This window comes from Anopheles merus, chromosome 3L (assembly GCF_017562075.2).
Source record: "Anopheles merus strain MAF chromosome 3L, AmerM5.1, whole genome shotgun sequence".
Lineage (NCBI taxonomy): Eukaryota > Metazoa > Arthropoda > Insecta > Diptera > Culicidae > Anopheles > Anopheles merus.
Window position 1 is genome coordinate 8,505,133 of NC_054085.1, and position 125,490 is coordinate 8,630,622.

At 42.8% G+C, this 125,490-nt stretch overlaps 1 protein-coding gene across 6 annotated transcripts; it reads left to right on the plus strand.

Annotated features, from left to right (window-relative positions):
• Window positions 1-44,682: 44,682 nt before the first annotated feature.
• On the plus strand, window positions 44,683-121,582 carry LOC121598693 (nephrin). 6 transcript variants are annotated; one of them, XM_041925906.1, is made up of 25 exons: window positions 44,683-44,906; window positions 47,260-48,004; window positions 53,072-53,130; window positions 85,845-85,994; window positions 86,115-86,294; window positions 103,074-103,226; window positions 108,033-108,206; window positions 108,310-108,600; window positions 108,685-108,852; window positions 108,938-109,069; window positions 109,661-109,797; window positions 111,101-111,254; window positions 111,356-111,493; window positions 111,654-111,818; window positions 111,923-112,069; window positions 112,249-112,383; window positions 113,457-113,537; window positions 113,887-114,087; window positions 114,226-114,816; window positions 114,956-115,150; window positions 117,494-117,564; window positions 117,767-117,881; window positions 118,060-118,235; window positions 118,330-118,963; window positions 119,401-121,582. In XM_041925906.1, exons 3-24 carry the CDS (start codon window positions 53,082-53,084, stop codon window positions 118,888-118,890), a joined length of 4,164 nt encoding a protein of 1,387 aa, XP_041781840.1. In that variant the 5' UTR covers window positions 44,683-44,906; window positions 47,260-48,004; window positions 53,072-53,081; the 3' UTR covers window positions 118,891-118,963; window positions 119,401-121,582. The 6 variants fall into 6 exon arrangements, with proteins under 6 accessions (XP_041781840.1, XP_041781844.1, XP_041781845.1 ...); XM_041925910.1 differs by having other exon boundaries at window positions 118,333-118,963; XM_041925911.1 differs by lacking the exon at window positions 114,956-115,150 and adding an exon at window positions 117,018-117,161.
• Window positions 121,583-125,490: the final 3,908 nt, after the last annotated feature.

The window sequence follows — 125,490 nt, forward strand, 5'->3', positions numbered from 1 at the left end:
CAAAGTTAAAAAAATCGTGTTTAATAAATACTACCCGGAGTGCTACTACTATTTCAAGTGATATTTAGTTAATATTAATTGTATCCAACGGCTGTATTGTAAAAAGTAAGTGGAATTTGACAAATATTTCACCATTTTACTACTTAAAAAACTACAGGAATAGAAACAAATAAAGAACCTGTCACATTGTATCTAGCTTTAGCTTTTTCCAATAGCTCAGCTGGTTTTGCAGAATAATCTTTTTCCTGTAATCAATATCAATTAAAAAATCACTTTTGCTCAAAGTATTGCACAAAAAAAAAACAACATAAGAAAGTTACTCTTTTACAACGATGTCAAACCATTAGCGTTGTTTGGATTTTACAGTTGTTTCGAGTAAACTTACTTCTAGTCGGTTGTTTCTAAGCAATTTATTCATCACTTAAAAGCGCTTCCAATAGTAACGTCAATCAATTATAATTATTTAATCAATTTTTTGTACTGTGTTGCTTATACCAATCAACAAAACAGTACCATGAAATAAATGATTTATTTTGTTTATTAAAAAAAATTTTGACCATAAATATTGAATCACTATATGGAAAAAGTTTAAACTGTTTTTGATTGGGATAGATTATGATCGCAAAATGCTTGTTATTAGTCGTTGTGTCCAACAACAATAAACACACAGCCACACTATATATTCAGAATGAAAGGGAGTGAATATTTCAATGCTTAGAATGATATTCACTGTGATTGGCATCGTCAAATCTGTTTGATGTTGAAGAGTAATGAATATCTGACTATTGGTTATATTCTGGTGATATTGAAGAAACATGAAAAATCTGACTTTTGGATACATTCTGGTGTGCGTAATATTTTTCAGCACATCCGAAATTTCTGGTGAAGATAATTCGTCTAGACCATTTCAATTGCGTCTCGTGAAAATGTTGTGCATAGATCAACCTTATACACGTGCTATTTTACATTACTGTAAAACAGTCTTGCGTCGAAATCAACCAACTTTATTAAATCTTTCATTGACTGTTCCTGAAGTGATTACTGAGTGTTTTGTTTCATTAAAAATAGAGTACAAATTTAACTTATATCAACCATTTCTTTTCGACGCAATGGTCGAAGGCTGTCAGTTTTTGCGAAAAAGGCCAGCTGATCCTTTGTCAATGTACCTTTATAATATTTTTGAGGAGACACTTCCAACGGTGGTTCGGCCTTGTCCGCATGGGGTAAGTATTTGGATTTTTTTAAAAAATAACTTTTGTGATACGGTCGGACCGTATCACTCTTGAATAATGGATAAATAATGCCTTTAACAACATATTTACAATTTATTTTTAGAATCGAACCTATGATATTTTATGGACGATGGATGAACGATTGTCACCCCGTTCTGTACCGGCGGGAGACTACAGAGTGACAGCTCATTGGCGATTAGAAGATAACGTAACATTGTTAAACTTGCAGATTTACTGTACAGTGCGACGCAAAGGCATATTTCGTTCCATGATAGAGTGGTAATAGTTCCAGATGAGTTGTATTCAGTAATGGTGAAATCATGTGTATCACATAGGTTCCCTTGAATATAACGAATAAATGCAATCGTTGATACTTATTGACATATGTTATGTTTTGTAACCATTTGCAAAGTCATCGAAAAACACAACTCAACTTACAAACACATCGATCTTGCTTAGCCGTTGTGTTTCGATTGACCATCCGTCAGTTTATGTAGGGTATGTACAAGTTTAGAGTGATTACTGCTGCAACCTTCGGAGTATTTCCATTACCTATTACTTTTCGATTTAATCAACATTTCATTCGCGGTCATCAATGCTTATCAATTGCTCTCTTACTATTTGTTTAACATCTTCGTTTTCTTGTGACCCATTTTTATTACTGTTTTGCAATTGAAATCGAATAACAATTTAAAAAAGTATAATTATAAAAAAAAACTCATGAAATATTACTTCATTAAGATATGATTATTTTGATTTTTTTAAATTAAATTTGGTTTACAATTGGCAAATTTGTTACGAATTATTTACAACAAAGGTTGTTTACACATTATATCGAACACTCACATGCGCGGATAACCCAAAGATAGACATTAAGGGCCTATTACATTACAGGTATAATTCTAGAATGTATCCGTCGCTGATCTCGTTTGACAGAAAAATCCGCTCCGCATGTGTAATAACACAATCGGCATAATGCAACAGATTTGTGTGTAAATCATGCCTTTCTGTTTCAAATAACTATTATGCGTAGAAGGCTTTGTATGGCGATAACACTCTCATATCTGGTTTATGCGTTTCTTACTAAAAAACACTTTACATTTTGACTGTGGAATTTTCCTCGTTGACAGAAACTACATTGGGCAAGATCAAATCATTTTTCGGCCGAAGTAAAAGCTGAGTTTTAAACGAGTTTTGACGTACCAATTCTTTTCTAAATTCCTCAATGTGATAGAGTCTTTACACGCAAATACAATGCAGCGTGAACAGCAGATACAGGTCATCGGCTTCGGCGTTGATAGGTTAGTTGATAAAATGTTGGAAGTGAACTCGTTGCGCAACGTATTCAAGCATCGTTACAATCTCGATTGATTTGAACGTTGTGTCATTTTGTTTTGACTAGTTTTGGGTAAAGTGCAACTTTGGGCATAATTTGGGCAGTTTTCGTAAGCCGCCCGTTTCGTTCCTTTCTGATTTTTGCGTTCGTTCCGACGAGTGTTGTGCGCTTTAGAGCGCACTAACAACTCTGTAGCCGGATCCGAGCTAATTGCTTCGAGGCAACGGTGGGTTTAAACTAACTGAATCTATCTTCTCGAGGTTGTTAGTTTCTATTCGACAAGATTTCTAATTAGGTGTGAACCCATATCCCCAATAAGATATAAATTTGAAAATATTTAATTCCGGATGCGTGCAAAAGCGTTTTCAAGAAGGCGCAATTTATGAGTAGGGTAAATGTACCAATAGTGGTGCAATTTTTAGTGTTACATATGTGTTTTAATGGATATAAAGTGTCAGGAAGGACAATTTCTGAATATTTTAACACATAGCAATTGTAATATGCTTTATCTTAGCAATCACAACCAGTTTTACCATGAAACACATCAAATTTACGAAAAAATACATATTTATGTGACTGCTTCGTTGTACCTATAATAGTGGTATGGTTCCTATAGTCGTCGTATTGTGTTCCTATAGTGGTGGTAAACAAAGATACTTCCAAAACAATGTATAATATCAATGAAACTTAGTTTCGAAGCTGCTTTCTTATGAATAGCAAGGACTACTGCCATAATATTGATGTCTTGCGTAATTTGATCATAAAAAATGAATAAATTTGATTGATGAAACTATTGACAAAATACTGCTTCACACCTGTCGTCAACACACGCCGGGAAGAGTGTGCTTGATTTTAAGTCAATTTTTCATTCAGCCAAATAAGCGAATTTTGGCCTCTTTTTTGGTAAATTACCTACAGAAAACTCATTTATGTTGCTTATTTTAGTGAAAACAGTACGACATGTCAAAAATTTCTTCGAAAAAATCTAAAACCGACCTGTTTTTATTGATTTTATAACTATAACCACTATAGGAACATGCCTGTTTTGTGTACCTATAATGGAACTATGGTAAAAAACACTTAAAAATGCATAAATATGGTCAAAAGGCAAATAATTTTAGTAAAACAATAAGATTACATAACAGTTATGTTGAAAAACTAGTAATTGCGTGGTTATGTGGTCGTTTAGAACGTTAACAGAAAAATGAGTTTCGTTATGAAATCTTAAGGATTTTGGAAAAATGTTAAGACATTTCACAAAATAATGGATATTTCGGTCACTAAGTAACGGAATGGCCCCATTTAACTTTTAAACCCTTTGTAAAAGGCTAAAGAATATTTCACATTAACTTAAATAACTTAATTACTTTAAATTTGCCATATGTACCGCATTTTAGTGCAATACCACCACTATTGGTACTAGCACCACTATAGGTACGTTTACCCTACCACTTAATTCAAAGATATTTGAAGAATCTGGTTCAGATCTCATGCCGATCCTGGTACTGTTCTCTATTGCATTTCGTTCCTGAAACTTTCATATGACACTTGCAGGTCTAAGTTAAGTATAAGTTAATATCATTAGTTAATATCATTTCCCCTGAAACTAATGGTGATCATATTCATATCTTGCAACGGACCATGACACCATTCTGGTTCTGATACCGATCCTGGGTTCATCAGGGTTATTATTGGTATCTCATTAGCATAATAAACAACATAAACTTAGAGCACTAGTTCAAAAAATTCTTATTTCTATACTGTTTGCTTCTTAGTGAAAGAACTGTCCCGGAAGCTTTAAAGGAAGCACATATATGGTGGAATGTTAAAAAAACACGTTTTAGGGTGACAGCCACTTTACATACTTTCTCAGCAAGAAAATAGAAAAGTATCACAAAAATGAAATAAAATTTGTATAGTTTGCGTTACGTTTCCTTTATGCAAAGTGATGTTCTTATTTGGCGTAACGTTCTAAGTGGACATGCCGGCCTATATAGGTTTTCGTAACATATTCAGTATCACGCAGCCGAAGTGTCAGTTCTTACTTCAGAAAAGGTTCACTGTAGGATCGAACTATGAACCGGCATGTTATAGTTATAGAGTTAAAGACCGTACCATAGGACCGCCTACATTTTATGGATGTATACTTAGCAAAAACTGTTCAAAAAACCGCTGGAAAGTAACGCTGATTAGCCTTTACTAGAATTTGACTATAGAGATATATGTTGTCTTCTTTTGCATTATGGTCCATTTATCTAGATCTACTATGCGCAAAGCCTTCAAAATCGGAATGAAGTTATTCTATAGATTCGCAAGGAGAAAGCAAAAAAATTTATGCTAAATGAATGTTTATCATTTTTTATTTATGAAAAGCCGTTGCGTCATTGGAAACGCCAGCTCATCTGGAAGTGATTTTAAAATCATTCAGTATCATTCCACAAATCAATAGTCCAGTCGTTACAAACCAGAGATATCAAACAGTGCGGTATGTGCAGTAATTTGTGTAGAAAAAGGTTATTTGTTGGTAAAAGTGGTTTCTCCATATTCCATCTCGCAGACATTTCATTCTCGTCGTATCCCGTAACGTCGTAGCATCAGTGCTCCAGTCCACGACAAATGGTATCGCTAATTACTGTCCCAATGGTCGTGGTTGTGTTTGAAATTTAATTACTTCGTTCTGTTTGATGAGCAAACATTAGACCACGATCAACGGTGTCCGTCTGTGTGGTGGTGATGGTTATGGTGGTTTAGGATAAATAATCTTACCATACTTGCTGCTATCCTGGGCGGTAGAGATAGTTTCTTCAAACTTGCTACCCGCTACCATCCATCATTTTCCAATTAACATTGGTTCAACAAAACAAGCGCATTGGCACACATACACACCCACATAAGTATTCAGTAGAAGCTTCCTGGCAAAACGAATGAGGCGAAGGGCACTTTGCACTGTTGCATTCCTCGTCAAGTCTGAGCCAACTGCTATTGCAGTTCGTTTGCCGGGAACTCGTAGGGGAATTGGTGTGGAGTAAGCTATTGGCCGCCAGGAATTGCGTTGGACTGCCAAAGATTGGGAATAAAGTTTGTTTGATTTTAATCAACATCGTATTATGAATTTTCTTACAGAAAAACAAACATACCGACAGCGATAGCGGTACGGAAGAACTAAGATGCCGTGAAAGGCGTGATTCTCAGTACCTTGAAAGATATACGGGCTACATAAGCACTACATAAACTACGGGAAGTCTCGGAGCTCTCGGCAGCCGATGGTGCCGAGTGTAGTGTCAGGTGTAGTGTCCGCAGGATGGCAGCACGAATTTGTGCAGGTTGGCAACACGCTAAAGTCACTATCACACTAATCTGTTGTCACCTGAGGCGATAAATCTGAGACATACTTCTGCACCGTAGCACCGGGGACCATTGCCAGAGCTTACGGAAGTGGTTGTAAGTGCTTTTCGCTCTTGCATCTTACCTAGGTGAAGGATGTGAAAGGAATATTCACATCGGTTGGATGTAATCCGAATGTTTCACACTACGAACTACGGTGGTTTAGAGATTTGTGTTGAAATGGATAAATTTTGAGTGGCGGTGAAACATGTTTACTTAAGCGTTGGCAAAGTTTACTGTCAATGGATACTGGTTGCGGTGGACAGCTTTGACGAGTCGAAGTGTTAAACTAGGTACCGGTTTTGAGCAACTAAATTGGATGATTGGGAACGTTTAACTTGGCACATCATGAAGAGGGAACTATTTTAGAATATGAAGATGCAATTAAATCGCAAAGTGGATAAACAACATTTGTTAGAAGCCTAAAGTTAGATAACCGAAAACATAAAGAGTGTCGACGTCGGCCCGATGCAAACCGAGCAGGCGCGTAGTAGTGTTAGTGTTAGAGATTTAGGAATTATCGTATAAAATATTAGAATCTAAGCTCTCTACCATTTCAACCGTCGTGCCCACAAGACGTTCTTCATTCAGCTCTTCATATATCACAGGTTTGCAATTAACATAAACAACATTAAAGTTGTTAATGATGAAAATTATAAGCAAAATTTGCGGTTGAAAGACGAGAAGAGCTTTTCCGATGTTTGCCATCTAGAAGATGATTTTCCGGAGTATAAAATTGAGAAATATAAAAAACTAACCAATCACTTATTGTTCTTTAGTAACGACTCACCTTTTTGTAATTTATTTTTGATAAGTATGAATGATCAATCTTCCAAGATCTTTTTTAAGCTTTATTTCAAGCTTAGAATTCTTGGTTAAAATGTTTATCTTTAAATGTTATTTGAATTGGTTTGGGTGGATTTATTGCTATGGGGGATTTTACGATACCAGGCAGCTTTTTTACATCATAGATTAAACAGATTTAGTGTAATGCGTTTGGAAGATAGATACGGTCGCCATGTAATGCGATGATCGTACAACTGTACCTCGAGTACTGTCGCGGTAGGTCAGTGTTTCGCTGACATGTATCGATGTAGAATCATACTTTGTTCGAAGCGGACTTTTCAACACTTGATCGTCCAGGCGATCATAGAAACCCAAAAGGGGTTTCCCTTACTGGAAACGTTGGAGTTTAGAAGCCTAACCTTGGGAAGGGGGACATAACTAAACTCTTGAAATAAGTTGGAAAGCGAAGGTTTTGGGCAGCGTAATGTCCTATCTTGGCAGTCCGAACGAATCTGACCTGCCACGGTTGGAATTGATTTTATTTATACTCAAATGAAGTTAAGGGTTTCGCACATTTGGTTCTGGGTTTTATGTTGCGAAGTTATTGTTTTCACTCAGCTAGTTACGTTTGTCTTTTGTTAACAAGGACGATGGTTCTTGTCACTAGGTTCCTGCTTTGGGTTTAATGCATATACTGTTCCTGCTTTGGGTTACATACTGTTCCTGCTTATGTTGTACGTTTCGGTTGGTTCTGAAAAGTGTGTCACAATTGTTTTTATATAAACGGTGTGGCCTGAGATCTTCCGGGTGTGTATGGTATGATCTGATTTACTGAATGTGTTGCAATGGTGTGGTTTGGCTTTCCAAAGTGTGTTACAATGTGTCTATAGCTGATAGTGTGTATTATAATAAGTTGTGTATAGTAGATATGCTACAATAGATTAAATTGTATTAAAAGTAATTTGACCCATATAAAACAGAATAAAAGGAAACAAACCGGTTATAAATTGAATTTTTGTTTGTACACAAATGGGGAAATCCAATATGGCAGAACGTATTTGTCAAACGGATACAGCCCGATGATAAATTTTGTTTCACTGGCAGGCTGAAATTGCAGCTTATTGGCTTGAAATAGAAAACGGGTGCATGTTTGATATTGAACTCCATTGTCATGATTCTAAAATGATCGGAAAAGTACTATTAAATCATGTTATTCATGATGTAGGTAATAATTTTATTCTATGCGCTTTAGCTGTAATACTGTTTTTTTTTAGCTGTAATACTGTAAGTTATGCACTTTTTTGATTTTATGGACGCAGAACAGTAATCCAAATATATATATATATATATATATATATATATATATATATATATATATATATATATATATATATATATATATATATATATATATATATATATATTGAAGCTACGATTTAATCCAGTCTATATTTGAAAAGAAAAAAATTAAGCATAGATATTGAGATGAGATTGACACATCTGATAAAAGAGGAGAGATGGGAGGACAATTTTGAATATAACAAACCTGGTGTACGATCGCTGCACCCGCTTGATATGTTCAACGTGGATCTGAGCTTTAGGGGACCAGATTACACGTCAGTACACCATAATCGATCTGACTAGAGAGAAGAACAGAGTCTTCAGACACATCGGGTCGGAGAAATCGCTAGCAATACTCTTTAGGAGACCCAATGCTTTCCGCGCTTTATTGACAACTGAGTCAATGTGGTGGTTGAAGGTGAGAGCTTTGTCAAGCCAGACACCGATGTCTTTTAAGATACAAACACCATTGACATTCACAGCATTTAGAGCCTACTAGCGAACGATTGGACACTGAGAACAATTAATCGAAATGCAGTTACAATTATCAGGGCATAAAGTGAGTTAATTATGAGCAAACCAATAGGAAAAATGTCCAAGAATGTATTCTAGGGAATCACAATCACCAAGAGACGATACAGGGAGAAAGATGTTGTGGACGTCTGCGTAGCAGAGAAAACACTCAGGAGAGAGAACAGTATGAATATCATTAATAAAAATATAAACAACGAAGGATTTAGGCCACTACCTTGCGGTACGCCGGCACTACATGAAGAGGGATTCGAAAACATTTCGAAACAACAACGTAATTTAAAGGCCAGGGAATATTTCAACACAAATACCTTAAATACTTCTAAATTATTGTATAGTACGGATTTTAGTGCAATAAATACAAACAATGTTGGTACTACCGCCACTATAGCTACATTAACCTTACAAGAAGTATGATTAAACTCATTCAATTAGAGAACATACCCAAACATATGATATGGAAACTGAATGTTTAGACTTGTATGAGCTAGTAGATCTGTAATTGTCATGCCGCCATGGTTGTATTAATGTATAAAAAATGTGACAAACGTTTATGCAATAGCTTTCATTTCATTTTTGCATGCGCGTAATGCTTTACTTTGGAATGTTGTAGCAATATTCAACCATCTACCAATGGCAGTAGAAAAAGATGTACGCACATAGTAGAAGAACGTTCATACCTCGCACCGAATCGGGAAAATGTAAAGCTGCTATGCTTTATCCGCTAAACACACTCGCTTGAAGTGAACTTTGCCGCTTGTGCTAGTACATACTAGCACTAAAAGTAAGGTATTTAAGCCGGTGTTACCCCTTGTAAGAAAATATACACCTACTCTCTCTCACACACACATACACACATACACACACACACACACACACACACACACACACACACACACACATCCGTGGCGGCCGCCACTGAAAACTTTTCCTTGTGCGCTTCCGACGTGCAGCATCAAGCACGCTCGACTGTTTGTTCCTTGCTCCCGGGTGCGGTGATGTTTTCCGTGATGAAAACGGTGCACGGAGGTCCGTCTTGCAAAACCATCAAACACACCGACACCATGTATGTGTGTGTGTGCGTATGATGAGGAATTGTCCTCGCTGCTTCGTGCAAATGCAATGGACAATGGAGGGTAAACGCTTGCTTACCTGCACCCCATACAGTAAGGTAGGCAAGGCGTAGCGAAGAAGTTGGCGAAAAAGCTGGCTCACCTTACCGTTGCAGAAGGAGTGGCAGTGGTATTGGCATACACACACACACACACACACACACACACACACACACACACATTGCTATTGCTCATTGTTGCAAACAACCCGGAGACGCTCACTCTTTGTTATTCAAATGTCTTGGCAAACGAAATTCCGCTGTAAAAAGCATACAGCTTGCACCACCCGGCACCTCCAGCGTCACTGTTCGGTTGCTTCTGCGTTCTGCGTTTTCACTTCCGCACAGTGAGTTCACATTTCCGTTGGAGGCTATGTCGGTATGTCAGGATGGAAGCTTTTCTTCCTTTAGCTGGAACCGGTAAGAAGCATTAGCGATGGCCAGCGTGGCTAAGGGATTGGGGATTGGGACGGTTGGCAAGTTCGACCTGCTCGATTTAACTTTTCGCTGTTCCTGCTGTTCCCCTACCTGTTGGGATGGTTGGGAGAGCTTCTTCTTACGACGAATCCCGTTACCTGGTTACCCTTTTACCTCAGTTTTAACATACTTCTTTTCGGTGTAGCTGCTACTTCGGTGTCGGAGCGATCGGAATAGTATAGAAGCTAGAGTTTGCTAGAGTGTTAAGGATTGTGAATCAATTGTTGCATTTGTGCTGCTCCATTGTTGCCAAAGTATCGCATCTTTGCTAGTCTCGCTTCAAGACTTTTGCTTTGCGCTCGGTTAGCCAACGAAGAGTGAGAAGTCTTTCTTTTGATTTATTTTTCAAACACACAAGAAACCGCCTCTAAACCTCCGGGGTTGCGTCAATGCTTTGCGTTACTGGCACATCGATTTAGCTATTTTGTCCCATTGCTTTGCCTTTAAGAGCCAGTTTTTAGGTTCGAAGTACTATCCTTCCCCCGTTTCCTCGGGATTGAGTTCCAACAATAGATCGATCTTCATACGAGCTGCCCTGAATGGCATTACCATGGAAGTGAAGGGTTCGTCTTTCACTGTGCTCACATTGATGGTAGTTTTGTCCATTTTCTTGGAACGAGAACGAAAAGCAACAGTCATTCGTTTGGGTGCATGAGGATACTGGTGCGCTCGGTTTTCTAGTGAGTCTTATGTCATACCGTGTTTGACTTCCCTGATAACTGAGCTCAAGCGTCCAGTAAGAAGTTCAAATGGAAGGTGTATTGGATTTTGTGTAGCTACCGTTGGTGTTTCTATGAATTTATAAAGCAGATTTATGTTCGTCCACATATCAAACGCGTCACGCGTTTCGCTGTGCCAGCAGGGTGAAGGATTTTTTTTTGTATTTTTAGCTGTGAAGCTAGGAAATGTTGAGTATTTTTGTCATTTATAGAAATGGCAATGCTTTCAAGGAACCTGACTTTCTGCATTTAGTTTGAAAGGCTTTTATTCTCAATGAATAGGCAAAAAATGGAATAGTACATGAGATTATATGTAGAGTGTGTCCTGTAATGTGTGTACTTTCATATGTGTGATAACTACAATTATGTTAAGCAATACTGCCAAAGCCGTTCTTTCTGAACAAAAAAAAACTATAATTATCATATTTTATGAGACCAAACTGTTCTTTTTTATCAAAAAGTACGGGCATAAAGGTTGCATAGCGACTGTAAGTAAGTAAGTAAGTAAGTAATTTATTGATTTGTTTTGTAACAATATTCCCCGAATTATACATTAGTTCCGATCGATTGACCTCTACTCAATAACCTGATTGTTATAACGCTTTGCGTATTTGGATTGTACATCTTTACCTGAATTGAAGTAGATCGGGAAAAATTAGAAAAAAAAACCCTCTGATTGTTTTACCTTAGGATAATCCTACGTACTAGTCCTTACTCCTATTTTTACATCTACATTATAATCTAGCTATTTACAATTGTGCCTTCACTGGCATTACAAAACTTATGTGTTACGAACAAATTTTTTTACTAGTTCAAAACCAGTAATTCTATGTATATCAAATGTGCTATGCCATGGGGAAAGGTTTAGGACTCTTTTCAAGAACTTATTCTGAAATACTTGTAACTTATTTATATGAACATTTGCACAATTTGCCCATATTTTAGATGAGTAAAGAATTGTTGACCTAATTACGGTTTATAAAGCTTTACAAAATTTTTATAAGTCTTGATCCACTTATAACTTTTTCCTCTATATGTTTCCTGAAGTTGAGCCTTTTATCCAAAACAATCCCAAATACTTTACATTATCTTTCCAAGCAATATCCCAATCACTTATTTTTAGATTACGATCTGGTAATGTACATGCGCTAGTGCAACGTGTAAAAAATATGACCTCAGATATTTCCTCGTTGATTTTTAATTTCCAAGTTTTACAAAATGTCACATATTTTTTAATCCCATTGTTGAGGTTTTTAATAATAGATTTTGGAATTGGAATCCGAACTACTGATAGCAAAGTCATCTGTAAAACAATTTTTTTTACAGACTTTGTTTTAGGCAAGTCGCTTGTGAATATGTTGAAAAGAACGGGTGACAGCACGCTGCCTTGGGGTAATCCGGCAGGTGGGTGAATGTCATTTGATTTCGAAGAGGTTATTTGCACGAAACAGATTCTATCGGATAAAAATGACTGAATCAGTTAAATGATGTTCGGAGGAAAATTGAAAGAAATCAGTTTGTACAAAAGCCCTTGGTGCCATACCGTATCAAACGCTTTTTCTAGATCTAGCATCACAAAACCAGTGGATTTTTTAAATATTTCGCTGTGTTTTGATGTTTGTGGTTAATGTATCAATTTGTTTAGTAGTTGAATGCCCTAGTTGAAAACCGTATTGGTAAGAAGGTATGATGGTGTATTTATTGAGATGCTTAATAATTTTTTTTGTGTACACTTTTTTCAAAAAAACTGACGAAGAACTGGCATAGCGACTGTAAAAATTAAGAAACCGGCTCCAGAAGCTAAACTCGATGTGAACATGATGCAGTCAAATCGGAAGGAAGAATATGGATTCAATTTTTTTGCCATTTTTTGTATGAAGTATAAAGTAAGCAATCGATTACAATTCCGGCCGGAACGCAACAAACAACTGGTCGAACTGGAGTCGGTTTTGAGCCGATGGTGCGCTCCACAGAGCCCATCACTAAAACATATATTGCACTTCCGGTTTAACCGAGTGGGAAAATCTTCATAGGACACTGATGCAGGGCACAAAACACACATAGTGTCATAGTGTTTTCTAACCAGATTAAAAACTCAACCATACATGAAAGAACTCCAGTCGAATTACCCGCGAGGGTATTACTTAAAACTGACATTCTGCCACATATCGATAATGAGCTTTACTTATACTCAATAAATATGGCATACTCATGTTACTTATTTGACTTCAAGTAGTATATTGACACATTTCAAATTATATTCAAACATTTTTTTAATTATGCTTTGATCATGGTTTACTGTAGAGGAATAAAGAATCAATAGTAGAAGTACGAAATAATTGTAGTTTTCAGTGCATGATTTTCAAAAACTAGATTGAAAATGTCTTAAGATATTAATTTTTAAAGGATAGTAAAATTGGAGAAAGCTCCATTTAAGTTTTTGACCCATAGCTTAATAGCAGCAAAAGAGCACAATTCAAAGGCATAAAACTGCAATGTTCAATCTACCCTGCAGCATTACTAATTGTTTAGAAGATTTCAACTATCTCTTGTCTTGCATCTTAGGGACAAAAACTTTTCGACTCTCTCGACTTTTCTCCTCACAAAGCAACATGTTCATTAACATGCAGGAAAACAAAATTAAGCCCAGCAACCAGTACCAGCGAAACGTCCCCTTCCAGGCGGTGCCCAAGTCGTTTGAAGAGACGTTTGATTACTGTGGAAAAACTTTACTGGTTTCATCCGACACCAGCGACTCACACAGACCGTTGGGGACGGGGTGGAAGGTTCTCCGTGCCATGATCAAACCCACAGGAATCTTTTTCCGGCCTGGTCTAGGTTACGCCTGAGTGACAGTGGTGAAGTTTTGGGATTTTGTTTGCACTTTTCATTTTGCATTGGTTTTGCTCGTTTGCATGCGTGATGGGTTGGCCTGGGTCTGGGCCATGTTGGATACAAAGCACCTGTTTTTTCCTTTCTTCCGCAGATTCATTCGTTGTTGACTAGCGGCGCCCTTCGCAACCCTACCTATCCCATCATCTGCGGAGAGTTATGTCTTTTCGTTTGATGTAACGCAAGCTTGGTAACATTCTTTCAGGCAGAAAAGTGTTGATTACACGATTTCGAGCACCAAACCATCCCGCGTTCCACGAGGCCTGCGTGTGGCCTTAAACTTGGATCCCTTGGTGGCAAAAGTCGTCGGTATCGCAAACGTTTCCTTTTACGGCTGGAACGCATTCTAAGTGAAAAGTTTTCCCAGCGTGTCGCTCCTCCCAAGTTGACGTTGGTGGGACTGATTTCGTCTTATCAAAGAAGTTGAAAGTTGAGGTGGGAATGATGCAAGGGTGAGGGAATTTTTAGCTGCTGAAGTGAATACGTTGGACATCGTTATCTGCTTTCTGTTTGCTTTTGTGGAATGGATGCTTTTTTAGTGTGTTTATGTGTGTGTGCGGGAACGCTTCAAAAGGTTGAACTAGTGCGGAAATGTTGTTTGCATATCAATCATGTGTAAGGTCTTTTATTCAGCGAAGGTTTTTCTCAACTTTGTCATATGTGCTGGTTGGGATAATTTCCTGTCAGTGTGGGTTTGCTATGGATAAAGAAACAAAGCGGAAGAGTTACGCTGATTTTTTTACAGATTTAATATAATCTATAAAAAAAAATGGAAATTGAAAAGTTGTTGCTGATTGTTTTATGCATGATTATTGTACATGATAATAATATATGATAAGAAAATAGTTTTAAATATAGGGATGATAAAAATAATAACAATAGTGATAATATTAATAATAATAATAATAATAATAATGATAATAATAATAATAATAATAATAATAATAATAATAAAAATAATAATAATAATAATAAATACTTTCATAACTATAAAAATAATAATACTTATATTAATAATAATAAAATAATAATAATACAGGCGTCCCCCGAGTTACGACCCCCTCGAGTAATGACGATTCGCAGATACGACGATTTTGATTTTGACAATTAAAAATTGCCATTGAGAAGAAACTGATTTTTCCCCTATTGATTTAATTTCCCAATTGATAATGGTTATATAAACATTTAAAAAGATACTCGAGCTACTCAATCATGAAAATTTATATCGTCTAGCCGACTTTGGATGTACAATTTATACACTATCGAACATAATTTTAAATAACAAACGCGTTATCATATGTTTTGACGTTTCAAGTACGGTTATAAACTTTATGTTCACAGATATACGACATGCGACATTTTCGACTTACGCCTTGTTTTGGGATTTTTTCCTGCTATGTATAATGAATAAGTCCATTGGCAGGCCTAAACCGGCAACAGCTGTTGCGCATAATAATAAGAAAAGGTATTTTTTGTGAAAAGGTGATTTTTAGTTCAACAAATAGCATAGGTTGAAATTTGGAGTTAAGAACTTATATAACAGAGATTTTGTACATACATCTGTTAAACCCGCATCAAGTAATATAAATTATGTAGTATCTATTCGTCCTTTTACCAATTGATAGATGTGTTCGCTTATGTATTGATCGCTTTTGTATTTGATGCACAAATTGTATTGCTTGCATATTAATGTTGTATGCTGTTTTTATTCCATTTTTACCCCTTCTTGACCAAATCTAATATATTTTTTAAATTCATTCATTTCAAATTCATTCATGTGACATGTATGTGAAATGGGGAAGAGTAAGGAAGCGTGCGCGAGCGACGTAATGTGCGCGAGAAAGAAAGAATAACGAGTGAGAATGAGCAAGGAAGGAGAACGCGGTTACGGCGGGTAACGCGGAGCGAGAGGGAAGATGGGCAGAAGCTATAAAAGAGGTGCGCGTTTTGGGGACGGGGAGTTAGTTTGGGATCGAAACGCGAACAGTGAAATGTGAACTACTTAACGAGATGTGCGAATAAATCGTGTAGAACTTTACTTTCCGGTGTCCGTGTTTTCTTCCCATATCACAGCTAACTTCACATGTATTATTATACTTTTCTAGAATAAATGTATTACACACAACAATAGAGCGTATTACTAGGATGGAGAAAATGAATGAATAAATACCAGAGATTAGGTAATTGATTGTTTTAATTCACAAAAAAACGACAACAAAACGAGGCAAAGCATGACGGTTCAATATCAGGCAAAAGAAAGCTATTGTTAGACCTTGTAGAACTTGTAGTAATTATTATAATCTGCTTGATTTTAAATATTTGATAAAAATAACTTTTCAATTGTTTCTGATTACAACTCAAAATATTTTTTTATGTTTAAAATAAATTCATGTATGTCTGCTTATGAGTTGAACTTAGTTTAAAAGCACCTCCCCGGCAGAGCAAAAAAAATTAAAAATAGAGAAAAAAAATCAAAATCCTAAAAAACGAATTTAATCTTGTTTTCTAAAATTTACAGTTCTAGATGTAGAGGATGTTATACGCGGGAGAAATTATTCAAGTGAAAATACGGTACTGACATCCTATCTGTATGGAAATCTCCATTCGGATACATCATTTGCAATTCATCCAGCCTTTGAAGTATCGGTTGTACATTCTGATTAATGAAAAAATAGCTATACAAAAATAGAAATGTTTGCAATAAATAGCAATAGGCAAACTAGCGAATAGGTTCCACGGAATTACTGACAGAAATGATTCAAATCTGAAAAATCAAGATAGCGTTGCAAATCCTTGTACAGTGAGCACAGACGGATTGATCTTTAAAACTAACGCCTAAATTTATGCAATGTATAAAGCGATGTTCTCCCATAGAGTAACAGAGGTAACACATTTTAATAATTAAATTGTGATGAAAAGCCTGTGTGTCAAAGCGTAATACAGCTGCTAAGTGATCGAGAGGCTCTGAAACTATTCCTATATGCCTGGTTCCTTTTACAATGCTTCAAATAAATAATACACTACAGCTTTACGCCCCTTTAGCCTGAGGAGATTGATTTGAAGCTTTCGTACAGCTGTATCTTCCTTTCCTTCCACAATTGCTAATGCATATTGACACACAGCAGTGCGGCGTTGTTTGCGCGCACCGTACCGGAATCCGGAATCGAGTTCATCCGGGCGATTTATAAAGTAACCGCATTTGTTATTTGTTAATAACGAACATTCCTCCCCGGTGGTGCGATGCGAGCGGTGCCTTTTGTTCGTCAAACCACAGGCCACAGTGAAAGATGTAAAGGACGACGAAGAAAACTCACTGTAATTCAGTCTGAGTAATGCACTCCGGGCACAAAGCCTGCCTGCCTGCTTGTCTATCTTTAGAAGCAGCAGCAGCAGCGGCGGCAGCAGTGGCAAAACAACACAAAGAACACACGAAACTTTGGAGCAGCAAGCTCGCAAACAAAAATTAAACCAAGTTGGGAGCTCGGAAAGCAAGCTCACGGTCCAAACAGGAAAAACAACGCAAACGTATTATATCAACAAATAAACAACAAAACAGTTGAGCAGTGTGCGTGGACGCTTGGAATCGGCTCGGTTCTAATTAAATTTTACAGTTTTGGCCTTTCGCTCTCTCTCCCCTTTTCTCTCTCTCTCTCTTTATTTTTCCGTTACAAAAACCAAGCACTATGCTCGTATCGACGGAACCGGAACGCGTGCGGTCGCGTGCGTTTGCCGCGTTTTCATAATAAAGTCAACTTTTGGCCCAGGCTGGGTGCGAATCTGTATATGTGTGTGTTCCGTTTCTTTCACCCGAACTCCGAGCTGAGGAGTCGTGCCGAATCAAAAGCTCGGTGAAGTTTCGGTCCACTTTCCATTTCCACACAAAAACGAACAAGGGTGCCAAGGGAAGGCTGGTTGCAGGGGGATTTTCATCTCGGGCCGAGCTGTGTCGCTGCTGGAATGTGACCCAAACAGAAGATGGATGGATAAGAAATGCGCCACATTAATTTGCTGGGGGAAAACTTAAATTTCTTCGCGCATACCGGGGCACCCGGGTTCGTCGCTCGTCCTGTCGGCTCGTGCAAGTGAGTGTGCAGGGCGGGAAGCATACCAGTGAAACAAGGAAGCGATCCGAGCCAGCAACAAAATACTGGAAGAAAATGACCTGCCACGCCGTGACAGCGAGAGCGCTAGGTTCTGTTTTTCTGAGCACTTTTCCGAGTATGTGTGTGTGTGTGTGTGTTCGTGGATGTGTATAAGGACGTTTCAACTTCCGGTGCTGCTTTGGTACCGCGAAGCTGATCCTTCCTATCCGGTGGCGGGATGTGTGAAGCGGACGCCTCGCAGCAGCATGGCTCAGCATCAGTTTTCGCGCAATGAAAATTAAATATTTATTTTAGCCCGTTCTTCCATCGTGTGCTACACGGCCGGGCGATCACATTCTTCTCCCATGCACACTACCATACGTTGCTGAGCGCTTCTCCAAACCGACACATGTGTGTATGTGTCTTTGTGCGTGCGTGTGTGGCATAGGCAAGGGCAAACATGTCTCTGCTGTTGCACAAGGCAACGTTAGGACGCAAACTTATTTAACGACTAGCAATGGGTAATTCGCAGGCGCAGATTTGGACAGAATACTTTATTGGTTGGTTGCTGTTTTCACTCACGCTTTCGCATGGTAATACTTCCGTTTCGAGGAATTAAGACCGTGATTTCAATCGTTCGCGGGTCATCAGTTAACCATATGAATATGCTGTGGATCGGATTGTACAATTCGACCAACCGGGAGATTGGGTATTTTCAATACATTTTTATTACTCATTTATAAAATTGGATACTTAAAAAACTTTAACTACTGATTTATTAAATTACATGAGAGTAAACAAACAAACGAAAAAAAGATATTCAGTTACATAAAAAATTGTCTACAAGCTAATAAACAACTGAATTGAACATGTTCCGATTCCTATTGCTAATAAAAAAATCAAATTGAATAAAACTTTTTATTTTAATATCAATTAATATTTTAGATAAAATTTAAATAAATTATTTATTATAAGTAATACTTTCCTCTAAATCACTTTAACGCGACATAATAATGGCGTAATGTGGAAACATATATGGGAATTTCTGAATTTTACATTCAAAGCAAAAAAAAAAGATTTTGTAACGATAATGTAAGATTTGAAATGAAAAACGATAATAAAAGTAATCAAACGTTCTTCTTTGATTACACATCTGATGACTAACATTGTAAAAAGTTGCAAGTTTCTGGAAAAAAGATGAAATAAAGTCCGGTTCAAAGAGTATGATTTTCCATAAAATGCATTTATGTTGAATATATGCTGGTGATCTATTGCTAAAAATCTTTTGCATTTTGATTAAAAAATGCAATAAATTTGCTTTAAGGAATGGTTGCTTCGAACTGCCGATGATGCTGTTGTTCTTGTTTATAATTATAGAGGTTTTGGACCTCATGGGTCTCTTTCGTCTCTAAAATTGCCGATGTGAATTCAATTTGGTTCGTTTTCAGTGCAGGCGCAATACGCCGAAAAGTATGCAATGTATGCATATCTACTTGTTTGCTTCATGTTGTTAACTGTTGTAAGGTTCTACCAACGCATAGTCAGGTGAAGTGATGTCCTGTTCGTGTTTGAGCGAATAGAATATCATCAGTATCAGCGTCAAGTATTCATTTTATTCATTTTTTTAGACATACTGATTTTTTACCAGCTTAACTTTAAGGGGCTAAAAATAATGAAACTTATGAAAGTAATTAATATGATAAAAGCTGTTCCTAAACTTGGCTAAAGTTCAATTATTTCGAGGTACGGCTTAGAACCATGATATCAGCACAGTGTGCGATTACGTTGGCAAGGTTCTGCTGAAATCCACCTGGTTGTTAATTGATTTGTTTGTGCTTCCTTTCCAATAGATAAAGTATTTTTATTTCGTGCGTAGGAGCAATCCGAGAGCTGTCCGTTAATCGTACCTGCATCAAGAGATTCGCTCAACTTTAGCAACTTTCCATTTCCTTTTTTTCCCCATTTCTGTCGTCGTGTCGTGTCGATTTCCCGGAACAGTAAGAACTTTACTTACGATCAGGGAAAAAAGTTTAAGGTAAAAGTGTCTCTACTAGATAACTCATCGTGAACAACGCGTAGGCTAGCCCAGCTATCCAGCGATTGGATTGTTTCACCGCCTTTTGTTCCTGGTTTAGGCTATCGCGATGGCTAGGTCTTTTTGTTGTTGTTGTTGTGCCATACTTTACGTTCTGTGTCCGGAGTTGTACTTTTGCTGATGTTGCCATTTAGTGTTGGAAGCGTTTTGGATTCGGGAATTCAAGGCCATATTTGGCGACAGACAGCAACACGAGAAGCATTCCCAGTCGATTCGGGATGTCGGGATGCTTCCGTTTCGTTGTCGAATATCGTCGAAAACCATGCTCGGAGTTTCGAGTAATTTGTGTTTTGTCTAGCTGACGGAAAAGTAATGCATAAAGAAAAAGCTTGCAATGGTTTTATGATGCGCATAGACGGGTGAGAAAGATGTTTTTTATGCTTTGTATACGTTCACGTTACGTTTGTTGAAGGGCAAAATGGATGAGAAGGTATTTTTGAGATGAACAGCGCGTTTTTTCGCCCCTGTTCCTGTGCAATATACCATTTGCTGTGCGCATCGAGTTCAATCGAAAGAGACATGGCTTTTTTTGTTTGGAAAGTGTAAGTGAGTTTTTTCTGTTCGTGGTATTGGCGTGGAACGAAGATTCTGTCATTAATTTTAGAAAATCGTTAAGGGAACGTACATCATACGTACATCATGAGTGCATGGTGCACATTGTAGCTGGCTGCATGATGACATGGTGAGACTGAAACTTCATCTCTGGGAGTTATTTTTTTGTGCGTATGTGGAAAGTTTCTGGATTTACCGAATTTACTAAAGGTTTACCAGGAATTGATATAAACCTACCTTACTGTTGATATTGCACTGTTCGCAGAATAAAGGATAGCAATAGATACAAGATAATTAGGATGTCTAGCACTATTTTTTTACAAAGTGCAAATTGCATCGGGACAAAAATGAGAACCAGTACGTTTCCTCCTGATTGCGTAATTATAATAACTAGAAAAGTGCTTTATTATCCGACAGTTTTAGGAAGATTGATGGGAGTGAAAATAGAGGGTGAATAAAACGATAGATTTTATAAAAGAATGAAAAACTAAACAAAAACCAATCTTGCTAGTTGCTACTAGTCACTAGAAGAAGTCTCAATGTAAATGTAAATGTAATGTAAAAATTTTATCTGGTTGTAATGGTCGCCTAATAGTATGCTATTTGCATTCTGCGATGGGGGCTTTTCGATTCCAAATAATTTTGTAAAAGGCAAATGGCTCAAAGTCTACATAAATGAAAGAAAACATAAACACTAATTAAAAAGCATTGTTCATAGAAATAGACGTTTACTAGTTAGTACCTTTTTAAACAGATACATACTTAGCATCGTAATTTAATTAGATCTGACCCACTAACACTATTCATGAATTTAATTATCAAAAGTGCGAAATGGCAAATGTGCACCGTATTCGAAGTTTTTGTTTCTTGAAACTTTTTTATTATTGATTTAAAATGTTACAACTTTTTCACGAAGATCGACATTGTTTTTAGATGCTGCATTGTTTGCACACAATTGTTGTAATTCAATGTGTAGGATGACAAATCTTAATTCGGTAAGGAATATAAAGCCAGATATGTAAATATGATTGGTAAAGCGGGATTGGCCGACTGTATGCTGAAGTTGATTTAGAAATTGAAGCGCAGATAATATATATTCAATGATATTTTTTTCTATGAATGTGTTTTAAATCATATTATGTTGTTTTTAAATAGCACTGATCATCCTGAAATATTTTCATTTAAAAAGTTAAATTAAAAAAAAAACTTTGCTTCAATAAACTATCACATTGCATACCTTCAGGCGGTGACTGTCAGGTGGTGATTTCCTCTTTTACCTGAACTGACATTTACTAAGATGTAAATTTAATCTTTTCCTTCATCAATCAACAGATACATTTTCCAAAAACTCATAAGTATCTGTGCTTAAAACGTTAGTTCGCGAAGCGAATACTGGGAAATGTGTTACTATCTCCGACACACGCACTCACACCGCCACAACAACAAAGCCACAAGGAAAGCGACGGGGGCAATTAAATTTTCATACAATTCTAAGCATGTTCGAATATTAGCGTATTTAAACAACGATGCTACAACGCAGCGGTGCAGCATGCATACTCGACGTTTGAATAATTGAGATAAGACTCCAAGTGGGTGTGGGACGAGAGAAGGGCAAAAAACAGCACGCCATCAGCAAACACACCATGCGTTAGTTATATTTCCTTTCCAATTGACGCATCCTAACGGGGTGCGCAAAACACATACACACACTCACACACCGACCTCTCGAACCCTGTGTAGTGAGTGTGTATGTGTGTGTGTGCGTGTGCGCGCGCGAATGTAAACATGATTTAGTAAATATTTAAACGCCGTATGATAAGTTGTCCGAATGCGAAGTCAGGGACGAAAACGGATACCCCCAGCAAAGCAACCCGGTGGCAACACCAACAAGCACCAAGCCAACAGAAAAGAAACATGGGAGAATTCGAAATCGGACACCAGCTTTCCATCCTGCGGGCGGCTGGTTGGGGTCGCTTGGCCTGCAGCTGGCGGTGCTGGGTTTTGGAACAGTGGCATGCCGGGTGGCATACCTATCCAAATGAGTTTTCGTGTGCCCGTTGTTCTTGTGCTGATAACACCGCACCGATGTGCTGTGGCTCATGTTGTTGTGTTCGGGGTGGGGAGGTCGAGTTTTTCGCCGTCAACTCAACGGTGCGAATGAAGAACATTGCATGCTCTTCTCTGTTCGCTGTGTTTCAATAAATTATGAACACAAGCGAGCTGAGCAGCAGCAGTAGAAGCAACAACAACAGAGGTAGAACATCCTCCAGAACGGCAGCGCCCCGTTTAGTGAAGAAGATAGAAGCAAAGAGTGCAAAGGCTAAAGGGGCACCATTTTCACACGAGCAAAGCTCAGGACCTTTGCGAACCCCGAAGAATAGCAGGTCGGGACGTGTAGGCTTGGACGACTTTGGACCTCGGTAGAACACTGCATACAGGCCATTGGGTAGGATTAGGATGTGCGTTCTACTCACCGATCCTTGGGTCCCGGGTTCATGAGCGATGAAAATGGGATGATATATTGTGCCTCATGCAAACAAATACACATACACACACTCACACACACATGATTCGTTCGGTGGACATACGAAGGGAAGGTTTGCGAAAAAAAAAACACACACACACACCTCATGCCATCCCAAAAACTAAGTAAAGGATTACTGCGGGGCGAAAGTTTGCAGTGCTTAAGAAAGGCATCAAAGTTTCGCTTCATTGCGGAGATCCTCCCGGTACTGGGACTGGGTCCAAAATTTGTTTTCCCGCTCTGTTTGGAGTTGAGTAGGCAGAAGCCTCCGAACTCGTAGCGTGCTCTTGCGTAAGAGGGCCGGGCCGGGTGTGGTCGATGGAGACAGAGGAACAGTGGTTTGAATGATTTATGCTCGAAATAAGAAGTTTGTTTGCTTTTTTGCATGCTTCGGGGGTGCCTTTCTTCATCGGCCTGTGCTGCTGGCAATTGTCTTCGAGTCTTTCCACTATCTTCGAGCTCGGTGTTCGCTCGAATGGAATGTTGTATTGGCACACGACCCAATCAGAATGTCTAAGAATAATATCTTGGACGACATTATTGTGAGCAGCGAGAGCAGCTTTTGTTGGTGTGTGTGTGTTTTTTTTTGTAGTTGTTTCGTACTCACATAAGATCATATAACGCAACCTGGATGCTGCTTTGAAGTGCACCGGTTTTCGGTAAAGCTGTCGATGCTTGTGCCTAGCATATGTGTAGCATTCAGCAATTGTATGGAACGGTGAAACGTGATCGGAAAATTTGCGTATACTTGTGATCGGGTATGGGGCGATGGGAGTGAGGTAGAGAAGGAATTTTCCATTTCCTGAAATTTTCTCAACCACACACTCTTTCTTCCACTATTCTCCCCTAGGCCGCTTCGCTTCCCTCAGTATAGAGTGAATGTTTCCAATCGTCCATAGAATCTTTTGTCGTCCGTTCGATCACTTGCAATCAGATAATAAACGGATGATTGGGTAAAGCGAACAAGGAAAAGCGACAAAAAGGTCTTTCTCTACACACAAAAAAAAAAAAAATGCCCTAACTGGAATGTGGACTACAGTTCGAGCATGATTGGTCGTGAGGCGAGGGCAAGGGGCTAGGTTCTCGGGTTGCGTTCCAAGATTTTAGCATGCTTGCCATCGCAACGCTCATTCTTCCTGTGCATTTCCGGAAGGTCCAGATTAATGCACCGAACGAGACAGAAGGAGCGTCGTGAGTGTTCTTGCATACACATGTGTTGTGCGTGTGGGTGTGTATGTGTGTCATGTGAGAAGAAGGATGTCAGCCATACCAGGATTGAGTGTATGGTGGTGTGAAAGTTTGATTGGATTTATCAATATTGATTGTGATAAGAAATGGAGCGTGCTGCATATTGGTCATTGTGTGTCGGTGTGCTTTTATGTGTGCAGTTCAAATCTGCATTCTGGAGCTGGAGTGAAAGAGGAGCAATAGTTTAATCTCAATTTTTATATTTTGTTTATGGAGACGGTTCATTTGCAATGAATGACGTAGAGGACGTAAAAAAACGTATTGAGAGAATCTGTTTTGAGGTGAATGAACGATGTTTTTTATGAATAGTGGAATTGGATATTAACATTCAAAGCAGATTTTGTGTGAGAGTATTAAAGCATATTGAATGGAAATGATATGTTACATATTTAAGACAGTATAAAATAAAACATTTCAATAGCCGAAATTGTTGTACTACTGTTATTTGTTTCCTTTTTTTCCTTTTTCTAATGATGATTTGCATATTTAATGCAATCTCTGATGTGATGACAATGAAACTTTGACTTTATTAAGGAATGTTTTTTTTTTTATTTGTTCAAAAGAAGTGTATAACATATAACTTACCATTTTTTATAAAGGAATGTATTCAAATCAACGAACAAGCCAGCTGAAATTGAGTAATATGACACAATACCAAGAGTTTTTCAAGAAGCCCAGGTTGAAAACTGAGAGTCTCAGCACAAACTCTCTTCTTTGAAGATCATTTAAGCATAATATAACTTTGAGTTATCCAAACGAAGCTCGTTTTTTGCTGCACAACAGTGAGATTGTCGCATAGCTTATGTAAATTGTCGTAGCATATGCACCTCCATTGTCCTTATATAGATACTGGGCCTTCTGAGGATTTTTTTCACGAACACGGCTAAGAGGGTTTCGTCATATTTGGACAATGTCCATATATCAAAGGGGTATGTGAATACGATGTAGCCTCATTTTCGTCTGTCGCGACAGGCTATTTCAGGTGAACTGCTTCCCAAGGCTATATAATGCTCGGTTGGTTTTCTATATGCTTACGTGCCACTCAGATTCCTTGCTGTTGAACTTTGACACGAAATAGGCGAAATGGGTGTTCACCTATCCTTTATGGGAGCGTATACCGTGATCTGATTGACTTGGTTCCCGATATCTACAATCTCGCGTCCCGTTACCCAAATTACCTAATAAACTTATATTTACTAAATTTCAATGCGATTATTAATTTTCAAAATCTAAATTAAAAGTTTCAAGTAAAAAGCTGATCGGTAATAATTTCGCTTAAATAATGACTGGAACTTATAGTTATTGCAGCAACATTTACTGTTCTTCCAGCATTAAAAAAGTGAAATTGAATGTTTCGTACAACGTAATTGGAATCGCAAAACTTGCATACGGAAGACTTAATAAAATAATCAAGAATAAACAAATCGTACGATGTCCAGCTCTACATGTCCTGTCACTTCTACAATAAATTCTGATCTGATTGTGATCTTAACCATTTTATTATTGTGTTCAGATAAAGTTATTATTATATTTTTGATCTTCTCTTATTTTTAACTATAAAATTTAAGCTTTTTGGATTAAATACAAGCTTTTAATTTATTTACCCATTCTGAAACAAATCATTCAAACTCTTTATAATAAAATTCTAGCAAAGGCTAATCAGCGTTACTTAGATCCTACGTTACAGCGTAGGTCCAAATTGAGGTGGCAGCATGGCATGGAGGCCGCCATTAAGGCCGAAATAACGGATGGGCAGACGAAGGCGCGAGACCGTGAGCAGTTTCGAACACTCCTGAGGCAGGCCAAGACCGCAAAGCGGTTGTAACTCAGATAAGTAAGTATGTATCTAAACATTATCGTAAATATACTAAGCATAGCATTTTTTTATGTTTTGGAACGGGTTTTCTAATTTAATATGCACATAAAGTACCAAAAATGATAAACAAAATTATTAAAATTCTTCTTTATATTGTTCACTATTGGGAAGCTAAGGGGCTAAAAAATGAATATTGTCCGACTGTCTCTGATGACCTCACAGCTTTGCGCCTTTTTACATATATACATGATTTACAATGATATTTCAAGATATCGGCCAATTTTTTTAACAGGAGTGTATTCAACAAATATCATGTACGACGTGTAAAAAATGTTTTCTGATAAATGATCCAAAACTCTGTCCATGAAGTCTTAAGGTCTAAAGATAAGTTGAAATATGAGATATCCGGTTTTAGGTGGCAGCTACTATGGATCCGGATCTATGTAGTGGCAATCTTAATACAATTGCAACATAAACAGATCTTTCCTTTTTTGTGTGCTTTACTGTTATTAGTCCACAAATCTTGGCTTTTGAAAGCGTTCTAATTTCCTATGACAAATAAATATACAGGAAAAAATGTGCTAAATAGTTCCTTGACTAAGATAGATACTCTTCAATTTGACGTAAACGTTTTATTTGAACATACATGCCAGACTCTACAAGCTTGCAGACTTTATTCAGTACCAAGCAGCCGGATAGTCAGTCCTTGGTACGGGGGATGGTCCATTCTAGGATTGAACCCGCGAAGTGCATGTGGTTAAGATGTAGGAATTGGCGACTGTACCACGGGACCACGCGATACAGAGACATGTTCTGTTTTTTGATCAGACTAAAAAAGACAGAAATTTCAGGGAGTACTACTAGCAATTAAGTTGTTTTTTTAAAGCAATTTTTGTTTTTTAACCCTTTGCGCTCATCCCGATAACCCCACAGTTATATTGCATAGCCCTGTTACCGAGCCAACTTAACTAGTTCATTTAAAAATACTTGTTTAATGGTGTAATAACAAACCAAATTAATGTTTACTACAATAAACCATAACACCATACAATCATATGAATCAGTACAGAATAGGAAAACCACATTCGGTACCATACCAACCTGACTTGTGTCCCCTTGCCCATGATATAGCCATTTGCACACCGCAAAAAGAAGTGGGAAAAAAGTGTGCACAATATTTTACCACCATAACCCATCATGTTGTATCGCCTGAACCATTAACCATACTTTGTCCCTTTTTCTACGCTGGCTGGCGTTGGCTTGCTGTCTCTTCCCACTCCCAAGCCAAACTTCCAAATGTGTGCTATTTCGGGGTTGATTGAAATGATATTTATTCATCATTTCTGCCATTAGCAGTCAATGAGATGAGGCAGTAGAAGCCGGTAGTTTGCCGGGTTGGTTCGCATCGTTGCTACCGAACAAAAGGCGCGAAGAAAAGGAATCATCCTTTTTTTGTCGTGTGGTGTGGCGTACCGCTCTTCCTAGTGTCGCGCTTCTATGGATCCGGTGTTTTTTTGTGCATTCGACAGATCATTTGTACGCACATGAATTTTGGAGCGTCATGCCATGCAGTCGCATAAAGATAAGAAGCGTAGCGCATTGGATTGCTCGTGGTGAAGGAGACGCGAGCTCATCGTGAGCATGACGGAGGAGCTTTCTTTAATGTTCGGGCGGTGCCTTGTACTGATGGGCGTTCGGTGAACGGTGGCTGAAGGGAGTGGCTGGAGGTGGGTGTTATCTTTTAACCATGCGTCTTGTGTGCCGTTTGCCGTTCGCCTATGTTTGCCAAGCGAATATTAAAAGTCGAATGCTGAAAGGATAATAGCGAACGACGCTTGACACCATGCGCTGAATGTAGAGGGGAAACAATGATTATTTTGGCGTTCTTTGGTGGAATAAGATGAGGTGAAGGAAGACGCCCAAAGTATGCAGGGAAATCAGTAGTAGGAATATTAAAAGACATGCACAAATAAAAGAGGTAAACTAAGAAAAAACGAGTCAAATATTGGAGCAATAATTAATAAACAAGACATAAAGATTAATGTTGCGGTCAAATGTCAAAATGTGTCAAAATTCGTATCCCCCTCTGATGAGCCTGCCATCGCCGTGAGCTGTTAGATGTTGTATCTAACAGTGTTCTACCCCTGTACACACCAGTAGCACACATTCATCCGTATATTTTCCACTTCACGAGCAACATAATAGAATAAACATAAAGAAAAGTGACGCAAAGTGTTAATGATGAGCCAGCAACTTCTGGACGATGGCACAGAAGAACGACTCGACTCCACCAGCCCTGTCCGGTCGGCATCTTCTGACGCTGAAACATCCAATCGATGGCAACCGAGTGTGACAGGAGTGTGCTGCTATTGCTACTAAGCGCTCCCTTAGCAGCAGCAAAACGCAACATTTCGCCCGCATGCAGTACGGAGCACACAGGGGATGGGGTGACACAGCCAAGCGGAAGTCATCCTCGGACGTCCTGCCTAGTGAAGAGAGTGCGCCGGGCGAAAGGAACGCGCCGAATCATTCCATACGCAAAGCGGCCACCCGCCACCATGATGGCTCGTGATATGGCAGCGTACAGCCACCGTTCGGGGTTGAGGTTGGGAAGGAAGCACTGTGCGCTAGGAATGTGCTGGGTGTCATAGACCCTTTCTATCGTCCTTTGCAGTACAGGGTTTCGGGGTGTGTGCTTTTTCCACTTGGCATGGCATCGCACCAAATCGTGCGCATGAAAACGCGCAACTGGCAGTTCGTGTCATCTTCCCGGAGGTTGACTTTCACTGTGCAGTTTTACCACGCTGCCCTATCTATCGTACGAGCCCTTCAGCTCCGGTACGTGTGTCCTTATGAAGTGCCGCTTGTGTACGTGTGTGTATGATGCCGCATTGATGATGACTTTGATTTCTTATTCTCGGGCAAAAGCGACCGATTGGTCCTGCTGTTGGTATCGATACCGATGGGTTCCGGATTTCCCATTCCCGCACACAAACACACACATATACACACACACATACAGGCATAAACACAGACCCTCTCTTGCACCTCTTCCGTGCGGTCTAATCGTGCACAATAACGCAAGGCAGTTGACCTACGGCGTCCTAGTACACATTGATTTGCTTCCTTTCGCTAGGTGCGCTGTTGAACCATTGGTTGAGCGAAACGGTGCGACCTGAAAGCTGCACGGCAAATACGGTGACTTCGTTCGTGCATATTTGTAGGTGTGTGAGTGTGTGAGTGTGAGTGTAGCCGGCGAGATAAAGCTCCCCACTCTTCCACAAAACGCATACCTTTCATGCAAACAGCCCGCGCGCTCCCCACCCTACTGTGTGCGCATCCTATTTGGGAGCGCTGGTGGTGAATGGTTCGAAAGATCGAAGAGAAAAGTTAATGTCTGATAATGATGCGTCTATTTTGCCATTCGATTAAACACAGCCTCCCCAGAGTGCCAGTTGCTTCGTGCCCGATCTGGAAGGTCGTACAATTCGAGACAGCATAATCATTTTCGGTTGACTCGAGCTTGTGTCCAAAGACGAAGCGGAGGTGCTTGTGTCGGGTGTGAGTGGTTGAGGATTGCCGGGCACGCTGCTTCCGATTGAATTCGCACGGAAGACAATCGCGTGATGATTGTCTGTCTTCGTTCATTGTTTCCCATTCCATCGTATGGGTTGAGGGCAGTATTAGTAGCTATATTCTATCAAGGGTATTTTCAGTTGCAGAATAAATTTTTATTTTTCAGGTTTTTTTTTAAGAAAGAAGTTGGTTTGCAGTTTAAGAAAGTTTATGAAAACAAATAATAGAAGCGATGTGAAAACTCTGGATGATTAGAATAATAAATCTGATGCAAATATTGTTTTTTTTTTATAAAGTAAATCATTTTTTTTATTTCTCCTAGTTAATTTGGTGGTTACAGGGTTACATGCAAGATAATTTCAAGAAATTTTATAACTTTAAGGGGCGGGCAAAGGATTTTTGATAAGACAACACCATTTCCTGGTGACTTTAAAGGCCCGGGTCTATGAAAATGTTTGCAAGCTTTTAATTATTTAATCGTAAAATGCTTGAATAAATGAATATTTAATTCATTTCATTTATTCACTCAGATTATGTTAGCCACGAGGGTTGTACGTAAGTTAAATCTTATTAGAAATTTTACTTTACTTAACGATCATTACAACTAACAGAGTGGCTAGACAGCTATTGGGAAATTTGCATGGGTTCAATGACATGATACAATCTCAGCTAACCAGAATCACTAACGAACAGAGAGTGCAATTAAACAGATACAAAGCTAATAAATAACGAAAAAAGGATTTCAATGGCATAATAAAAGGAGTTTATAGTTTGAATGAAAAAAATAATATAAATGTATCATCAACAATAAACAACAAACGGAACTCTGATGGTAAAAACATAAAAGATAAAAAATAGCCAGGCAAATCAATAGATATTAAAATCCTTATATCGTTCATTGAATTTATGTATGCAGCTTTGCAAAGGATCATTAGAATCAAATACAGGTCACCGGGGCTTTATATTTAGGGTAGCTCGATTTCTTAAGGCCTTTCGCAGGATCGTACGAATTGAGTTTCGCTTATACTGTGAGAGCATCGATTTTAGTTATATTCATTTGTCTAGCACATGTTTAATTTTATCATATTTTACCACATTTCATCAGGATTCTAGGACCCATATGAACGACCTAGTCGAGATTGAGACGGCAATTACATCGAGATAACGGAGTGGTAGAATAAGGTTCGAGGCCGTAAACGGGTTTGGACGCACCTGGAGAAGGTAATGGTCGCGATGCTAACGACTATGTAAAAAATTAGCGCATAATTTAAGCCTATCTATTTAATTGTATTAGTATGGATTATTCGGAGGAGTAGGAACTCAGAAGTGGGCTTAAAAAATGTGATTTATGCACAATAATTTTTTGAATTTCTTTGCACATGAACGAGCAGAAATGTAGTTTATTTCAAGGAATTGTAAAAGTTTGCATCAACATACGAAAAAAAAGTTCCAGCTCACAGTGTAGGTTTCAAATGCTTATTTGGATGAATTGTAACAAAATCAGATCTGATGAAACCGATGAGGGTTCGCTTATATTGTATAATGATGATGATGAGAGCCTAATTGTAATATAAACAAGCGTCCCAATAGGCGTTATGGTTACATTTGGAGAGCGAACTGCATAGAAAATGTTGAAAACCCTTGTAAGGTTTTACCGAACTTTCTGCTGAAACGATGTTTGATATGTGCGAAAACATATAAAAAGCGAGAAAAATCGCGGAAGTAAGTTAAATCGAATAAAATGCCAATATATCCAAGAAAAAAAAGTTTTTCGGGGTAACCTTAGCGACGGATGATAGAATGTTAAGAATCTACGTTTGATTTTGAATAGAGTGTTAGTTTTATATTGAAAATACCAGCTAAGCTAGTAACAACCATGAACTGAAGAGTGCAGCTGTGAATTTTGCACTTTCACTATAATATGACAAGAAGTTTTTGATTTTGCCTTTATCCACCCGCATGACTAAATTATAGTACTCCGTGTAAATTAAAATAAGAGCACAGAACAAACAATCAAACGAAATTAGAATATGAAAATATGGCAACATCAAGATTAAGTAATTTTATTGGCTGAAGTAGAAAAAGATAAAACAAAATAATAATGGTCAAGGCTTGACATTCAAAGATGGGAAAAGAATGACGTGTTGTTGCAAAAATATGCGAACAATTTTGTTAGCTTAGGTTATTTAAGTAATAAAAGGTACACGACAGCAAAGGAAAAAATATAAAAAAGAGTAATGAGTAAATTGGGGCCGGTCTGGTGGTATAGTCGTCCACTCGTACGACTTAACAACATGCCCGTCATGGGTTCAAGCCCTGAATATACCTTGCCTCCATACGTAGGACTGATTATGCTGCTATGGTAACAATAAGTCACTGAAAGCCAAGCTTCACTTCACTAGTGAGTACAGTCAGGCCTTGACCGACAGCGGTTGTTGTGTCAAAGAAAAAGAATGAGTAAACTACTGAATTTATGATTGGTAGGCTTATTAATTTAATTGTAAAAAAACAATTGTATTTTTTCTGATTTAATTAATAGTTTATAATTTTTTTTATTATTTATTCATTTATTATTATTGTATTTTTAAATTACTTGATTCATCTAATAGTCGTGCATATTTGTGCTATTTGTGTTATCAAATTATCTTATATTTATAATTCGAACTAATCCTTAGATAAACGACCATTTTTGCCGAAATTGAAAAGAAAAAAAATCAAAATGATCAGTCTAGTCGTTAAATTGCCTTGTCATTGATAATACAGGATCGTTAGTTCCATATATTTTAGTTGTCTTGGAGGGGGTATTGAGTAAACTGCACGATTGAAGGGTTCTAGCAGGTGAATAAATGGTAAGCTTTTCTAGTAGGGAAGGTGCATCCAAGTCATTCTTAAACAATTTGCTGATAAAAACACCTTGAAGATTCTTTTCAAGGATTGATGATTCACAATATCAAAGGCTGCTTCCAAATCGGTACGCAGTGTATCTCCTTGATATCGTTGTGCAAAGGAATAGGTACATGTTGAAACTAATTCAAGTAGATTGGTAGTAATGGAGCAATTGGTGGTAGATTGGTAGTACAAATTCATGTCAGCAGGCTATGATGTAATGCACTGCGGTAATGCAAAATAGTTGATTAGAAGATTTTAGCTCCAACACACAGAGATGTAATGTCATAGTAGATATCGGTTTTGCCTTTATCGTCCTATTTGTTCACCGGAAACATAAACAAAAATCGTCAGGAAAAGTGCCATAATTCAGCGAACCTTTGAAAATTATCAGAAGCGGGGAAATGAGAAAGTTGAACAATTGTTCTTGAGTTGATCGAGTATTTTTGGGATCGATAAAACAACAGGAACAGGTGTAAATGAACTCGTTGGCAATTTCAATACGCTTCGTCTATTTTGTCTATTATTTCGTAAAAAAAATGCCAGTCCTATTGCTTCGTTTACAAAAAAATCCCGATATACTGCTCATTCATAGTTGATTATTTCATTATAAAAAAGAACGTACTGCAAAATAAGTCTATATTAATCGTATCTTTGAATACGTGGGCAACACTGGCTTTGGAGAAGATCTGCTAAGAAAAATGGCCACCAAGCGTGGCACGTGCTCTTCGGAAACATAGTTTACAGCGTATAGGGAACCGTGTGTTGTTCTCACATTCGGCACACACATTCGTCACGGTTGCACTGAAATGTAACCGATCCGAAACCTTCTCATTCGAAAGCTTTCCATCTTGTGGCCATGTTTCTTAGTTCAACCTATCCCCGAGAATGGTTCATGGAGACTTTTCGCTCGCACGGTGACCGATCTCGAAGCCGTATGTGTATATGCGTGTGTGTGTATTATTTTTGTACAGCGATAATACGACACTCCGTTGACCAATCTGTCCATTACTGGTTGGTCTTTTTTCCAAACGTTCTTGCTCGAGCTTTCCAACGGACGGGCACGACACATTGTGGCGGCAATCGAAATGGTGTGGAAAATTGTTCTCATGATGACCATTAGGAACCGATCATGCCGTAATAAATACACATTTTATTATGGTTTATGCTGGTGGCAAACAAATTTGTTATGGCGTTAGTGTTGCCCACCCGTGCGGGCAGTGTGTCGCTTTGCCCTTTCGTGCCATCGCTCACCCGGTGCGCTACGGTGCGGTATAGTGTCCGAGTGAAGAATTCTTTTATGTTGCGGGCTGGCGTTGTTTGTTGTGCTTCGGGTGGTGCTTTGCAAGGTACGGTTTTATAGTTACATTTTCCGGAACACATAAGAACCAGCGTTTTTTTATATTGTGTTTACTTACCACCAACGTTAGCTTTTCTTTCTCGTCGACTTGCTTACCTTGATGGATTGAGTACGGGATTGTAGTTGGTTTTGTAGCTGGTGTTCCTGGAAGTTGTTGCAGCAGGAAGCTTTGCTTTGATTTTTTGTTCCCACTTGGGGATGTCGTTAGTCGATTGTGCTGTACGGTCTAGTTTCACCTCTTTTACAACAGACGGTGGTAGAGAGTGTGAAAAGTGTTTTGCACACTGTTGTACAAACACTACAAATTGGCCTTGTTGTTAAGGTGTCCAGTGAGGTAGTTTTTATGGATTAAATTCTACACCGACAAGGAGCGAAGTATTTAGCCAAAGGGGAAATTGTTAACACGTGTAGATGAAGGATAACTGCTACCGGTATGTTTCTGTCTAATATTCCATACCTGATCGACGGTTAATATTTATTGAGGCGATTAAAAGTATTTTTGGTGTTATGGAGCTCACTTGAAGCATATTAATATTTTGCTTCTTGTGTGAAATCAATTTATAGCGAGCAGCTTTCCTGCCAGCACAAATGGAAAAGAGGGGCCAAAGTGTACACCGAACACTCAAGGTTTTTTTTCGAAAAACTTGTACCAGCGTATGTTTTAGATATCCTAATTGAAAATCCTATATTTTAAATAATCCTTTATTATGTTAGTTAATTATGTAAATAAAGAAAGTATTTTTTATACAAATATTTAATTTTTAATTATTCACAATCATAAATGAATATTTGTATTTTTAAATGTATTTTAAACCAATTAGTGGGTGACACACAAAAATAGTCATATTTGTGTTTAAATGCATTTTTGATAGTTTATCCGTTTCGTGGGGAGGCAATAGTACAGGTTATAAGTTTAAATAAGTATAAAAACGATTCTAAAAAGTAGACAACAATTTAAAGAATTTTCAGAAACTGAATGGTTATTTTATTACCATAAATTATCATATAACCGTAATTTTGACCAGACACTGCCCATCAAGTTCAGCGCAGACTTGTCCTAACAATTTTCTATACTTTTGATTCACAGGAATCGAGGATTTCGACCTCTTTTCGGCGCATCTTCAGAGCTGGACTCCCGAAACTTTTGAATGGCGGTTCGCATGGTTCCGATAGGGAAACCTTCCAATTTTGCTAATTGTCTTAGCGAAATGTTAGAAGTAGAGCACCGTTTATGCAAAAAACTTTTAAGCTATTCGACGGAAATGACACGCATAAAGAAATGGCTGAAAAAATAGTTTCAATGCACTAGTTTGTAGTTTCGAATGTGAACTATCTAGCACACGAGGAATCGGGCGTTTTGCAACATCCGTTTACTAGTAACGTCATTATGAAATCGTGCTTAATCTTTCTGGTCCACCCTTTATGAAAACATTAGCAAAATAATAAATTAGAATGGATGTTTCATATTTATTTGATCAAGTCATCTGGATTCAACAACTATACTTAAAACTTATTCCTTATACAAGACAGGATAAGACTCTCAAAAAATAATATATATCAAAAGGTAAAACGGAAAATAATCTTCTGTTCATCTGAGTTAGTATTAAAGTCTACACAGATGTTGCACTGTTGACTATTGAATTTTTTTTAGCATGAGTAATTGGCATTCACAGTGCATTAATAAACAAAGGTATAAACAAATCATTAAACACACGATTTTAATAGAAAAAAAAAACTGTATTATACTGCACTGTTTTACGGGTCAGTTTTCAAAGACAACATCAGTTTAGTGAGATTTCAACAGCAAAACTGTATCTAATATATGATAGCTTGAGCGTTGACTAATGGTGTTTGTAGTAGTTTATAAACTTACGAAAGATTGTAAGACACCATATAAGACACCATTCTTCCGGAAGTTTTCTCAAACAAAATATTTCATTCCAATCCCTAAGAGCACACGTTTGCCTCGCTTTCCATTGTAACCGACGCGTTGAAGCTGTGCTCTCTCGCGCGTATTCACGCCAATCCACCCCAATAAACCCTTGTGCAGCTGGGTCACCTCGGCAGCGGCTACATATACCGTGCACGTTCGATAAATAATGAAGTAATGGGTTTTATTTATGTTTTGCGATTGCTTAAATCTAGATTAACTGGATCTAATATTTGGCACGGATGCGTGAATAAGGGGAAACAGCAGCTCATTGATAGTAGGTTTCGCTGATTAGCTTTTTCTGCTATGCTCTGGTCTGGTTTGGTCTGTAAGGAAAGGGATACAAAGCGAGCAGGCACTTCATCGACGGAAGAAACCACTTGGCATTGGTTGGCAGGCAATCCACTCGAGAGTTATTGCTGCACACCCGCTCCGCATAGTCCATTTGGCAAACCGGACGGCCTCCTATCCTTAGCCCAGGAAGAAGGAAAAACAGGACTATGCTTTATTACCGCCCGCTAAACCTTGGGCCACACTGACTGGCGTAGTGGCGCGGAAGAGGGTGTTATTATAATGCTACCACACAGCCAATTGAACGTGTGTAGCTAACAGAAAGGAATCTATTTACTCACAGGCTGACAATCACGTCGGAAGAGTTGCGAGTATCGTAATGGTATCAAGTGGCTGGCCACAAAAGGCTGGCTGGGTCAAATGTAATGTAAAAGGGGTTCCGTGAAAATGGTCTTCGCTTCAAGGGGCCTCCACGACGCAATGCAAACGATTGTGATTGACTTCCGCATTGGCAGCCGGTACTTTTCCCTTTTTTTTTCGCTTTCACGGGATATCGATTCCTTTTTGCAGTGATATCGCGATAAGTGTTGAGCTGTTGTGGTTTTAGCTTTTGTATTTTTCACTCCTCCACCTTCACTGATCGGCTACCGATTTGAGTCCTTTGTACGCCTTTCATCTCGGGAGCTCTCTTGAAAGCGAAGTGACGAACTGCTTTATTTGAGCTCGATTTTGTGCGGCGTGTAAGCTAACACCTGGAAAAATGGTTCCTTCTGCCTGATTTCACGATCACGTCTTCAACAACACGCTCTTCACAGCTGGCCGTACAGTCGGCTTGCGGTAAGTAGCTATTAGTGCCGACATGTGCGGACAACTTTCATCTTTTTCGATGTCAAAAGGTAGCTCAGCATCTGCACGAGTTGCTTTTCATCCGAATTTCGTACGCACACGTACGTCCAGAAAGATGCAAATCGTCTCGTCGGTGCAACATTTTGTGTTGTGTTGCGGTTTTGTGCACTCGACTGCCCGTTGGGTTGTGGACAATTATTGTTCGGCTCGGAGGCAGCTTTAAAGTACGGAACCGAAGAGGAGAGTGTCAAACTTTCCACAGCAGGTGATAGTGCGGCAAACAATGGAGTGCGGATTTTGTTTCTGGCTGCTGCAACGGGTGTCGGGTATGGTGCATAATATTGAACGTGAATATATTACAGATAATAGGATTGACCTTTTTTATGCTGTGTTGAAAGAGTTGCGTATTATGATAGGTTCTTGAATAAAACAGCGTCTATAATTATGAAACTCTTTGTGGGTTTCAATAGATACTTTTTTAAGAGCGTTGTTGTGCTTTTCTGAAGGTAAAATGAGTTTTCATACATATTCTGAAAGGTTCACCTTTAATTAGCTTAGTAAGAACCATATTTAATTTTCAAAATCACTCGTTTAATTTCTAATGTGATGTTATTTTACACATTATTCAATTTAACTAATTTACAGATTTTTATCAAAAGTGCAAGGTGTAGAAAGATGTTCAAATATACATTGGTTTACTTAATTGATGGTATAGCTGCATGGAATTTGCATATTAAGATTATTAGTGCTGTCTGAGACGTTTGATTTTTTTTATCAATGCTTTTCATAATTCAAGCTATAGTTTATTTTATTTAAAATATTGTTGTAAGCTCGTAAGAATTAGCAATCTTAGTTGAACAAAATTATAAAGCCGAGTTGATGAAGCATAAAATACATAAAATGTCCAATTAGATTTGCAACATGATTTATTTCCCTGTTTATTTTGTCCAAATGTTTTGATGTTGAACACAGACTACGTTCCTTTTGACTCTTATTTTCATGAGTTTTAAGGAACTATTTAAGTCCAAAACAGACATCTTTCGTTATTGAACTGTAGTAGTCTGAGGCTGGCCTGTGATCTTTATCTTACCATTAATTAATTTATTTATTTCGATTACTCATACATGAAGTCTAAGAGTCATACATTATTCGACTCTGATTTAAAGTATTTTTGAAAACATTGCTTAAAATACCATAGAAAATGTTTGATGACATTCCTGTTTTAAAATCAAAACAATGCACATGAATATTATTTATTAAATGGCATATGTTTAGTCTTGCGTGAGAACTGGACACAATATTTGCTAAAAAACTGCGAACATTTTCAATCTCTCATACCTTTTATGATATGACCGTTTCCAAGTAGAAAATTCTAAATTATAAGCGAAAATGAATGAATAAAAGCTTTGTTCATCTTCATTAAGAACACACTGATATGTTGAATGTGTGCAATAGTGTAAATGATCATTACTGGCAAGTATCAAAGTAGTGTTAAGCAAAAACTACAGGGTTAAGAGGTAATGAATTGATCTTACAAGTGGAAATACAAGCTCCATATATGGGGCCCTTCACGATTCTAGTCAGTTTTTTGTATGGAGTTTGACTGAAATAATGTAAACACGTTGTAAACGTTGGGGGCTGAAATAATGTAAACACTCCATGCAAAACCACACACAAAACTAGCCTGCAATTTTCAGTTTAGGTTATTCTAGCCTCAACGCTAGAATTAGATTCGAGTACCTGCTCGAAAAATGGCAAAACAAGGTGGTGTTTACATTTATCCCAAGGTGCATTAAAGAGATCTGGTGATGGAATCCAGAATCAAAGTGTATGTAGTCCAGGGGGTCTCATAGCATGTTTTTTATAACAAAATTTTAACATCACTTTTTGACAGAACGGGTGAAAACTTTTGCTTAAACAATCAAATGACGAATACACAAAACACTCTTAAAATCTTAATTCAGAAACAGAAGCGATAAAAATCAGCTTTCTAAATTCATACACCTTGGGATAAGCCCACCTGTATATTATACTGGCTTAGATAGCTGCTCGAAAACTGCTATACAATGCAAACAGCTGACAGGCTGAAATTTCAGCCTACGAACTTAAAACCGATAGGGCCCCTATAACAGCTTTCTGAACCAAAACTGTATATTTGTGAAAGTAGATAAATGCACTGCATGATTAACAGGGATTTACAACAGTTGCCCTGGTATAACGTTGTTCGATGTCATAAGCAGTGCGTTAAACACGACATATTTGAAGTCGCCTAAACTAAGTGATAAAGTTGTTATGTTATTTTACAGGCTAATTCACCATTGAAGCTTATTATTCAGTGGTCATTATTGTGAAATCAAGCTTGTATTGTATTGTATTTATAGCTTGAGGTTGTAAATTCATCCTTACTTTCCAGTTATTTTCTGAAGGTTCCTAAAAAGTTGACTCTTGGTCATATTTAATCAGGTGCAGAGAACGGCGTTCTATAAAATAACTTATAAAAAACTTCGTCTTCAAAAAATTTAATGCTTAAATTATTTTGCAATTTTCTACCTATTTAGATCTAATTAAAAATTTCTAATTAGGTTTGTCATGTTTAAAAGTTGTGTTCATCAAAATCATTGTTCCAAACTACTCGTTTTAAGCGCATACCATTAATATTATAATTACTGTTCTATTAATCATTATTGTATCACGGAACAAAAAGTGCTTTACACTTGATTGACATATTTCAGCTCATCAGACAATCTCTCTTTTACGGGCTGTCGCCACCAAGCTCAAACTTTAACGTCCCCCCACCCTCCCGAAATGCTCAATTTAAAGCTGTAAAATTATGATTAACAGCCCCGTACTCGTTTTAGCCATTTGGTTGAAATTGATTTCGAAACTTCATGCTCCCGTAGCTTCAGTCTGTATTTTATGCAATCTTCTTTTTGAACAAAACAACTTTAACTCCATCCAAAACCTTCTACCAGCTGCATCTGCCGTGTTGCATCCTTGCCCGATTGGCTCGTGCGTCCGAAGTCTCCGAAAAGAAAGGAACTTGAGTGAGGAGGAGTAGGAGGACGAGCTGAAATGGGCAAAAGTTGGCTGTTTAATTGCGCACTCGTAAAACTTGCTCCATCGACCCACTGTCACCTGCACGACGATGTGCGCGCCAAAGTCCTCGAACTTGAGAGTTTTGGGCTCGTCGGCCCCGGCGGTTTGTTTTCACCTGCACGCTTTGGCAATGTGTGCACGATGGATGATAACAACAGCGAAAGGAGTAAGAGAAGATGGGAATGGAAAAAATAATAATAAAACATCACAGACAGCGAAGAGTTGTGTTTACAGTGCCGATCGATGACGCGGGCCTGCAAAATGGGTGCGATTATGCTCGACCACGGACACGCGCCACGCGTTCCAGTGCTGCACCTGCCGCGAGGTAAGTGACACTCGTGCAAGAAGGAAGCTTTTAGCTGTTTCTCAGCAAAAATACGATCGGAAAGGAAGACCGAGAGAGGAAAGGCAGGTTTTTTTTGGTCATTTTTTTGATAATCTGTCTTCTTCCTGCACCTTCGATTGATGGACGGAAGTTTGGTTCGTTGCTATTTTTGACAGGTGAACTCCGGAAGACGCAAACGCTTGGCAGACGGGTATACGGAAGGAAATGGGCAGGAAGCGTTCCTTGCAGCCATCATCTGCGTGGTTGTTTCCCACGGTTTTGGAGATAAGTATGGGGTTTGGTATGGTGCTGGGAAGCAAATGTGCAAAAATGTGTACACGCACTCACTCCACACTCTCGAAAGCGTACCGGTGTCCACATGATTCAGGAGGCAATTTTTCGGCGGTTCAATCTATCAAAATTCACATGTGCAACCGAGCAAACCCGGGGACTTTGTAATTGCTGGTGAGACTCGCTTCAAATGCGCTTACATCGGTGATCATTGGGTGTGTTGTTTCACTGGCCACTGGTTTGCCTTACCCTGTTCTGACGTCGTCTTATCATGCACACACAAACACAAACTGGGAAGAAAGCATGTGGACTGGAACGTAACGCAATGTATCCTTCTGGGGGTACACGCAAAAATCAACGACGGCAAAAGGGACATGTTACGCTCGCCGTCTTGGGCAGCTTGTGCTGGATGAGAGCACACATTTGATGGTCGATTGTTTTCGGGACATGTCCCAGGGGTTTTCGATGGCTGTGCATTTTTTCTTTCTTCTCTCTGGTCGATAAATATAGTGCGGTCGGATAGGTAATGCAATAATAACATGAGCGGAACGGGCAGCCATTTTTACTAAATAAGGTCAACGAGATGATGAAGTGAAATCACATCCGATTGGTGACTGTACAGTGGTAATGAGATGCATTATATGTAACGGAGATGTTAATTTTGGAAGCAATTGGAATCTCGGAAGCAAGCATGGGAAAATCATGGTCCGTTAAATGGGAATTTCTGTCAAGATTGTTGCATTTTAGTTGATTAAATAGTGAATTAATTGGTATTTTGGGGGTTTCAAAACTATGTAAAAAGATAAATCAAGTCAGGTAGCATGACTATGGCCGGGGCTCACAACAAGCCGGGGGCCGGGGTTTCTCTAGCTAGCCTAACATCGGAAACGAACAATTGAATCCCGTTAAATACATTTCAACAATAGCAATGGAAACGCAAATGATCAGTCATTGGTTGTTCGGTTAGGATAGGCTAGACATTCGTTTGACAATGTTGAATAGGGATTTTACGGATTCGAAATGAAGCTTACAATGTTCATCGGATTTATCGGTTTCAGCACCAAAGTAATGAAACATTTGTAAAGGAAACGAATAATACGAATAAATACAAACCACTACTACTGTTACTGTACGAAACCGTTTGGCTGGACAAGTTCCTTGAAGCACTATCCAAAATAAATTGTTTAGGAAAAAGGACTTTAATTTGCAGTGCGGATAGTGATTGTGAAATGATGTTGAATTTATTTGTCTTTTCCCGTGTTTTAATATGCAATTATTGCAGTTATGTTGACTTTTCATTTATCTTACATTAGATAAACATTATAAAATTATTTTTCTCATCAAAATGCACCGTTTTTTACGTTCAATATGTCAAAAATACAAAAAAAGTTTTATACGGATTTTGAAGATGGATGGGATTGGACATAGCGACTCTTGCTGGATCGAGAACCCGCAATTTAAGAGGTGTTTTGTCAAATTGCTCTATATTCCAACGCCTGGTCTCTTATCACATCCTTGAATTTGCTTAAAAAAAACTGTAGAATTAAGAAGATCGCGTTTATCTGAGAATATCTGCACATCTTGTATTTTGTAAATTTTCTTTTTATCAAGAGCATTAAACTATTGGATATAGGATAGAACTATGATCTCGTAAGTATGACGCATGAGCGTAACATGGTAAGAATAGACGCGTAAAAAACCATTTGTTTACATAAACTGCAAACGAATATTTCAAAGCATCGACTAACAATTATTTACAAAATATACATGTTATTTTTTTAAAGTAAAATAAGTAAAGTTATAATTGCTCTATTCATTGCATTTTCCTTTTGTTTTGTGTAGTTTTTGTTGTTATTGTTACAATTAGAGTGTCCGATCGTTGGCGTCTCTACAATAAGTTCAAGTATAAATAAAAAGTGCAACGCCAAATATCTATGATTTTTTTATTACTACCAAAAACACAAAGTTTATAAGTCATTCATAATCATGTAATGATACTTTTATGCCTTTTTAAATCATCATTTTTTCATATTCATGATGTGCTTATTCGCTGCCCATGGTTTATGTTCTATTTGCGTGCTACAAACGCTGTTTGTAAATGTAAGGTATCACCTTCAATTTAACTGCGTTACTTTCAATAATTTTGTTTGTATTTTTCAATCATGTTTCTTTGGGCTAGTTCAAGTAACTTATTCTTCTTCTTCTTCTTCTTCTTCTTCTTTGGCTCAACAACCGATGCCGGTCAAGGCCTGCCAACCCACTTGTGGGGTTGGCTTTCAGTGACTTATTGATTTCCCCCCATAGCAGGATAGTCAGTCCTACGTATGGCGGCACGGTCTATTTGGGGCTTGAACCCATGACGGGCATGTTGTTAAGTCGTACGAGTTGACGACTGTACCATGAGACCGGCTTCAAGTAACTTATTAGGTCAACATAATACCATCCATGTTTGTAGTTTGAAGAAGACAAGCCACAACGTCCAGAAACTTTGTTCGAAAAATAGTTCGAAATAGAATAGATACTTCATAATTGCATGTTCTTAATCCTCTTTTGTAGACGACGTGATAAACATAGAACACATTGCTAGCTAGTAAAAAAAAACATCCGTTTTTATCTTATCTTGCTTTACAAATTGAAATCAAAAAAGGTCATTTAATAACTGCTTGTAACATTCAATTTACGTCACACATTACATAATTTCAATCTCGTTACATTAAGCTAGCCGTAAAATTCATAGCTTTTTTTCCATCTCAAATTGATTGATCATATGAAAAGTCAGTAAAAAGGGAACAATCTTGCAACTGGGAGGGGGGGGGGGGGGGGGGAAGAAACGTTCAATCTTCATACGATACTGCCGCACACAAACCATCCCTCGGCCCGAATCAAACGTAATATTGTAAAGGCTTGGGTGTGCTGTGCGGACGCTTCCTGCAAGCGGTAGAAGTAGAGTGAAATCATTTTTCGACACACTTGACCTCCAATGTCAACGTACTCGCTCTTCCGGATGAGAAACCCGAACCCTCGGTTGAAGACGCGTACCTGCAGCAAGGAACCCGGGCTGCATCGAGGGCAGCAGCAAACGTAAGGAAGGAACGCAAACAACCAAAGAATTAACCGACCGGACCTTAAACGTCGGCAATCGCCTACCCTACCGCCGAAGGGATGAACCCTCCGCTCGTCCGCGTTGCAAATGTACGGTATTAATTATGATTCCCTTTCATTCAGCCCTCCTGTGATGGAAGCCCTCGATTGTTGCGCTTCGTAGTCTGTTCTGTCTCGAACTGTTTCCCAATGCAATGCTGAATTGTAAAAGATGCGTAAAGGGCTGATAATAGTAATAATAATAACACACATAGCCACACCGCAAGGGGTGCATCACTTACGGTGGTGTTGGTGCGACGTAGTTGCTGCATTCACCACCGGTTGACCGGTTTTCTAATTGCTACCGAAAGCAGAAAACGCCTGGAGATGGAACGAAAGGAATGAAAAAAAAATACGCTCGGCCGGTGTTTGGCAGGTTGCATTCATAATAATTGCAGGTGGCCGGTGGTTTTCTGGACCTGTTTCGATGGTTCACGTTCCGGAGTTCATCGCTGTAGCGTTGCGTGCAGGTTCATGCAACAACCGAGCATGGTAGCACCAGCTACCAGCCTTTAGTCTGTTCGTTGTATGGTGAGCCATCGACTGTTATACGGCGCTATGCTGCTATGCTTGCACCGGGCACAGCGACGGAACGCACGATGAGAAGCGTAGTGAGACATCGGGCAGGGCTCGATTGCGCAAGCCCTCGCGAGTTCGACTTGCGTTCGCTCTGCTGAGTGCTCTCCGGAGTGTCTTCCGCGCGCGCGCTCTCTCTCTCTCTCTCACCCAGCGTCTGAAGATTGAGACATCTCGCGCGGCAGCATAACGCAGTCGGCAGCATCGGTAGAGCAGCGAGTTCGCCCATCTCCGCCGAGACCGTGGTCGGGCAGTTAGTAAGAACTTCATCTCGGAACCGAACGGTTGGTCGTCGTGGAAGAATCGCCCGGGAACTGGGAAAACGCTTCCCACACTTCTGTATTCCTCTCGCCGCGAGTCAGTACGTGTGCGTGTGTGAGTACGTGTGTATGTGCCCGTGTGTGTGTTTGTGTGCATCTACGTGCGTATGTGTCCCAACAGTGCGTGTGCGCTGCGGCAAATGTAAGCAAGCGAATCTCAAAGCAATAAAAGAAAAAGTCCACCGAATTAGTTTTTTAGGCTCTCTGGCCTATAAAACGACGCCAAACGTTGAGGGAAGGGAAGATACAAAAAAGTGACCAGTGCTTGATGTTTTTGTGACTCACCAGAGGCCCGCAGTTGACAGTGGAGTTGACGAAGTGTGCCTCCCCATATATCGGCCGTCTACGGCCCACGGTCTCTGCACGACCACGCAAAACAGCAGCACAAAACGAAACGCTGAATAATATGTGGAGTCTTTTCGGTCCGGTTTAGTTTTTTTTATTTCTTTGGTTCACCTTTTCGGGTGTCTGACAACTCATCCCAAGTGACCCGAGACCTCGGTAATACGGTTAAAGTGCTACAGCGATAAAATAGGTGAAACTCCAGGGGTTGAGTGCGTGAAGAAGCAAAGGAACAGAAAAGAATTTTGCGTCCCTTTTGCGGCGGAAGCGAGGGAAGATCGACCGAGAAAAGGATAATGGGAAGAACGGGGAGTTAAAACGATCAGGTGTGTTTCAAAAAGCCCCTGGCCGTGCATCAGCCGTGCTGCAGGTGCTGGCGCAAACGAATGCATCTAGTGCAGTGGAATAATGTTTGTGTGTGAGCTTATTTTATTTTTTCATTTGTTCCATTTCTGAAACCACTGTCTGGATATAACGAACGAGAGGCAATTCAACCAAACCGTGAATGTGAAGAACGCAATGATTCCATGTTGAAGATGCTAGTGCCTAGCAACCGGACCAAGAGCTCAGCCTACGCCAATAACACGGAAGGACAAACTATCTCTGGCAAAATCCCAGCGAGCCGCCTACTAAGCAAAAGGAAAAAAGTCATACGAAACAGCCTCCCTGTTCGCTACGGACGGTGTCCTTTCGTCGGCCTTTTCGCAATATTTCAAGGCTCTGTGTGCGTGCGAGAGCGTGTGTGTCTATGGTGTGAGTGTGTGTTTGTGATGGTAGGTGTTTTTCCTTTGCTCCACGCGGTCACGAGGCCAGAAGCGAAAAAGTCGACGTTCCGTATTCCGACATCTGTTCCAGATCCGTGGGGAGATTGAGGCTTAAGGCCAGAAAAAAGGACGATCAGTAATAAGCTAGCAGAAGTCTCAAGGTTGCTATCAGGAACATTTTGTTCTCTACTTCAGATCAAAATATTACCAAAAAAGGGTGGAAAACCTGACCGTGCTTGGATACCACCGTGTGGCAAAGTTACTGTGTGTGCGTACGTCACTGCTTATTCGTCCCGTACCAACCCGTATCGTGATGTGTTAATGTCTGAGTCTGTGTGTGCGATTGATGCTTGCCAGTGTGCGTGTGTTTTCTGGGGGAGAAAAATCCTTTTTGCGGAGGAAAATCTAACAGCATCCCAATTTTTCCCGAACCAACCGAGGGCAGTTCTCCGAGGTTCGCGTCGTGTGTCGTGTGTTTACGAAGGATTCGGGTTCGGGTTCGTTCTCACGGAACGGAACGGCAATTTTCGTCCTCCGAACCTCGTGCTGGAGAGCATCGATTGGAGTACAGTCTCTCTCTTGTGGTTTGTGTGAGCTTTTCGCAAATACAGAGGAAAAAATCCCCTTTTGGTGAGAAAATGCTGGCCACGAAAAACTAAAACGCTGATGAACAAATCGGGCTGCGAATGAGCAATCAAGTGAGTGTGCGAAAATGTTGACAGTGATACAAAAACAACAACAAAAAAAGAATGAGAAGAACGGAACGAACAGAAACCGTGTGTGCCGTAGGTCCGGTGGAAAAATCCTAACCCATCCACCCAACTGTCCGGTGTGCGTGTGTATTGCTGAAGAGTGGTGCGAGGTGGAGCTCACACTCTTCCTCTGCAGCGTCCACGTTCGTCGTTGGGAGGAGGTTAGGATTTTTCGCTCTCGGAGGAACTCGGTGGACAGTGAAGGATGCTGTGCAGGAGACGCACAGCAGAAAGACAGTGCGTGGCAAACCGTTGGTGTGTGGTACCGCCAACCGCGATGTTCGGTGCTGGCTATAACACGGCCGCATCATAGTTACCGCCCCAGCCTACTCTAATGCCCTGGTGCCTGGTGGTTCGTTGGGCATGCACAACCGCTGCGTTTGACAGCTGGAGGCTGGAAATACTGTCGATAGTGTTTTGTTTCCACTTATTTCACTAGTCGTATTATCAATATCGTAGTGGTGTGTGTTAGTGGGTGCGTTTTCAGCGAGTGATTTAGTTTGTTTTTGGAGTTTCCCCCTGGAGTTAGCGAAACTTCATATCCATGACATGAGCTCCTTAGCTTCCACTTCAGCACTTCAGTGGTTGTACATCTTCATCTTAAATTCTGTATTCCTTCCATTCCTTCTTTCGATAGGTGGTTGTTGCTGCGATGGATTGTTTAGTGAAGTGTAGAAAGTGAGTGCAAATTCCCTAGCGACCGCAACTTCATCTCCGGTGACACACAGACCCGGGTACATGGCGAGCAACAGCAGCACTGCCTACCAACGGAGCACTAGCTAATGGGTAGCTGGCTCATATAAAAGTGTACCAGTGCAGGGTGTGCGTGAGTGTGTATGTGTGTATATTTTTTTTCCCGGAGCAAAAGGTGTCAAATTTCATTATCACATCCCGGAAGGAAGGAACGACACCTCAATGGCTACTGCGTGGGGAATGCTTTTGCGGCAGTGTGAAAAGGTGCTTGTGGAGGCCGTGTGCTGAAAGAAACAGTGGAAAATTCTCAACCAAAGCCCATTTATCAGCGTACGCGGTGCGTTTGTGGAAGTGACATGAGATGGTGCAGTGTGAAATGATTTGCCCACAGAAGGAGGATGCCCGATAGCAACGTCCGTGCGGTGTGTTGATAGTTGTTTGGTCCCGGGAGGCCTAAACTGTGTGTTGTGTGGGAGTGTGTGTGTGTGTGTCGGTGGGTTGGTGAGTTTCTGCTGAACGAATCAATTGAAAAGGATAAAGAAAACGGGGGTCGAAAGTCCCCTGCATCATCGGAAAGCGTGTTTGTGTGCGTGTGTTTGTGTATATCGAGAGTGTTAATTTGTTTTACCTATCGTCAGGATATAGTCAATATTGCTTCTTCCGGTTGTAAACATCGAATTTTTAGATAGGTAAGTAGTGCACACTTCGAAAAGGAGGTTTCGTGTCGAAAAGTATTGAAAATAGTTGTATAAAAGTCCATTAGTGATTAAAATGCGTTAAAATGTCCAATAAGAACTAATTCAAAAGAACTAAGGAACAATGTTGAAAATTTCTCATTAGTTTCCTTAATTTGGTATCTTTTTCTATCGTTGGGATCGACCACACAACAATGACAAGGAACAAAGCCTAGACTGCGCGGCTGCATGCTTGAGCTGAGAAAACCTATAAAAATCTGACGCGACTGCGTTAGGTCGTTAAACCAACGGAGAAGTCCATTTTCATCTTCCCTTGTCATTAGAGACTGAATTTTTATCTCCAGCAAGGCTTTCGTCCGTCAGTGTTTTATTTCGATTGTGTCGATTTGTGTTGCGACGTGGATGTGCCCTCATGAATATTCTTTCACATATTTTCCATCTCATCGAGCGGATCAAAATCAAACCATTGGTGTTGTGTAAAGTCATTGGTAAAATATCAAGATTTTCAAAACCGCGGGGAAGAAACTTAGCATGACAACACAGAGAGATAGCAATTAGTTTAAACATGTTGAGTCTTTAATGTTTGAGAATTCAGGCAAAAGGACATAAAAATGGAAGTGAATGAATGAATGAATAATCATTGGAATGATAACAAAATGGTAAAAGTAACTAGTAATTGTTTTACAACAAGTTGTTCAATACAAAAAGATGAAATCTTGAATTCTAAATATACAATTGTACAACAAGAGCATATAAAAAAGAGTTAAGCTCAATTCATGTTGTTGTAAATGCTTGAAAGGAGGTAGATTAAACGGATGCTTTAACGAAATAGGTTCTCTGTACAGAAGACAACAACCACTCATGGAAATAAAAATTATGGATTTGAATCGGTTTGATACCCGGGAGATTTGAAAATTATTTAAATTATTCAAATAATATTTTTTATAGTTTTTAAATATTGCCTAATTTTTTTTTTAATTTAGGCATTTGAAATACGTGGCCTGTGACACGAGTACAGTACAAGAAGGCATCGGCAAATGTAAAGCCAGAAAATATTCATATCATATCTGGCTACCTTTTTGTTACTGTACAAGAGAACGAGTGTGATTTACCACCGCCTCTCATCAATTGTAGAAGCTGTCTGGCTTCTGGCCATCTCACGGTTACAGATACAGGTTTTTTTTACACTTATTGTGCAGATTAGGCCAAATATCCTTCAACCTTAATTACCACCAATCACGAGTTCATCAATTTTGCCGCACAGCATCGCAGCAAAACCATCGCTCATCCGCTCGCTGGGACCTTGGGAGGAGCCACTAACAACAGCAAAAAAATGAAGAAAAACGAAAACTCTGAAAGGATATCCGTCCTCAACGTCCGCATTCGCCGTTGATTGGAGAGGCATGCAAGTTGATTTTCTGCTCTGCCGTTAACTCCTCGTTAGCGTATCGGGAGGCGTGTGCTTTCCCGGAAATGATTTATGGTAAGCAATGCTCACCATTTACACACCCACAGTGCCACGGCAATGCGGGGAAATGTGGCGGACCAGACAGCACCGACATGTACCGTGTACATCTTTGGTGCTATGTTCGCGTTGCCCCGTTTTTTCCCTCCACGTTCCATTCCGCTGCGTTGTTTGCCCGAATTGTTGCCTCCCTGACGAGATAAAATTATCCCATCCGATTGGGAGGTGTCCTTGGAAGTGTTCGAAAGATTCGCCATTCGCTCACTCCCAATTGGAAGACAAGCTCGGTAGGCGGCGAAGCTTCCGTACTTCCTGGGTTGGTGCCTGGGCAAACAAACGGAAGCTGAAGTGAATAGATAATAGGAATGAATTTATCAAAAATAATTTTGACAATTCTTCGCGATCTCCCGCAGTCCTCGCTGGTAGCGGGATGATAATGTAGGCCAGGGCCGAGCTCGGGCTGAGTGACGGCTCCCTGCCAAAAAGGGCTTAGGAACTTCCTTAACGGCTCACACAGCTAGCAAGAGGAAAGTTCCAGAGACGTTAGCAGGGCTCAAACAGTAAAAAAATCGTAACAAATTAGATATAATTCTTATCAATCTAAAGCATCACTTAAACAAGCGTACTTCGCTTCGCATGTTTTGTACCTTTCCTTTGCGGGAGAGTGTTTCGGCAATCAACCGCTGCTTTGTCCTTGGTACATATTAAGGCGCTAGAAGCTACCGACCCTCCTTGGACTGAATTTTCCAAGATATACATTTTTTTTCCATCTCAATGCGCTTCGAGGAGGCGAACTCATGGTACTGTGTTCGAGCGCGCGCACGCGTGTGTATGTGTGTGTGTGTTTGTGTTATTTTTCTTTCACTCCCTGACCGTACTTATCGCTCGCTAGGTGGTACTGGAAGGCACGCAGGATGTTGTATGGAAGAAAAATGCCACGCGTTTCGAATAGGAAGGCAAAAAACGGACGAGCCGCTGGGTGCAGATAGGTGAGGTGAATTGAAAATAGGAAAATAAGAAAGCAGCACACGCACAAAAGAACAGGAGAGAAATTATGAAGGCGAAGAATATACTGTGCTCTCCCACTGGCAACGACAACATACCCCTGGCTCCGACAAAGAAGACGACGACTGTTTATATTCCCCTGCTGCCGCTGCTGGGTGAGTGCGTTCGCGTTCATCTCCTGCCGAGCGTAAGCAAGCGTGTTACACTCTGCTTTGCGGTGCACATGGTCCACTTATTAGTGTGTCGTGGTGTGTGTTTGGGTGGTGGGGGCCGCTTCTCGCTAGCTAATTTTACGCCTGTCGTTTTACTTTTCCAGCGGAATAATATTATGCCAAGCGTGGCGTGCATTTCTGCACAAGCTTCGCCACGCTGCTGGAAAGAGCGTTTCGTAGGGAAGCGCTCCTATTCTGCTTAGGTTAAGCTGGGTATCCAGTTGCTCGGCAGTGGTCAGTCAGCTCGAATTAGGTACGTTGCGTGCGTTAACTAAGTATGACAAATGCTGTGAACAGTAATTTCCCACCATACAAAGCGTTCAGTTCGGCAGTTTGCATAAATACATCCACGGGCGCTCATATGTTGGCGAGAAAAGCTCCAAATAGCGAGTGCTGCAGTTTGAGGTTTTCGTACCAGTTTGCTCAAAATCAATGTTGAAGGGCCCCGATCGAATTGAGTTGTATGTTGCAGACCCTCTTGCAAACACTCAGCACGAGCTTTATTTGTTCACGGACGGGTGAATTCTTCCCGACTCCCCCTACACAATTGGGATGTCGTGATTGCAGCCCATAAGCTATAGCATTCAGAACAATCGCCATTGGAAATGGGATGGGGTGAAGGAAGGTAACAAAAATAGTTCTGATTGCCTTTCATTATTCATAACGCTCGGTTCAGCACATCGGCACGGTGTGTGTGTGAGAGAGAGGTGTGCTCATTATCTTGCGATGCTTATGCAGTTGCATGCACGCTCAACGGATTACGCCTTGCAACCCCAATTCCAGGAAACTAGGGCCTAGGCGCGGTGCGGTGCAGTCTCAATTCGATGCCGACCATTTGCAAGTGACCGGTCAACAGACTATGGCTTAATTGGGCAGGGCTGTTATAATAACCGTATCTGTCTTCTGCTTCTACCAAACCCACACACAGACGCCAGCCACGATTGCCACAGGATACCAACCAGGGAGCCCTGCTGTCCCTATTGTCCGGATGGTGTGGTGTAAGAAAACATGATGTCATACGGATGTGTGGGACGGGTCGGGTCGGTTCTTCGTTTCCATCCTGCTTGACCTCCACTCTCGGCACTGATCCGACGGCTCTAACTGTTAAATCATGCTGATAAGGGTTGCTGCTGAATTAATTTTAATTATGTCTCCTTCAACCATTCCGATTGTTCTCACTCTTGCTCAAACACAATCAATCTTGCTCTCTCCGTCTCTCGGCTTCCGGTTCCTTGGATTCAATTGGATCCGAATGACCTTCTCGGGGAAGGTGCAGGAGGCGAATCACTATCATCAGTGTGTGTGTGTGTTTGCACGGTTGCTTGCATAACACATAACGCCGATGATACGGCAGTGCGTGAAGAACGTTTGTGTGACGTCCAACCGTTGCAGGGCTGGGCAGAGCGCGTGGGCCAGCAATGCTTTTGCCCTAGTTAGTACCACACTCACCCGCATGACACCTAGCGGCATCGAATTCCCAGCGTTTGTGTGGTGGAAATATCTTCACAATCGCTCCAGCCAGTTCCTTACTTCTCTCTGTCAAACACGTAGCTAACCCATGGTTTATACGGCCCTGGGTGTATTTATACAAGTGTGTTTGTATGTGCATTTAGTGCGCGAATCAATAGCGCACCACTATCGCTATCTTCGCACTTCATTGATGTTGGCGCGATTAGCCCTGCATGGGCAGCAAATCATGCAACGGTGCGCGCAAAGAAATACCACAAGTGTTTAAGCTGTTCCTGCAGGTCCTCGTGTGCGCACTTTCTCTCTTCTACCACGTATTCACACACACACATATACACACACACACACACACACACACACACACACACACACACACACACACACACACACACACACACACACACACACAGACACAAGTGAAGTGGAAAATGGCGCGTGTAAATGTGATTGCTTTCGGGTAGGACAGCACGTTGGTTTTCGTGGTACTGTTTGTCGGGAAAATCCAAGGAAATCCAAGGGTAGGTGGGTGCAAATTTCCGTACCACCTCCTCTCCCAGAACGCTCGCTGTCGGGATCTGATTTCAATTGATTTGACGCAGCAAACGCTTTGATGTCCTTTAGTGCTTTCGCGTTGCCGGTACTGCTGGTAGTTTTGATGAAGATTGCCGAGGTTTGTTTGCTGGAATTGAGACTTTTGTTTATCGAACCGTTCGGGATTCGTATTCAATTGAAACCATGGTGAACGTGACGTCGCAGCTGGTTCTTCGTTTTCCCCTCAACCGACCCCGGACTCAGTTTCTTAATGATTAATCCTGAAGTAGTACTTGTGCAGGAATTATGGTCTAGGTGTAGGATATCTTTAGCAAGTGCTTCAGTGACTAATGTATTGCCTCCTCTCTTTCTCTCTTCCAGGAATACCAAAATGAATCTACAAACGCTGTTGATAAGACTTTTAACACCAATTCTTACAGGTAAGTAACGTGTACCACTAGAAAGCTTAAGCACACTCCGCACCATTCAGACGCTACTTGAGCCGAAGCTCCAGGAACTTCCAGGGTGTGCAGCGTGTTTTGTACAGGTACACAGAGAGGGGTTGCGTAAAATTTACTTACCTTTAACGAGCGAGGTAAGAGCTTCGGCAAACTTTGCTACCGTGTGTTTGTATGCGATGTCTCCGGGGGATGTCTCCTTACGTTTTCATCATAGCGTTTGGAATCTTCCAAAGGAAGCGTTACAACTTTCCAATTTGGATTTCCATTCCGAAGCATTTGCCTGCATCTCCTGCACCTAGAGCGCCGGTACCGGTCATGGGTAAATTGAAAACGCTCCCGGTCCGGGACAGCTTGTAGCGCTGTCCTTTTCAGTATTCCATTTGCCGACCGGAGAGCGGAGCATTGAAGGGGCTGCCAGCTTCCGTTTGGTTTGGGGAGGTTTTCCCATGCAGCCGGATGCAGCATCGGACGAGAAAAGTCTGCAGGTCGAAGCGCAATAATTCTTGATTAAAATCAAATAAAACTATTTTATTAAATATCCTTTTCCCATTCCGAACTCGCTCGCCCTTTGATGTTCGGTCGGTGCAAAAGCTTTTGTGGTGCAAGGTTGCCTCGTTTGTGTGTCCCTTGTTTCCCACGTTTACCTCCCTTGCGGCATTGTGAGCCTGTGTGTCTGTGGAAATGTGTAAAACCCCCCTCTTTTCGCACTGAACATCGCCTGCATTGTGTTACGGTGCAGTTGCAGATTTTCAGCTCTACCCAGTGGCACACTGCCTATTGCTTCTGCTGCCGACTGCGTTGGAGCTCGTAGCCAATTTCCAAGTAGCTGTGAGAACGGGCGTTTTTGCGTGACTGTGTGTGTGTGTGTGCTTCTAGCAGTTTCAACCGAGAAGGTTCCAGGGCTTCAAAGGATCAAAGAAGCAAGCCAGCAAGAAGCTGGCAGCAAATGGGCTCGAACACTCGTCCGTCCTCGCTCTCTTTCTCTCTCTCTCTCTCTCTCTCTCTTTATGTCTTTGGTTTCCCCTGCGATCAGGGCAGACGCCATGGCACCGGAGCGCATCCGTTCGGTGGATGACTCTTGGTGAAGCAGTGTGTCGCAATGTTCTAGTTTTCTCACACCATTTCCAAACGATAAAAGGCGTCACTGCATTGACTGCAGGCGAAGGGGGTGGGGGGGGGGGGGGTGGATTGCAGAGACGAAACAGTTTTCACGATGTGCGGGGCTCACACAAAACGGGGCATACACAAAAGCGAACTAACAGAAAAGTGCTGACGGTGGCCCGATGCGGTACACACAGACACACACACACAAAGCGTGGAAAGAATGAAATGAAATGGGAGGAAAGAGTTTATCCCACACCACTCGGGTGGGCTTCTCTTAAGATCGTTTGCAAAAAGTCACATGGACATGGTTTCGTCTTGAATCAACGTCGACATTTGCGCTTGGCAGCCGGCGGAGCAGCCGGGAAGCGGGTGCCTGAAGATAGTATCGGAGGTGGAATATCTTGTCTCGAAATCTTTTATGCGAAGATTTTATTCAAGATCTTCCCCTCACACATACACACGCGTACACACGGTCATGGCCTTGTATGCTGGCGCTTATATTGCTTCGAATTGCTCGGGGTTGCGTTTGCTGAGGGAAATTCACACCGGGAACGGAGGATAGCAGTGGGGCAAAAATGTCCCTCCAAGGGAAGTTTCAAAAGAATACGACCTCATCCTTAGAAACTGGCACACATCGAAACGCACACATCCACCGTAGATGAATTTCACGATCGAACATTTCCCCACTTGTATCCGCTTCTATTGGAAAGCGCATATGTGTTTGTGTGTGTGTGCGTTACTGTGCTGCGGAAGTACACGGTGACATAAATTTTCATCCTGCTCTTGAATTCAATTTCGACATTGTCTTGTTCTCCTCTGCGCGGCAGGGACATCATTCGATGGCAACGGTTGTGGGACATTATTACCAGAGCGGCATACCTCTTAGAGCACGCGGTAGACACGCGGAAGCACACGCACCACTAGAGGTCGTGATCCTTCTAGGGCGCGACGCTTTAAGACACGCGACGGGCAAAGAAAATGCCACGCTGCCTGCCGCAGGGAAACATCGATAGAGTGTGCGTGTTTCGCTGGGGGAAAGGGCCGGCGATGGTGGCCTGCGGGGCAAGGCTTTTGAGCGCAAATTATGCTACCATTGGCAACAAATCGTCTCCAGATTGTGTAGGTACACGCGCGCGAGCTGCTCGTTTACTCACGCGCATAATGAGCTCGAGGCTCGGTTATCTCGGAGGTTGTCGAGGGGTTTCGGGCTGCATGGCAGAGAGGCCCTGGTGGTAATAGAATTATGGCTTTGGAAAGCATTTGCCACGGCTTCGTAGCAGCTGGCGGAAAATGGCGGTTGATTTAGAGCGAGATGGGCCTTTTTTTTACAGTCAATGAGCTGCTTGCAGGAAATCCTTTGATAAGGTCGTCGTTGTTTGAGTACCTGAAGAGTTTTAAGTGAACGTTCGGTGTTGTTTACTTTATTGGAGGCGAAAAAAGTATGTGTTAAACCTTTGGGAAAGCTGGCACCGCGTTGTTTAAAAATGAAACAATCGTTTTTATTTTTATTCCCCAACACAAGCGTATGGCTTCCGATTCTGAATTGTTTGCGGGCGTTGCGAAATTTTGTATTCCATTTTGCGCTTTAAGCCCATTCAATCCTTTCGGGAACGATGGCTTTAAAGTGTCTCCGCCGTTCGATGGTGGCGGTGGGCGCATGGATTGCAACGTACGCTGTACTTCCCAGCGCTCCGGAAGTGTATCATAAACGATTGCGAAAAGCTTTTCCGATTCATCCGAATTCTGATGAATAATTCACACCATCCTGGCAGCTCGGCGCTCATCGTCACCGTCAACTCTGGTGGTTTTTGTGGAAGCAATGGGTTTGTGTGTATGTGTGTGTATTTGTCGGTAAAATCGGCAGCTGGAAGAACAACATTTTCGCAACTTCCCGTTTTCCGGAAACGAAGGCCTCCACTCACCCGGTCCGTGATGTATGGAGCTGAGCTGTGGCTTTATTTTCTGCAATGGATTCAAGCACGGTATGGAAAGTTGTAAGGCGCCGCGCTATCCTCCACTGACCGTGATAATGATCTGAAATTTATTTTCTTCTCCTCGGACGGCCGCCGGCGTGAATGCGGCGGAATCCCCAGAAACTTATGGGCCTGCCTGGCTACGGGGCACAGTGTTGTCGTGGCTAGAAAATCCTTCCATTCGCTTTCTCTCACTCCGCAAATGGTGTTGCGCTATTGCGTAGGTTTTAGCAAGATGGGTGGCTAGGGGACAGGAACAAAATCGCACCCATCCCCGTACACAACGGTGTCGGAGAGGATTTGCCATGTGTGAGTGTGTGTTTTTTTTCGGATTTTGCGTGGAATGGGGATGTGTGCATCCCGATCGTACTGGATCGATAGGATTTTATGAGGGAGAAAAAGTCGATGAGCTTTGAAGTATCTAGATTTAGGGGTGAAAAATGATGTTCGAGCATGTGTGTGTGTGTGTGTGTGTGTGTGTGTGTAGGAGAGAGAAATAACGAGACGGAGGATGGGTTTATGTGGGGTAAAGTGAAAATACCACTGTAAATAGGATTTGATGATGGAACGTCTATGTTTGTCGATAAAGAAAAGGTCGGAGAAAGTTCATCCATAACTGGAATCGTTCAGAAGTGGCCTGCAAAATTAAATGGGGGTTACTTTCTTGTACATTAGTTCGAGTTTCGCCTTTTAATTTGCCTTACTATATTATAATGAAAAAAAAAAAAAGTTTTATGACATTTCTTTTAAGAACTAATGTCATTATTTTAATGGCTTAATAGTTATTAAAATACAAGTGAAACATCTCTTGTAAGCAGAAAAGCAAATTACTAAATTCACAATGTGGCACTTCTCCCGGATACAATACAATATAGTTGCTTTTAGTCTAAGCTAAGCTTTTAAAAGATTAGCCACATCTCCAAAGTTCAAGGTACAAGCCTTGCTTGACAAACTGAATTTGCACTAGAATAACTTTATCTTATCCCACAACGCAAACTTCACAAAGTCTGCTCGGGTTCCATTTCCGTTTTTCCATCGCCGCGCCAGAGTCTAAAAACTTTAAATCTGCAACATTAAATAACGATCACCGCACACGCAAAACTGGACGGGGTTTTTGTTGTTGTTGTGTGTGCCTCCGTTTGATCTAATTTCCATAATCGTGGCATTCTGATTTGGCCAGCGCTAGGGTAGTGCGTGCGTGTTTATTTAGTGTCAATCGCCCAGCCAAACGGCAATATGATGGACCAACTCGGTTAAGAAGCTTGCCACACGAACGCGTCGGCAGGAATATTGGACGATTGGCAGATGAATGAAGCTTATGGAGAATCTATGTGGTTGTGAAATGGGATTAGGTGGATGCGGTAGCGGGAGCATCATTTGTGCTAAAACGAGCAAGAAACCAAAAAAAAAAGTGACACAAAAGATGAGCTGGGTTGCATTTGCATATTGATGATAATTTCAATTTGCCATTCCTTTAGCAGAAAAGTGGCCCCGTTTTGGGTAACATGTCCGTGTGCCCGAGCGTGTTGAGCAGCTAATAGAGGGCGTCGTTGTTCAACTTTCTTGGACCAGCGACGCGACACAACGTGTCCGCTTATCATTTGCAACTGCTGTGCCCGTTTAACCGTTTAGCCAAGGTTTTGTTCCCTTTTTGTCCTGGTTGACCTTCTTCTGTTCTGTTTTTTGTGACTGCGGGCATTTGCCGCGGTGCTAAGATCCCGAACCGCTGATATGGAAACAGGCGTCTCCATTCCGCTAGATTGACGCTAGCGATAGTCATTTGCTCCCGGAGCTCTGACGTACGGCCAGCGCTTAATTGGGCCTATGGGATGTCGGCGTGGGGGAACAAAAAACTTTCACACAGCATCAACCGGCCATCCATCCTGTTTTCGGATCCTTTCCACCGCCAGTAGGATTGCCCAGCAGACGCGCGCGAAACCGAGTGCGGTGAAATAAAATTGCCCATCAAGCTCATCGTCCGGGGTAGTGGATGCGAGCGCGTGCTCATTGGTGTCCTTGGCGAAATTTGCTCCCTTCCCAACGGCACTAGAAGGGGACGAGGCGCGCAATTTTCACTTGCTTCTTGAGGTACGGGTAGAGGCAGTCATCATCAACCGCATTGATTGACAGCTAGCAAATGAGCGAAGATTAATAGGTTTTTTTGGTGATATTATTGTTGTTGCTGCGGGGTTAGAATCTCCACCGCACAGAACGAGACATTCTGGCAGCCGTGCTGCGTGTTCTTCGCAGAAAGAGAGATGGAACAAATCTTCGGTTAGAAGTGAGAGAAAGATCTCAGCATGGGGGTAGAAACGTGGACAGAATAAAGGAGAGCGCAGTGGCACACCCGAAGACGCGTATGATGTGAAAAAGCCGCGCCGAAACCTAAGGGCTCGATAGACGTGACTCAGGGGGATTTGAAATGGAAGCTTTCAGGGCAGAGGCAGCCCACAGCAGCTCGCGGCTCAAAATGACATCCCGCTCCTTCGGTCGAGGGCAAGGTATGGGGTGACGGGAGGCCACCACCACTTTCTCCGTACGACCATGTCGTCCGACGGCCTGATGCCGATAACTTAACTGCGAACATCAGACCAGGGGCTGTAGTGGTGCAAATCGCACGCTGGCTTTTCCGCTTTTTCCGAAAGTGACGCACAAGCACTGTGAACACAGACACGAGCAGATCAGAACGCGGCACGCGGCTTCACAGCAGCTTTTCCTCTTATGCTACCCCCCCCCAGGGGAGGAGTTGAAAAGGAGAGAAAATCCATCGACCGTCACAACAACCGCAATGCGGTAAAATTTTACAATAATGTTTTGAAAGCATCCGGTCGGCGCTCCATCCCCGGTGGCTGGTGGTTTTGGTCCGTGAGCGCAAGGCTTCTGGGTTCCAGGTGGTGTGGGGATGGATGTGACGCCGCTTATCTCTATCGCAGAATCACGGATCGAGCACTTATCTGACGCAAGAAGAAGGCTCTCTCCACCATCCAGCATCGAGCGCAAGCATCGAAGCCAATGGCCAAGATCGCGGTTGGCGTGTGTCGATGGTGGTGATTAGAAGGGAGGGAGAGACCGCAAAAGGGAAAAAACTCCTAATGCCGGAAATGGTGTGACATGCGTGTGACAGACTGACAGACAGACTGAACAAATGGAAGGCAACCAGGTCTGTCGGTTCATATTGCAGTTTGGAAGTTTGGAGTTTTTGTTTTTATTGCAAATGTAAACTATGTCCTAATAAAAATCGAACAACGATTAATCGTGCGGAGCTGAAGACCCTCAAAAGTAAGGACGTGCATTGGAAAAGAAAAGTCCACGGAAGCTTTTGTTGGGTTAGTTTGAGTGGAATAAATTACCGGACGGGCTGTGGATGCTGGCGAATGAGCCACCGTCTCTTGCGTTAGCCAATGACGTCACCGCGCATGAAGGTTAATGTCTATTTTGGGGCTTTTCAGAGCTGGCATGTTTTGATTATACTCAAGTTGTTGTTTTTGCCAAACGGTACATTCTCGGAACTTTTGTATCAGTTTCAGCAGTTCCCCGAAACCGGCTCTACAATGATGTGAATTTTGCGTGCTTTATAAGCATAAATACATATTCTGCTTGGGTGAATAATGCACGATAAGCTTACTTAAAACAAAAAAAAGTTGGAAAAATCACAAGCTTATTGTTATTGAAACTACCCATCACAACCTCTACCCGTGGCCTGATCTGATATGGAGCCGTAGATTTATTATTTCCAGTGCGCTGTTGCCCCTCGACTCCTTTCGAATTAAGACGCAGATGATGTCTCATAAATTATTTCCATATCATTTAAAAATTAATTTCTCGCTCTCTTTCACTCCACGCTTTTGCGTCGAGCACCGAAAACCGACCGAACAATGTGTCTGTAATGTACCATATGTTGTGAACATAAGAACCATGTAGCGGTTATGCTGCCGGGCCGACTTTTCTTCCCATGCGATGTTGGGTGAGTGTTTTTTTTTGGTTCTGAGACACACTTGGGCTACCACGGAGAAGAAGGACAAATTCTGAAAAACACATTTTTTGCAGTGAGCAGGAGGCACACAATGTTTAAGCGTTGCTTCTTTGTGTATGTGTGCAAGGGTACCCGGTTTCAATTGACCGTTCTGCAAAACGGCGACTCCTAACACAATTGACTCTCGAGGTTTATTCTCGTGTGCGGGACAGTAGGAGACCCACAACGGGAGAAAAACAGGATGCAAGGGCAGAAAATGAAGAGCGAAGAATCCTCACCGTATGAACACAACGGTAAAACAAGTGGTTGCCAAACATTGCTCGCTCGGTGCGGTACACCGCATGATGGTGGCATCCGGTTATTTTTGGAGTTTTTGCTTTTCGGTTGCATGTGGTCCTGTATCCCTTCCCTCTTTGGGAAGGACGGGTTGGAGGGACGGGTATTCAAATATTTTTCCCAGGGAGTTGGTAACTTCGGGACCCGCAGCTCCCCGTATGGTTGTGTTTATTTGCTACGCTAACGAAGAAGGTTAGCCGAGTAAGAAGGTTGCTTCGCACAAACCTAAACCTCCGTGGCCTGGACTAACTTCCTTGCAACTACTCGTGTGCGAACCCCCTTGGGAAGCGCACACATAGTACACACAGCCTGAAGTAATTTGGCTTAAATTTGTGTTTCATTTGCTTCTTTTTTCCGTTCCCCCGTCCTCCCAGCCGTGTGGCGGGCATGTGTTGTTGTGTAACGTGTAGATATTTGCGATGATTGAAGCCATTCTCAACATGTGTGCTACACAGGTTCGTCGTCTGCTCGCTGGTGGTAGTGCGAGGCAGAGTTTTGAAGGTCCAGCATCTTTAGGAGCTAGACATGAGTTGCCTCTCGAGGGGCTAGTGTTAGGAAATAAGACACGGTGGTGGGCTCGTATGGTGTGAATCGTAGAAATGGTTCGATGGCAAAATGAAATAATATCTCCCAAAACGGTGGAACCCCTTCGGTTTTGCCTTTGGGCCGCATGTTCTCTAGCGTATGGCGTACGCAACGCAAACAGATGGTAAATGGATCGAGAGAGGAATGAAGAGATGAGCTGGTGGCTGTTCATCTCAATCGAAATACAGCCGAATCGGCGTAAAAAATTGGATGATATTATCATGCGGCCGATGATGGTGGTGGCTGGGCCGGGCCCGCCGCGTATGTGTGATGTGTAGTGGGTTAACACATTAAGCAAACGCGGTTGGCGCATCCGACAGCGATCTATAATTATAAAGATTTATTTCACATAAACAGCACCTAGCCTAGAAAAGGGCCATGGATGGGCGGGGGCTCTCTTTGTCTCTTTCGTCCGCTCTTCCTGCCTTCCTCTCTATCATTTGTATGTTCCCTGTTGGGGTAGACTTCAGTTAATGAGTGTGATATGTGTGCTATTAACGAAACACATTTATTTAGCGTAATTATGAGCCCCATTGGAGTGCAGACCATCATCAAAACCCCTTTCACAATAGGCTGCGATAAGGCAGTTAATGAAGTTGGTTCCGTCAAAAGAATGGTTTCAGCGTTCTGTACACGGCTTTTAAAGAGTTCATTTCGATTTTTGATTCGAGAGCCCGTGTGAGTCTGTGTAGACTTTTGGAAAAGGAAGAATATACCATCAGCTGGCTCGGAGTACCAGCATGGCAGCAGTGTGTAACCAGCCAGCAGATGTTGGATCGCTTCCGGCGTGACCATATATTCAGACACTGTGTGCGTGTCTATCGTCTACCAACTCCGACAACTCCGAACTGTATCTGTCCGACCGTTCGGATACATCCGACACTGGGTGCCTTTGTTTTGCCTTCCGGCACCGAGATACAGGACATTCTGGACGCACACACACACACACACTATGCCTATGGAGTATAGAAGGACTTGAACATTTCCAACCGGCGTATTAGGCATGGAGACTGCCCGAAGGGTAGAAAGATTACAGACACGGACAACGCACGCCAACACAATGGTCCTGTGGCGAGAGGCGCTATCCTAATGAATGCCATGTTTCGGACACTCATTTTAGGCATGCTACACACATCCCGGTGATGGCGCGGGTCCGTGTCGTGCACTTGCCCAACGATGGTGCGGCTGAAACGGGCGTAAAAGCCGCGGAACAGCTGTGAGCCGTTCGGTACAGCTTGCCCGGTTTTGCGGACAAATGACTCGAGATAGAGATGATTAGTTTGGGCAAAGATGCGTAGCCTGCGGACGATGGAATGATACAAGCATTTAGGTTTAAGCAAATGTTTGGAATATGTTCTACAATGGAGATAGGACAGGTGGAATAAGCAATGGAGGACTCATACGCATAAGCACATGGGTCGTGGGAGACTAAGGAAATAAATTGGACATTGAAAGTATAAATTAGTAAGTTCATACTATAAAGCTGCCATTATTGTAACATTTTAGGTGTGTATCAAATATAGAATTGCATTAGATAACTTAAAGTCTTATCTATTTCCTATGAGTGTCTTATGAAATTTAAAAATGTATACCATACATTTTTTGAAGGTCATAGAAGTTCATGGACCTCCAGGATACAAAAGATTTCTGAATTTATTTGTTTCCCCTCTCCAAAACCAAACATCATTGAAAAACTTTTTATCATCATTCCGTTGACAATCGCTTGTCACAAACACTCCTGCCCAGGACGACTCCAAAACCTCTTCCCTGTGTGCTTCCAAGTTCACAGAGTTTTGTGTTGCCGGAAGAATTTACGACACATGAAGCCGACAAAAGTGGATCTCACGCTTCGCGAATAACGGCCAGGATCAAATCCAAACGATACGGATTGGCTCAGCCCAACCTATTGGTGACCGAAAAGTTGTTTATTTATTTTACATCCCTTCCGATGCATTAAGCGCATCTTAAGAGCTTTCACGTTTGTTGGGTAGCAATTCCCGATTTTACGCCCCACCCCGCGACGAACGTAATCTTCGTAAAAAGCGAAAGTTTTCCCGCTTCTTCACACAACGAATGTTTTATGTCTGTTCCATTTCAAAGGACTCCCTCGCGCACCCTCGGAGTGACATTTGCCCTGAACATAGTTTTGTTTTTGCGTGATAAACAATTAAAACATTTGTTTGGGGCAAAGTTTTGGTGGCGCTCGCTCGCGCCATAGCCCTCGCTTAGGAGCTGGAGTTTTCGGGTTTCGGAATTTCGTCGGTGGATTGCTTCTGCTCACTCGAAACACTCAAAAGTCTGATTGTTTTTTATTGGTGTTTTTAACTTCTGCGACCGACTGGCTTTTCGGCTGGCCGGGCGAATTTGGCCGCGAGGGAAGTTTTTATTGCTTGGAAATTTTCAAGAATTTATACTTGCCATATAAAACCGGGGATATTATTGGGAGGAATTCGGGAGGGTTGTGGTGACTGAACGTAGCGAGCCTCTAGAGGGCAAAGCAAGCGCTGTTCGTATGCTCGTGAAAACGGGCCTTGTGAGGCAAGTCTTCGATTAAGATAAATTAATTACGATAATGACCGTTTGGCGTCGAATCGGCTGTTCCATTGCCGAGGGTGCCTTCCTCTGGTTTTGAGGTGGCATGTGTATGTGTATGTATGTGTGTGTGTGTGTGTGTATTTGTCCATGAAACGACGAAGCAGTTGACCGAAGTCGCCGTAGCTACCGATCGAATGTGCTGATAATGGTTCGCTGGTAGTAAAACAGTGCGACTCTATTTGTAGAACATGAAATCATATGTCGTTTGCTTTTTGGAGGTATACTCACATACCAGCACCAGCCAATAATTAGTCCCTTTTGTGAAAGGTTGCATAAAAGCGTCGGTTCCAATTATGATAACCTCGACGATTCGCTACCTTGTCATCGTGGCAGAGGAATTCATATTTTACCAGACGTTGAAATATGTCTTTTGCTTACGTTTTCATGCTGTTGCATGGGTTTTGCTCTATTTAAAGCAGCTGTAAAAGACGCATCTTGTTTGCCGAACCAATGTGTGTGACCTAGCCAAAGATGAAAGGAATTCGATTCCAAGGCGATCCCGGGACGAAACTACAAGCTGATATGTATTGATCCACCTTTGACGTGATGCCGGTATCTCGGTCAATCGCACGAAATCGATCCCGGTCGGTTGGTGGAAAGGTTGTGGAAAGGAAAACGACACTTCAAAGTTATTTTGCCAACGTAAGAGTTCCCAAGGTTGGTGTGTGTGTGTGTGTGTTTATGGTATGCTAGAAATGAAGGAAAATTCAATTTCATCGCTCTCTGTTCTCTGGAGACGGGTCAAAGCGGGGGAAATCGAAAGCAAATGCGTCTTGGTCGGAACCCACCAAGGCCCAAATCAATCAATCAATAAAATTGTCCTTACCGTGTATAGGTGAGGTGTAGGTTTGCCAACGTGTGCGTGTGTCTGAAAGGGGTGTGTATCAATACATACATGTCTCATGGAACAAACCAATAAAAGTATTGATCAGTCTCGGGAGGTTAATAATTCTGTCTCCCGTAGGCGAATGCAGAGTGTAATAAGTTTTAGCACAGAAATAAAGTAATCGAAAATGAAATGTGACTTTTATGGGTGTCGTGGTGTATATGTTTAGTTCAAACGAAGGGAAGGCATTAACAAAATTAGTAACGTAATAATTGTAATGCAGTTGGTTTAAACGTAATAAAAATAATTTTGGCCCCTTAAGTATCATACATATATTATGAAGAACTACAAATGTTCAGAAATGTTTTATTCGTTTCATAAAGCTTAATTGTTAGTCAGTTACTTATTGCTGTATTTTTTTTAAAGAATTTTTATTACATACGGCAAACACTGGTTCTCTTGATGCCACCTTCACAAAAGAATAAAATCAATTCCCTTGACTTTGTGAATGGCTTCGTTATTACGACTTTAATAAATAAAGATCCCAAACCTGTTGGAAAACTTTTCTCACGTTTCATAACTATCGGATTAAAAGCAGCAGAAGCGGCTGCAGCAACCCAACTTCCAACTCGTGACCAAACCAGTTTGCATTTCTGGTCCGGTTCGCGAATTTTTGAACACGTCCAAAACCCATTCGCCGTCCCAGTCCTCCGGATGGAATGTAATTGTTTCTTAAAATAGAATTGCTTAACGAACCCGGGGCCTTAATCTTGGGATTAAATCGTGGCTCGGTGCCCAACCTAACACACACCGCAAGACTTTGGGGCCCGAGTGCCACCTGCTTGCTACAGGTTAGCAAGTACCCGGATTCACTGGGGTACACCGGTAAGAAGTTAGTTTCACTGCCGGCACCACCACCGGTCGTCGCTGGTCTGGACCGGAAATCCAATTAGAACTACCAGTGTGCAGTCGAAAACAAACTCGAATGGTTGGTGGAGCTCTGAGGTTCCCAACTATTGCCAGAAGTTTGAGAGTGAGGTCCGGTTTGGCAGTAGTTCCGCTAGTTTGGCCGAAAATTTGCCACTTGCTTTAATGAGTTTGTAATTCCAAATTACTTCCTCGGATACCTGCCTGCTTTAGGTAGGTTGGTGGCTGTGATTTTCCCTCACCGCGTTTCATTCAAAACTTGGTGAACGTGATCTGGGCGGCTAATAAAGCTTACCTTAAAGCTCAAGTTCAAGACCTACCCCCTGCTTGGTATGAGTATTATGTCATGTCATCCTTCCAAAAAGTGTTGATCCAATACTCCAAAAAGCCTCCATCTTCATTTTTGGGAAATATCTTTGACAGCTCCAGGGGAGGATAGAGGAGGCCTCGTAAAGTCAAACGAATCACGTGCTAATGTTCTCACGAATGTCAAAAGGCTGTTCGCTGTTTACAGTGACAAAAAAAAAAACCGTAAACGCCTCCAACGCGATCCGATTGGTTTGATATTGTGGCCGCAAGTTCGCATCAAATGTTGTCACCTTTTACCAAAAATATCAACCACTCCTCCTCCCTCGTCTCTCCCGTCCCGCAGAACCGCCTCCGGGTAGGGACGCACAATTTCCGAGTTGCCAAGCATCGAGCCATCGCGGGGACGGGGCGAGGCACAAAGTTTATCTCAAATATTACGACTATTGTGGCCTTTGCTGTCTTGTTCGCCGCGCTTATCGCGGGTGCCACGATCGGGCGCCGGAAAAACTGCCAACGGGGTGGAAAAACATCGAACACAGATACAAAAGTTCGGAAACGTTTCCCTCCGGCTGGAAAGTCATTGCCGTTTACGTTCAATGTCGACGCTGCCTGGCAAGGGATGGCAGGCTGAAGTCAGTAGCGTCGGTTGCTTTTCTGGTGAACCTGTCGCATCAGCAATCAGAGGCCTTTAAAGATGAAGGAAGAGGTAGTGGAGCGGCATGAAGATGAAGTGTGCTGCAGAAGTTTTGGTGGCGTATTCGGAGGGAAAATCAAACAAGCGCTGCCAAACTCTGGGCTGCCTGCCTGTCGGAGTATGGGTGCCGGAAATAGGGGACCAGCAAAAAATATATATTTATATCCCCTAGGCGCGTCCTACGCCATGGAGTAGCGCCAAGAGCTGTACAATGAAGACACTGGAAAGCCGATTGGACCCAGTAATGGTGGGAAATCTTCAACGGCTTCCACCCTTTTGCCTTCGCTGCCACCACCACCTTTTCCCGATCCAAATCCGGATAAATGGTGGGAAAAAACTGTAACAATTAGCCATAAATTAAATGAAGAAAAATTAAGTCGTTAACGAGGCGCTGACCACACGCGGGAACTGGTGGATCTCTGGAAGTGCGGTGCGAACTCGCGACTTTATACCGTTTCACCTTGGCCGGACCGAATTCGGAAGGTATGCTCTGCAGGCGGGGGCTGTAGCCTGGGAAATTGCACAGCTTCTTGGTGGCGTGGATGTGTCTGTTTTACAGGCGGCCCTTGTGTGGCAGTCCCGAGTTGCTTGTAACGTTTGAAGATTTACGGTACGCATTGCCTCGGGTAGGTGTCCACCGGGGGAACGAGATTTTTTTTCCAACTTCAAAACTATTGCACCATCGCACACACAGCAGCAGTAAGACGTGTTCTGATCCATCCCTATCCAAGGCTGGATGATGAAATGTTTGGCGGGGTGAATTAAATAAAACAAAAATGATGTTACGCCTCAGGTGGTGCTGGCAGCTGCGCGTTCATTTGTTTCTGCCATTCTGCCCTCTTCCTCCGCTGCCAGTTTTGGGCCAGCGATGCATAACGAAAGCCGTCCGGTGGCACCGGAACCATTGCCTCACACACTCACGGTAGAGAAAGAAATGTATATTAAAATAAAACACAATTACAAAAATAAAGCTAAACTAGAAGCAGGCTCTTCGGGGTTCCGGTGGTTCTCATTGGTGAGCTCATCCGCGAAACGAAAGAAAAAAAAAAATGCGAACGGAAAAACAAAACGATTTGAGCAAAACAAAAAAAAAAAAAAAACAGTTTCCAAAGGTTCACAATTGTGGGAGAATTGTGCGAGAGCTTTCAGAATCAGATATGAGCTTCATATTTTCCGCTCAAACCACTGTGGTGTGAACCCTCGCGTAGGTGCGTTTTAGGTTTCCCGGAGAGTTGCATGTATTCTAAAAGGGATCAACTGACGTGTGCTCATACAGTTTCTCGGGGGGAAAGGGGATAATGGCAAAGAAAGCAAAACTTTACACATTCACCCATTTTCAATGTTCAATGTGTTTAAATATTGTGCAGCGTGGATGCCATAAATTCGTGGCATAGGAAAACTTTTCTATTTAAAGGCAAAGGACTTAACGGAGATCTTTACAATTTTGGGTATGGTTTTTCATTGCCACATGGGTCGTGCTACGCTCCTGTCAAGCGTACCGAATCTCGGATTTTAAACAGTTCACGATACATACGCTACGCTATTGCAAAACAGCTCTACCCTCACCTACCTTTCCCAACGGGGCGTGGCCATTTGGTGTTGTTTTTTTTGGGATAAACTTTTCGCCTGTCGTCGTTGTCGTCATCATCGTTCGGCAGTTTGAAAGCTGAAAGCAAAAGTTCATTAATTACAAAACATGCTCCGATTTGCGCTTCCGTCGGTACCGGTACCGAGACCATCATGCGCACAGATTGGCCTTTAATTTACTTTAAAAGAGGTTTTCGGTTTGTGCAAAGTTTTACACTTCGTAGAGATGATGCATTTCGGGTACGGCGCTCTTGTTACTTGGAAGGTTTGGCAGGGGATTGTGATAAATATATATACCGATCGAACAGAAGTCGTACGAGTGTTGAAAATTTCAAATGAAGAGACGTGAAACTAACTGGAAGCGATGATGATGATGATGCTGCATGGTGGGAGCTGTATTGTAAATGAAAACTTCACAGCCAGTGTGTGGTATGGTGTGCATGGTTTTCTCATGTTTCGCACTCGAAAGTACCGGAAGCACCAAACAGGAGAAGGAGAACAAAATAGGGACGTCTTTTTTTGTTTCAATCGAAATGATAGACGGGCCCTGGAAAGAATGTTGTTTTGAAACTCCAGCCCTCCAATGTGCCCTGCAATGTTCCTAGTAGCATCTCCCATGTTCCACCACCACTACGAGGTTCTTGGCAGCTCGAACAGACTGAAAACCTTACAATTAATCAAAACACGGACGATAGAAGCCACTCGGGCGCACTCGGATCGAATGGAAGGAAAATAAATAAATGTACACTTTTTTGTGTTTTCCTGCACGGGAAAAACAGCTTTCCCAGCGGGGGTGAAAGCCTTTAGGGGGTTGGTGAGCAGTGAGCACTTGAGGCATCGAGACTTTGTGAAATTCGGCGGACCAATGCTGTGGACCTGCCAATGTGTTTCGCCAATGTGTACCTATTGCCGGGGGTGGGAGAACACCATTTACCAAAAAGCCAACGCGCCTAGCCGCAGGGAAAAACCGCAGCACTGTAATTGAGTCGGCGGCTGAGAAGAGGGCTCTTGAGGTGCGGCTGGAATTGCCTCGACTGGATGGAGTGCACTTGGGGAGTTGTGGGGAGCTGTTGTTTTCCGTACCAAGCAGCACTCAGCTGTACAACGGCTCCTGGAGGGAAAATTTCTGTGTACATAAGGTCGTATCAAAATGGTTTCGTTTTATGATTTGAAAAATTTATCAAACGAGAAATAGTGTGTTTAAATGATAAATATTATTCGAGCTTTAATAGAACCATTTAAAACAAAAGAGACAGTACAACGAAATAAAACTACTCGATGCATATTTTTTAAACTTCATCATCAACCATTTTCGATGATAATGGGTGTGGAACTGCTTTGATTGATACTTATCAAAAGCTTGTGAGCTTGGGAAAAATGAAATTTGAGGCGACCAGACCAGAGGGGTAGAGTATAGATTGAATATCGCAGGTTAATTCTTTTACCAATTCGGTCCGATTTCGATTTAAATTCCGGGGCCCTTGTTCCATGCGTTCCCCTTTTGGTTTGGGAGTTTATTTATCTCCCATCCCATGAAAGCGGTGGGAGCAGTTGAATTTGATGAGTATCATAAAAGAAAAGCTATTCGCATTCGCTATACTGCAATGCTAGCTGAGGGTTTCACAGATTAAGGTGCCTATCAACGATTACGGTACGAATGACTTATAAGCCAGCAAGGTTTCAAAAGATGGCAAACTATTTTTTTTTTAATTTGAAATAAATGCAGATGAGGTTTAAATTTATATAGTCGAATTTTATCGAAAAAACAAACTGATTGAAATACTTTCTTGGATGTCATAAATGATTCTGTAGCTTCTGAACTGAACAAATATCAGAAAAATACTTTGAGATCATGTTTAATGATAATTTATAATTTGAATGGTTGTAAATAGTTAAGAGCAATAATTTAGCTTTGATAATTTTTAAAATAGAGATTTTTGTCAAATGATTGTTGAATAGTTCCTTATTCCATTTGGCTTCATTTTTCTCTGAAATCTAAAATTCTTTTACTTTGGGCAAAATATTTCCAACATGTACAGGCACCTTAAGCAATAAAACAATCATTTAGATGGTAAAACGTATCTTCCAGCAACCTGTAAACGAAAAATAAAATTCCAAAACTGTGAGGGAAAGCAAATCGCGATCACGTCTTTTTATTTTGCTTGAGTCTCCTCTGCCCACTGACACTGAGTAGGAAGAAAGCACTGTGAAAGGAAATGAAAAGTACATTTTCCCTCTCCCACCGTACCTCATGCTCTAATGACACTGAATTTACAATGAAATACGAAACATAAACCTCCCGCAGGCCGAATGTTGATTGGGCGGGCGAGAGTCATCGATGCCGTTTTGCCTTCACGGGCACTAGTGACCACGGTTTCGCCCTCGCTGTCTATCAAAATCCTTGGGGCATCACCATCGCCGTGAAGATCTTTATGAAATGACAGAGCACGGGGAAAGACGGTGGAAGAGTGTCGGTTATGGTGTCGTTTAATTTTGTTGAAATTATTTTATGAGAATGCACTGGCTTGTTTGGGGGTTGTATGTCGATTACCCGCCTCACAAGCTGTCGGTGGGAACAATTTTCGCCTAACTTTTCCCCCTTAGTTTGGGAACCGTTGTGTTCTGGCAGTCTCTGAGAGAGTCCGGGGCGGAAAAGGGGCGAGAAGTAATAAGCTCAAAGAGTCCGCCACTCGGCGGGTGGACCAACCGTGGATTAGACGGATGTGAAACGGTAGCAAAATTAAAGCTACGAGGGTAAATTTGTATTGTTGGTAGCGTGGATTCCTTGTTTGGCGTCATTATTTAAATGATTTCTTGTTACGATAAATAGGTACCGCATTTAAATATAGGACATTGTAGTGGGAATTAAAAATAGGAGCCAGTTGGTTAGAATTTAACTAAAAAAATCTCATTAAAGTTTCATGAGAGTAAGTTATTGCAAAGAAGTAAAATTTTATATAACAACAGTGATTTATCAGCAATGTTTCCGATGTAACATTTTTCCAAGAAATGCTGTGGTAACATTTTTCCATTCATTCAAAGCTTTCCTTCCAGGAAAGGCATCCTTGTTATTCGACCTTTACGGGCAATCTTTTATGCGCAGCCTCCCGTCATCGCTAGACTCTTCACAGCGCGATAGTACCTGACAGGAGGGGAAAATTGATCGTATCCGCGAGGCAAAACGCGCAACAATACTTTACCGATTTATTTTCCGATCTGCCAGGACCGCGAACGGAGCAGAACCTGGCACAAAGCCCGCACAAAAGCGGACCAAAGTTTAATCGTCATAATGTCTCGGCCATCAGCTGCCGGGCCCTAGTCACGAGTTGTTGTGCAAGAGCAAACGTGGCAATGAATCTAATTGAAATCAATTTTCCGGAAGCATATCAGTCAGCCGACTTTCGGCCTTCTGACCCACCCCGGAGGTCATCCAGCAGGTGTGTGACCTCTATCTTTGTATTTAGAGAGAACAGACTGGGAAAGGAGCGGTAAAACAGTCAACAGAGCGCCTTGTCGCCGCTTCCAGCGAATCACACGGTCACTGTGTTGTGCTGTGTTCCCACACCCGTCGTATTAGAATTTATGGTACACGTTTGTACAGGCACGTTGGTGTGTGTTTGTGTGTGCTGGCAAGTTTGTGCCGGAAAGTCCTCGGGGAAATTTTCTCAAATTGCGACCGTAACGGCGATTCTAAGTGAGCGCAACCGTTTTGACTCGTAGCGGATAGCCCGGAGGTGCTACAGATATTAAATTTGTTGAATCGTACCATCCGTTTTTCTCACACATCTCTCCCTTTCTTTCTCCCTTCATGTTTTTTGCAGGTGAGTAACGACTTCCCATCAGGCCAGCGATCGTCAACTGCGAAGTGGAACCATAGATGGAGCTTGCACCGGGACAAAACTCACTGAACAGCTGTACCATTAATCGGCCACTTGGCGGTGATGAGTTTAGCCGGGGTTGAAAAATCACTTCAAACTGTGAAATAATTCAAACTGTGCGTGCTTGAAAGGACAAAACGGATCTGGACCCTGTGCCTTTCAGGTGTCCCAGTAGAGCGTGTTCCGTCAGTGTTTGCACAGTGTGTTGATTGTGCCGAGTTCAGTATCGAGCACAAAACTGAGGCGGTACTGGTACAGTGTGTGTTGTGCGAAAGGTGTCCATAGTTTTAACACAACGTCACCAAACACTGAGTTCAAGGGTGAGGGGTAGGGGTAGTTGAATTTTGGATGGCTTTTCCGTCCAAAGGCAATTGGGAAACATTAGTCGATTGCGGTGTACGGCGTAAAGCGTGGACGACCCAGCAACGCCTGCCAGAGCACCGGAGGAATAGAGCACTGGTGAACAATGTTTTATGGTGAACTATCACGACAACCCGTTGGTCGAGCATGTTTTATACCTTCCCGTGGTCCTCCCGTGGCACCGTCCGCACCTGAGGTTACCCATTACGGTTTGCCAAAGCCATGTTACGAGTGGAGTTTCCGGTTTGGAGAAGAGTACAAGGGGCGCATGTTAGCTAACAATTGGAAACACTTGTAAGCTCACACCGACAGTCGAGCCGCGATCGCTAACTGCTGATTAGCATGGTCCGGGAGGAGAACCCACAAGAAATGGCACGTGAACACAGCGCTCCGGCTCCCCGAACATCGTAATCTGATTTGTGACAGTCGTTAAATGACGCTTACACTTATTTCCAACCACAATTACTCCAGAAGTGTTCTTCTGCTCGTACATCGAGCAGCAAAGCGTCTGGGAGGGTTTTGATTGGATTTTAAATACTACTCCTACCCCAAAGCCAATGGGCAACACAGTCATTGTGTCTGCGACACACACACACACACACACCAACACACTCCCACTTATACAATGATATACTTATTAAGACATAATAATTTATGTCGCACGCACGAAGCACACGGTCTTAACGGCTAATCCCTTCTCGACTGCCAGGGACGGTGTTCTCGGTGTTGGAATAATAAATGCGTCTTCCAGCGAGTCTATCGCTTTTTCGATGTCCATTCATTGACCGGGGGACGATATCATCTTTCTTCGATCAGCATAAAAAGATGGCAAACCAGGAGGGACCGGCTTGAAGCGCGTCGCTAGCATCTTCCGTGCGAAGAGACGCTCCGGTGCTTTGGGAAACACTTCAATCAATTTCCCAGCACCTGATCCAGTTAATCCGGCGATAAGTGGAGCGTGCTTGACTCGGACGAATATTGTAATGTTGTTCACCACTACACACCATCACCACCACCACTACTACTACCACCACCACTGTGTTACGTTTAAGTGCGTCGATTGACCGACAAAACCGTAAAGGTGTTTTTACTTCTCTGGCTCAGAGAGGGATATGAGGACCCATTTTTGGCGAATCCAATCGAACCTATCGCCTATAGTTATTGGACGCCCGGACGTGGGCTGAAACGGTGAGATACGGCCGGGTCTGCCGTTCCGTGCTTTCCAACGGTGACATTTCGTCTCCATTTTATTCACTGTCAGTCATCATTAGGGAAACGTCGTCTGTACATATGTGTGATTGGGAATGGAGAAAGAAATCGCCCACGCTATAAGTGGGAGATTTGGTTCCAATATGAAGATGGCACACGGCATGGGGTGGGGATTTATCGTAAACGAATATTCGAAGATTGTTTTGTTAAATACAAAAGGCAATGAACTTGTGGGGTGTGCGTTCGTTGTGCGTGTGGGTTTTTTTTTTGGAAAATTGAATCGACGCTTTGTCTGCTTCGGTCGATTTAGGTAGAGCAAATGGTAGACTTTCGGAATTAATCATGAAGCGTGTGTGTGTATGTGTGTCTTTCCAGTACAAAAGGATCAAAGGCTGAGACATTGGTGATAGATGCGTATGCGTGTACATAAAAGGCTGTTTGCTTGAAGTCGAAAAGCTTGAAGTGCACACCACTTGGCAAATGTTCTGATGTGGGTTTAGGGGTTTCTTCACTCATCATTGCGCTTCAATTTTCGGCCTGCCGAGATGATGAAATTGAAGATACACCCGATCATCGTAACGTCTCGCCAGAAAAATAAGCGCCCGTTTTCACCCATTTTGTGAGGGGGCGCTGGCCTGGAGCTTTCCGAGATCTCCGAAAGGATCGCCCCGGCTCCGACTTCTCGGTCGGATGAAAACGTTGTTTACCACGCTTACGAACGCTTCATGTTCGTGAATACATGTGCAATCTCTGCGATACGATACACTTGCTGCTGTTGCTGTTCGGCAAATACACTTCACTAAACCTCTGGTGCCGCCGGTCGAGCCCTTGGTACATGAATGTGCAATCAAGGGTTTGATTAATTATTTACGGCTACCGAGAAGAACCTGCGCGCACCATTCGTTCGTCGAGTCGTACGTACCACGGTCGAGGGCTGGCAGGAATGATGGAGCATCCAGCACAACGTAATTATCGTACCACTTCTGGTACATCTTCTGACTCAGTTGGCTGGCTTTGATAGGGAGTGTGTAGAGGTAGCATTGGTAAAAATCAGAACGTAGCGAGAAGTGGCTCAACCTGTTTTCGTGCTGTGTGTTTTTTCTTCTTCTCTCCCTACGCCCTGCTCTTTCTCTTTATGCCTAAGGTACCATCGGTACGCTGGCGGTGCTCACGCCTAATGGTGTTTTGGACATTGGAGTCTGGCGCCCGTGTTTGCCGACTCTTGGGAAGCTGTCTGGACTGGGGCAGTGGGAGATGTTTTGATGTGTTAAAAATATGAAAACCAATGATAGTGTGAAACATTTGAGTTCTTCTTTAACAATCTGATTTCTCACCAAAACTTGGTTTCGATAGGTTTTCTTACACCAGTACGGTAATCGATGGTCAAGCTGTTGGTAACAATCATTCGTTTCATTTGGGCTACGAATATATACGTGGTGTAGAAAAAGAAATCATAATTCAATTTCTTGGAGCTTGTGTGCTTATTTTTTTACCTATATCGGCCGTGGCATTCGCATGTCAACGTTTTCCGGTGGACAGGACAACATCCTGACAACTTACTGAAAGACCTAAGCTGATTCAATTCCGTACGTCAATTTCGAAGATATGCCACGAATAAGAGAGCATCGCTACGAAACAAAAAAACAACAGCACAAAAGCAAAAAAAAAACACAGCCCGAGGGTATCCCATACCACGGGATCCCTGGTTGGTCGTGTGGCTGCAAACCCGCGCTGGACCGAAAACCTGTATCTTTGCTGGGCGCGTGTGCCATCGTGCAGTGATCGTTCCCGTGGGGCCCGCGAGACCAATTCGCGTGGACGATGGACGGGCCACACGCTTCCATGTGGCAGCATCCCGCAGCCTTTTCAAATTCTAAGCGTCGACGGCAGCGTCCAGAAAATTGAATGGAATAGGGAAAGTGGAAGACCGGGGTACGCTTGGTGGATGAGGGAAGCGGTGGATACGAGCGAAAATGAAATAGAATGAGAAAAAAAAGAGACACAACGAAAAGAGGCACAACGAAAAGGAAATCGAGGAGATGAAGTAAACCAATCAGGCGTATACGGTGGTGGTTTCAAACGGTGGTGTGTGTCAGAAAGGGGTAGGGCAAAAGGGGCTCTTGCGTTCCGACCGATCGGCAACCTGATCTGTCGACCTGAGCGCCGACCATACGTGGTGCTGCTGCCGCCGTGAAGTCCGGAGTTCAAGATCAACCGATTAATGACGTTAGAATCGAAGGGCAAAAGAGAATCGGCGAGAAAACGAAGGGTGTACAATGTAATAACACACCTGAGCGCACAAAACCTTTCCTTGCACTCGGAGCAGAGTGGTGCTGCGGTTACGCGTGAGGGCAGAGTGGGGCCTGAGAGCATCCGGGGCAGTCGCTGCCGGCTATGGAAGCGCTACGGCGAACGGAAGTCCCCCCCCCTCCCCCCTTCTTGGACCGCATCGAACGGGCCTCCAGGCAGCTCCAGGGATGGGTGGCTTTTAAGGCTTCATCATCATCTTTCGGGGTATAGAGCTTCGGGTGCGGCTCCCTACATGAGGCCCCTGTACGTATGCAGAGAAGATACGTGACGCGAGAGCAGGGAGCGTAGCGGGGAAAAAAGTTGTCTTCCTACCCTACCAGGTCCTCTCAACAAATATTAAACTCCCCAGTTGCTCGATGGGAAATGATAGCACCCAGTGGATAGGCGCAAAGACCACGCGGCAAAAGATATGGCAGAATCAGGCCATGTCCAGAGAGGACCCGTTACCATGGTGGAGCTACGAGAGAGGACAGAGATGGTGGCAGCAGAACAAGATAACTCGTTTTATATTACGCCGAAGAGAGGTTGGAAAAATACAAAAAAAAAACACACACACACACACACACACACACACACACCAAGACCTACTGGAGAACTAAAGTTGAAACAGATTTCTTTTGCTTGCCTCTGCCTCACCGGCCCGGGACGAAGAGATCTGTCGGTATCGAAGCGCTTCCAAAGATGCGGGGTTATATACATGTATTGTGACTCACCATGAAGGAAGGGATGTATTTATATTCAAAATAAGCGTGCAAACCACTCGGAGACACTGGAGCAGGTTTTGCGTTGGTCATTTCGCAGTGCGCTGTGTGTTTGAGCGTTTCGGCATCGCAACCCGTCATCTGTGTCCGGACCTGTTTTCGAGTGTCGTGTCGTACCTTCGGTTACCTTTTCGGATGCTGAAGCTCTTCACGCTCTAGATGTGGAGGTAGTTAAGGTGGGGTGACGTTTTTCTTACTTGTTTGACCTGGCTGAGGGGGACTTGAAATACGGGCAAGGTGGGATGGTGGGCCGAGTTGGTTGAACTGTTCGCTGCGGGGCACGGCTGGACTTATGAATGAAAATCACTACGCGCGCTCTGTATGTGAGTGGGTAGTCGCCGATGTAGTGTGGCCGGATGAAAGGGCTCTTGTACAGCTTCACCCTGGCGGGTGACTGGGTGTATAAACAACAACAACAACAACAACAACAAAACGACACTCTCAGAACTGGTTTCACTCCGTACATGGTGGGAAGGAAACGGAACCAGTTCTGGTAGGAAACAGAGGGGGAACTGGTTGGAAAGCTTGCACACAAGTGTGTGCGTTCGTGTGCTTGTTTTTTTTCTCTCCCAGAGACAAAATGGAACGAAATCAAATGAGCCTCCGCCTCTTCACTTTGGGATCTCTGGTACACTCGCTCGCTGCCCCATCAGCAGCAGGACGACGTGTGTATGGAGCGTCACAATAGATAGCGCCTGCCGTTGTTGTTGTGGTGTCAAAATCTACCGATTGGTGCTGGAACGGAAGTGTTCCGTCGCCCTGTGAAAGTCCCTGCTTAGTATCTCGCGCTATTGTTCTAGTGTCGGCAGATGCGAAATAATTTATGAGTTGATTGCTGGCTTGATTTACGACAGTGGGCGCGCTCTCTCGCTCTCTCGCTTACGCACTTTGTGTCCCCTGCTCACCTTCCCCATGAATCCAGGGGGGATGGGGGGCATCCATCCAGGGGGTGACGGGGTGTGGGTGCTCATCTTGACAAATTTATGAAGATTTATATTTACTTCCTCGGGGTGTGGGAGCCAGGTTTTAGGTCTGGCCACAGGAAGCCTCTCCAGGTCCGGCAGTCGCGTGATTGTGGTGTGCCAAAAAGTGGAGCAACCATCCCAGTGACCGCAAACGATGGTTTCAGTCCCTCCTCTGCGTTGCCACGCTGCAGCTGGAGCATATCCCGATGGCTCCCCGATGTTGTGGTCAGTGCACTGTAACCAGCCTGGGAAAAAGTGACCAAACCAAATGGGCACCCGAGGGCTTCCAAAGTTCCAGTTCGGTAAGCTTTGGGCTCGTATCGAACGATATAAATTTGAAACCCACTCAACTGTGCCTGCAGTTTGGGAGGGAAGGGCAAGGAAGGTGTTGGTGTGCACGATGCGAAACCCTATCGATGCGATTTTGGGACGGTAACTCCCCGCTTGGTAAACCCTCACAACGTTCCAAGGATCTTGTATCCGCCGATCCGTCGCCTTCGCCTTCGATCGATGCCGCTGATGGATCGGACCGGAAATTAATAATCGCTGCTGCACACTGCAGCGCTCTCTGCCCGGTCGGTGGAATCATTTTTCTTACCTCGTGTTGCCTCGTGCATTCGTTCTGGAGTTTTATTCCATTTCTGGTTCTGCTCGCCCGCTGCTGAGTTGCGGGTTTTCCTATTGTGTGCGGGGAGATAGAGATGTTCCCAACTTTACTCCCGCGGTACGGGCGCTATTCACGATGATACAAGAAGCACAGCACAAAAAATAAACAGACAACGAACCCCGGACGAACACATCGAGGCGATTGCCCCCTATCGAAGAAGGCTCAATACCTGATGTCTTTATCGTGGTTTGATTGATTCCCGCTTTCTACGTTATTGGATTTGTGGGCTCATCGAATGGCATCAATCTTGCTTAAAACCCGGTGCTTCGCTTTCTCTATTGTTCGTAATTTTGGAACTTCAGACGTCATTCGACTCGTTTTTTGGTCAGAATTTATTGTTTGTGTGTTGCGTATTTTGTGTGTTTCGTAGACTTAGAATAAAATATTTATAAATAGAGATTTCATTACATTGTACCAAGTTGTTCCCTACAAGGAGTGTAGCGTCATTAAATGGCAATGCATAAAGTAGCAAATTAAGCTAAAGGTTTTGCCTCTTACATCACATCCTGCATTAAAGTGGTACTTGCCTCCAACGCAACGTGTCAAAACAGTGTCCAGAGCTCTACTGGTCTAGGGTGTTGAAGGTGTTGGTGTGAAAAGATGAGGAGAGAGCGCGCGCAAAAGAGCGAAATAAACAACTTCAACCCAAAACCTTCGACCATTTACGATCGTTAGTTCGATTGACACTAGGGTCTATCCATCCTTTGGCTCGGCACAAAAAAAGCTCCGGTCATGACGACCACGCAAAGCACAACAGTGTGTTTTTACCAACGGGCAGCTGCTGCTGCTGCTCAGGGCCACCCGTTCGGGTTCGGCTTGAGCATAAATCAGTGTCCGTTATGCGTGTGCCGGTGATGGCGTCATATGCATATTGAGTGGGATGGGAGTGGGACAACCACCGGGCGTTCGGGCATCTTGCGTAGGTGCACACCGACCCCATGCACGGGCCGGCTAGTCCAAACTTCGTACCAAAACCCGGACTGTCCCGTGGATGTTTAATACGCGCACAGTTACATCGAAATACAGGCTATTAATCCTTTGCCCATAAGGGAGCTGTTTTGTGCGCGACATCAGATTAACGGTCGGTGTGGCAGTTACGGCTGATTGGTGATTCGTGGTTGATTAAAACATTAGTATTTGTATAAGATATAAAAAGTGTTTGGAGAAGGTAAAAATTAGTCAGGAACGGGTACGTGTCCGCTGTTTGCGTTTAGTACGATCGTGTGACACAGGGCTAACGCTTCGTAAGCTGTTAAAACCAACTGGCTAAGTACGCCGGCCCGATCTACATCCCGTTGCAGACGGCACAAGTACGGTGCGCGTCCACTTTTACAACCCCGTAAAACCAAATCAATTAGAAGCTTCCAATTAACGATCCAACGATACCGATCGAGCCGGTGGTTTAATGCGGGAGAAAAATTAGTTTTATGGCTGTTTAGAGATTTGTTCGCCGGTCGTGCGAGCTGCTTGTGCTTTTATTTTTTCTTTGCTTATTCCATACAAACCGGAATCGAATACCAAGCGCACGTGTGTGTGTGTGTGCCGGTTGTTTTGGAACGAGAACAAGTGCAGCAAATTAATACACTGTATCACCTATCCCCCAAATCCGACAATGATGTAGTCAATGCGAGATTTCCTGAACCACGCTCTGTGGCTCGTTTATGGCTGCCCCGTGCGCTTGCCGCCCATTTGGACAGGCGCACAAAAGGGAAGAGGGAAGCCCTTTCCTAGCTTCCTAGCGACCGTGTAGTTTATTCACCGCTTCCTTAATGATCTATCCATAGAGACATGTTTGCTAGAAGCGTCTTGCTGTGCTAATGAGACGCACACTCACACACACACACACACACACACACACACACACACACACACACACACACACACACACACACACACACACACACACACACACACACACACACACACACACATGTGCCATATAAACGTACGGTTCTCTCGTGTGCCCAGCATGGGGCAGAGAGTGTGCTGGACGCATTAATGAAGAACGAGACCGTGTCCCCTCCGCCTTCGGGGTTGGTGTAACATTTCGGGTGCGCTGCGATCGGTAAGTATCGGTATCGCAAGTAAGGATTTCGTCGAACTCTCGGCTCTCGGGTTCTAATGATGATTAGAGCGCGTGGAAAGTGTGAAATTTAACCGATTCAAACGGTTTTCCGAACCAGTTTTCCGTGAGAAACGATCGCTGCCGCTCATAAATTTATGCCTTGTTTGATTAAAGCCAAACTCATGGTCCGTTCTAGCATTGGCAGCTTGAACTTGGGGCCCAGTTCGGTTTTGTGGGTCGTTATTTATGGGCTGGAAATGAGACGCAGGCAAGGTTTTGTTGGAAGACATCGTAAAATCTGGATAAAACGTTAAAATCATCACCTATTGTAGGGTTGCCAGCTGGCGTTGGCAGTCAAATGGGCGTGAGGTGTACCGTGAACTATTTTCCTCAAAAATTGGGAAATAAATGCCTTTTAATGTCTTTGAAATCGGATTTGTCTAATATCCGAAGTTTCGATGTCTGTACAATTAGGATTTTCTATTTAGTCTTGATTGTTTGATGGTGATTGAGATGATAACTCTTATTGAAGGCAGGAGCCATGATTAGATGAGTGAACAATGTATCAATGTTTTGTTCCTGTAATGAACGATAAAAACTGCTGCCCGCTTACAAGGAACATAAAAATAAATCAAGCTTTTTGATTTTCAACGTTAGTTTCTTTGTAAACGTCCTTTAATTGCAATTTTATTCATGAGGCAAAATTGATCACGCTCTCCTCATTTAAATTGGTTGCTCAATTACCTTCCCAAAGGAAACTCTCCTGCATCATCATCATCAACCTCGGCTCACAACAGCATATGATGGGAACAGACTCATATGTTGTTGTTTTTTGTTTTTGTACCAACCCTCCGGAAATCACTCTTTGCGATGCTCCAAATCAACCGTCACCCTTACACCTCACGGAACGCGAACAGCAAAAGCCCTATCATTATCGCTTACATTTTACGCAGGGCTTTGGTTCCTCCCATCGGTGTACTCGCGGTTTCGATCGGAGATGAAGGAAAAATTGGAGACTTTCTCAGGCTAGTGAATGGTAGGCATAATATGAAGGCGAAGAAAAAAAAAACCTCTTCCGCCCAACCTGCCGATGGTCATCGATTTGCAAACTGTCAAACCAGAAACGGTGCACTCGGTGCTTCCTCTACGCTTTTACAGCATCCTATCGATGCGCTTTTGCTGAAGTTTATCGCCGTGGGAAACGTCGCTGCTGATTGCACACTTGCTGCGTTGTGAGGATTCCTTCTCTACGCACCACACGTCTGGGTCCTGCCGGTGCCCGCTACGACTCACCTGTTTCCTTCCGCACGCAAACGTTTGGGTCCGTTACGCTCGTTTCCCGTGTTACTGGTGTTTGGGTACGTCCTTTGGCAAACATAATTATCTCCCCGCTGGCGTCCCGTGTTCCGCATGCATGGTTTGGTGCTGTCCCCAAGATTGCGTATCAGGTCGCCGGTTCCATCTCGCGGTTTTACGTTCGATTTGCGGTTGCGTATACTTTTTTACTTTCGCACGGTGTTTTGTATTATAATTTCCTTTCCTTTTATGATTTTCTTATCGGTCCCATTCGTTGGTGGCAACACTTGTTCTCTCCATCGTGAAGAAACGGGCCATTTATATTACATGTCGCTGAAGTGGCTTCTGGAATCGGAACAGTCCTGTTTGTTAAGAGAGGTGGAAACGTTACATTTTACGTTCATTCATGTACGAATGGCTTTATCTGAAGGAAAGAGAGCCGGTTCCACTTGGGACACTGTTTAAGAGTGTTCAAACAGGATCTTGATGGAAATAGTACCTTTCGCGCAGAGAGTCATAAAGATGGCATTTATCTATCTGCTCTTATCAGTTGAGTTTTTTTTAATCCTTTGAGAATACATTACACACCCCATCATGCCATCGGTGGGAAAAGGTGACGAAGCTTTTCAATGTACCAAAACAAAAACAAAAACAAATCCCCAAAAAACCACAAACAACACAATGCCCTACCACTTCCCTCACAGCATCGACCACATCATCAGCCGTGCATATGAAAAGTTGCAATGATTAAATTACCGTCTGCCGAATGGATGCGTTCGAATCGGTCCTGGGAATCAAAACCGGAATCCCGAACGAGCGGCGCGAAGGGTTGGCGCATTTGGGTCGTAAAAATTAATACTCGCGCGACACTCCGATCACCAGCGCCAGGGTAGTTAGGTAGGGGTAAAGGAAACCCTCCCATACGTGATCAATTTTTTGCTTTTTGGTTTTGTTCGAGCCCCGCACGCTCAATTCAGAGTTTGATTTTATTTCACTTTTTTTGTTGCCACACCGGGATATTATTTACTCTACTTTTTGCGCTGTCCCCTTGGCAGCGTTGGGGGAATGGGTAGGTAATGTTAATTTAAGGGTGACGGAAGCACCGCAAACGTGGAAGTGGAGGAGATACAGCAACTCGAGCTCTGGGTTGTAGCTTCGGGCCTAATGTCTTTGCACATTTCCACTTATTACGGTTTCATTAGCGGGAAAACGACACACACACGCATGCGGGATGCAGGGAATGTTCTGGGGCCGACATATTATTCTGATTACTTTGCCCACTACTGTGGGAGCGGGCGAGATCGGACCAGACCGTGTGTGTGCGTCTGTTGCACAGTGCTTTGGGGGAGGAATACGATTTTTCTGTGCAAAAAAAAGGGTAACACAGCACAGCACAGCGGACGCACTGATAGCATTGTTCTCGTGTAACGCTCCGTTCGCTGGGATGCAATGGATTAGAAAGCTCGCAGAAGCTGTACGAGTGGGAGACTAGTTACATTGCAGTTGCAGTCAGGTCGTATGTTAGCTGATACCCTCAGGCGGCACTCGCTGGGGAGTGTGTGTGTAAATGTAGGTTTGTTTTGTTGTTGTTGTTTTGCTCTTCTGCATGTCATTTTAATGTTGAGTTTATTTTGCGATTTACACAAGAGCCCACACATACACACATGAAACTATGCCTTGCGGGATGTGTGCTGTGTAATGCAAAGCTCGTGCAAAAGCTGGTTAACTTCTTTAACGTAAATCGGACTACGGTGTTCTGCAGCTGCGCTTGTTGTTGCCAGCTGCACGAGCTTAGAGAGTTGCGTGGAAGGGGATTGTGCTGATTAACTCATGAATAATTCCTACAAAAAAGTACGAGAAAATGAGCTATTTATGCAGATAGAGTTATTAAGCAGTTTTAAACGCCCAAAGGTATGCAATTCATTTGCTTTTTTATGCTTTTTGGTATATTTATGTAGTTCTTCTATAAATTCATTTACTTAATATTTCAGACATACTTCAGACACATCATTTGATAAAAAAGCTGAAAAAATAATGCTCTTTTCAATGATTGCAAATTTCAGCCCAAGTTGTGCCGGATGCAATGGACAGAAGAAATTACGTCCAACCGTTTCCGGTTTCGGATTATCTAGTCAGCGGGACAAGGGTAATAAACATAAAATCTCTAACTCAATGTCCCCACAAGGCACGGGATAATGATATGGTTTGTTTGTTACCATATAATCAATCCCCATATATTATGGCCTATTTAAGATGTTGGCTTCTTACCTACGGCCGTTCCAATAGTCGAGATTTTGAGAAACTATTGGCGAACCTTATTTTGATAGCAACGTTATGAGACACAGCAAGAGTAACAATTCGAGAAGAAAAAAAATCACATCTTTCCAAAACGCAAGGTAGAGCACACATATTTTTGGAGCATGAAACCGCGCCGCGCCGCGTTCTGGAGCGGCCAGGTTGGAACCGGTTTCCGGTTAGGCGGTTGCAAAAAACCGGATGTTAAACGAGAACGACACAGACCGCATAATGTGAAGATGAAATCGTCGTCATTCATTAATTGATATCACTTGACCGCTGCGGGTAGTGGAGGTGGTGCTGGTGGTGGTTGGTGGAGAGATCCGTGAAGATGAGTTTTTGAGACGAAATGAGACCTACCCTGGGCTTACATCTCTGTGCGTTGTGTGTGTGTGTGTGTGTTGTGTGTTGAGTTTGCTGGAGATGCTTCTCCAAGACGCTTCCCGAAGCAATGGTAGCGACTTTTGGAAACGAGCGCCCGGTGTAGGAAGGCAGCTGAATGCCCAAACGGATACTGGGCCGAGTGTACGTGACGACGGTCAAGCTGCTGTGGCTGCTGCTGAATTATAACTTCCGGTGCGCGTGGTTTGCGATGCGAAGTGACTGAAAAGATAATGAGCAGCGAACCGCACGCGGTAGGATACGGAGCGAAACTTTACAGCAGAAAAAAAGACCAAAGTTGGGTTTTGGGAAGGGCTAGTGGGAATGCTTGCAATGCGGGGAGGCTAAAAAAACGGGACGCTTTTGAACAGTTGTTTTTGGGTGAATGTAATAATTTACGAAACGGAGGTTTCCAAATACTGTTCTCGGAATTGCGCTCGGGGTGTTGTTGAGGTGAGTGGGGTTTGGTTTACTTTTTTATCTGGTATAGTTCCATGACCGAGTTTTCAAGTATAAGATCAAACGATGTTTTCAAAGGGTGTGGGGGTGGGGTTGCCTCATATCGCTATCATATGGAAGAGGAGAATGTTACATTACAAAGTAATGGTGAGATTTTGTTGCAGTAGCAAGAACACATTGTAACGTCAGTAACAGATAACAGTCACTTGCAGGTCAGCTTAGTACTTCAGGTGGTGTGTTTGTGCTGTGCTCTGAATATCCTGCGCCACGCGTAAAGCAATCGCCAAGGTTTTGTTGGGAGAAAAAAACAGCTTTCATGCGTGTGCTGCACTTATTGTGAGAATATGTTGGTGATGTAACAAAAAAAAAACATACCACAAAACTACGTATAGCTATCGTATACTGTCAGCGGCCATTTTGAACGTTTACTAATTCTATCGCATCCAGTCTATTTATTCTACGGATTCTGGGTAGTGATTGATTTGTTTTTTCCGTTACTCTGCACTGCCAGCCGGACACTGATTGACGTGTGTTACTTTTAGGTAGACAAATACACAATGTAAATAGTGCTGCAGACCTCCAGAGTTCGTTTCCCTTTTTTTACATGCGTCCCGATGAATCTCGATGGGAGAAATGTCTGAGGCATAGATTTATCGCTCACTGACCCAGATTGTGTCAGCTGATTTGATTATCCAATTTGTAGAGCGTTTTATTTTCTATGTACATAGTTATCGGCATATACCTTTCAATGCAGCTGGATTACACATTTCACCTACAGACAGACGCACACATGCTTGGACGTATTGGTTTTGAATGCCCTTTTGATTCAATGTAACAAAATCCAATCCGATCATTGTACTGGATGATTCTGGGCTCGATAGAAGAGTGCTTAAATAATTGTTCCTAATCCCATCTCCTCTGCGTGCATACTGCATAAATACCTTCGGGGCTTGAAGTACGACACACCCTTTAGTTGAACAAAGAAGCCACAAGATTCCTTGCGGCATTGCAACAGTGCAGTTGGGGGTGGGTTGTGCTTTTGTGTGACTCTCGCCTTGCGGGTTGAGGGGCAGCGACATCCTTATCTTTCTAATCCCAGCGAGATAATTGTAACTGTACTGTGATTGTCTCTTTCCAGTAATCCCGATGCTGCTGTGCAATGCTCAGCAGAAGTTCCGCATCGTACCGAGGGATCTGCAGGTGCTGGAAGGTACGGAAGCGTTGCTGCGCTGCGAAATCTACAATCTGGTCGGTGCCGTCCAGTGGACAAAGGATGGTTTTGCGCTCGGTAAGTGTATTCGATAGAAATTTATCCTAACATGCCAATACAATAGTGCCCGACTGCTGACGCTGCCATTCTGCTCTTGACCCGGTTCTTACACACCTTTTTTCTCCCTTTCTACGACAGGATTTTCCCACACTATACCGGGGTACCCGCGGTACTCGGTGCTGGCCGACCGAAATCTCGGCATCTACAATCTGCGAATATCGAACGCCTCGATCGAGGACGATGCCGAGTACCAGTGTCAGGTCGGACCGGCCAAATTCAACTCCGCCATCCGTGCCAACGCTCGGCTCACCGTGATATGTAAGTAGCGCTCCCAGCGTCAGCGTTTGCAATTTTCTGTTTCATTTACGGCGATCAGTGGTATGGGTGATTGCAATTTTAGGAATAATATAACATGTTTAGTGTTCTGATTGGTAAAAGTTAGTGCAGGGATCGAAGGAATTGAAGCTTTTGTTTGTCGCCTACGGCAACGCAATGTGTATGAATCAGAAGATCTTCATATTCAGCATGTTGCATACCATCAGGACCCATTGGCAAGAAATGGCATGCATATCGAATAATATTTTTCTTTTCCTGAAAGCAATTGAATATATTCGATTATTACAACTACATATAGCTTCAATAGCCTTTTCTAAAAAAAATGTACTTGTGGCTAGCAATATTCAAATTAACAATCGTACTGAAATGCCTCTAGTAGCAGCAATGTGCTAGGAGCAATTTAATATAGGCACAGGTATGAAACCTTCCAATTAAATAAATGGAAAATTAGTTTCGTAAGAAAAACGTTTGCACTTTTATGATTTTATATTTACCCGTACCGAGTATTTCCTCTTCCCACATTCCTGTACGTTTTGTTATATCATACTTTATAAACCTTGAAAAAATATTAAATATTAAACAAGGAGTTTTCATAACAAAAAAAAAACCCTCACAGAAAGAGGCGCTCCAGAATGCCCATTATCCTATGGCACCACCGGTTGAATGCAGTTGAATATGCATTCTTTAACAAGATGGTGGGGCTGCACAAACGATGCAACGGCACTTGCCACAGTTTTTCACCGGAATCCATCCAACTGTTTTGCGGAAGAATGATGAAATAGTTGCACTCACGCTACCGTGCACGTACCGTAGGGTGGTGAGAGCGCAGTGGCAGAAGTTGTAAACTTATTGGTCTATTGTTTCGCTCGCTAGTCGCTGTACCCTCTAGACACATAAAACTTGCCCTCCCTACTTGCTACATTTTGAATCGTGCACTTGGTCGCTTTCGTGCCGGCACTGCTTCGCTGCAACGCGGGCGTGGTGCGAGATAGCTTTAAGCGCTCAACACGCTGGAAAACGGAAGCCATCTACCACCAACGCGTACAAAAGCTCTGGGTCCTTGAAAGCTTGAGAAGATGATGCTGCTGCTGCTGCTGCTCCAGCTGCTATGAATGCATGCTTTCAATGAAAATTCCTTGAAATTATTTAATAACAAGTAAACTTTATCCTGTTCCTTCGGTTCGGAGGCACAGAGTCTCTCTCTTCCACTCACTCAGGCCGGCGTAATTTATCTTACGTGAAGTACGTGACGCGTTGTTGCGTCCCGTGTTGGGAATGGAGCGTCTACTACGAGCCAGTCTACCAGATTGGCCAGCTCGTAAGCGGACGTAAGAGGGCAGTAAAACCAGTCGCCGGTAGGTGACAGCCCTTGTGGAGCATATTTTTCACCGGCCTGCCACCTTGCTTGGAGAAAAAGGGTTACTAGACAGGGGTTGCAGTGTTTACATTTAGGACAGAAGCAGGTATTACTCTGCCTTAGGTATGTTTTTCTGTAACAGACAACACTCGTCATTGTAAATGATTTTTACATATTATAATAATTTTAATTTTAATAAAGGCCGGTCTGGTGGTGCAGTCGTCAACTCGTACGACTTAAAAACATGCCCGTCATGGGTTCAAGCCTCAAATAGACCGAGCCCCCATACGTAGGACTGACTATCCTGCTATGGTAACAACAAGTCACTGATAGCCAAGCTCACTTCACTAGTGGGTACAGGCAGGCCTTGACCGACAGCGGTTGTTGTGCCAAAGAAGAAGAAGAATAATTTTAAAGAAAGTTTTTGTTTATGTTTGACCAAAGTATGTTTGATTATCTTTCAATTAAATCCTTGATCGCACGTTTCAATTCGACCCCAAAACCCCTGCAAATGGTTCGGTTACCTTCGCAAGCCCGGTCCCCGGTGGTATACCGGTGGGAATGTAGGCAAAGGTGGGTAGAACAGTTTTAGAAATTCTAGTGTCGTCGTCGCTCACACGAACACACACAAACATACACACTCGCATACACACGGGATGGTTCTTCCGGTCGCGCTAAAATTATGCATCATCCAAGAGGCACATATGAGAAAATAGTGGGGCTCAAACTTTTGCACCCCTTAGCACCACTTACCTGCCACACGGTCTTCCGGGATGGGCGAATTCTATTTGAAATATGAAAAATACATGCTCTAAGTTATGTATGACGGTGTGTCGTGCAGCAGCAGTAGAAGCAAGAGGAACAACAGACAGGTAGCTAGTATTGTTACCCTAGTAGCAGCAACCCAGCGGCCCGACCTTCCGGTGTAAAACACGAGCAGTTTTCCGCAGCATCCGAGCAGCGATGATCCATTTTTGCCGACCGAATTATGTACGACACGGTACTTTTGGGCCTTGGCTGTTGGGTACGAGATCTTGGGGTTAAACTTCCGTTTGACATGGTTCGCAAATAGTTGCCAGGGAAGCATTTCTTGGAAGCGCCCGGAAAGAAACTTTAGTGGCAAAACTATTCCTTGTACGGCGTGTAGCTGATGAGCAAACTTTAGCATCGCTGAAGGAGAGCAATGCAGGCATAGGATGATTGTTAGAATGATCATAAAGCTGTTTTAAAAATATAAAGGAATAAGTAAAATATTCATCACATATTCCACTTCTCGTTTATTATGTTTTCTACCAGAAGAAACACAAACGAAAAAACAAAACAAAGCGATAACAGACAAAAATAGTCAGGAAACAGGATTAAATCGTTTTCGCATTCCGTGCCGTAAGATCAATTTCATGCTAAATTTCATTCCAAATGGTTTTCAATTACTGTTTCATCAATCTCTCACCGCCCTGCTGCCAGGGTGCCCTGGCCCGCACGCAATTTGACTTAATCCTGGCGGGAAGGCTGGAAGCTTCTCGTTGCAATGCGTTCGGTAGTTAGGTGAGGCTGGCGTTGGATCGGGATGGGTTTTTATATTCACATTTTTTGTTCAATGTTTTGTCTGATTTTTTCTGTGTTTGGGTGGCAAAATGTGCCCCTCACTATTAAATCCTTCCCATCGCGCGTGCATTCGCATAATAGAGCAACACCAACAGGATGTGGGTTTGTTGATTACTGAACAGGATTTTTTTCCCTTTTTTATTGTCACACCAATATGTTTTTGTTTGGCATTTGCTACTGCTAGTTTTTGTTTGCAGTTTTTAACATTATTTTAAACGAACCCGCCAGAATGGGAACGACAGACATGGGAAGGGGATGGCTGGTGGAGGTCTCATAAATTTCAATAACCAATTATTTTATGTAAATTTCTATTCAAACAAAAGAGTACGCTTTTTTTCCTACCCCATCGCACACCGTTGACAATCCGCATGGATTGCGGTGCTTTAGTTTAATGCGTTGGGTCGATTTGCGTCGATTTGCTGCGTAAAGTGTTTGCAGCGTCGGATTGATATATGCTGGAATTGGTGAACAGCATTTAAAAAAATGCCACAATTATTGGCCAGCGTGCCATTTGCGCTGGTTTTGGATAAACAGTCGCGTGCCTTTTGTCAATCACGAGCGGGCCTTTATGTGGCTTGCTTTTGCACGCTCTACACGTTGCTGACCGATAATGTGGCCATGTAATGTGCGTTTGAGTGTTTTCTGTGTAATATATGTTTAAATATGCTAGCATGAGAAACATAGCAACAAACAGACCAAACATATTTTGCATAATTTTAATGACACGCCCGCACTGAGGTTGGAGTGCCAGATTACACACCTGTGTGGAATGTTTGCATTTTCATGAAGGGGAAATGTAGTAAATAATCGTGCCGTTGCGTAAATTCATCCCTGTACGGTAAGTGATTAATTGCGGACAAATGAGAAATAAACAATGTGTGCGTGTGTGTGAGATTGGGGAGTTTTTCTTGCGAAACAAAAATCAGTGCACCATTTTTGAATAAATTATCTGGTTAATGGTGTTGCTGCGAGGAAAAAAAGGACAAAGGCATGTAGGAGTGCAAACTTTTCCGCTTAACCATTTACCAATTTCGTATGATCCACTCATCGCATCATTTTGCATGGGTGCAAAGAGTGTAAAAATTTGCGTAGTAAATCATGTGATGGGAAGCCAAGGTGATAAGGAGCCGTATTTTATTTACTGGCCAGTTGTTCACTGCTTTTTTGTTTGTTTGCTTTCTTTACCCTAAGGTGGCAAGAAAAGTTGAGCTTTCTAGAAAACAAACGAAGCAAGCATGTAAGCGACCGAATCAAATCCACACTTCCTGTGGTTCAAGGAGGGCGAGAGAGGGCATGGAAATCCTCCGCCCGCTACAGGTGAGATGTTTTAATTCGACTTTAATAACACTTCGAGTGTGCGTTACCGTCCCGGTCATGACACTCACCTGTTCCGGGGTGTCCGGGCACAGGAAGGGAACAGCCGGGAAGAAAGCTCTTTGACTTGTTTGATGACGGCTTTGTTGGCCTGCTGTGTCGGTAACAATTTCGTGAACGGTACGAACATTTTCTAATATTATGGTAATCACGTGTAGAGCAATTTCGGTGCCGGCCACCCACCCTTCCCGCACCCTGGCAACTGTACGGATGAGCTTGCGCCTTAGTGCGATCCGCCCGGGAGGTGTAAAAGTAGGCTAAAAACAAGGATTTTGTTTTGGTATTTTCTTTTGCCTCCCTGCCCCGGCAGCTACTGGAGGTGGAGGCGCATGATGTCTTTTACCTTGCGTGTTGGCTCCCTGTCGAATGTTCGTTTTATGTCTTCGTTTTCGGTATTGGCTGCGGGTGTGGGCTGGTGGTAATACCGGTGAACAACAATGCCAAGTGATGCCCTGCACCCCCACACACACAAAAACACAGAAGGGGGAAACGAACAACGGGCAGGAAAAACTTCAAACGATCGACGAACACAGCACGGCACGGGGCAGAAAGAAAAAGTTGTAATGCTTTTTAAATATTCAAACGATTTTAACCGGTGCCGGTGTTTGCTTTAAGACCGCTAGGGAAGGGATGGGTTGGCTGTTCTTTACACCAACTAACCGAGCCGAGGATTAGAGCTTATGGGAATTGGGGTGGTGGTTGTTTTAGGCTGGTTTTTACGTTGTTGTTTTTCTTTTCCTCCTTTTTGCTAACGGTTTTGCTTCGTTTTAAGCTTGAAACGGGGCAAAACAGTCCCAAAGCAAAGTGCTTCGCCAAGCGGTAAGTGTGTGCGTGTGTCTTTTTGGTGGTGGTGGTGCAAATTGAAATACAATCCCAGTGCGAATGATACATTCAGCCAATGCCACCCCCTCAGTATTAGCGAAATTTTGATAAATTTCTTTACCCAGAATCGTTGTACCATGTAAGCGAACCAGTGGAAAGTTTCGTGTTTATATTCTCTCCGTAGTGGTGTCGGTTTTTTTTGTTGTACTCCATTTGCTGTTTCATTTTTTTTTATCTTCCTTGGAACCTGCCAGAAGTTCGTTTGTGTTTGCAAGAAATATTTGGAAGTTTTCTGTCTCTATGTAAAGCTCGTAGCGAGGAAGCTGTTGTGCGGAATCGCAACATCCAGTTCATTTCTGGGATGTTTTCGCTTACCTGTCACGACGCTCATAGACACTGTGATGCTGTGGGCAACTTTTGGGAGGGGTGAATAATTCACCCGAAAACAACACAAGTTATTCGGAGGAGGCATAATTTGTCCCAGTGAGTAAAATGATGAAATTGCGGCATATTTGACGCACCTACAACACCTGCCTGGAAAGCGAGTGATTCTAGGAAAAAGGTGTAGAAAGTTTGAAAGGAATTATCAATTGTCAGAATTGCAAGCCGGACAAATGGGAGAGTTATTAAATTAAATTGAACTAATCCCAATAGTTGATTAATAAAAATGTATAATGATTGTAGAATGACAGCTAAGAAAATGACATTAGAATAGTGTTTCGAACTTATATATAAGCTGATAACATTTTAACAGCTTTTAATAATATGTGTTATATTCGCCTCGTTTGACAAACACATATTTACTCATACCTTGAACATTTCCTGATTATAGTTACAAAGCGCTTTTTAGGGACCTTCTCATTCACCGTATTTATCGATCTCTTCTCGCAAGCATGGCATCATTAGGCTCGTGTTACTCGACACTCGAAGACAGCAAAGAAAAAAACCTCCCCGAAACAATTGACAACGCACCAACAGAATTGAAAAGGAAAGAATCAACCCACCCTTAAATCCTCCACCACATTTGCTCCCGTCCAACTGTCAGCTTCATTCGCGTGAGGCTTCCAAAACCGTTTGGAAGCGACCTTGGAGCATCAGCCTGTGCAGGATGTGCGTATGATATGCTCTCCGGCATGGAGTGTAAATTTTCCGTCAACATACACTGATTTTGTTGGCAGCTGCTTTTGACTATACATGTTGCGAAAAGGGAAAAGGGTCTAACGCATGAAATGTGGGAAAAAACACATACACACGCACACGTGTATAGAAAGGAGAAGAAAGCAGTCAGAAATTTCCTCGCAAAATGACAGCAAAATCCCTTTTCACATCACTTTTCTTCGGCAAGAAAAAAAGGAACGAGTAAAAGTGGTTCGACCATGTGTACATCATGGTGGCGCTACAGTACGCCGGGTGTTGATTTGGTTCTGTTTGTTTGTGGCGCACTCGCCCGTCGGTGATGGTGGTGGAATCACACGGAAGTGTGGGAGCAGAAGTGGTACGGATTTACGCACGAGCGCATACTGACGTGACGTGGTGGCAGATTGAAATTAGGTGAAATTGTGATTCGATCAGCAGCCGGAGCCTGCTTCACGGCACCCCGCACCGTATGTGCCTGCCAACCATATGTGACGTGTGTATGTGGCGTTCACTGAGAACAATGCACGGTCTTGCCGCCCGTACACACGCCCGTATGCGAATCGAATTTTCAAACAAACAAAATCCTCCTTCCCATCGGTAGCATCTTGCCCCGCTGGTGAGCTGGTTGATGGTTTGTTGGCACTTCAAATTTTAATATGATTAAAGTGGAATATCACGAGCGCGCGTACGCCTCGTGGGCCCTTTGTGAGCGGAGTGATTTTATATTTTTGATAACATTTTTGCTGCCCTTTACGGATAGTGAGTGTGTGTGTGTTTTTTTTTTTCAACGGTACCGGTTGTGTGATTCTGACAGTGCGACTGACGTTTTTGAGAATGATATCGGAAAAAGCACAAAGTCATGCTACAGGTAAGTGTGAAAAAATACTGATGCCCAAAATTACATTTTTTTGAGTGGAATTATTTATTCATGTTGCTTTGTTTTGTAGCGTGTCCGCTCGGGGCGTAACGTTGTTGACCGTGAGGCTTTGAATTGTACTGACTGACAACAACATGGGTTGATAAAAATGTGTAAAATGCATTTTTTCAAAGGAATTTAGCAAAAATGCTCATTTTATTAGGAAAAGGAACACTAGACTTTTTAGCTATTTTTCATTACAATCGTTACGCAACCACTCACCCATTGATTTAGCAGCCATCTTTTTGCGGCATCCACTTTGAAGCTCTCTCCCATCCACAGACTACTCGCAACTAGCGATTAAATAACCGACCAGTCGAACGCGTTGACGCTACAGTTAAATAATTAAAACTATGCCTAACAAGCGATAACGGGGGCGCGTTGCGTTGCGTTGCGTTTGCGAGATTTGCAGCGGTCCAGTGCGCTCGGCCTGCGCACCGGAATAGTAGGAACAGACTATAGGAAAAGCTTTCCTTCCTTTCCCATCCCGTCTCCCACTCTATCCCCCATTAACACACCGCAAAATCCATTACCAACTCTTTTCCGATTGCGAAATTCGAGCACGCAAGTGCGGCAAACACAGGACTCATGCAGGATGTTCGGTGGACCAGAAATGCATCCTTATTCAATCGAATCTCACCACTAAATACAGGCTTCTGCTGTGCTGCTGCTGTGCTCTGCTTAGAGCCAGGGTCAGGCTGGGTATGCTGAGATGAAAGGAAAAAAAAAGGAAAATTAAAGCAAAGAACTGGAGGCAACAAAACAAGAACACTCTTTGTACGATCGGCGGGCATACGAGGCAGGTGGGCGCGGGTTGGTGTGGTGCGGCTCATCACAGGATATTTTTTTGTCGTTGTTGTTCAGCAGTATGATCAGCATCATTTCACCATCGCCACACATTTGGGTAGACTTGGGTTTGGATGTGTCTATGCTTATGTGTTTGTGTGAGAAGCATTGAAATATCCACTGCGCTATGTAGACGTGTTTTGCATATGCGAACAGATCGACCAAGAGTTCTACTGTGCATAGATTTTTCGGCCCGCTTCGGTTGAGCGCATTGAGCCATGGTGGTGCAAAAATGCTCTGCCTACATTTGCATCCCAACTGTATGTGTGTGTGTGTATGTAGATTTAAAATTTCGTAGCCAGAGCCGAATACAAATTTCCAATTCGCGTCACATCGCCACGTTAGTTATGGGCCAGAAACTATTTCCATCCTACCTCCCACCCCCTTACCTCATTTGCGCGCTTTAGGCCCATCACAGCGATGTTAATCCTGCGCTCTTGTTTTTCCTTCAAAATGTATCGTTCAACGATAAGCTCGGCACAAGAGTGTTATCGCAGACTGTTCAACTAATAACGAGTGCGGTACAGACACACGCACACAAAAAAAGTCCTCGTCCACCGGACGGACGGACTGGATCTAGCCTCATTCTCCGGCACGTTGCCAGTAGGGGCGCCAGTGATTGAGCACACGTTGCTTCTACCCCCCGAAACCCACTTGGCTCATTTGTATGTGGACTGGAGGAGATCTTTATGTATGTGGGGTGTGTGTGTGTGTGTGTGTGTGTGTGTGTGTGTGTGGTGTGGTGTGTGTGTGTGTGTGTGTGTGTGTGTGTGTGTTGTGTGTGTGTGTGTGTGTGTGTGTGTGTGTGTGGGTGTGTGTGTGTGTGTGTGTGTGTGTGTGTGTGTGTGTGGTGTGTGTGTGTGTGTGTGTGTGTGTGTGTGTGTGTATTGATTACAATCTAAATTAAAAATGTGCATCGGTATCGCGCACGTGTGTGTTTTGTGCGTGTCCGATACTCACCGCCCCGGGGCCATGTTTCGATAGCGATCTGTATATGTGGGGTACGCTTCCGACCCATCCGAGTCCGCTGACAAGGGAAGATAAATTTCAAACCACCCGACAAATAGTTTCAACATACATTCCAGCCTCCCATCGTCCCACCGTGTAGGAAATTGGAAAAATTTTAATTCATGAATATTTCATGTCAACCCGTGTAGCGGGCAGGACCTATCGGACACGCGGGCTGTTATACACACCGGATACACGGTTGCTTGCGAGTTTTGGGACGATCGCCTCTTTACTTCCAATGACCGCACAGCTAGCTTTGGCTCGGATATCCGGTACACGATCCGGCTTCCAGTGAAGAATCCGTCGATAGGAAGGATATTCCATCCGTGGGTGGTTTTCAGCCACTATGCGAGGCGCTGATTAGTCCGTGCACGGGTCGTTGCTCCGACATGAGCGGAACAAACCACTGTTGGAAAAGGTAACGGACCATCCGGCGAGGGTGATTAGCGCCAAAAAGGGATTCGGTGCGCTGGATCAAAAACAAGTTAAATTGCCGTGGGACCTGCCAATGCCATAGAAGCTGCAGCAGCACAAGCAATGCTGCTTAATAATGTTGAAAATGTTGAAAGGCTTCGAAATGGAAATGAGCGATATATTATTGCGATCGGACGATTAGTTTACTCTAATGAACGCAATACTCAGAACTGTGAATCGGCGGACATGCAGCTACCGGTAAGCAGGAGGGAAGTTAACTATTTTGGTGGACTTTGATGGCTTAACCACGGGATGCGTGATCGCTACGGGTTACTTATATGCAATAAATGGCACTGATCATTTGGGATAGCAGTAATGACTATTTACTACTCGGAACAGAGGGCTTGTGAAATAGATACATCGTTCAAATTGTGCTTTAGAAAATAATTTAGAATTTGGGAGTGTTAATACTAGAGTCCTACTGGGCAACTGTGTTGAGAGGCTCAATCTGAGCTGACTGGTCGTTGATTTTACGTACATATTTACGTATTTGAACGTTCAAAATTGCAAAATAAGATATTTTTATTGGTGGGTTTGTAATTTCATTTTACTAAATAACATATCAAAAATGTTCAGAATATTAGACTATTTTTTAGTTATTGAAAACCATAGAAAAGTGAAAAATTTAGCTGAATGTTTGTGACATGAAAACAGTTACGTATTTTTATATTTTACTGTTGGAATATAAAAACAATTCCAGCTACATTTGTCGTCCATTTAAAAAGATTGAGGAAATGAATAGTAATGCAAGCAAGTAAACACATTTTGATTGGAGTTTGTAAGCAATCCAAAACAAAAAAAACTACACAGAGGTATTGAATAATTTAAAAAGAATCCTTATACAAACCTTAAATTTCTTGCTTGAATGCTAACCATCCGTTTCCAAAACCATTACTACAGTATTCTGTCCCTTCGCGCTCTATTTCATTCGGCTCCGGCGATGCAGTGTCGCGATATGTGGGAAATTGAATTCCACTGCCGGCTACACTGCAAAAGCTAATTGAAATCGATCAGCCAATACCGAGCACAAGCGGGCGCGCTCAATTTCCATTCTAATCCCGTTGTGCAATGGCACTTTGATTCGCGTTGCCAGGCCAGGCATGCAAGCAATGCACGTGGCTGTTTCCGTAGCACACACGGGGTCATCGAAGGCATTCGCGCTTCATTGGCGCTGCCCTTATTCACTGCACAGGGCAGCAGGGGTAAATTTGATTACCCCGACATTACCGGGCTTGGAATCGAATTAGTATCGAATTTCCGTATCTGAGAGTGTGTGTGTGTGTGTGGGTGTGTGTGTGTGTGTGTGGTGTCTATTGACATGTGGATCGCTTGAGCACCTCATTCCCTGGTGGGACGACCAAGATAAGCAAATGAAGCGTTAAACAAGAAAGTCAATAGGTAACATCCTGCCAGCGTGTTGCATCGTGGTTGATGTAATGCAATGAAGAGGAGGAGGAGAGAGAGCAGCACTGGCAGCACAATTACAGTGCTGCACTTTGCGCTCACGGGCGAGAAAAACAAAGCTTCCGAAAATGGGATGTGAACGCGAGCATCCCGGCATCGAAACTTTACATTGTTGGTTTACGTAAGCTAAAGGAAGGATGGTTGACTTCATTGAAGAATTAATTTCAGTAGTGTGCATTGTGTGCCATTCCGATTCCCATCTGTCAGTTTAAGCGGCAGCCAGTGTGTCCTTTCACTTCTCGTGGTGCCAATTTCTTCGGATGCTTCGGGGCAATGGCAACATGTTTCAGCCGTAGTATTTTGCAGCCAAGCGATCTTTTATGAATGAATCTACAAAAAAACCGGTTTCATGCTGCTGGCTTTGTTTTTTGATCAAGGATAGCAATCATTATTGCAGACATATGAATGAAACGAATGGGCTTCTTTAACCGTGTGCGTGCAGCGAGAGGAAATATTAATGAAGCTCTGGGATAGTTTACCGGTTTTTTCTTTGTTTGTCTGCTTCGAGGGTTATTTTTTCTCCACTGTCCTCTGATGCGACAGTGACACATTCAATTTCGTCCGCGATTGACGGATCCCGCACGGGGGGGGGGGGGGGGGGGGGGGGGAAGAGAAATGAAGGAAATTAATTGGCTGCATTGATTATAAATCCCACGGTAAAGGAGAATAACAACAGCGAGGTGCACAGTGTCTGGGTTTATGCGAACCTCCAAAAACTGCTGCTTACGTATGTGTTTCGTAAAGGTTCGAAAATAGTAGGTTTTTTTTGTTGAATCTCAAAATTATACCGGTCGTGAAGCATAAATTAATGCTCCCTCTCAGGCGACATGGACGAGCCGATGTGTGGTGATCTCTCTCTCTCTCTCTCTCTCTCTCTCTCTCTCTCTCTCTTCATCTATCTCTTTTACTCTGTCTGGATCAGATGAGACTTTGTACGTTGTTGACATCATTCATTCATTATCGAAATCGCTAAGCTTGGCGGGCGAAGTCGTCGATTGGACAAGTGCTGTGGGAGGTTGAGCGATAAGATGTTTGAGCGTTTTTTACCCCTTTTCAAACGTTAAGATCGCTTTGGCTAATATGCTAATTTGGCTAATATATCGCAATGCCACACTACGACAGTGATAGAGAGTGAGAAACATATTTTTTACCTATATATTCTTCAGCAGTAACTATTTATTAAACTTCATCAGTTAATTAAAAAAATCATTTCCCATATTTTTTATAAATTTATTATTGGTTTTTAAGGACATGGTGATATTGGTATTTACATTAAAAAATGGGTGATATTTTACTTAATTTGCTGTTCAAGTTTTTAATTGTGTTGTAATTGTTCACTATAACCATCATGGCCTTACATACATTTGAAATTTTCTTATTCGCTAATAAATCGTTAAAAAATAACAAACATTTTTGACAAACTCATCTTACTCAGTGTCAATTTCTATTTCCGATTGACCTCAAGATAGATTTATAGACGAATGGCTGTTGCATTTTTTATAATAGAGGCTGAGAAACAACATTATCTATAAAGATCCTTCAACAAATACCAATGACTTAATAGTGAAAATTTTATAAAGTTTTAATAGAACTTGAGGCAAAAATGAACTAGCGAATAAAATACTGATTTATGCTTATTTGTGTTATTTATATTCTTCCGCTCATTCCTTTTTCTTAAAGAAAACCACTGCTTCGATTCGCCTCCAACTCCCACAACATTTGCAAGCAATCGTTTAACGTTACAATCTGCAGCGCAGCAGAGTTTTCTTCCCCTGTCCGTCCGGGGTCTGTGCGAAATGTCATTTCACATTTCATGGCGTATCAATTTTCATTGTGATAAATCTATAAATATTGGATCATCGGACAATATTGATGACACTTTTCTGCATCAGCGCGCGGGTGCGCGCTCGTTTCATTTTATGCAAAACACCCTACACGGACAGCGGAAATCTTAAACCGAACCGGTCGCGCTGAAACTGTGTCGCACTGGGTTCGCCGAGACGCCGGGTTTTTTTGGTGAATGCAAGAGCATTAGAGCAGGAGTAGAAAAATAAAACCGTTCTTGCAATAAAATGGTACAGCCTGCTGTGGAGCATCAAAAATTCTCCTTGGACTTGCAACTTGGACTCACACAGGTCCAGTCGGTTGGGTCAGGGAAGGAAACTGTCTGCTTGAGCGGTAGTTTTTTTTGCATATCTATAAACGTCGCGTCGTTGGAAGCAGACGCAAGTGAAAGCACCATCAAAGAAACAAAAAAGAAACGGAACCAAAAAAAGAACATTTATATACACTCGCATAGGAAGGATTCGTGGGATAGAGTGTTCGCGGTAGTATGCAATAGGGGAGAAAAAATAAATTTAACCCGAGATCGGAAACGAGAAATGAATCCAAATCCATTTTGTATCGCTTTCCTGCTTCAATTTATCATATATTGGACCAAACGGTTCGTTTCGTTTCTACTCGTTTTTTGTCATTCACTTCATCTTGCGCTAAAATCGAGAGAGAGAGAGAGTATTGGGCTCGAGTTTTCACTTCCAACTTTTGTCCGTCCTTTCCACCGAACGCAGCGTGTCAGTTTCATTCAGCTTCAGTTTTATCTGTTCCGAGTTTTCTATTATGGAAAAAAATATCCGTTTTTTTCGAGGCTAAAACACTCATTCGTCCACCGATGTCGAGGTTGGTGGCATTCGTTTCCCCACCGGGTCCACCACTTGGAACGTGAGTTTTGATTTTTTGCCTTCCAAACCACCAAACCGGACCAAAAAGGATAAGGACACTGGGTGGAAGTGTTTGGGTGCTTTTTACGACCGTGTGCATCACATCTCTCAGTGTGTTTGGTCTTTTTTTCGTTTTGGTTATTTTGGAGAGCTTAGTGCTTTTTAGTGCTGTGTGTTTGATGCCATTTTTAGAGTTTTCCTCCATAACGCGTGGACGATGCTGTCCGGTTTTCCCCCAGTTTAGGTTGGGTCGAGTGTTTGGGTTGTTTTGTTTTATTTACAATTCCGTGCCTTCTTTTTTCAACTTCAGCTCGACCACTTTACGCATCTCATGCACGGCTGGAACCGTCAGGTCGGTAAAGTTTTGTCCCTATTTAGCAACGGGGTATGATTTTTGAAAAGTGTTTTCTTTGCTGTGGCGAGCACCACTGTTGTATTATGCCGTACCCAGCAAGGTCAGCACCGAGCTTGTCTTTCCCACTTTGCGTAAGTCGAAATATAAACCATTTGCTTCGTTTATTGCAACACGGAAGAAGCGACAACGTGGTAGAAAGATCAACTGTGCGCACCAGTAACCGAAGGAATCGAATAATTTCGAAACACTCCACCACATCCCGAATAAAACACCCGAACCGTTACGAATGCAAATTGAAAGCGTTTTTCGCGTCCGAAAGCTTTCGCCGTTGCTTTCGAGCCCGGCGTACCGGCTGTGTGTCCTTGCGGTCGCACACAGATTGCAGCATTTTGCAATCCGCTTTGCGCTGCCACGCTTTTGGATTATTTTCATAAGTATCTTCTTCGCTTTCAGTTTTCCCCATTTTAATATTCATTCAGGCAGCTGGGTACGAAAAGTCGCTCCAGTATTCAAATGTGCTGGATGAACGTAGAAAGAGGAAGTTTTTTCTTCTTTTTACCATCTTCCTTATCTAGTGTCACTTTCTAGAGTGCAGCAGTCGCACACGAAAGATAGATTGTGTAAGAGCTTATGAGAAAACGGGCAAAGAAGGTGTGGAATTTAACCGGTTTTTTTGTTGGCTTCTAATTTTGGCATATTCTGCAAGAAACTCGTTTGCACTTTCGTCTTTTCTATCACTTCAATTCCAGCCCAGGAGCGGTGTACCTCGCTTACGCTTATCTAGTTTAAAAGCGAGCAAAAGAGCGAAAGGTGCGAGCAGACGACACGTTTCTATACAAAAAAAATCAGTTAAAATCGGTTGCTCTCTAGCTGAATTTTCGAAACCTACAGTCGTGGGAAATACTTTTGTGCAGAAAATCCTTGGAAGGATAGAAAGCAATTTTCAGATAATTGTGAACTCGTTATTCGCTTTGACATGGTTTTATTTTCTTTCTTTAGCCAAATCGACAATCCACGCCCTTTTTCGCAGCTTGCTTTCTTTCTCTCTCTTTTTCGAACGGTGGAACCACTTCTTTTCGCCACTTCGTGTTAGTGCATATTCTTCCAGCTCCAATAGATCGAAGGAAAATGAGCGTAGAAAAAGTCTGAAAGTGAAAAAAACCGATTATAGAAAAAACGGTTTACCGATTTCATACATTTCGATTTTGCTTTCCCTGATGTGTATATGTGTGCATTTTTGCCCCTTTTTACATACTTAGCTCTACATCCTTTTGAGTGTTCCGGGAACCGGCGTAGCATGGTGTCATTCGGCACAGAAGCGTCCTGATAAAGTGATGGCAAGAAGTCCGCTCCGCCCTGAAGAGCAGGTGGAGGAAATGCGAACGATTCGGAGAAGGATTTTTTTGTTGTCATCTATCCCTTTAAATTTTCCCCATTTTCGTACCACACTTTCGTGCAGATGTCGCACTGCCGTTGCTGCCGATGAGTGCGATACCGCTTGTGGAAGAATGTCACCGTTTGGGGGAGCAACGGGAGACAAAACGGGATAAGATAAACCCCTTTCTCGAGGTGTGCCGGACAGGCGTTTGGAGAGGAAGATGGAGGCGAGTGGTTTCGGGAAAGAATGATGAGAAATTTGTGGGAGGATCAACATGCTCCCGGGATAAAGGATTTTCCAATCGATTTCTAATGATTATTTAAGTACTGGTCGGGATTGTCGTGCCGAGAGATATCCTATCCATTCCATGGTCGTGTCGGTACGATAGAGATGTGGTGCAGAAATAGTGAAGCATGTTAGGGATCTGTTTTTCTGTTCCGTTTTGGAAAGGTAGCATTAAAAAACTCTCTCTCACACACACATGCATTTACCATTCTTTACATGCAGCCATCTAATCAGCAGCGAGTGGATACGATCGAACAATACCGTCTGGGGTTTGGCAATTACCGTGGAAAGAAAATTACACACCAATTACACGCTTCCCTGCTGAATGCCGAGCAGAATAGGGGATGAAATCTAGACCGGGGAGCATTTGATATGAATTTCAAGCTTACGAAAGATTTTATGCAACGGATCAAGTGAAGCTTTTAATTTATTACACTTTGAAGAGGACGTCTATGCATATTTGATGAACACTTCGATTCCGTTTTGTCTGAATGATGATTAGAGTGAAATTGAGAATATCATCGATATCAGAAATTAATATTTGCTGCATATAACTTTTTTGTGTTCTACTTAATCAGATATGAAGTTTAAAAGAACAAACAAATTTTCCAGAACTCAATTACTCTGGTATCAACATTGAGTCAGCTTTATTTGAATTAGCATGCAGAATTTTGTCGTCTGAGGATTCTACAAAGTACGACTCGAATGTGAGTCGAAAATGCAGATCTGTCATCTGTAATTTTCAATGAAGATCCTGCCACTCTAAAGACAGTCGAATTTAATGATGCATCAATATTTGAAGTTTTATAATAAAAACAAACCATTTGTAAGTTATTTAGAAGAGCTTTTTCAACAAATCACGCATTTCCAAAGAGTCTGATAACTGATAACTTACAAAGAGAGAATAAATAACCGCAGTTTGTTTGCCCTCAAAACATAGCACACTTAGTTAACATACTACCGTTCAACAACACCCTGTCTAACGTATATTTCATTCTTTTCCCTCTTTTCTTTTTTCCCCAGCGCCACCATCGTCAATCGAGATACAGGGCCACAGTCGCAACGCCAAGGTGGAGGTCCGCGAGGGCCAGGACCTGACGCTGACCTGCGTAGTGTCGAATGCAAAACCGGTCGCCCAGATCGTATGGTACCGGGGCAAAACGGAGTACAAATCGGGTAAGCACATCTCACATACCTCTAGCAGGTTTTCTGCAGCCGTTTCCGCGTGTCCTCGCCGGTATGTTCTCGAGCTTGTGGTTTCAAAATGGGTCAGCAGCATCCACATTGCCAAAGTGTGGAAAGTGTTATCTACCGAGCGAATGGCTTCCTTTCGTGCGGCAGTGTGGTGTGGTTTATCGAAAATATTATCTCCAACGACAGGCACTATTTACTGTTAATGTGCGAGAGAGTAATAGAGAGATAGCGAGAAAGAGAGAGAGAGGGAGAGAGAGAGAGAGAGAGAGAGAGGGAGAGAGAGAGAGAACAACCCCCGGTCCACGAAAAGAGTATTGATCAACATCTCAGGCCAGAACCGAAAAATATTTGCTACACTTCCTGCGGTCCGCCGCGTGTGCCTTGTTGCCATTACGCTGTTAGCCTTCGAACCGATCGACAGGTTTCACCCGCGGGGTCGGCGGTGGGCTTGCGAATGCCTTCGCTAAACAACTTCTCGCTTTGTTGTTCTTTTTCGGGCTGTTGTTGTTGTTGCCGGCCGGGCTCGGAGTGCCATTGTGGAACAGTAGAATGTTCTGCGTTGCACCGGGAATAAATGGGATTCAACTTTAACAGCTTCCACAGCTTTATTTGCGGGAGCACCTCTAACCTCCGGCATCGGGAACGTTGCCCCGGAACCGTTACACCGAATCAGAATGGGGTTGGTTGATCAGTGGTGTTTATGGAAATTTTTTAGACCACACCAGGACCGGACTCGGTTGGGCTCGTGTTGCAGAGCACTCCACTCCGCACGGAGCACACATTCCGATCATGGGAATGAAACTGTCGGGAAAAAGGGGAGCCTCTATGTGCGGTCGAGGAGTACACACTTCATTCGAGCGATGGCCGGACTTGGGTTGGTACGGCTCCCGCCACAGCACACCGTGGTGCCGTAGGTTTCGAAGTGATACGAATGATCAAAATCATCCTCGACAATCGGTTGTGTTTAGGTTTCGGTTGCTACGAAGGCCGGTGGCTAAAGGAAGGCTGGGCGAGGAGGAAAATGCGGTCAGCATCGCCATAAATAACGGTAATATATTCGGAGGAAATGGCACCAGGAAACACGGCAGTCCCGGGTCCACCCGGATCTGGTAGGCGGAATAAGATGTTCCATTTCGTGGTGAACCGTTTGCGCCTGTTTTTTTTTTTATTCTTTCGAGGGTAGTTTGCGGTCGATGAAGTTGGTAAATGTCACTAAATAAATTATACAACCTTTTTTTTCCTTCTCCAAGCGCCTCCAAAAACCTCTTCCTTAACCTTACGCAGGAAATGTTATTTGGGAGCCCGGGTGTGTGTTTATGTGTGCTGGTTATTGTTTGCCGGCAGAAGGATGCTTGCTCGGGGATAAGGGCGCCAGCGCACGACGGCCAAGACAACACCTTGAAAATGATTGTCTGGCGGCGTTGTGCCAACGCGTTTGACTTGATGTTTGGAGGGGGTAGTGTGTTCTGGAGAAAATCTATCATGTGATGTGAAAATTGTTTACCATCCTCCGCGAGTGTCACTGTCACTGGCTGGAGAGCGCCTAACAAAATGTGGTATCCCATCTGGGCACCGCAAAAAAAAAAACCGCTATGAAGATGGTGACAGTGGGTTTGTAGAACCAGAACTCCAGATCTCTGACCCTTCATTCGTTGGAGCATCCTTTCGTGTCTTTAGCAGCCACCTCTAGTGTTGGCTCACGGTTTAGCAAGGAAAAAAACAACCCCAACCCAACCAGTATCGTATCCCTCTTCAAAGGGACATTTTTCAAGGATTTCGCGCTGTGTGCTGTTTTACTTTACTGTTTTTTCCGCTCTATCTCTAACCACCGTGGTGGACATAAGCTTCTGTGTTTGTGCTATGTTTGTTGTGTGTGTGCATCGTTTTGAAACGCTTCCCATCGTTGGTTTGCACGGCTCACGGCAAAATCTGTCACGAAGCGCTCGGAAAGGTATACTTCTTTCTCCCGTTGCTGCAACGCTTCCGCACGAAATGAGCAAACAAAATAAATTGAAGTCCCGCTCGGTACATTTTTCATCATTTTTTGACATTCCCAGTGTCCGTGCACCCTTTGCGCGAGGGTATCTATATATATATATATATATATATATATATATATATATATATATATATATATATATATATATATATATATATATATATATATATATATATATATATATATATATATATATATATATATATATATATATATATATATATATATATATATATATATATATATATATATAATATATATATATATATATATATATATATATATATATATATATTTTGCACCTTTTCTACCGGCCCTTTACGGAGAAAGTCTCAAAGCTGCGCAAACCGTTTTGAGCGCCAATGAAGCTTTGCAGTGGGTGAAAAACGAAGGACATCAGGCACAACCATTTTGTTCGGGCAGTATTAAAAGGATTTTCTTTCACTAAACTGCCATAAGCTTTCCTTAATCGTTTAAAGACAGCGCTGGGGCTTCGTGTTGGATGCGGGGTGGCATCAGGTTTGCTCTTTTGGTGCACTACGTCACGAAACGCTGATGGAGAATTTGAGTCCATTTTTTTTGTGTGTGCTGCCGCCATTGCCAAACTTTTTGGCTCGTGTTGAAATAAAAAAAACTAAAATGGCTGTTTCTCGTTTTTGGGAGGGGTAAAAAGTAATAGTTGCGAGTGTTTTCGCCCCCTCCCCCTCTGCAACAATCATGAGCTATTGTCGGATGAGGAGCTGCGCAAAACGTATGCCCGGAGGATAGATAGTACTCAAGCAGCCGACTCACACACGACGTCGGATGAATTGTTTGCCGAAAAGTCATCTTGAAGCGAGGATCTTGCCTGGGGTTGAAATGAAAAAAAAAACACTTCACACTTGTGGACATTGTGGAAATGGTTCGTAAGCACGGAGGATGGAGATAAAGAACCTCAGACCCCCTCACCGTTCGCTTCAATCGAATCAGGCAAAGTGTGACAACATCGGTTGCCAGTGCTGGAGGTGACAATCCTGTTACTCGTTTGCGAACATCCCACGTCGCCGTCCCAAGTTGATAGATGTCCGCACTTAAAAGGGTTCAAGCGTGGTTTCAATTTCTTTGAACGTACTGGTACATAAAAGAGGGAACATCTTCCTCGTAAGCGTTTCGAGACGCATCAATATTTTCTTGAAACAACCGAGCCTGGCTGTTCCGTTTGTCGGTCGTTCTGGTCGACCTTACAAGGCCACCCTTAAATGATCAAAAATGGTCACACATTTTCAATCTTACGGTCGCCGGCGGTCCGAAATTGGACGATACCGATGAAATTCTTTCCATCCAAATGTGGAACGGCGAGGATATGCACGTTCCCCGTACAGACCATTCCTTCTTTTGTCATTCTTCTTCATTTCATCCTTCCCTCCCATTTCTCCACGCCTGAAGCAAATGGTTGGAATGTTTTCCCCACTCGCCCGTTCGCTTATATGGTGATGACAAATTGCTATCCACACGTCCGGACCAATCCATCCCGCCGAGGGATCACCGCCCTGTCTGTGTCCGAACGCTCGCTGGAAGAGACGAATGGGAACGAATGAAGCAAGAAAAAAAATCCTATTTTCATAAACAAATTTGTCACGGAATTGTCCAGTTGCTGGTGCTCCGGCCGAAGCGTGCAATCGAGACGCAAAACATTTCACAACCATTCTACACGCACGCAGCGAGAGATTTGGATGGGAAAACGTTTGTGTGTGTCCTTTTTCCCATGACTCTCTCACTCTACCTATCTCTATCTCTCTTTCTCTCTTTCTATCTTTAGAGTGTGGTGCCAGATGTGGACTTGGTAGGTTTTCGTTTCATTTTTTCATTTGTTGTTTTGTGGATGGTCGCTTCATGACACTTTCATTGCTGAATGGAAATTGCTAATGGATTCTCCCTTCGAGCGACTTTGTTATGTGTCTCGTACAATAGAGCTTTACCCCAGTGCATGCTCGCCGTTTCGGAGAAGTGGAGAATAAATTAGACCACGCGGAATGGAAGGGCCTTCGGCAGAGGTTAGGGCTATCGCTTTTGTGGGGCATGAAAATAGAACAGAACTTCTTTTTTTGTCGTCGTTGTTGCATTTGTATCAATCATTCAGCATGAACAAATTGTGTAGATGTACCGAAGCACACACACACAAACATTGCGAATATGGCATTGGACGATGAAAACTTTGGCAAGCGAGGGTCACATAATTGTAATAGCAGTAGAATGGACAATAAAGCCCAAAAGTTCAAATATGGAGTAGAATTCATGTTCATTGCAAAAGAAAAAAAGAAATCCAATGTCCCAATGGGCGCCAGTCTATTGTAATTGTATCTCAAAAGTTCAAGAGTCCCATGAAAGCTGAATAGAGGTGTAACGCTGCTTGTCTGTGCTAAATTGAGCATCATTATTCTTGGCCCTGGTGACGAAGTGCGCCAAAGTGACGGCCAGCACCATCGCTACCCTACCTGGCAGCGCGTGGACAGGCGTCCCACGAAGGTACAAAAGTTATCGCACTATTTCTCGACAAGAGATATTAAATTATCTACCCCCCCTCCCCCCTCTCGCGTAATGAACCAACGAAACGAGCGTGGGTTGGTGGAAAAGAAATCAACATGGCGTAGTTGGTGTTCACGTGTCGTTTCATCAAAACCCAAGGGAGGATTCTTCCAAAAGTCGATGAACTTACGTTAATTTTTTCGTCTCGTTTTGCACTATTCACCACTGTGTAATATGCATTGTAACCCATTTTGTGTCTTTATTTCGGTGTGATTTTTTTCCAGATACGATCGAGAATAAGGTCACCGAGACGGAGGGTAAGCGATACACCGTGTCGTCGCAGCTCCGCATCAAGCCAACGTCCGAGGACGACTACATGGAGTACACCTGCCAGGCGAAGCACAAAGCCCTGCAACCGGATCGTCCGATGCAGACGAAGGTTCAGCTTTCGGTGCTGTGTAAGTAGCATGCGGAGCTATGCTCCTATAATCAGATTCATTGGGACTGCAAAAAAAAACAGGTAACGTAACGGCAATGTCTGCATCCTGTGCTCCAAAATAGATCCACCGGGCGAACCACAAATTGAAGGGTTTACGGCGGGCGAGGTGTTGCGGCGCGGTCAAAACGTGGAGCTTATCTGCCGGAGCCGCGGCGGCAACCCGCCGGCCCAGCTGATCTGGTACAAGAACGATGTCCAGGTGCGGATGGCGTACCGGACGACGGATCGGCTGTCGGAAAACATCTACTCGTTCGTGGCGGAGGAAGGCGACAATAAGGCACGGTTACGGTGCGAAGCTAACAATATAATGATAGCCGTACCGCTCAAGACCGAAATTACGCTCAGCGTTTTGTGTAAGTATTGGGTGGGTGGGTGGTGTGACAGGTGAAAGATATGACCAACACACTCTGACTTGGTTGTTTATTCCACACAAACAGTCGCTCCAACTCAGGTTACCATTTCGGGTGCATCGGAAGCACGCACCGGCGATGTGGTGTCGCTACAGTGCCAGACGGCTCCGTCGAACCCGCCGGCCGAGATCAAGTGGAGTGTGAGTGGACATCACGTGAAGAACACCACGTCTAGGACTATCGAAAATCCTGATGGTAAGTAGAAGCTGAGCAAAAGAGCATTGCGGGATTAATTGGACACCAATGAATAAATTTTTGACAATTTCTGACAACCACACAGGAGGATGGATCACGCTTTCCAACATCTCAGTGCCGGTGGAGGCCAACAAACGATCGCTGGTCGTGATCTGTCACGGGCTCAACATGCAGCTGACGGAGAACGTTATTGCCACGCATACGGTTAATGTTTTGTGTAAGTACATTGAAATGCTTTCTGAGCTGTTGCTACATTATTCGAGAAGCAAGGTTTCGTTCTGTTCGCACCACATCGCTGCTTTCCGTTCGAACGAGTACACTTCATTATTATGCACCTTTACCTGTTTAAAACAGTACTTGCGTTACACAGCATTCTTGGTTTCGCTACCCGTTTGGTTGGCGGGCAAAGTGAACCGGTAAATTAGTTTATCCGTAATGTACTGTAGCGCTGCGATTCTACGGCAGCTTCATCGCCGTGTCGTTGGTGCATAGCGAAGGCACTTGCTCGCTCATGAGATTATGGTTTTCCGTAACAAATTGAATTATTCATGCCGTCATAGCTTCAGTAGAGCAAAAACCATCTTTAACTAGCTGATATGGGGATACTAATGAGGAACAGCAGCTCGTAACATGAGTGAAAATTGAACGGAGTACTAAGTAATTCTTCATTCTGTAATGCATAAAGAAATCCCATCAGCTTTTGAGAACGAAACAATTTGGCTAAAGTGGCTTTGTTTTGCTGTAGCATTAAACGTACACAGATACACTAAATTTGGTCTACGTTTTTCCTTTCCATTTACTCTAACAGTGCCACCGAGTCAACCCGTCATTACGGGGTACACCGAGGGAACGATCATTGCGGCCGGTTCGGTGCAGCGGCTCCAGTGCACGTCAACCGGCGGCAACCCGTTGGCAACGCTGACCTGGTACAAAAACGATAAAAAGGTAAGTCAAAAGGGAGTTCAAGTCGGTGCGCCAAATCACGCATACTTGCGCTCAACTGAAAAATGGACTGTTTTGTCTGGGCAGGCGGGGCGAGGTCGATAATATGTTACCCACTTTTGAAGCAGTTAACGCAACCATCCTCCCAAACTCAATTCACGTGTTGTTTTTCGTTTTGGTATAGGGAGTGTGTTCCCCATGTGTTTGCGTGGTTGCGTTTGTCCATGTGGGAATGTGTTGTGTTAACATAGTTTACATCATTCATCACCAGGACACAGGCCCTGGTGTGCGTCTGTATGTGTGTGTGTCCTCGTTTGTTTAGTGTTTCGCAACACCAATCGCAACAAAAACCCCCACTGCAAACGGTGGCAAGCGCTTTGGCCGCTGTGTGGCGTGTGTGTGCGGGGGCAGGTGGCAGGTGGCGATAGGGCAAACGGTTTGATCACGACCAAAAGACCACGTGTTGAGTCTGTAGACCGTCGGGAAATGTCCCAGAATGGGCCGAGAGTAGTCCAAGCAGTAGCAGCACTCGGTAGCAGCCCGCGTGGGAGATTTAATTAATTTCCGCAAACTTTGCACAAGCGCCCGGACCCAATGCGCCCTCCGTCAGTAAATATTTGCCACCCGGCATCTCCGGCGCCACCCTCCGAAAAGCTGACCAACACCCTGTTGGGTGTGTGTGTGTGTGCCACAGTCGCCACTCTACAGGCAGGCCGTTGTTGTCCGGTCCGGTTCTGGGTGCTGTTGTTTTTGTGCTGCGCTGTTGTGCCGTAGCTGCCTCGGACCGTCTGGCCCAGGCCCGGTGGGGATTCTTTGCGCTGGAGGAAAGTGGTTCTGGTTTGCAGATGCTTTCGGTTTCGGTGAATGTGTGTATGAGTGTGCTTGTGTGCCATGTTTCGATTACCATCCGTCATTTCGCACCGATCCCGCAGGGGGAAAAAGCGAACGGCGGGACCGTTTTGTGTGATGTGTGCGTCCTGGCTGATGCTGAACGTTCCACCCAAAACCTATTGTGTGCAGTGCAGTGGTGCTTTGGTGCCAACGTGACACCGAGATGAGCTTAGCTTTGGCGATAGATCTTGTAAGGACGGGCAGGAAAGGTAGAGGCACAGGGCACGTTAAGCATAGAAATGGATTATTTGCGCAAATGGAACAGTGTGAAAGTTGTTGAATTCAATTTAGCTGCACAACAACAAACAACAGACCACGAATGGTTGGTTACGCCTTAAATCATTCAACGCAAGAAATTTGTGATTTGAAGAATGTAAATAGAAAGTGAAACCAATTTCCACGTTCCACTCCACAGCTCAACACACCCACCAAAACGACGGACAAGTCGGTGTCGTCCGAAATTTCGATCCTGGTCAACGCAACGGATAATCAGGCCAAGTATCGCTGCGAAGCGCACAACTCGGCCACCGAAATTCCAATGTCGGCCAGCCGTACCCTTGCCGTGAACTGTAAGTACTTCTTTCGAGAGCATTTTCTTTGATCCGGGCTGGCCAAGCGCAGCGGCAAACACGATTTAACCGTTTCCTTCTTCCTTCGCCCTTTGTTGCAGTCCCGCCGGAGACGGTAAAAATCAAAATCATTCCACCGGAGCTGAAACCCGGCATCGAGGCGACGCTGATCTGTGACTCGAGCTCGAGCAATCCGCCCGCCACGATTTCGTGGTGGCGCGATGGCATCGCTGTGGACGGTAAGTGCTGCTGGACCGAATCGCTGGGGATGGGGATACCTTTGCGGGGATACCTGCTGCATTGCTGCAAAAGCGTTGGCAGAAGCTTTCTTTACCGTCTGTTTTATCGGTTGTGTTTTTTGTTTGTTTGTTTGTCGCTTCTATCGCCCATGCTAAACAGGAATGAACAACTCATCGAAACCGGGTCTATGGGGTGGTACCGTATCGTCGCTCGAGCTGAAGGTGAACATCAGCCAGGACATGGACGGCAACGTGTACACGTGCCAGAGCGCCAACGAAGCGCTGCAGCGCAATGTACACGAAGCCATCAAGCTGCAGGTGCTATGTACGTGTCTCGGAGCTTCTCGGAAAAGGCTCGCCGATCCGCTTTGAATGTTTTCTGCATCTCTTAAGTCGGTTTTATTTGCATCTTTTCCCCGTTCCCTCCAGATCCGCCCAAGTTTAAGCCACCGCCATCGTCGACCGTCGTCGGGGCGGAAGGTGAACCGCTGACCGTGGCCATGGTCGCTACCGGGAATCCGATGTCGATATCGTACACCTGGACAAAGGATGGCCTACCGATCCTTTCATCTGCCGGTACGTATAAGGAAATGGGGATGGGAAAACAGCTTTTTACACACGAGTGTGTGTGCGTGTGTGTGTGTGTGTGTGTACGTGTGAGTGGCCTTGGCTACCCATTCCTCTAATCAGCGAAATTAATCTGAGCGCAACTGTTTTTCATCCCCCTTTCTCCCGCAAAACCCGTCCGTCGATAGGTGCCCAGCGAATCGTCTCCGAGGGACCGATTCTCAACATAACCCGGCTCAACCGTAACGATACCGGCATCTACACTTGCGAAGCTGTCAACTCCCAAGGGTCGGCGATGATTAATATTTCCGTCGTAGTTGAATGTAAGTACATGAATCAAACTTTGTCCAACTCGTGCTGTCGGGTTCGCCGTCCCGAGTGCGGACTTTCTGCCAGCCTCGCTCGCCGCTTTTCACTCTCCCGAACAACCGTGACACATGAGTTTTCTTTGGCCGATTTGCCGAATGTAGACCTGGGGAAAGTGGACGTGCAGCAACGGGCGTGGTACTTACACACGTACGCATTTGTCATCCGCTTTGGTTTGCGTTGTGCCCATGTTCCACTGCGCCGCACTTCTGTTTCCGGCACAGTTCGAGAGGCAGTTTTTCCTCGACGGGCACAGTTTTGGGAAACCGGCACGTCCTGGCTCCTGGTAGCCGCTTTTGCCATTCTGCTACCCGTTACACGGATCAATGCCTGGGGACACCGCCCCCTCGTCCACCTCCGTCTCAGGCTTCTGCCGTTTGCAAACGGCTTACCGGCGTATGTGTGTGTGTGTGTATCGTATGGCAACGGTCAGTAGCGGCGTGTATTCGGCGTGAAAGACAAATGGTTTTCATTTTGCTTGTGGGGAGAGGGAGAAAGATTTTCAGCCTTTTTCTCCACCATTTGGGTGCACCATGGTGCGTGTACGGGTGTGCTGGTGTGTGTGTCACACATACAGTATGCGCAGGAACACGGTACCGGTGTCCGGAAGCATTTATACGTCAACGGTGCAAATAAAAATTTATTACATTTTATGGATTAATGCATCGGGCCCGTGGACATTAATCTGGATGAAATTGTCTACCGGGCCAATACCGGAATATGGTTGGAGTTTTCGGTTTGGAAAATAAAAGCACACCGAGAATACCGAGAGAACGGCTGCTAGCGGGGATACTCCTGTTGGCTAGAGCAGCACATATGGTGTTTCCCTGCGCGTGCGGTTAGAAGCCGGGAGCAGGATGTGGGTGTGCGTGTGTTGATTAGTTACAGCCTTCCAGGAACAAATCTTTTACACCAACAGCAGACGGTTATTTTCTCAACGGTTTTGGACAGCTTGGATGTGTTTTTTGTGTGTGTGTTTTGGGCAACGTATATTTATTTTACTTCTTTGCTTTGCTTCATTTTCCAACAGATGGCGCATCGATACAATCAATATCGGAGAACGTAACGGTCAATCCGGGCGAGGAAGCGATGCTGTCGTGCACCGTTGAAGGTAGGTTGAGATGTAATTGCACAGTTTAGTACATTGCTGGTAAAAAGATGATTTATTATCATGAATGTTCAGTACAATAAAAACAAATGAGTTTAACGAATAAATTGCAAAAAGAAAGATTTGATTACAGATAATAGATTTCATCAGGCAAGAGCTCTGATAATAATGATAAAATTCTTCTTCAAAATGCTCATACTGCAAAATCGAACGCAATAGTCAGAGATTAGTTTGTGATTTTTTGATTATCATGGACTAAGATAAGCGATAGGATCAATCAGCAACGTTTAAGAAAATAATCCCTCGTTGCTGAACTAATTAAATGAGCCGCTTCGATATTGTCACCCAACAGGAAAACCGCTTACGGAAGAGCACATACGGTGGGAGCGGATCGGGTACGATATGACCATCAAAACGTCCACCACGTTCGCGAACGGAACCAGCTATCTGCACGTGAAAAACGCTCGCCGCGAGGATGTGGGCAATTTCCGCTGCATCGCCGATAATCGCGTTGCCAATCCGACCAGCCGGGACGTTCTGTTAATTGTCAAGTGTAAGTGTCTGACACCATAATTGCCAGGTTTTTTTAATGATTGTTTCCCATTCGCTGCTTCACATTGACTTTTGAAAGCGTTTAAACATTACACTGTTTAATCTTATTTTACACTCTTCATCCAATCCCGCCAAACAGTTGCACCGGAAATTGACAAATCGCCCGTAATGTTGCGTGCGGCGGCCGGATTCGGGGAGCGAGCGCGACTGCCCTGTCGAGCACAGGCTGCCCCACGGCCCAAATTCTACTGGTCCCGGTCGGGTCAGGTGCTGAACGTAAATCAGTCGGCCAAATTCTACGTCGAGCACAAGCAGATCGATGCGCTGACGTACGAATCGATCCTGGTGGTGGAGCGGGTCGCTTCGAACGATTACGGCCTGTACGAGTGCATCGCGCGGAACGAGCTGGGCAATGTGAAGGAGAAGGTACGGCTGGACGTTACCTCACCGCCCGATCCACCCGTCAGCCTGAACGTGCTGAACGTCACGCACGACTCGGTAACGCTCGCGTGGACGCCCGGCTTTGACGGTGGCATGAAGGCGAACTACCGCATCCGTTATCGGGAGCTGAACAGCGACCGGTACTGGTACGAGGACAGCCAGCCCAACTCGTACAAGCTGACGATCGGTGGACTGCGGATGAACACGCTGTACGTCTTCTCGATAATGGCATCGAACGGGCTCGGTTCCAGCCGCTACCTGCCCGATGTAACGCGTGCCCACACGAAAGGTAAGGAGCGTCAGCTCGGTTATTTGTTTTGTACATCCTACATTAACCCCTTCAATCTTAATGCTAACTTTCGAATTTTGTGATATTGAATAACTGCATTCGTGGTGGCAATCTTTTGGCAAACCCGCAAACTCAACAGACACGCCACCATCCCAGCCAGCCTCTTCGTTGGGCAGCAAAACGGCCACCTCGCAGTCGACCGGCGGCACAATCGGTGCTTCCGGTATCGTGCTGCTAATCGGTGTCGCTGCCGGAATCTGTCTCGTGCTGCTCAACATCATTCTGATTGGATGCTGCATCCATCGGCGCACCGTCCACAAGCGCATCAAGCGGGGTAACGTGTCCTTATGGTGCCGCAAACGGCTTGCTGGATTTCGTTGTTGTTTTAGCCGTGGTCGACGAGGAAGCGTTCTTTTCCGTACCCTGCGTGTTTCCTCTGTGTGTCCCTTAGCGCCTCACTGCATGGTGGGCAATTCGCTTGTTAAACTGGGGTAGGGAAGACTTTTAGGGGTAGGGAAGACAATATACAAAAACTTTTCATTGTCATTTAGGTTTTTGTGAAGGTTTTTGCCCTAGATTCTTTGATTTTTCTCAATGGAGACGCCTAGTACTTTTCGAGGTACAAGCAAATTTACCCAGAGCATTATTAGTTTTTTTTTGCTAATAATTGATCATGAATTCGCCATTTCTATGATTGTATTATCAAATAATGGAAATCAAAGCAATTTTATTTAACCTAGTTTGGTAAATTATTTCTTTAAATTCCTTCAATACACAATACATTTTCTCCGAATCGAATGAATGGTCACAACTAGTTTTGTTGACATTTTTCCTCGCCTAGCGCCCACTGTGCGCGGGATGAGCTCATTTATGTAAGATCGTCTGCTCGATTTCCCCCGAGACGTTTGAAAACTTGTGTCGAAGAAAGTAGGGTGAAGGGTGTGCAGTAGGTTCGACGAGTAAATGCGTCACATCGTTGTCGTCGTCTTCGATGCATTGACTCTTCGCCGGCTTGAGATTGTCCCTCAACCGAGTAGATGGTGTATCGATCCATCAATCATCTTCATCATTGCCATCCATTTGACATAACTCTATCTCTTTGCGCTCTACACTCACTCACACTACACATTTACACACAAACACACACGTATATAAACGCTAGGACAGCTAATGATGGTTGCACGACCCTCGTCGACGATGCTCGTTGCGTGTTGGGCGACGAATCGATACATTTGCTTCCGATTTCCCCGACTAAACGCACCATTAGCCACTTGTTACGGGTGTATTCAGTAGAAAACGATAACGATGCAAATTGCCGTTGCAGTTGTAAGAGAGAGTGCGATCAGTGGTTTGTACGTACTAGCAAGAAAATCGGACTTGGGATAATGATTTGCGACGATTGGTTTGTTTTTTTTTTTTTTTTCGTTGGAAACGTTGTCATCGATTGATTCATGACAGATTGAACAAGACGGAAAGTAAAAATGGCTGTTTTAATTTTGTACAGTTGTTGCTTTTACATTGTATGCCATAAAAATCCAATAACAGCACATCAACCTATTTCAAACATTGTTCACATTGAGCGGATTTTCATGCGACAAAAACATCACTTTTTTATAACTTCCACTCCATTCTACATTTTGTAGCACGCTTTGTTTTCTACACATCAAATAGTTTCTATTTTGTTCACATGCGATTGATCGCTTGATATAATAAAGTAATCACAGAATGGCAGAAATATGTTTTGCTTCATGGAACATGCTAGGATTAGGTCGTATTGTGCGCTAAAGAGTCAATTTAATATTCCCACACAAAAAGAGCACTTTTTCTGCGATGTTGTCAAAACAAGCTACCTGACATGGGGCTTTGAAGGTTTTTGTTTGCGAGCATTGCTATCATGTTTTGTTCCGGGAAAAGTATGATTGTTTGTTTGCTGCAGTCTGTCTGTTCATATTTTTAACTTTTTGTTGTGAAAGAGCGTTACTTTAACGTTGTGCTTTTGTTCAGTAGTTTATTTCACAAATATTTTTTTCATGCTTTCAGTCTTTTACTGAAAATGGAATTAAGCTAGTATTATGTTCAGTCATGATATTTTTACTATTTATACTACTTATTTTATTCATTTTTTTGCATATTTTTTATTAATTTGGTTAATTTATTATTTTCATTTCTTTTCATGTTACTCACAAAACTCTTACACTCAGGCCCTGCCGTCGACGTTCCCGAGATGGTACAGAGTGCCGAAATCCCTAGTTTTGTTATTTTCTGTATCGCTCTGGCCGCTCTATGCCTGCTGGCAGTGAATGCTGGTCTTGTAATTTGGTGTATTTTACGCAAACGAGCAAAAGGTAAGTGTAACAATCCACCTTCATAGGCTAACACGATCTCCTGCGAGATGAGCAATTGGAAATAAGTTCATTCATTTGGTCGCTGATTTTGTTTGGAACTGCTAACTCAATGGCTTGTTTTTTATTGTAACCTTACGCTGAAACTAAATTCAAAATCTTCTACTAACCCTATACGTCGGCTACGAGCGGCAACATTGTTAAGCAGTGTCGTGGAAAAGAACGCACCTCGTCGCACCATCAAAATCGTAGACAGCGAAGCCGTCGTGTGCCAACCATTATTCTTCTTCTTGTTCTACCATTCCTCGTACTAAACATTCGTCATTTTGTTACAGGCGAAACGCTGTCTAGTGTCTCGGAAAAGAGTGACGCTTACTCGACCGACGCTAATCGTCCTGACTACACGGTAGGTGCCTTTTAACCCTTCGAAACAAGCAAGCAGCTTCATTCAACCCACTGCCAGCTCTCATGTTCATCGCGAGGAGCTGTGTGTGTGTGTATGTTGGTGCCAAGGTCTAACGAGTTCTCTTTCTTCTACGTTTTATTTCCATCTGCCTTCTTTCCCCATCGACCATAACTCTCATCGCGCACAAACGAACAATTAACAGGATGACACTACCAGCAAATCTGCTTCGACATATCTGGTGGAGAATGGGGATATGCCACCGCCGCGCTATCAAAAGGAGGGCACGCTTCCCCCGTACCCTAACAATATCAATGGAGGTGGGTTTACAATCTCTCTTCTTCCGATTCTAGACTCTAACGAGCGTTATTATTAAAACCCCGTCTGGATGGCTCTTTGTGAGAGTGCTCGTAGTGGTGCCATTCTGAAGGAGTAAAAAATGCAACATTAATCTTTTACCGTTCAACTTTTATATATTCTGACGCTTGTAATATATAGCTTACGCACGTACCTTGCCCCATCCCCGGCACAACCCAGTGAACTATCAGCAGCGCAGCCACGACGATCAGATGATCGAGCGCAGCAGCTACGTAACAGCTCCGTCCCCTGGACCACCGTTCGACGGGTCCTACTACAACATGAACAGTGACCGCTACCTATCCTACCCTCCAATGGTATGTCTCTTTTCTGCTATCGTTTCTCAATGTCTTCCGAACCCCGATGCTTAGTATCTCTCTTGCACGCTTTCTCCCGTTTTCCAAAACCCAGCAGCAGGATTATTCGGCAATGGAAATGTCCACCCCGCCACCACCGGTAATACCAGCACTGCCTAAAAATACAGGCACGCTCACGCGCACATCCCGTCCGATGGTTCCACCGCCGGACGTTACCTACCACGCCCAGTCGGTAGTGAACGAAAGCTCCTCCTCGCCGCAGCACATGAGCAGCAGCCTGAGCAACACGGTCCTCGGTCCGTCGCAAGCGCCCGTCCCGGCACCGAAACCGCTGCAGGGCATACTGAAGGACCCGAAGCGTAACAGCAGCGCCAGCAACAGCAGCCAGCACCAGCAGCTCCAGCACGGTGCACAGCTGATTGCGGTCCAGAACCCATCGCCGGTACCGCTGGTAGGCGGTGTGCCCGGGCTGCCGCTCGTTGGCAGCACATTCCTGGGCGCGGCAGTGGCGGGCAATGGCCCGAACGGAGGCACCGGTGGGACTAGCAGCTTGGGCAACAGTTTACTGATCGGTACGTACGATCCGAGCAGTACCAACCTGAGCTCGTTCAATGCGTCGTTCGGCTTCACGGATGCGGATGGACATCTGGTGTAAAGTGTGGTGTTCGGATAGCTATTCCACAACTGCCAAATAGCGGTGCGGATGTAATTTTCTCAAGAATAAGAAGGTAAGTTGGTTTAAACATTATGTAAAGCACCTGTCCGGTCGTTTAGCTATCACATTTTAACAGACATGCTTACATGAGTCAGTATTCCGATATGAATTTTGCAATGAATAACTCATAAATTAATAACAAGCATAGAGCTTGATAAATTATATTTTCTACGCTTAATTATCAAAGGTCAAACTGATAAATTGTATTTAATTATAACACGAAGAAAAAACTAAATTTAAATATAGAATTTATTTAAATATAGAATGATTTCGATCATAATTGATCATGCATGGGTGGGTAATCAAATTTCATATTATATTTGGCCAAGAAATTCAACGATCGGACAGTGATGAATCCTTTTATCAAATCAAATACAGTTATTGTAATGTACCCTTGTTGTTTTGTTTTTTCTCTCTTCCTCACTTTCTCATTAATATCCTAATAAATAGCGTGTTTGAACGCTGTGTTGACTGTGATAAAACTTTGCTAGCATAATGTGTAATTACGGTGTCGAGGTGTCTGAAGTTGTCGTGATGAGATGAGACGAGACCGCAAGCTGTTTAGAACGCCGCTCACTATGCCACTCATGTTGTCAAGTGTTTGAAATGAGCTGCTAGTAAGCACGATTTTATCGACAAAGTTCTAGAGCAGCGTGAACTGGAGCGTACTGGACCGAACAGCCCTTGGCGCTCTATTCCCCCGTCTGTCTAGCGATCACATCTACGTTGCCCGGTTGTGAGAAAGTGTGAGAAAGTGAGACAGATAAGTAGCACATGGATATGGACAGAGCGAAGAAGGTTCTTAAAACCCAATGTAAGTACATTAATAAAAAAAAACAAATAAACATTTAAAAGAAGGTTTAAAACAAAATGCAAAACAAATCAAGAATCTCAAATGCTACAATCACTCGCGGGTTGCAGCGCTAAATATACATACATCTATAAATAATACTATATATATACTTATACATATTCAAACTTTCAAAGGTTCATATTCATATATAATGTAAATTTGACAGAAAAAAAGCAAAAATCAAGGCGAGCTTGCAAGAGCAGCTTAAGACAGTTTGCAGGAAAAGTTAAAGGGAATTAAAAAAGCTGGGTTGCCAATTGTTTGAAAATCAAAACTGTGCAGGTAAACGTGTTGTTAAAATGAAAATGATAAAACAAAAAAAACATTTCACATCAAAACGAAAGCATCTTTAACTGATTAATTTACCTTCAGATTCATCAATCAAGCTTGCGGGAAAGTAATGCTTGTGTCAAACGTGTAATCAAAACTGCAGCAAAAACACAAACGCAAAACAAGAGCTAGAACATCCAAAACGGAATAAATCAATGAAACAAGATAGTGAAACAAACATTACAATCGAAATGTAAGCAGCTACAAATAATAAAGCCAGCCAAATACATGAAACAGCGAGAGCAAAACAGAAAAAGTGACAAAAAAACGCAGTGTACAAAGGAAACATAAATCAAATTAAACAGGTTAAGGGGTTCATGGGGTGTACAAATAGGACGCAAGCAGGCAACAAACAAAGAAAACAAAACAGTAACAAAAAAGGAAGGCTCGTTTTGAGCGAGCATAAACGGAAGCGAATAAGTATGGAAATAAAAAGAGAGAGAGAAAGAGAGAGAGAGAGAAAGAGAGAGAGAGAGAGAGAGAGCTAGCTAGCGTTTAAGATGTAAGGTGCAGAAAAGGAAGAGAAAAACTCTTTAAAAACACAAACACAACATCACAGTACTGATTAAAACTTATGAAGCTAAGTCTAATTTTTAAATTAAAACAGTAAACACTACTGAGCTAGTAAAATTGCAAAACGAGAAAGAGGGAAAGAGAGGGAAAGAAAGGGGGAGAGAGAAAGAGAGAGGGAGAAAGGGGAAGAAAGAGAGAAAACAAAAACATGTAAAAAGAACGAAGTAAACACAAACGAATCTCTGATACCGAATTAAATACTCACATCGTTATAATGGCTCCCGGGACGATGGGACCAAGGTGGACAGAAAAGGAGTAAAAGCATTCAACAAGGCCTGTAAAAATATTGTCCTCTTCATCTGTCTGCACCCGTCGTTGCACACCCGGGGCCGATTCGCTAACGAATACTTATAATTTATTTCACACTCCGTATCGTTGTACAATAACTAGCTACTATAAATACGTGCTCTACGTTCGTTTTCTGTTCGTTCGTTAATAGTGAATAATTTTACCTAGTGTGTCAAAATGAAAAAGGAAAAAAAACAAAACCATTGCTGTAATTATTATCGAAACAATCGCAACACAAGCCCCCTTTTTACCGCTCTGATCTGATCTGAATGAATTCATAACCAAAGGTAAAACCAGTGTACAGCGTGTGTCTGAGCGTGTGTATGTGGGTGTGTAAGTGTGTGTGTCTGAACGTGCTGGCCAAATGGTGGCCAAATCGGACCACTCAACAGCCAAAACACACCCAACACAAATCTTCTTTATGTCTAAGGCATGTTTAGAATTATCTGTTCACGGTTACGAATGCGACGCATTGCGGCGATGGTCAGTCTGAGGGTGAGTTTAGTGGAATAGTTTTATTTTCTACTTCAGGTAGTAATGATTAAGCATTTAAAATAAGTTAATAAACTTCGAGATTTTATAATTAAACATCAGCATGATTATTAATTTGGAGCATTTGTGTCCTTGTTGTGTAAAAAGAGAAAACAATGTGCAAATATCACAATTTTATGAATGTAGCGGAATTTAACAACATCACCAGATCATTTTTCTTCAAATTCATCATTTCTACCGTATTTGTCAGTAATTTTATGATTGAGTCGTGTGACAATTGTCGTTTTGCATAAGGTAAGCTATGTATACCAACGTTTCCATTTTGCAATCAAATAATCGATAGAATTCGTGGGAAAGATTCATTTGTATCAGTATTATGTTTTGTATCAGTATTTGTTTTATGCTGAATAGGGGCTAAAATTTGTAAACTATGCGTTTGTATTTCATCCGCATAGACTGTGATTGAAGTCATATTTTACATTAATCCGTTTTAATTAATAATATTTGGAAAGCTTATAATCAGCTTCAAATAACTCTTTTCATGGTTTTATTTGGTCCATTTTTGTATTTTCTCTATTTATATACAGTTTTTGTTATGTTTTGTGTAAATATGTGTTGTTTCTCTGTGTTTTTAACAGAACTCTTTTTGTCTCATTATTGTTAACAGCTATATTGATAATTCAAACATTCCATCCTTGCTTAGTGCTTGATTGATTTTATTTTTATTTCGTTTTTTGTTGTTATTTCCAGTTTAGTTGCTTTTGATGTTTGTTGAAATATGTTTGGTGACCATAGGTTATGTGCTTTATGTGGTGTTTTTATTTAAAATGTCATTTTTATAAATGTTAAGCATTCTCTCTTTACTTGTATCAATTTTTCCTTTTTGCATGTTTTTTGTCTTCTCTTTAAATCTTCTTTGATTCCGTAATCTTGTTTTTCATTTCGTATTTGCAAAATCTTAATTATTTTTTGTTAATATTTTTTATGGGTTCATTTTATTTATAATTTAATGAAAGTGAATTTTTAAGAAGGCATTATATTTGAAATTCAGTTAACATTCATTTATGTCGCCATTCTGGCGTTTTAATCAATCGTATACGTGCAACAAAATCAGCATAAGACATTATTTCATCAGGACACTCTGCTCCTTATGAGTTGCACAATGTTGCTCTATAATTAATAATTCTTTACTCCTTCTCCACTAAACTAAAGTTGCACACGAACACGAAGCCCTTCAACACAACTCAAAACACCATCCGTTTGCACTTATGGTCCGAAAATAAATCACTCACAGTGAACGCAAAATCTGTTTTTACTTACTTTGCATAAATTGTGATGGGTCCGGGGTTGTTGTACACGTGAAACGGTTTGTGCGTTCCTTCTTGAACAACCAGAGTGACCTGTTCCTAGGGACGTGGAGCTTGTTATTCATAATAATTTTTACCGTTCGAACAACATTGCATAATAAATTTGAGAACGCGTTGCGTCGGTCGCGTGAACCCTGGTGATTGGTTCCATTTACATCCAGCCGTTGTTCATTTGTCGCACCGGAGTTGCACGTTGTTTGAACCGGAGCCACGGTAACGCACTTTAAAAGCAGCGTCATCTCATACCACCGTTGTCCGTTGTTTTTAAAGGCGAAAATGAATTATAGCCTAGTGGAGAAGGCGAAAGGGAGAAGGCCTCCCGGAGACGTCCAAGCACTCCCGGGGATCAACATGGTTGTGCATAATTTAGCTAATATCGTAACCCTTGGCCGTGATCGACTTACGTGATGTGGCGGGGGCCATCACATTTGTCAAACCTCCGGGCGTTGAGTTCGTGAGGCCTCACAGGGGTGTGAGGTTAGGCACTAAGGAGTTAAAATGCAAAGTAGCATTTTCGAGGCGAGCAAACAGGAACAGCAATGATGGAAGTTAATGTACCTTCCAGATGTGGCCATATTGCGCGGATGCTGACCCCTCGCTGCCAACCAAGTCAGTCAATTAAGTTCATTCCAATTCGCGTGAAAGGGCCTTCGAAGGGTCTAAAATTTCCTTCAAATCAAAGCACAGCCGAACGGATGCCGGCCTATTTCTGGCTCTCCGTGCCCGCACCCTTAATGGAGCTTGGACAGTCGCGATCGCAAATCGTGAATATGGCGCCGCGGCACGTCGCGGTACGGTCGGGCACGATTCAACCGCCAGCTGACAGCCGACAGCAGGAACAACAAATTCATAAAATTATATAGCATGAATATTAATCAGCTCCTATAGGAAAATGATAATACCTGCTGCACATTAATAATGATAATTCAATTTATTATTTATGACCGCTGATAGTCTGTTGGTTTTCCGCGTTTTCCTTCCTGCCTGGTTTGTGTGCAGCGTGGCTTAAACGCGCAATATGCGGATGTGCGTGGATGAGGGTGTATGTGTGTGCGTGTGTATATGTTTGTGTGTACATAGCTTTGGATACCGTAGGCTTGGGTAAGACTAGCTACGACACTCCAAACACCTGAAACGGTGGAACGTTTCGCGCCGGCTCAAATCCTCACCGGAAACCCACACTGTCAACGGGGACCGTACCGGAATCGACAGCTTCCGGTTTGTGTTCCTATCGCTTATCCGGCCATCGTAGGCCTTTGCAATGCCATTGCTCGAGGGATAACAGTGACCTTTCACGCTAGTAGTGGGGGAGGGGGGGGGGATGAATGGGTACGGGCTGACTGCAAATCAGCTCCTTCTTGTGGAGGGCTTTAATGATGCCTTCATTATTACTTACGATTTTGGTTTGTATTTTAGCTGTAAAATTATGAAAAAATAAGTAAACAATAAAGTGAACTTTATGAAACGTTTTGAAATGTTTTGCTTAGACGAAAATATAAAAAAAATATTCAAAAATACATAAAATAATAAGCTACAGTATTAATCAAGTATAAGATATAAAATTTGCTAAACGCTGTAATTAAAGATTTCTAAGCGTTTAGTTAATATTTTATACAATCAGAAGTTACTAAATAATGAGACGTTTGTTTACCACATGATCATATCATATGATTCTTGGTCAATTTAATAGCTCTCACCGCAGTAATTATTGACATTTCATTACAAAAATATTGCAAAAAGTGGCAAAATGTTCACATGCATTATTGACAAATTTCCACATTTATAATGACTTCTAACGATTGAATAATATCAAATATGATGTTTAATCTAAGATATCAAAATAATTGAATGAATAAAATGTTTGCTCAAAACGATATAATTTGCACCATCTTGAAAATAAGCTCTCGTAAGAATTTAACGTATAATAAGAGCAAAAGAGAATGGCACATGTATCCAGGCACATGCTATTTATCTATGATTTACGTAAAACAGTAACCATTTTAATTTAATTTTATTTTTTTGAAGTTATGTTTGTAAAATGTTTCACTTGGGGCAAAATGGTTTTGACAGGAGCAACATGATGAGGCTGTGATATAAGCTAAGTTCGATACAATGTACTAGCCTTCTATAAATAAAACAGAGCTGTGGGTTGACTATATCGACAAGAAAAAATACTGACAATACGAAAATTATTGAAACACTCCAGCAATCTACTAAATCCTTCAACAAAACATTTAAATACTAAACTTAAATCTCTACTCTCACAATTCTATCAATACGCAAGAGCCTAAACCAAAACCTAAAGCCCAATGTTGTGGTCCATTTTGCACCTTTGTTGTGGTTTGACATTTTGTAAGTTGATTTTTAAAATTAATTTCAAACATATAACCGAAATTGAAAAAAGCAACCGGTTTTTCTAGCTTGCCTCGCTATTTTTGCGTTGTAATGTTTCGTGGAGAAGTACGAGGATATTTGACGTTCCAATGCGAACTTTCAGAAAGGTGACGTTGCTTTATAAATTCTACACAATACGTTTCATTGAACATCATAAAGAGCCAATCGCATTAAAGTCACGAAAACCCTTTATTGCTTGGATATGACGTTAGTGCTTGTAAAAAAATAAAAAATAAAATGTGA

Coding starts and splice junctions, on each gene's coding strand:
- LOC121598693 (XM_041925906.1), top strand. CDS start 53,082: ATGAATCTACAAACGCTGTTGATAAGACTTTTAACACCAATTCTTACA. Junction 53,131..85,844: donor TTTAACACCAATTCTTACAG/GTAAGTAACGTG, acceptor GTCTCTTTCCAG/TAATCCCGATGCTGCTGTGC. Junction 112,384..113,456: donor TATTTCCGTCGTAGTTGAAT/GTAAGTACATGA, acceptor ATTTTCCAACAG/ATGGCGCATCGATACAATCA.